Genomic DNA, 144,179 nt, shown 5'->3' with positions numbered 1-144,179 from the left:
AAATAGTACCCATGACTAGTGCTAACTTATCCAACCATCCATACCTCCAAGGTATACATATCAAGTGAATCTCATATCATCAACATATACAACCTATAACATGCAATAATAAACTCCAAGTGTAATGCATGTCGCATATGTACACCTAGAAACTCCCACTGCATAAGTAATGTCAAAATTGAAATAAATCCACTAATAGCATCACATAGAAAGTGTAACCATAACCATGTAGTATCAAGGAACATCCACAACAATAGGAATAACTTGTAAACCAATAAATTGCAAGTACAACTCTCACCACAAGTCTCCATAACTCTCCCATGTTCTCCACAACCAACAAAAGAAAGAGATAAAGTAATCTCCATTTCATCTCCCACATGACAACACATGAACACAAACTAGTGAACACATAGCTCCAAAAAACCTCAAACCAATGTAATGTGAAACCAAACATCTAGGAAGATAACCAAGACCAAAGAGAGAAATACTACGAATCAAAACCTATAGAATGTCCTTCTACATACACCTCTAAATGCCAACTGCGTCAAGTATGAGCTCCTCCATTAAACCTAGAATTAGAGTAGCATAACAACACCCAAACCTATCCAGTCCCTTTGACCAAACAAACATATGTATCATGTAATCAATGTGGATGTAAGCCTCTCATAACCAAGAAGATCAAACTAATACTATTCCCAATCCCAAGGGAATATGCCCAAAAAACCATCTACCAAACTCAATATAAATGAACTTCATCATAATAATAATTCAAATGCACAAAGAGATAACCAATGCCAAACATCTCTCAAACTGAATCCTCTAAAACCAACCATCTATCCATAGATCAAGATCCATATCTATGAAAGATAAGCATAAATGTAATGGACCTGAAAGGATCAATGGGCAATACCTCTCAAGTAGTAAACTGTCAAGTAGACCAAGAGTTGGGAATGCAAATTCTCATCCAAGAGATCCAAGTCATCATGACTCACCTAAGAACAATATCCTCTGAAGTCTATACCAGGTGAATTCTCCTTGGTCTTCATGCTAAAACCATCAACCATCTCAACATATATCTCTAATCACAATAGAATATCAACATCACCTAGGTCTCCAAGTATCCATGAGTACCCGTAACCAATCAATACATGCCAAACTCCAAATGCAACATAGCATCACCATGAAGTAATCAAGAAAATGATTATGTACCCAATAGAAAGAGAACTACCAAGATCAATATCAAAGCTCCAACCACATAATTATGAATTGTTACCTATTTTTCCATATGCCAAAAATACCTCCACAAGAGGTGCTAGATCTTTGTTTTAAAATTTTTGAAGAAAATATGATGGTTGAAAGAGTAACAAAAATAAATAAATCAAAGATTTAGGAAAAAGGTGGCAAAAAATGAGATTTTTTCATTTAATGGTCAATTTTTCAATGATTTTAAAAAGGATCACATACTTTACATGTAAGAAGTCAATTATAGAGAGAAAAATATATATTTCCCCTGTTGAATAAAGTCAAAGGAACTCAAGTTTAACCTTTGGTGGGAGTTTTAAGTTGAATCTCTGCATGGCTTTTCAGGTTCCTTTGTGTTTTTCTCTAAAATTATTTTTAGATCTCATGCTTGCACTGTGAAAATAAATATATTCCTACTAATAGAGTGCATGTGAGCCCTTACATGCATTCAATCATTCTTGAAGATCAAAATAGAGACAATAACCTGATAGTAATCTGTAACTTCTACTGAGTTATATGTGGAAGAATTTATTTCAAAGAGAAAAGGCAGACAAAGAGGGAGTTTTGATCAAATAAGATGCATTCAAATACTCCTACATCTTCAGTTATGAAGGAGTTTCTTCAATATTTAAAGACCTGTATAGTTTAATCTCGGGGATAGAAATCTAATCATGCGCAAACATGCATGAGAAAGAGATTTTTTTTAGGCTCATTTCTGACGTGGAAATCTTGTTGAGAATGGGTGTCTCAAACTTGGTTGAAATCTCAATCAAATTGCATTTTAACTCTACAGGGATCAGTTCGATGAGACTTGGATCTAGTTTGGGCAACATCGAATATACAAGTCACATTTCTGTCTCATGAAACTCGCATGTCACAGTGATAAGGCTTTGGTTTCAGTGAGACTTTAGAGTGGTCTTGGTGACAAGAAGGAATTTCATTGTGACATCAGAGTTTGCTAAGACTATTCAAGTTGGTAGCCGAGGTACAGTGTCATGGCGATGAGCTAGATTTTGATGAGATGATTGTGTGGTCATGGAGACAAGTGATGGTTTTCAACATGACATAAGTGTTCGATGAGATATGTAAAGAAGCCATCCGAAGGCATAACTTATGTTAGTGAAGATCATAAGTTGAAGAGGTGGGGACCATGTTTGACCCACATTGTTGATCAAATTGGAGCTTCATTGTGAAGTCCTCCCAACCTAATTTTCAGGTTAATACAAAGATTATCAAAGACCAAAGTTGAGATCTTGTTGTAACGTTAATACAAGAAAGGAGATAAATGAATAATCCATCTCAATAAAGCATAGAGGTTGTAGGCCATATTGCTTGGGGAACGATTACCATTGCATAGAAGTACCTACAAGAGGTCACAAAGCCATGTGCAATATCACATGAAGTTAGAAAAGAATCTCAGAGTAAGGTGGATGAAAATAGCCATGATGAGTCAATAGAGTGGTCCAATGCTAGATAATACAACCATGAATCAATCAGTGAGAAAGATCACAACACATAATCAATGATGAGCAACCCCTTTGCTTCATGAATGCAGTCACAATATCCGAAAGATGAATGCAACCTATCCAAAACAAGAGTCCAAGCCATAAATGTAGCATGGTCACACAAAGAACTAAGGTTGCAAGACAAAAGGGTTTGATAACAGTTCCAAATTTTTGAGGAGAAGGAACATGTGAATCTTTTCACAGAGATTCATTGGATAGAGTCATCATGCCAAAGCATTACTCTCAAGAGAATTTGTGAAAGAAAGAATGATTATAGTCCATTGTCAAAATTCATGAGAAGGTGTCATAAAGGAATTATAACAGAAGACAATATTTATTATGAAGGTCTATTTCAAAGAGGTTTCTCTAAAAGTTGTAAAGTTCTAATAGGGAGCTTTAGGTTCTAAGACAATGGGAATCAATATGTATTCACTGTCAAAGAATAGAGAAATAGATTTGAGATCAAAGATAGTAAGAAGTTATCATAGTAAGACACAATCCTTAAGAATAAAGACATAGCTACATGAGAAACCTATAGGAAAGCAAAAACCCTTAGTGAGATGATAGAGACATAAAAGCAATAACAATGTCTTGCAAGAGATAATCCTTTAGGAATCAATTATATATATTTCTACATGTCATGGAGCTTTGGATTTAGTTCAAATAGATGAAGACATCAATTGGAAATCTTAAACAAGTGGAGTCATAAAATGCAAGAATTCAAATCATTAAGAATTCTACGCCTAAGGGGGATAGTTAATTTCAAAGGTTAAAATCAAATTTCTCATGTCACGCAAGTTATCATACCCTCTGAGTTCATTATCAGTTCAATGCCTAAAAGAGGTATTTTCAAGCAAATATAGCAGTTCTAAATCAATTTATAAATGCATGCAAAAATAGTCGAGTCAATTTGGGCCCACAAACACTCAATTTAGGGAAGTTTTGCGTGTTTTTATGCATGTTTTTTTAGCAAATTCAACCTCAAGGCACTCTTCATGAAGATTTTGAAGAATAAAAGATTAAATAAAGAAGAACTCATCTCACTCCCATTTCCTAAAAGGCACAACTTCTCTTTCCTCAGGGCTCCTCCTATAACTCTATCATTCTTTATTTTTGTGAGGTAATTCTTTCTTTTCTACTTACACATACAACAAAAAAAGTATTGTAGCTCATTTTTTTTATTTAGTCTTGAAGCATTGTAATAGCATAATTCTTTTCAATTCAATAAAATACAATAGATTTTGCTTCAAAGTTGTGTTTTCTATCTTCATTGTCCTATGGGTTATTGATGGGATATTGTGATTTATTCTGAATCCTTTATTTATGTCTCATTTACACTTTGTGGTGTCAAGAATTTCATGTTAGTTTGGGTTATATAACTGTTTTTATCAGCTTCAAATCATTTATAGTTGTGAAAACTTTGGTTTTCCTTCAAGCAAAGTTTGAAGCCTCAAACCTTTATATAAATTATTTATGAACTATGTGATATAAACTAAGTTGTGAAACAAACTTGTAGTATTTTATTATCTAATTATAGGTTTAGGATAGTGAAAGGAATTACATAATTTTGGTGCAATGAACTCCTATAGCTTTAGGATTTCAATTTTCAGCAAGCTTTCTATCCTTTTTCCAGTGAAGTTAGTTAATTTTAGGAGGTTTTCATCAGGAAACCGGCCTTCTCTGGAGATTGATACTCAAGATTAGGTGACCCACAAGCCTAAGGATCATTCAATGTTTTACAAGATTACTCAATTTACCCTTAGCATTCAGGCACAATTCTTCATGACAATAGTTTTTGGCATGCCTAGTGGGGCCCATTGAGATATCTTAGCTCATTCAAGTTCCATTTTTACTATTGTTTTGGTATTTGCAGTAGTTATTATAGCCTTTTGAGGTTTATTTTTCAGGTACTTGGCAACTCTAATGTTGGAAGTTTTGTGACATTGTTGGAATGATGTTGCCAATATGTGCTTAAGAGATATTTGAGAGATGTGTTGTCATTCATGTAAACATATTTCTTTATCTATGATAGGGTTGTAGGGAAGTTCGGTGAGTTAGTATGTTCAACATGTTGAAGAACGAAGTTTGTAGATTAAAGGGTTTTTAGATAGTTGTCTATAGTTAATTTAGTGTGAGTTTCAGAGGTCGGCATGAAAATTTAATTGAGTTATGAGTATTTTTGTTGTGGCTGGTTTTTTAGTTGTTCAGTGATGACAGTGTTCAATATTTTGATCTGCATTGCTCCGCATTATAATATCTTGTTCTGTGGATTTGAAAGTATGTTTGGAACATTGGTGTGTATCCTCAATTCAAGTGGTTTGTGGTTTGGAGGTCCACAAGTGATTTTTCAAGGTTGAAAATCAATACAGTTAGTGTTATCGAAGTTCGGTATAGAGATAATGATTATTCTAGTAATTTGTGTGTGTGCATGTTTTGCTATGTTAATTCATGATGCTTGTGGATGTTTCTAGATCATGTTCCTTTTGTGTTGGTGTTTCGCATTGATCGTCGAGCCCATAATTAATGATTTTCTTTGGTATATTGGTGTTCTTCATGTTCTTGGCCAACTGGATGCTTGTAGTGTGTTGTAGATGTTTGAGGCATAATTCTTGGAGGTGTTTCATATTCGAGGTGATGATTTCGGTCCATGCTATATCTTAGCTGACATTTTTTTGGTCCACATGAGATTATTTATTTCTGATCAACAATTTTATCATTATAATTGTTTTACGTGTGTTGAGCCAACCTTGTTGATATTTCCAAGGTTGATGTCATGTATAAATAAATGTAATAATCTTGTGTGAGGCATATAGAGTGAATGAATAATGTATTGATCCTTTGAAATTAGAGAAGAAGTGTGAAGAAGAAAATGAAAGTTGTTATGTTCTTAACCAGAACTGTATCCAAGCATTAATGATATTATTTCTTAGTTCATGATTTCCAGAAGTAATATGTGATTGTTTGTAAGGCAGTGAGCCTTCCCTAGGTTGTAGCCCTTTTTATTTTGAGTAGTGATCTCTAGGAAGTGTGCCTTAATGCATGTGCATTCCCCATTGTAATACTTCTAACAGAGTATACCTATTTTGTGGGTTCATCCACACCATGGTTTTTCCCCTAATAGGGTTTCCACATAAAAAACTTGGTGTTATGTGTGTTTATAATATATTATTGATTTATGCCCTCATCTTTAATTATCAGATCTAAGAATAAGTTCAAGTTGTGTAGGTTTTTGGTGACAACTAATTCACCCCCTCTCAGTTGCCCGCCCTATCTCAAAGCTATATCATCAATTGGTATTAGAGCGGGTTCCTCTGAAGAAGCTTGATCACTTGAGGTGATCTGAGATGGAAACCTACAAGAAGGATAGTCAGAGATTTGATGGCACCAACTACTCCCTTTGAAATAATCACATGTAGTGTCACTTGAGATGCATTGGTGAATTTTACAGGACAATTATCAAAGATAATTATACTATTCCTACAAATGGTCCTTCAACTCCAGATGAGATAAAGGAAGTTGAATATAATATTAGGGCTAAGGAAGCATTGTTGAGTGCTCTAACGATTCTGAGATGACAAATGTTATGGAATTGAAGACTTCTCATGAAATCTGGAAGGAGTTGGAAACTTTGTATGAAGGTGACAGTTATGTGAATATTTCCAAGTTGTAGAGCCTTAAGGGTAAATCTAAGATGTTGAAGATGAGTGGGGATGAGAATATCACTTCCTTCATGCAAAAAGTGAATGAACCTATGTGTAATATCAGATGTGCGGGTGGAACATTGGAAGAATTATAGATTGTTGCTAAAGAGCTCAGATCCTTACCTGCATCATACAAAACCACAGTTGTTGCTATTGAGGAGATTTGATTTGTGACTAACGTAACTAGGGACATGTTGATTGGTAAGCTTTGAGCCTTTGAATTGAGTGGATTTGGTGATTCTCTTCCTAAGACAAAATCTGTATTCAAGGCTAGTGTTTTTGAAAAGGGTAAGAAAATATATGATCCAGGTGAAAGTTATTCAAGGAGGATATCTACATATGAGAAGGAGATGAAGGAAATTGAAGAGGAAGAGTGAGAGATTGAGGTGCTTGAAGCCCTTATTTCCAAGAGATTACCCAAAGGAGTTGGTAAGTATGAAGGAAAATTGCCTCTTAAATGTTTTTCTTGCAATAAGATAGGTCATTTTGCCTCACGGTGTCTGGAAAGAGTTCCTAAGACAAGACCTAACAAATATAGATTTCAAAAGAGATGTTATAATGTTGTTGATGAAGTTGTAACAAATGATGAATATGATAAACGAGGTTCAAATGATAATGAATAGGTGTTTATTGCTATCAAGGAAGATTATCCAATGCCTACTAATTATGCTAACTGCATGAATGTAGAAAAAGATTTGGTTGCACAAGTTAAAGAGAAAGATGAATGGGTGATTGATATCGGATTCTCTCACCATATGACAGGTGATAAGAGTAAGTTTTTAAGATTTTAAAAATATGAAGGTGGCATTGTAAGGTTTGGTGGTGATAAATCTGGTATAATCCATGGTAGAGGATCCATTTCTCTTGATGGTAAGCATAATGATAATGATGTCTTGTATGTAGAAGGTCTAAAGCGTAATCTTTTGAGTGTTGGATAGATGGTTGACAAGGGATATGATCTTCAATTCAAGAATGGTAAATGTAGAATCTTGGGTAGTGCTGCAATTGAGATTGCATCAAGTACAAAGACTAAAGGTAATATCTTTTACTTAAATGTTGTTGGTAAAAGTTGTTTGATTGCTTAGATTGATGAAAGTTGGTTGTGGCATAGAAGGATGTCTCATGTGAATTCTAATAACATTATCAAGATAATTTCTACTTAGCCAGTGAGAGATATTCCTAAGGTGATGAAACCTACTAACCCTATATGCAAGGAATGTCACTTAGGAAAACAAACCAAAGTTACTTTCAAGAGTAAGAAGCATCATTCAAATGGATTGTTGGATCTTGTGTATACTGATTTATGTGGTCCTTCTAGAGTTAGAATCCTACAAGAAGATAGATATTTCATGTTGTTGATTGATGATTATTCTAGGATGATGTGGGTTACTTTCTTGAGGGAGAAGTCTAAAGCTCTAGATAAGTTCAAGGTTTTCAAAGTTATGGTTGAAAGAGAAATAGGTTTGAAGCTAAAGTATCTGAGATCTAACAAAGGTGGTGAATTCACTTCTGGTGAGTTCAATGCATTTTGTGAAGAGCATGGTGTAAAGAGACATTTGTCTACTCCTAGAACTCCTCAACAAAATGGAGTTGTGGAAAGGAAGAACAAAAACCATTCAAGAAGCTGCAAGAACCATGATGTTGGAGGAAAATGTTCTGCATGTCTACTAGAGAGAAGTAGTGAGTACTGTCGTTTACACTCTTAACTGGTTGTATATCAAAGGTGATGTCAGTAAGACTCCTTATGAACTGTGGTTTGGTCATGCTCCTACTTTAAAATATTTTAGAATATTTGGAAGTAAATGTTATATCAAGAGTGATAAACATATAAGGAAGTTAGATGCTAGATGTGATGAAGGAATATTTCCTAGTTATTCTACCAAAAGAAAGGCCTATTGGTGTTATAATAAGAGACTGAGAAAGATAGTTGAGAGTGCAAATGTCAAGGTTGATGAAGGAAAAGAAAGATAGCCTGGATCCTCTGGATATAATTTAGATGATCAAAATGATAGCTCAGTTAAAGGGAAGTAACCTCAAACTCATAACCAAGTGCAGACCATTCTGGAAGAAGGAAAAAGTACAATTGTTGAAGAAAGATCACAAGAATTTGAAGATCAATAAAATCCTAAAAATCCCAGGTATGCAAAGTTGAATCATTCTAAAAATTAGATCATAGGAGATAGAAATAAAGGTGTTCAAACAAGAAGAAGAGTTGCTAAAGATCAAGTTGTATTGTTTGATTTCAAATATTGAACCTAAGGATGTGAGTGAAGCATGTAAAGATGAACAGTGGGTAAAAGCAATGGAAGAAGAATTGATGCATATTGAAAAGAATAATACATGTGATCTTGTTCCCAGACCTAAGGACAAAAATGTAATTGGAATTAAATAGTTCTTTTGGAAGAAATTGAATGAGCAAGGTGAGGTTGTTAGAAACAAAGAAATACTTATTTGCAAAGGATATTTACAAATTGAAGGAATTGGTTTTGAAGAGACTTTTACCCCTGTGGAAAGAATTGAATCTATAAGATTATTTCTTGCTTATGTTACTTACAAGGATTTCAAAGTCTATCAGATGGATGTCAAGTTAGCATTCCTAAATGGTGAATTGGAAGAAGACATATACATTGAGAAAACAAATGGATTTCAATTGTTTGATCAATGTGATATGGCTTTTTGGTTGAAGAAAGTATTGTATGGACTCAAGAAATCCCCAAGAGCATGGTATGCCAAATTGGATAAATATTTGATGAAGCTAGGATTCAACAAAGATACTCCTGATAGTAATTTGTTATTAAAGATTGATCATGATAATATTTTAATTGTTCAAGTTTTTGTTGATGATATTATTTTTGGTGGAAATGAGAGCCTATGTAAAAAGTTTGTTGATGAGATGCAAAATGAGTTTTAAATGTCTATGATTGGAGAGATTAAATTATTTTGGGATTGAAAATTACTCAGTTAGATAAAGACATTTTTGTATCTCAATCCAAGTATGTGAAAGAGTTATTGAAAAGGTTTGGTTTGGAAGATTCAAAACCGGTTGGTACTCCTATGGTGACCGGATGTAAGTTGACTAAAGATGATGATTATCCTAAAGAAAATTAGACTAGATACAGATGTATGATTGGTGGATTTCTCTATTTGACTTAGATCAAACCTGATATCATGAATGTCATTTGTCTTGTTGCTAGATTTCAATTTGATACTAAGGAATCTCATGTTGTAGTTGTTAAAAGATTTTTTAGATATTTGAAAGGAACAATTGATTTTGGTCTATGGTATCCTAAAGATGATGATTTTACTTTGAGTGCTTTTACTGATGTTGATTAGGAAGGAGATGTTGATGAACTAAAGAGTACTAGTGGTGGTGCATTTTTCTCAGGAAAAAGATTAGTTTCATGGTTGAGAAAAAAGAAGAATTCTATTTCTTTATCTACTGCGGAGGCAGAATATATTGTTGCTGCAAACAATTGTACTCAAATGATATGAATGAAGAAAATGTTGAAAGATGTTAGAGTTGAGTATGATGAGCCTATTTCTATCTACTATGATGATTCAAGTACAATTAACATTTATAAGAATCCAATGTTGCATTCAAATACTAAACATATATTCATCAAGTTTCACTTTTTGAGAGACAAGGTAAGTGAGAAGGAAGTTAGATTGGAGTATGTGTCTATATAGGAATAGATTGCAAACATCTTCATGAAGCCTTTGCCTAAGGATACTTTTGAGTACCTCAAAGGGAAGTTAGGGGTGATTTCCCCTCTTGATTACAATTAAGATGTATTGATTTTCATCAATTTGGTGCATTTCATAGTCATATTTTGTGATCCAGATTGATGATTGGTGGCTTCTACTCAAGGGGAGTAGCTATTTTTGTGAGTCAAATGTTCAGATTCAATTTTGTGAGTTATCCTTGTGATTTTTTGGAAAATATGTGCCTTTTCCATTGATCTCAAAGGGAGAGAGAGTAATGTGAAAAATAATGAAGAGTTTAGGGGGAGAAAGTCAGGTGAGCTATTGATTCTTTTTCTTTGTCATTGATTATTTTTCATGTCATATGTTGCCATCAATGCTAAAGGGGGAGATTGTTGGAACTTTTGTGAGATTATTGTAATAATTCTACAAATATGTTCTTAAGAGAAATTTGAGAGATGTGTTGTCATTGATTTCAACATATTTCTTTGTCTATGACAGTGTTGCAGTTAATTTCAGTGAGTTAGTATGTTCAACATGTTGAAGATTAGAGTTTTCAAATTAAAGGGTTTTTAGATAGTTGTCTTTAGTTGTTTCAGTGCGATTTTTAGAGGTTCGCATGAATATTTGATTGAATTATGAGTATCTATGTTGTGTCTAGTTTTTTAGTTGTTCAATGATAACAATGTTTAGTGTTTTGATCTACATTGATCCGCATTGTAATATCTTGTTCTATGGATTTGGAAGTATGTTTGGGATATTTGTGTGTACCCTCAATTCAAGTGGTTCGAGGTTTGGAGGTCTGCAAGTGATTTTTCAAGGTTGATAGTCATTACAGTTAGTGTTCTTGAGGTCCGGTATAGAGATAATGATGATTATAGTAAATTGTGTTTGTGTATATGTTGTTATGGTAAGTCATGATGCTTGTGGATGTTTCTAGATCATGTGCCTTTTGTGTTGGTGGTCTGCATTGATCATCGAGCCCGTAATTGATGATTTTCTTTGGTATATTGGTGTTCTTCATGTTCTTGGCTGATTAGATGCTTGTATTGTGTTACAGATGTTCGAGGCATAATTCTTGGAGGTGTTTCATGTTTGAGGTGATGATTTTGGTCCATTCTATGTCTTAGCCAACATTGTTTTGGTCTGCATGAGATTATTTGTATATGATCAAAAGCTATATCATTGTAATTGTTTTGCGTGTGTTGAGTTGATGTTGTTGATCTTTCCAAGGTTGATGTCATGTATAAATAAATGTAATAATCTTGTGTGAGGCATGTAGAGTGAGAAAATAATATATTGATCCTTCAAAAGTAGAGAAGTGTGAAGAACAAAATGAAAGTTGTTATGTGCTTAATTGGAATCATAACCAAGCATCAAGGATATTATTTCTCAGTTCATGATTTACAGAAGTAGTCTATGATTGTTTGTAAGGAAGTGAGCATTCACTAGGTTGTAGCCCTTTTTATTTTGAGTAGTGAGCTCTAGGCAGTGTTCTTAAATGCATGTGTATTCTCCACTATAATATTTCTAACAGAGTATACCTATTTTGTGGGTTCATCCCCACCATGGTTTTTCCCCTAACAGGGTTTCCACATAAAAAATATTGGTGTTATGGGTGTTTATGATGTGTTTTTTATTTATGCCCTCATGTTTAATTATCAAATCTAACAATAAGTCCAAGTTGTGTATATTTTTTGTGACAACTAATTCACCCCTCCCCCTCTCAATTGTCTTCCCTATTTCAGATTTATTTCATCATCTAATTCTCTGGTTTTGAGAAGATGAAGTCCTAATAGCATATGAGAAAGATTAAAACAAGGCAAAGTGCATATCCTATTGAGAATATTGAATTACCACCACCACAGAGAAAGAATAGGACAACAAACAAAACTTCAAATACATCCAGTGGAGTTTGACCTACTCCAATCTCTCAACCTACTTTTTTAGTTCATACTGATCTTTTGTTTGCAATCTCTTTAGCTCAAGAACCAATAAATCCACCTATTAATCCTCTAATGCACCCACCAGTTAATCCAATGGCTCAACCAAGAGCTTATCCTTTTGTGCCTTTTAATTAGGGCAGCCCCATAAATATTACATAGAATGATGAAATACCTGTTTTAGCCCTGAAAAGTTTGCCCTTCTTTTTTGGAGAAGATCAAACTACACCTATTGAGGTTATCAAAGACGTATCTTCTCTATGTGGAGTCCATAATATCACGTAGGAGAATGTTGCAATAAGGTTACTTGCAGCCTCTTTCAAAGGGAAGACACTTTAATGGTTTATAGTCTTACCAGTGGCTTCTATTGATATTTGGGATTGTTGGTTAACAAATTTATCACCTAACTCTATATTCTCATGTCCACAAAGGTGAAAAATGTAACTATAGTTGAACCAGTCTAAACTTATTGATTCTCTATTTATTTTACAAGGTGGCAGCTACCTTCATATGATATTCAATGAATAGATATTTAATCAAAATTCTCTTAACCCAAAAGAAAATAAGGAAAGAGATTTTAACTAGAAATCTTTGCAAAGGCATGCATAAGATACAAAAAACTATTTAGATTTTTCAGATTTTGAATCAACTAGATTACCACAAAATATCATTCAAAAATAATATTCTTGCAGCAACAGGAAATTTAAATCATTCACCATCTCAAATATAAATTCATCCACTGATAACCATTAAAAAGAACAAAAAAATCCACATGCCATAATTCAAAGATTACAAACATTTGAAAGCCATCAACAATTTATCTATATTCAAAATAGTATAACAGAAAAATTCTTAAAAACATTTTTTATGTTTCTCCAGAGTAAAACAAATTTTCCCCCCCAAAAATCCCTAAATCTACTAATCAACTTATTTATAACTATTACCCCCAAGTCTTTTCCATTTCAAGAAATGGTTTCTTTAAAGATAACAGTCTTGAAAGTGACCATTCTCAAAATAGAAAAAGATCCACTAAGCAACAAAATCTAAATCACATCACAAAACTGCAAGCTATAAAGTTATCAGACTCAGGTTCCAGCATCAGGTGTCGGGTTTTGTTTTGCATCCATTGGTCAATCTCATATGCTATTTCCTCTTCTTCAATCAGTGTTATGAGGAGATCTATAAACTCTTCCTTATCCAATACAGTAGCTTGACAAAATTTTGTCAAGTCCATGAGGATGTCCTCCTGCAATTCCTCAACATCTAGTTGCACTAGAGGGCCTTTCTTAGCTTTAAGAGCCATCTTGTTGAACTAGATTATCTGGGTTTCTTCTTACTGTGAGCTTTCCCTGCAAGAATTGTTCATGGTTTTCATCTTATTCTATAATCTTTCCTAGTATAGAAACAACCTTCCTATATTCACTGAAATCAGTACGTTCTTTCCATGCAAAAGACTATAACTATCCGACTATATCCTCTCGCACTTTCTCTGGCCAATTCAAATTTGGGTTGTGAAATAGAAACTCACTGTCATGAGGCAAAACCGTTTTAATGTAGGCAAATCATGACAATCTCCCCCTTTTATTTATCTTTAATGTTTTCTACAAAAATGGCAGCATCAAATGTAGGAACGCATGCCACCACCTTTTTCGTGTCCTTAATTGTTTAATTTCCATTTATAACAGTACTTTGTAAATCTTCCCTTGATTTGTTTCCTAGAAGTTGTGCATAATGTGGCAGCTAGTGAGGATGGAAGAGTAACGACAAGAAGCAATCATTGTTATTGGCGGCATTCGAGCATGATCTATCTTTACCCCCATTATGTAGCAACCTGAGTAGGTTATGGAAATAATATGAAGTTACATCACCAAAATGTCCTTGCTTTAAATCAAAGATGTCTTTTGAGACTTCAGTGAAGCCTAACCTTGACACAACATAAAAGATATCGAAGGATCGGAAGATTGGGCAAGTTCACAACCATCAAACTCTTTCAAAGTAAACCACAAGTTTGACTTTCTAATGGCATTGACTTCCTTTGAACTCCCCTAAGCATGTCGGGTGGTCGGGTAATTCTAAAAGTTAAGAACTCTGTGATAGAGGTTAAGACACTCTGGAAAACCGTGACAAGGGGGAAAAGGAGGGAAGTCGATAAAGATTTACCACTTACCAAAAGTTTAAAAATTTGTAGGTAACATAGGCTCTGAATGGGGACTAGGACTAGCAGGATGCAGAGAACTCCTAAACATAAAAATTGGGCAATAGAGTCGAGCATAATAGAAAGAAGGGTGGTTTCCTAGAAGTATGGTGGAGGGGAAACTAGGCATAAAATCAAAACTAACAAATCAAAATGGGAAAGAGAAAACAAAATATACCTACAACACACCAAAAATGGGACCTAAATATATACATGGCCATAAGGGCCTTATGTTAAACGAGTGTATCACTATTCAGACAAAACCATTTACAAGTTGGGAGAAATATATACTTGTGTGGAACAAAGGGCTTTAGACATATGACATGATGAAAGATGAATGACATTCGATGACGGCTCCAGAGCCAAACTTCTACTTACAGCTACACAAAAGTTTCTTATAGATGCATTCATGCCCAAACAACCACTCTTCATGATAGACCCCTGGGACTAGACCCATTACCTCTTCATGACTTTCTTGCGGTGACTGAAAATGATCCTCCTAGAAATATTTAGCCAATATATTGTATCTCAAATGATATACCTCCTAGCTCTGATTAAAGATATCAGCACAACTATCATGGCTCAACATGTAGACTTTACTCCATAATGGCTCAAGATTCTCAACGACTGAGGATTTATCAGTGATTTCATTAATAGAAAAATAATCATCAACAAGGGCCCTAGGGTTTTGACATAGAAAATGAACATCGCTACTTCTCATTTCAATTCGACAACATAAATAATTGAACTCATCATCGTCAGATCTATCCTCAAGGATAGGTCTCTCAGGTTCATTAGAGTTATGAAGGGATAACAACTGCTTAATCGGTTGAGGATTTGTCAATTCAAAAAGAGGGTTCTCCCTAACCTTGGCATCCTCATAAGATTCTATAAGGTAATATAGAGGATTTAAAGCATTCCATTCAATAGTTATCCCCTAGGTCAGGGACTTGTCTTTAGAAAAGGAGAGGGAATCTTTTTTGGAAGCTATCCAAGTCAATTAGAGGGCCATCAGAAAGAGAACCTTTTTTTGGTTTACCCAAAGTCGGGAAAGAGCTTGTGAATGCTGTACATGATAACATTTGATTGTCATATTCTAATAGCATAGGATCAAACCTCAAGAGGAATTCATCTTCCCTCGCACATAGGAGCTCAACTCGGAGGGTGACTTGAGGTGATGTAACCTTCTTTTCCACTCCATTGAAAATGCTTATGAACTCTTTTATTCCAACCTCAATGATGTGACCTTTATCATCAACTATACCACATCAAAAATCACCTTCAAAACCTTGCAAGAGTCAACTCAGAACATAAACCCTTTTGAATTCTTTTGATGTCTTCTCTTCTTTATGAATACTAAGAGGTAGCTCTTCAGACCCAACTAGTATGCATGATGGAAAGGGCTCAACCTTTACACTTCCCATCAGGTGTCCTTTTTCTCTTTGTTGTTCACATTGGCCCCATGACATTGATTTTTTAAACAACATAGTTTCGTAACTTCTTCCCATGAGAGCGGAGGAATCAAACGAGGACAATTATCATGTCTCATCAGCTAAAATCTGATAGGCCCATTTTTCAAAATAGCTTAATTGACTATATCTCCTATATGCATCTCTTGACAGTGATGCACCTATGTAATCTTCATCAAAATATATTTTATTTCCATTAATTTCTTCCCCACAAGTACTCATAAGGTAATCTAGATCTTGATTAACATTCATTCTCTTTCAGATATTAACCATCCATTAATTTAGGCTTAGCCTGGAACCTTCCTCTCAGTCTATACACAAATAGAGTCACCAGTCTTCTTTCTAGAAGAGGTTTAAAATGTTTCCAAAGACAAGCATGCACTGTTTTAGCAACCAAAACCACTAGCCCTCATAAATATTCTAGTTTGTTCCCTAGCAAAGTCACCAAAAAACTATTGGTTAATAGATTTATTACCTAACTCTATATTCTCACGCCAACAAAGGTGACAAATGTAACCACAGTTGAACCAGTCTAAACTTACTAATTCTTTTCTTATTTTACAAGGTAGCAACTACCTTCATATGATATTCAATGAATAGAGAATTAATCAAAATTATTTTAACTCGAAAGGAAATAAGGAAAGAACTTTTAACCATAGAGCTTTGCAAAGGCATGCATTAGATAAAAAACACTATTTTTTAGATTTTGGGGATTTTGAATCAACCATATTACCACAAAATATCATTCACGGATAATATTCTTGCAACAATAGGAAATTTAAACCATTCACCATCTTAAATATAAATTCATCCACTGATAACCATTCAAAAGAACAAAAAACATCCACATGCCATAATTCAAAGATTACAAACATTTGAAAGCCACCAACAATTTGTCTATATTCAAAATAGTAGAACAAAAAAATGCTTAAAGAATTTTTTATGTTTCATCAAAGTAAAACAAAGTTTCCCCCCCAAAGATCCCTAAATCTACTAATCCACTTATTTATAAATATTATCCCCAAGTCTTTTTCGTTTCAAGAAACAGGTTCTTTAAAGATAACGGTTTTGAAAGTGACCATTCTCAAAATAGAAAAACATCCACTAAGAAACAAAATATAAATCACATCATAGAACTACAAGCTTTAAAGTTATCGGACCCAATCTCCAGCATCGGGTCTCAGGTGTTGTTCTGCAATCTGTTGGTCAATCTCACCCACTATTTCCTCTTCTTCAATTAGTGTTAGGAGGAGATCTGTAAACTCTTCCTCATCCAATATAGTAGCTCAGAAAAATTCAATCAAGTTGATGAGGATGTCCTCCTGCAATTCCTCAACATCTGGCTACACTAGAGGGCCTTTCTTAGCTTTAAGAACCATCTTGTTGAACTTAATTATCCAAGTTTCTTCTTGCTGCGAGCTCTCCCTACAAGCATTGTTCATGGATTTTAGCCTATTCTGCAATATTTTCTAACATAGCAATGGCCTTCCTATATTCACTAAAATCAGTATGTGCTTTCCATGCAAAAGATCATAACTGTCAGACTATATCCTCCTACTCTCTCTCTAGCCAATTCAAATCTGGGTTGTGAAATGGCAACTCACCATCATGAGGAAAAACCATTTTGATGTAGGCAAATCATGACAATCTCCCCCTTTTAGCTATCTTTAATTTTTTCTGCAAAAATGGTAGCATCAAATGTAGTAACACATGCCACCACCTTTTTCATGTCCTTAATTGTTTAATTGCCATTTATGATAGTACTTTGTAAATCTTCCCTTGATTTGTTTCCTAGAAGTTGTGCATGATGTAACAACTAATGAGGATGGAAGAGTAATGATAGGAAGCAATCATTCTTATCAGCCTGACAAGCTCATTTAATTACAGTGGTGTTCAAGCATGATCTATCTTTACCCCCACTCATGTAGCCACCCGAGCAGGTTACAAAAATAACTTGAAGTTACATCACCAAAATGTCCTTTCTTTGAAATTGGAGATGTCTTTTGAGACTTCAGAGAAGCCTATCCTTCACACAACATAAAAGATATCGGAGGATCGAAAGATCAAGAAAGTTCACAACCATTGAACTCTTTCAAAGACAACCACAAGTATGACTTTCTAATTGCACCGACTTCCTCCAGACTCCCCTAAGCATGTAGGGTGGTCGAGTAATTCTAAAAGTTAAGAACCCTGCAATAGAGGCTAATAAACTTAAAAAATCCTCAACAAGGGGGAAAAGGAGGGAAGTAAATAAAGATTTACGACTTACAAAAAGTTTAAAAAATTATAGGTAACATGGATCAAATGGGTGACCCTCTTTGTAAGCACTTTGAAGAGAAATTAGATCGTCTATCATTGGTGCAACAACTTGAGACCATCAAAAGAGATCCTCATGAATACATGACAAACTTCAACTTACATTTACTAAAGACATGAAATAGAATGCATGTTATGGTAAGACCTTCACTAGAACATGCTTTCTTATACTATCTCAAAGCTTTTAATAGTGATATCTCAGTTATGATTAAATTCATGGGTGGTACAACTTTACCACAAGCCTTTGATATTGTTATTAGAGATGAAAATAGATTGATACAAGTTGGCAAAATAGTAACAAGGCCTACAATGCCTATTTTTCTAGAAATACAACCATCTATTCCATTGCAAATACCTCCTATAGCTATCATACCCACTATTCTAGCATTAAACTATCAAGCTTTATCTTAATAACAAGTTGTTCCAGTCCCATCTCAAGAGCTTAAAGAGTTAAAACAAGAGATAGCATGCTTGTTGAAGACTTTGGGCAATGATGTAGTAAATATCAAGAAGCAAGTAGCCCAAAATCCCAATCAGAGACCATACCAAGCTCCTTATCAAGCTCCATATCAGCCTAATAGGCCTAATTATCAAGACGATCCCCAGAATCAAAGGAGAGATTATAATGTATGATATGCTCAACCTTACAATCCCAACATTCCTAGCTCCTCCTAAGAGAGTGTACCTATGCAAAATAATATGGTAGAAGATTGGTGTTTTCCATGCAACCAAGCTCACAATCAAGCCTCCTATTTGAATGTAATGCAATCTCAAGCTCTCATGCTTCAAAATAATGTTGTCTTTTCAAGATGTAGGAAAAGAAGCCAATGAAGAACAAGGCAATCCTGACATGGCATTAATGAATTGGCAAGGTGAAGAATATTATGGGGTTAATCAGCCACAAATATAAAATCCATCTTATTCTCTCATAGCAGCCAACACAAGGTCAAAAAAGAGGGCTATAGATGTTAGACAATTCAAATAACCGGAAGAAAAATGAGAGGGGGGGAGTGAATCAGTTGTCACTAGATTATCGGAACCTTAAGCAATTTAAACTTTAATACCAAAACCCAAAAGATCAATACAAGAATGCATAAACCAAATAAATAAACCAATTAAGCATAAGCAATAATCAAAGAAAAAATACCATCCACATGACAGCAAAATTTTTGTTGGTGCCCAAAAATGGGTTTACACTGACTCAAATGCAAAGACCAAGTTGCTTTCTTCTGAAAAATATCTATGGAAAGCCACTTCCAACTGTTTAATATTCTGCAAACTTGAACCAACAATAACAAGGATGAGAGATCCTTTTGCACTTTAGGCTCTGCAAAACCAGGGAGGGTGATCCCCATGCTTATTTGTGATTTTATGCCACACTCACACATCATGCATGAAACATAGTAGATAATCTCATATAAAGACTCAACAATAAGGGAGAATGCTCCAGAATGGAAAATTCCTCAGTGATCCTCAACCATCTTGGAGCATGAGATGATTAATACACATGACAACATTCATGTAATATGAAAATATTCTGATATTCAACAAGTTATAGCAAACCCGTGGTGATTATGAACAGTAAATAAATACCCATGCATTCACTTAACTATGATCAGTGCCTTATTCCATTGGGTACATGAATTCATACTGCATTAAATTGTACTTCTGATAGAATTTTTCTAGGAGCATATAACCTAAGATAATACTAGCTTGCAATACATTGTAGTTGTAATCCCTACCCAGAACTACTTATCAAAATCCCTGTAAGTACCCCTATCACTTTGCAATTTAATTCAATCATTTAATTGACCTCTTAGACCAAATCAAGAATAAAAAATGAATACACCACAACAATACAATGAATGATAAAATCCTTGATAGTATGCATTCAAAACATGATAGAACAATACACTGGAGAGAAGTGGGTTTGAATCATATATTTATTTATTAATTTTGTTGTCTCTGTAAGAATACAATCCATACACAATTCCTTCAACAACCTACAAAAATTACAAACACAAGACTCTTTCTATTTTTTGCTATGTAAAATAACCTTTTACAACCTTTTTTTTTCACCTAGACTTTTCTATTTGGAAACAGAAATTTGGAACATTCAAGGGACCAAAAATCTAAACCCCGTCTCATAGCCCTAAATTCCCTTTTATAAAAAACAAGGGAGCAAACAAGCTTCAGGCTAGAGGAGACACTTGTCATCTCAGAATGACTACATATAACTGCATTATGTTATACAAAACAATCATCCTCGAACCGCTTACATAGGATCAAAGTATGCAGCCACCTTCTTCAAAAATCATGATGAAAATTACCATCATCTTGTTATACAGGTTCAAAAATATCTGTCACTAGAAGACAAAAACAATTATGCAAAAAATTTTACAAGTTTTATTCATCATTCAGATACATGCTACTCCACGCACTATAGTCTTCATTAAATGGCCAATTGAAATTCATGACTTCATCAACTTTTGCCCTATATGGAATATACTTAATGGCTACTTGGTTTGCCTCTCTTTCAAAAGTTTCAAAAAATAATCCTATAGCAATTATTTTATCCATGCTATCCTCCAGCATATCCATATTTAGCCCTTCACAAATCATTTCTAGTTGGGTATTGATGACCCTCTCAACCTCTTCCTTCCAAGATTGTAAAGGCTTGACTACCCCTTCTCTATCTTCAATATCTGGAAAAAGAGTTTGTTCGAATTTACTAAAACTCTTCATTAATTCCCTTACCTTCCTTTCTATATTCTCTAGCAAAATTTGGGTTTCCTGCATTGACTTTACCAACAAATATGTTGGTTGGAGTGCATGTGGTTTCTCAACATGAAATTTAGAGGCCACGGACATCATTCTAAGCTCTTTTCCTATTTGTAACCATTTTGTAAATAGGAGAATTGCCACTTGTTTATCACCATTAAACTTTTGAATAGCATTAAAAAGTAAAGAATATAAGGCATGGATACTGTTTAACCTACTATCAACTTTCTCATTCAAATAAGTTAGCACCGAGCTAATTATATCCTCTTATTTCCCATCTAGTTGTTTTACTGATTCTTTTAGTTTATTTTCTAATTCAACAATCTTCTCTAAAAGCTAGGACTCATTTAGTTTAGTTGATCTTGCAGCATTAGGCTCATCATCATCATCATAGGGGACTAATACCATGTTAGGGACATCAATACTTGTATTTAGTTGAGTTGTTTCTCCTCCCTCGACTATAGGTGATGACTTGGATGTCGATGGCTCAGATGGCCTTGTAAGTGCAGGATAGGAAACCTTTATTTGTCCTTTCTCAAGGAGTTGCACTCTCATTTGCAACTCCACACACATTTTCTAAGGTGTGTTATAATAATTAAAAATCTTGTCAAACTTTCTTATCATCTTAGCCTTCTCTGAAGCTTCCTTTTTTGTGCTCTCATGTGCCAGCTTAGCAACATAAACATTTAAATTTGTAGCCTCTACACTTGATGTGTCAGATGCACTTTTTATAATTAAGCTTCCCCTTAAGTTGAGGTTTAAATCACTGATGTTAAGGTTCCTAGGTCCTTCCTCTAGTGCCCATATTGCCAAGGTTGCATAATCATCTGCAAAATTTGATCCTTTTAATGCTAAACTTGCTTCCTCTTAGGTTTCTTGATCTGATCTATCTAGCCTTTGGGCCTTCCTCTCAGTAATTCTTCCTTTGTATTCCTCAACCTTTGTATTCCATACTAACTACAACAAGGTTGGGCTCCTTACAAAAGCATCATCCTCAAGGAATTTATCACATGCCTCTTTTCTTTTCTTACATCTTTGAAAGCTTTACCTTGGATATCCAAGGGAGTAAGATCCAACTCCAAATTAGGAGGCAATGCAGGAATACCAAATTGCATTTCTGTACTTGTTGCAATAAACTTGTCTTCCTCCATTTGTTCCTCACCATGCCTTACTGGTGAAAAAGATACAGCTGATGGTGAAGGACTTCTGTTAGAATCTTCAAGATCAATGATCCTGACTCCTTGAAGAGGCTTATTTTGTATCTTGGGGAAAGGCTCTGAACTCATCATCTTCTTACCCTTTCTCCTTATCAATCTTCCACTATTATTGCTACTATCTTCTTTGTCACTTTTTTTTCTCTTGCTTTTTTGTAAGAAGATTCCTGAATAGGCCTCCCTTCTACCGTGCCACCTGCTCTCTGGGATAAAGGAGGTTGTGAGCTTGATTGTTGCTGGCCATAAACTTCTTCAAGTTTGGCTATCTCCTCCTTTAAAATCTTCTTCAACTCCTTGAAATTTTTCATAAGAAAATCAATCTTGGCACAAAATGGGGAAAAATTCTTTAATTGGTCATATTTTGGATACATCTTTTGGATAGCAGCTCATAATTTTCTAAAAATTATCCACTTCTCTTTTCTCCATTCCTGAGTCATGGGGTCGAATTCATTTCTGATTAATTCCTAAGGAAAATTATACACATGGGGCAACAAATCTCCTTTTATTCTTGTTTTAAAATATTTGTAAAAACTCTCAGGATCACTATTTCTAGCTATACTTACCCCCAAATGATATGGAGCAAAGAATTTGTCAAAGTACTCATATCCTCCCTTTAGAATTACAAAGTAAGGAATAATAGTTCCTTTTCCCTTTCCTTTTAAAGTAAGGAATAAAATTGTTCCTTTTCCATTTTCTTTTAAATTCTTATCATGAATGCATCCTATTTGCCACATCACCTCAGAAAAACCCATTCTTAGAGGAATATTGAAGGGTAGTACATGCGACTGTCCAGAGAAACCATAGATCTTGATAATAGTACTTAAAGAGTAAGGGATAAAATCCCCCCAATTATGTTCAATCTTGGCAAGAGGCATTGTCTCCTTGGGTCTCACAAAATCATGCAGTTCCTTAGGAATCCTTGGTGGATTTACTATCATCTTCTGCCTTAACCTAGAAGAAAAATTGTTATCAAACCTTATATAGCTAGCCTCTTGTCTATCCCAAGACATATCTGGGCTCCAAAGTTGTATTAGAATCTCCTTTTTATAAATTTTCCTTTTGAGGTTCATGGTACCCTTAAAGTAATCTACATTCCTAGAAAGGAATATTTACATGAGTAAAGAATACCAGGAAAATTTAGCACCAACAACTTGATTCTTAGTGTCTAGTAACCCCTCATGAATCTTTTCCTCAAGGTAGGGAACAAAGTCAAAGGTTGATGTAAAGTACGGATGCTATATTTGCATAGTCATGTACATAAAATCAGGTGACATCACTATAATGGGATTAAAACCCAATATTTGACACAGAAAGAAGAAAGTAGCCTGAAAATAGGGAGCAAAAGAACTGACTGGGAATGGCTCCTCTGAGCTAGGGCTGATATGGTATATCATATTCCCTGTTCTAGCTAAATGCATTGGAAGGAAACTCTTTCTAATGAATTCCCTCATCTTGTAATACTCTACCTTTTGTTCATTTAAATCTATCTGCACTAGGCTCGAGGATGGTTCATATAGGTCAAAAATCTCTTGGAAATCTTCCCTTCTGATGGTTAATAAACTTTCTCCATCATTTCCCCTAATAACCCTTGAAACTGGGTCATATCTGTCTGCAATAACTTTAATTAAGTCAACATCCATGAAAACACCTGGTACCACCAACTTGCGCAAATCATACTGCCAAGGACTAGATAATGGGGAATTAAATTTTCTTTTTCCATACCTTAACTTAATCATTTCTAACCCAATCATTGGTATATTAGCATCTTCCAAGAAAAATGATTTATTAGTTAACCCTTCCCATAGGGTTTTTCCATCCACAAAGATCTTTCCCTGCTGCTTATCATTTGTAGAGGGCTTCAATTGGTCCAAGAAATCATCATAAAGATTTATTTTCATATATTCCACTTGTCCTGAATGTTTTCATGAGGGAGTCATCTTCTACAACTAGGGATTTATACTATAATTCCAAATTTGGGAAGGAAAAACTAGGTCTATTACAAGATTTTAAATTACCAGAGTACTTCAAATAAATTTTACTACTCTTTGTCTAGCACCTAACCCTAGAACAAATTGAATTTTCTTTTTACAACTTCACACACAATTTACAATATCATTTTTTTTCAAGAACATATGGAGAGCTCAGATAAACTTATTGCTTTGATTTTTGCCAAACATGACAATCTTATGTTGCAGAGAGTCGTTTCAACCTCCTTCAGCAACAGGAAAACCTTCAGGATTGCTATGAAATCTTTTGCAAATGAAGAAAACCTTTCAAGAGTCTTTTAATTATTTCCTGGAAAAGAACACAAATGTCTCATCTGCCATTAATATTTGCGCGAGAAAAAAAATGGCTCATAACTTTGCATTTAAAAATTTTGAAACCTGGTCGTTGATCATCCTCCAATTTGGCAAATCCAATGATCATCTCTTGTCAACTCAACACTTGACTTTCCATCTATACCAACGGAGCCACCAAATCATGACTAATCGACACCACATCATCCTTCAACCAGACTCTATCAGCGGCCCCACCATAAGCCTTCTTGGCCAACCTGGGACATGTGGCATCATCTCATGATGCCACGGTCTGTAACCTCCTTGCAAATTCCATCGTGGAAATATAGGGGCCATCAGATCTATTCAAAATTTACTTCTTTGCACAATGTTTGTTAACTCCTCCAGAATTAAAAATAGAGCAACTTTTACCTCAAGACAAAACATCTTTGTTCATTTTGAACAAGTGCAAATTAATGAGACTGTTAGTAGACCGACCTTTACCACCTAGGAACCAGTAACACAATGCTTTGACCGGTTACACTGCCAACCCTACCAGTTTTTGCTGATAACACGTGGCACAATCTCACAATGTGGCGGTCCTTATAATCCTCGCATCTTTGATCACGAGGAAGCGTGAACCATTGGATTCAATCTGTCTTTAACAACCCGTCAAACTACTTAGGAATTTCAAACTTAGGAAAATATAAGCATAAGAAAAAATATTTAAAAGGAGATCGATCATAGGAAATTTCATGGGCATGACTTAGGAAAATCATACTTTTCAAACCGGTTAACCACCACTTAATACTTAGGAAATGAAATGGATCCTCGAACGAAAGTGGTACTCCTAGCCTTAAGTGAGAAAAAGGTAATGGCAGAATATAAAATGGACTAAAGACTTTCTTTCAAACCAAGATTTAATCAAGAAAAGACAAAACCCCTAAAACCCTAAACCCTAATAACTTGATAGAGGGCAAAATAAACCAAAATGACCAGCTTTTGCAAGACATAATTTTACATCCTATCAATTTATACGTGGAAAACTTGGTAAAGTGAAAGACCATGGTGGGAAGCCTACCCACAGTCAGATAATACTTCTGCAATAAGTATGTGAATTACAACTGAGGGTCCTGCACTTGCAGGAAGGCCAACAGCCTAGAACACACTACTCATCACAAAAGGAATCTCACTGACTACATAGAAATCCAGGCTACAATTCGGAAGAATGAATGAACTGCAAAGCTAGAACCTCCTATGCCTAAATATAGTTCTGGTCAACCCCAATACCAGAGGACTAAATCCTCTTACATAAACCCAACTCAATCACCAATGATCGACCAAATCCTTTGCCTAAATGATTATTACATTATTTGCTCCTTACATGTCCATATCCTATTCCATGATGATCTACAATGAGATCTTACATCATATATATACAAACCCTCGACCATAAAAAAATAAGGTCAGCCACCAGAAAATAAAATAATTACATAAAAAAATGTCAGCGAGAGACCAAACAAGTAATATCCAACCCATAAGACATACCATAAACACATCGAGAGGTCCAATCCACACTATTAAGTCGGTCCATAACCTAGACAAAATGGGACCAAATTTAGGTCCACACGCTAAAGCAATGATCTCAATCAACCAAGTTTCAAATATGATCACCATCAGTATCCTAAATCTCCACTAGAAGCCGCACCAACACCACTTATGTATTTCATCAAAGATCTTCATCAATGCTCTGTCGGTGAAACCCTTGCCGAAACAACAAACCAAGATTCCAAGCAAACAAGATAGCATCTGATCTGATAGGACCTAAAATTATGTCTTGCAAAAGTTGGTAATTCTGGTTTTATTTTGCCCTCTGTCAAGTTATTAGGGTTTAGGGTTTTAGGGGTTATGTCTTTTCTTGATTAAATCTTGGTTTGAAAGAAAGTCTTCGGTCATTTTTATATTCTTCCATTACCTTTATCTCACTTAAGGCTGAGGGTACCACTTTCATTCAAGGGGCCATTTCATTTCCTAAGTATTAAGTGGTGGTTAACCGGTTTGAAAAGTATGATTTTCCTGTCATGCGCATAAAATTTCCTATGACTGGTTTCCTTTTAAATATTTGTTCCTGCGCTTATATTTTCCTAAGTCTGAAAGTCCTAAGTAGTTCAGTGGGTTGTAAAAGATAGATTGAATCCAATGGTTTGCGCTTCCCTATGATAAAAAATGTGAGGATTATAAGGACCGCAACATTGCAAGATTGTGTCATGTGTTATCAGTAAAAATCAGCAAGGTTGGCAGTGTAAACGGTCGAAGCATTGTGTTATCGCTTCCTGGGCGGTAAAGCTTGGTCTACAAACAGTCCCATTAATTCATACCTATTCAAAATGAATGAAGATGTTTTGTCTCGAGGTAAAAGTTGCTCGATTTTTAATTCTGCAGGAGTTAACAAGCATTGTGCAAAGCGGTAAAGTTTGAACAGATCTTATGGCCCCCGTATTCCTGTGATGGAAGTTGCAAGGAGGTTACAGACCGTAGCATGGTGAGATGATGCCATGTGGTTCAAGTTGGCCAGGAAGGATTATGGTGGGGCCACTGACAGAGTTTGGTCGAAGGATGATGTGGTGCTGATTAGTCATGATTTTGTGGGTCCATTGGTATAGATGGAAAGTCAAGTGCTAAGTTGAAAAGAGATGATCATTGGATTTGCCAACTTGGAGGATGATCGATGACCAGCTTTCAAACTTTTTAAATGCAAAGTTATGAGCCATTTTTTCACTCGCATGAATATTAATGGCGAACAAGACATTTGCGTTCTTTTCCAGGAAATAAGTAAAAGACTCTTGAAAGGTTTTCTTCATTCGCAAAAGATTTCATAGCAATCCTGAAGGTTTTCCTACTGCTGAAGGAGGTTGAAACGACTCTCTGCGACATGAGATTGTCATCTCTGGCAAAAATCAAAGCAGTCAGTTTATCTGAGCACTCTATATGTTCTTGAAACAAATTGATATTCTAAATTGTGCATGAAGTTGTAAGAAGAAAATTCAATTTGTTCTAGGGTTAGGTGCTAGACAAAGAGTAGTAAAATTTGTTTGAATTACTTTGGTAATTTAAAATCTTGTACTAGCCCTATTTTTTCCTTCCCAAATTTGGAATTATATTATAAAGCCCTAGTTGTAGAAGATGAATCCCTCATGGAAACATTCAAGAAAAGTGGATTATATGAAAAGAAATCTTTATGACAATTTCTTGGACTAATTGAAGCCCTCTACAAATGATAAGCAGTAGGGACATAGATTTGTGGATGGAAAAACCCTAGGGAAAGGGTTAATTGATAAAGTATTGTGTTTGGTAGATGCTAATATATTGATGAGTGGGTTAGAATTTTTTAAGTTATGGTATAGACAAAGAAAATTGCACTCCCCATTATCTAGTCCTTGGCAGTATGATTTGGGCAAGTTGGTGGTATCGAGTGTTTTCATGGATGTTGACTTACTCAAAGTTGTTGTATACAGATATGACCTAGTTTCAAGGGTTATTAGGGGAAATTATGGAGAAATTCTATTGACCATCAAAAGGGAAGAGTTCCAAGAGATTTTTGACCTATATAAACCATCCCCGAGCCTATTGTAGATAGAATTAAATGAACAAAAGGTAGAGTACTACAAGATGAGGGAATTCATTAGAAGGAGTTTCCTTCCAATGCATTTAGCTAGAGTAGGGAATAAAACATACCATATTGGCCCTATCTCAGAGGAGCCATTCCCAATCGATGCTTTCACTCCCTATTTTCAAGCTAATTTCTTCTCTCTGTGTCAAATATTGGGTTTTAATTCTATTACAGTGATGCCACATGATTTTATGTACATGTCTATGCAAATACAACATCCGGACTTTAGAGTAGTCTTTGACTTTTCCCCCTACCTTGAGGAAAAGATTCATGAGGGGTTACTAGACATTAATAATCAAGTTGTTGGTGCTAAATTTTAATGGTACTCTTTACTCATGTATATGTTCCTTTCTAGGAATGCAGATTACTTTTAAGGATACCATGAACCTCAAAAGTACAATTGATAACTAGGTGATTCTAGTACAACTCTGGAGCACATATATGTCTTGAGATAGACAAGAGGCTAGCTATATAAGGTTTGATAACAATTTTTCTTCTAGGTTAAGGCAAAAGTTGATAGTAAATCCACCAAGGATTCCTAAGGAACTGCATGATTTTGTGAGACCCAAGGAGAGGGTGCCTCTTGCCAAGATCGAACATAATTGGGGGGATTTTATCCCTTACTTTGTCAGTACTATTATCAGGATCTATGGTTTCTCTGGACAACTACATGTACGGTTCTTCAATATTCCTCTGAGAATGGGTTTTTTTGAGGTGATGTGGCAAATAGGATGCATTCAGGATAAGGATTTAAAAGGAAAGGGAAAAGGAACAATTTTTCTGGATTACACTATTATTCCTTACTTTGTAATTCTAAAAGGAGGATATGAGCACTTTGACAAATTCTTTGCTCTGTATCATTTGGGGGTAAGTATAGCTAGAAACATTGATCCTGAGGGTTTTTACAAAGATTTTAAAATAAGAATAAAAGGAGCCTTGTTGCCCCATGTGCATAATTTTCTTGAGGACTTAATCAGAAATGACTTTGACCCCATGACTCAAGAATGGAGAAAAGAGAAGTGGATAATTTTTAGAAAATTATAGGCTGCTATCCAAAAGATAGATCCAATATATGAACCATTAAAGGATTTTTCCCCATTATGTGCCAAGATTGATTTTGTTATGAAAACTTTTGAGGAGTTGAAGAAGATTTTAAAGGATAAGATAGCCAAACTTGAATAAGTTTATGACAGGCAACAATCAAGCTCACAACCTCCTTTATCCCAGAGAGCAGGTGGTGCAGTAACATGGAAGCCTATTTAGGAATCTTCTCACAAAAGAGGAAGAGAAGAAACAGGTGATGAAGAGGATAGTAGCAATGACAATGGAAGATTGATAAGGAGAAAGGGTAAGAAGATGATGAGTTTAGAGCCTTTCCCCAAGATACAAACTAAGCCTCTTCAAGGAGTTAGGATCATTGATCTTGAATATTTTGAAAGAAGTCCTTCACCATCAGCTGTATCTTTTTCACTAGTAAGGTAGGGTGAGGAACAAATGGAGGAAGACAGGTTTATTGCAACAAGTGCAGAAATGCAATTTGGTATTCCTGCATTGCCTCCTAATTTGGAGTTGGATATTACTCCCTTGGCTATCTAGGGTAAAGCTTTCAAAGATGCAAGAAAGGAGGCATGTGATAAATTCCTTGAGGATGATGCTTTTGTAAGGAGCCCACCCTTTTTGCAGTTAGTATGGAAGGAAAAGGTTGAGGAATACAAAGGAAGAATTACTGAGAGGAAGGCCCAAAGGCCAAACAGATCAAATCAAGAAATCCAAGAGGAAGTAAAGAGTGAAATGAAAGAAGAGTTTAAATAAATCATTATTGATGAGGGCAAGAAAATTGTAAGTTAGGTTGGAGTCTTGATCTTTCCAGAATGGGATATATCAGATGCAGTGGCATTCGATACAATTAGGAAATCAAAGGAAGAAGAAGCAGGGTTAGCATTAAGAGGATCAAATTTTGTGGATGATTATGCAACCTTGGCAATATGGGCACTAGAGGAAGGACCTAGGAATCCTAACATCAGTGATTTAAACCCCAACTTAAGGGGAAGCTTAATTATAAAAAGAGAATCTGACACATCAAGTGTAGAGGCTACAAAGTTAAATGTTGATGTTGCTAAGGTTGCACATGAAAATGCAAAAAAGGAAGCTTCAGAGAAGGTTGAGCTGATAAGAAAGTTTGATAAGATTTTTAATAATTATAACACATCTCAGAAAATCTGTGTGGAGTTGCAAATGAGAGTGCAACTTCTTGAGCAAGGAAAAATAAAGGTTTCCTATCCTGCACTTACAGGGACATCTGAGCCATCAACATCTAGGTCGCCACCTATAGTCGAGGGAGGAGAAGCAGCTCAACTAAATACAAGAACTAATGTCCCTGGCATGGTATTAGTCCCCTATGATGATGATGATGAGCCTGATACTACAAGATCAATTGAACCAAATGAGTCCCATCTTTTAGAGAAGATTGTTGAATTAGAAAATAACTTGAAAGAATCATAAAAACAATCATCTGGGCAACAAAAGGATATAGTTAGCTCGGTGCTAACTCATTTGAATGAGAAAGTTGATAGCAGGTTAAACAGTATCCATGCCTTATATTATTTACTTTTTAATGCTATTCAAAAATTTAATGGTGATAAAGAAGTGGTAATTCCCCTATTTACAAAATGGTTACAAAGAGGAAATGAGCTCAGAATGATGTCCATGGCCTCTAAATTTCATGTTGAGAAACCACATGCACTCCAACCAACATATTTGTTGGTAAAGTCAATGCAGGAAACCCAAATTTTTATAGAGAATATGGAAAGGAAGGTAAGGGAATTGATGAAGAGTTTTAATGAATTGGAACAAACACTTTTGCTAGATATTGAAGATAGAGAAGGGGCAGTCAAGCCTTTACAATCTTGGAAGGAAGAGGCAAAGAGGGTCATCAATACCCAGATAGAAATGATTTGTGAAGGGCTAAATATGGATATGCTGGAGGATAGCATAGATAAAATAATTGCTACAGGATTACTTTTTGAAAATTTTAAAAGAGAGGCAAACCAAGTAGCCATTAAGTATATTCCATATAGGGCAAAATCTGATGAAGTCATGAATTTCAATTGTCCATCCGATGAAGACTATAGTGCGTGGAGTAGCATGTATCACAATGATGAATAAAAGTTGTAAAATAGTTTGCATAACTATTTTTGTCTTCTAGTGACAATTTTTTGAACCTATATAACAAGATGATGGTAATTTTCATCATGAGTTTTGAAGAAGGCGGTTGCATACTTTGATCCTGCATAAGTGAGTTCAAGGATGATTGTTTTGTATAACAGAATGCAGTTATATGTAGTCATTATGAGATGACAAGTGTCCCCTCTGGTCTGAAGCTTGTTTGCTCCCTTGTTTTTTATAAAAGTGAATTTAGGGCTATGAGATGGGGTTCAGATTTTTGGTCCCTTGCCAAATTTTTGTTTCCAAATAGCAAAGTCTAGGTGAAACAAAAAGGTTGTAAAAGGTTATTTTACAGAGAAAAAAATAGAAAGAGTCTTTCGTCTGTAATTTTTGCAGGTTCTTGAAGGAGTTATGTATAGATTATATTCTTATAGAGACAACAAAATTAATAAATACATATATGATTCAAACCCACTTCTCTCCAGTGTATTGTTCTATCATGTTTTGAATGCATACTATCAAGGATTTTATCATTCATTGCACTGTTGTGGTGTATGCATTTTTTATTCATTTTTTGGTCTAAGAGGTCAATTAAATGCTTGAATAAAATTGTAGAGTGATAGGGATATTTACAAGGATTTTGATAAGTAGTTCTAGGTAGGGATTACTGTTAAGGCGACAAATTTATATTTTGGTTTATTTTCATTGGCTAGGGATTTTTTGCTTTGGATTTCCTTTTATTGGGTAGTCTGGGTTTGTTGTTGGGTTACCATTCTTGGAGATTTATTACAATATTTGGATTTTGACTTGTTTTGCTGGAGCTTGTGTTTGGATTTTGGATTTGGAGCTCTTCGTCAAATTTCTTCGATTACTTCTAATTCCAGGTTGGAGCTCTTCTCTTTTGTAAAGATCTTCATTTCTTTCTATTCTCCGTGTCTGTAGAAATTGTTGCTTGCAGGTTTAATGGGGAAAATGATTTATTATATAGTTTTGGACTATAGTTCATAGGAAATATTTATGTGTATAAGATATAATATATAGTGTTAAGTCACAAATTTGCACCCTACTAAACTATAAGTTTAGCAATCTGGCCTAACATGGGATTCACTTCTGCATGTGGGCAACGCATAACCTGAAATGAAACCTCCGGTTCCTAGGCCGGTTCCTATTGGATAATCACCTGATACTCTCTAGTATTGAACTAACTTTGCAGGGTAAAGGATAAGAAATTGTAGAAACGGAACTTAAAACTGAACTAAACTTTAACTGGAACCTGGTGATACACCAAAATGTGAGAGATAAATGATAAAAACCGATCTCAGTCTACAATATTCTACTTTAATTGATAAACACTTCTTTCCTGTTATAAGTTTGCATAAGTATTTCATAATAAGGTCTTGAGATGAACCAATGAGGAATAGTAATGTTTCACTCAAAAATTTTGAACTTTTAAACACATACTATGACCTGCAAACATACACACGTTCCTATATTAAGATACTGACTAAGACAAGTAAACAAGGAGCAATATAACTCACAAATTTAACTTCATCAATCATGCTTGTACACAAAAAAAATGGAAGGAAAACAAGGCTTGATTCCATAGAAAATTGCTCCAAAAGATGCTGTCACATATATAATATCTCTAAATCTGAGTTACAGAATCCATGCAAAAGAAATGCTAAGGACAAGAAAACTGTCTCTGAAAACACTGTTCTTGCATAAATCTGAACTCCCTCCAAATCAAGTGTCTCCAGGCACTAAGTACAAAAACTCTCCAACTGATTGGGTCGGATGCAAGAAAAGGGCCTCAAAAAGAGGAGTCTAGAAGTCACCAAAAAGGGCTACAAACATGGAAAAGTCTTCTTCAATCAATAACCAACCCAACAGACCACTAGAAACAGCCTTAAAAAGCTCAACCAAGCAATAAAAGCTCCCCAAAATGGTGGAAAAGTCCAACTTCGACCCTTTGCCTAAAAGTGCTCCAACCTCCCTAAATTCACTCCATTTGATTTCAAACAACCTCATGTTCCTATAAAGATGTTCTTGTCTCCAAAATTATCTCAACTCCTTTTGAATATTTCCCAAGTGGTTATGCATACTCCTATATGCTCTCCTTATGTCTCCAAACCGAAAAGACTTCTTCAATGATAGCCTTATCTCTCCAAAATTAATCATCATCCGTCAAAACTAAGTCAAAAGACTTAGTCTCCTTTTGAATATGGATACACCTTTTACATTTTAAATAATAATAATATTTAATTACAATTTATAATTATATTGTAATTAAATACTTTTACAAAATGATACTAGCTTTGGACAAAGAAAGAAAACAAAAATATAAAAAATAAAACATATTTGATAATATCAATGCTTAATGAAAAATTAAAACATTGATATCATCAAATAAATTTTATTATTGTTTTATTTTTGTTTTCTATGCTTGCAAAGCCTAACGGACTTGAAGGAAAAAAATAAAATTACAAAGGGCTTTGATAACCCTAAAAGCTTATACTCCTTTCGCACATTTCTCATTTTGCAAAATGAAAACTATTTCCCAAGCTTTTCGAGGGTTTGAGACCCTTTGGTGCCGCCATTGCTGTTCTGATTTCCATCGCTTTGTGAAGTCTTTGATGAAGAAGATGTGTTTTTTACTGGTGTTGCCGCCCAAGATAAATTTGATTGCAGTTTTCAAACAACCCAGGTCGCGACTATGCATTAAAAGTTAGACTTTTTCTTGAAGGCATGCTGGGGTTTTCTGAATCTTCTCTTAAATGCAAGTCCCATTTTCTACAGGTATGAAACGGCTCCTTCTTGCTTTATTCTCTGTTAACATGCCATTGTTGGAAGTACGAAGAGGGTTTTTACTATGATACATCTTCTCTTTTGTTTCTTCGACATTTCAAATCTGTGTAAAGCTTTTAAACAAACCCATTTTGTGCGTAGCCTACAATCATTGCATTTCGTGAGAAGACATCTTTATTAGGAGTATTGTCAAACAATTCACGTGCTCTATCTATTTTTCCACATTTTGCATACATGTCTGCCAGGGAATTTACATGCTCTATCTATTTTTCCACATTTTGGTGTGTTCATAACCTATTCTAAATTTCCCATTTTGGCACATGTTGGGAGTGCGCTGGCAAATGTGAAACGATTCGGTTGGAGACCTGCGATCTTTTCTTATCACTTCACAAGCTGATTCTTTTCTGCTCTGAATGTGACACACTGGGATCTGTTAGAAGATACCTCCTGTACTCATTTCTGCAATTTCTCCCTTGTGAAGAACCATGGCTCCTATCAGCTGCACATCAAATGGTCGAAGGCCTAACATTCTTTTATAAACTTCCAGAACAACTACAAATGCTTCCTGTATGCAATCTCCAATATAACTAGTGTTCACCTCTATTTAGGGTTGTTCAATGTTGCTTTTTGTGAAAATAATATTCCCTGTTGAGGGGTTTCCTTTCCTCTATAGAGTGACTCTATTCTTGATGTAGATGCTCCCTCTAAAGTTGTCATATCAAGTAAGCCCGTGGATATAGCTTTGCCTTTTGTTTTCCATTCTTTAATTTCCTCTCCATTTACCACCTCATCAATGGAAACACTATTGGACTTATTTACTTCTTTTGCTGTAGGGAAAAACATTTCCTTCTTTGGTTTCCTTACTAGACCGTAATCCTTCTTGTATGCGAATATACATAGGTCCATGTTCAAGGATCTCTCAGAATTTGCCTTCCCCACTGCTTGCTGCAAGAACAGACTTTTGATAAAGCTTATAACCATGCCCAATCAGCTGTCTTGATATAAAATTGATAAGTGATGGGGCACGAGATCCATCTTGATGTCTAAATTTAATATTATCCTGAAATAACTCTATGCCGAGTCTACTTTTTTGTAAAATAAAACCTCCCATGAGATCCATGAGAACTGTCCCATTAGCAGGAGGAATACCTTCAGAGCTAAATCCATTAATGTTGTTATCTAGTCGTGAATCTGATACCGACTTCAGGAGAACAAAAACACTGTCTTCTTCAAAATATTCCAGTTCAAAATATCGGAAAATCATTTCTCGAGGCAAAAGAGGCCATGGAATTTTCATCTAGAGATAATTCTTCACCTATGTGAATTTTCTTCAAACAGCGAGACTCTAATATCTTAAATGTTGGCATAGTAAATTGAGGCCACCGCACTTAAGCAATCTACTGAAAATGCTCCCAGGCTTACCAACATAGATTGAATAATAGTACTAGAAATGAAGTTCGAGCACGGGCTCGTGACACTCATTTCATTACTAGTTGATTCTGGTTTTGTCGAAGTTTGCTGTTTAAACATGCATCAAAAAACTTCTGATGGTCTGTTTCTATACCAATCTGTTGCATTGAATCGTTTATCTTCACTATGTGGTATTGACCTTTTTAAATACTGTAAGGTTTCACATTGAAATAATATGTCCCTTAAAACAGTTTATCCATTAATGTTTTCTTTTATGTATATCATGAATAGTAAAGTAAAAGGTTTCATATTTAAAACAAATATGTCCCTTTGATACTTCAGTTGGTTTCTTCATCATTCCATTTTGATATTCTGAGATTAGTTACTCTAAAAGGTATGTCGGGCTCATACCCGAAGGGAGCCACGGTCAGGGGCACATGCCAATTAGAGTAACTAATTATCTGCACATGAAACAAACACATTAGCATAAACATTTCTTTCTCGTGAAGCAGTGATTTGTATCTTTATCTTTCCTGCCCTTTCAAAACAGAAATAAGATAGGATATGATAAATGATATATTGTAGGATAATCTTTCATTGCTTAGATCTATTGGATCTGACACCTTTTCTCTTTTGTACAGGAAAGCAGGGTTTGTTCAGAATTCGAAGACCGAGAAAACAATCATAAGGGCAACGGGACAGCCAATAACCAGTCAAAGCAACCCAAGGCAATGACTGGTTATCCTTACACTCACTATTTGATTCTATCCTTTTCTATTTTGGATATGTAGGAAAGATAGAAATGCTAAGCTCACGGCTTGTGTGAGGTTATAAGAAATTCAGTGCATGTATAAATATGCTTCAAATGCATGAACTCAATTTGTAATCTATCATTGTTCAATACAAATGAAAATACCCTTTTTTTTTTTAAAACACTGCAATGTACCTTTTTGTAAATGCAATCATTTGATAAAAATGCATCCTTTGGCTAAAATTACATGGGTAATGAAATTTTAGGTAACAATTACAAATATGATGTATTGCAAGACAATATTATCTTAGGTTATATGTTGTTAGATAAATTCCATCAGAAGTACAATTTAATGCAGTATGAATTCATGTACCCAATGGAATAAGGCACTAATCATAGTTAAGTGAATGCCTGGGTATTTATTTACTGTTCTAAATCACCACTGGTTTGCTATAACTTGTTGAATATTGTAATATTTTCATATTACATGAATGTTGTCATGTGTATTAATCATCTCATGCTCCAAGATGGTTGAGGAACACTAAGGAATTTTCCATTCTTGAGCATTCTCCCTTATTGTTGAGTCTTTATATGAGATTATCTACTTCCTTTCATGCATGATTTGTGAGTGTGGCGTAAAATCACAAATAAGCATGGGGATCACCCTCCCTGGTTTTGCACAGCCTAAAGTGTAGAAGGATCTCGCATCCTTGTTATTGTTGGTCCAAGTCTAAAGAATATTAAAGAGTTGGAAGTGGCTTTCCATAGATATTTTTTAGAAGAAAACAACTTGGTCTTTGCCTTTGAGTTAGTTTAAACTTGTTTTTGGGCACCAACAAAAAATGGCAGCTCTATTGGGGAAATGAATGATAAAGAGTCTTTGGTTAAAGAGGTTTTGTCTAAAATATAATAGAAGTTTTCATAATATCTTTTTGGTTTTACGATTGATCCTACAGTTTTGTATTTTTGGTTCATGTTTTCCTATTAAAAAGGTGTTCTACATTTTTGTGAGAAAGATATTCCAGTCTATGAACAGGGTTCACAAATTTCTTTTAAGAATTATCAAGCAGTATGTTATTTGATATCCCAAAGTAATTTGGGTGGCGACTCTGAGGTTTTATGCCAATGTGTATATATTTGAATAATTCTAACAAATCTTTGAAGGACTCTGCTACTATGAGTAAAGTGAAGAACACCAGAGGTTACATGAGGCTGCATCCTGAAGAAAAGTTGGAAGAGCTTCAGGGTGCTCCGCAGAGATAGGGAACAAGAAGAAATACATATACAAGCACCGCTCCCTCATCATGGAACCCCAAGCACAAGAATTCAAGTAAGTTACAGTTAAATCTTGTTCCTAAGGTTCATGCATCATCTTCAAAAAGTCTTGAATCAGATAGTTTAGGATTTTTTGATTCTTTATTTGATACACCTATACAAGAAGAAATCCTACCACAAAGAAAAGAGTGTACTCAAGTTCAATATTCAGAGAAGACAAGAGGTTGGAGTAGAAGTATAAGTCATCAAAGAAAGAATTCTATTGGCATACCTCCTCCTCCAAGTCTCATAACAAATTTTTCTCATGGTTATGAATCAGTACGAGAAAAAAATAATATGAATTTGATTGATTTAGATGACACTTCCAAATCTGAAATAACTTTGCCAGATCCAAAAGAAGTTTTTGGAGATATAGATACATTGAGAAGAGAACTCCAAGAACATATAGATCTCATAAGTAAGAGAGAAAAGGAAAAGGAATCTGAAGTCATTAGAGTTGTGATAGAGAGAGATGGTGTGATAAGACAGTTAGTAACACTCAAAGCCTTAGCTCAAGAAAAAGATAAGCCTAGTTTTGAGGGCCCTATTCTAAGAGAAATTTTAGATAAGAAATCTGAAAATGTCAAAAGGGAAAAGGATAAGAGTAATATGGATAACCAGAGGTTAGTGGATCTTAGTTAGCTAAGTATTCAGGTTCCTAAATTAGACTTGGATAAGGGAAAATAGAAAATGTCTTGTGTTAAGATAGATGATAGAAAATCTTTGACTGTCCCAGATTTGAGTCTAAAGTTATCCCAAATTGACAGTGAGCTAGAAACGGCCAGGATAGAAAATGAAAATTTTGCAAAAGAGTTGAAGAGAGTTGAAATGGAAGCCTCAAATGCAGAGATGAAAAGAAAAATTGATTTCCTTAAGTTGTCAACATTGAACAATGCTTCATTCATTGTTGACCCATCCAAAACTCAGGCTATTTATAGTACAACACCAAGTGTCATTATGAGTGTTCCATCTCAAAATGTCCAAGATACTTAGAACACTGGAATTCCACTTATTGGACAGAAAAGTCAAATGACTACTCAGAATAGTAGTCAGCCCCAATATCCCAAAGAGCTTAACACAACTGGAGGGGTTAACACTAAAATAGATGCTATTACTGCTATTAACATAACAAGTGTTGTAGGATGAGCTACAGTAGGGAAATTTCAAAGAAGGCCTATCCACCTAGAGAGGTATAGGCAATTACATTTTGATGGGATCATGGGATATCCCAATGTTATCCCAAATGATTTAAGGGATAAATTTAGTAAATTCATGGGTAATAATGCTATAACTGGCGAAGAACACCTAAGGGCATTCACTGATAAAGTGAATGATTATGAGGTGGAGCATGAAGATATGGTTATGAAATTATTGTACAATCTCTGACAAAGGATGTCAGGGATTGTTATAAAGGATTTCCAACTGCAAGTATTAGTTCTTGGGAGGAATTTGAGAGATTTTTTAAGGAGTAGTATGATGACAAAACAAATCCTAGTTTCATGTTAAATGAGTTCAATAACATTAAGAAGTCATTGAACGAGGATGTGTCTGATTTCAATATCAGATTTCAGAAAGCTATGCACAAGTTGTTTCAAGTGTTAAGGTTGGATGACAATGTTTGCCTGACTACATATATGAATATTTGATGCAAAAATAGCATATATACTTAGAGACAAGGATCCTCAAACTCTGAGAGATGCATTTAGAATAGCTATAAATGTGGAAGGATGGGTAAGCTCGGAAGGAGAGAGGATCCTAGATTTTCAAAAAATGCCAAAGATAAAATTGAAAAGTCTTTAGGTACAAAACCTAAAGAAGAAGAAAGATGGGACAAGGTACTTAATACCTTGAAGGACTTGAAATTGACTATGTCAAAAAATAACAATAGTTCTATACCAGAAACACCACAGTTCAATAAATTTAATAGACCACTAAGATTGCAAGATTATCCTTACAATACAAATTGGAAGGATAGAAATCCTTTCCAACAGCAAAAGGGTAAACAGGAACACCAAACTCCTAACCCATTCCAGAAACATACAATGAACATGGTGGATGATACTCTCTGGTGTGTTGCTTGTCAATCACCCCATTCACCTAAATATTGTGTCGTAGCACAATTTATTTCTACTAAGGATGAGACATGCGAAGAAGAGGAAGAAACCTTTGAAGGTGACAATGTTGACTATATTATGATTTCTTCCTATCTTGGAGAAGAAAAATATTCTTCTGATATTTTGACTTAGGACTTTGATATAGATAATCAGAGGCAAATAAATGAAACATATCATCAACAGGTTTTTTTTGATGAGGGATTATTTGTTGATGACCGAATGTGCAATGTTGAACAAGGTGAGTGTTTTGTGTCCCTGAGAAGACCCTCAAATGAAGAGATTGCCAAAATAACAGCTACTATGGTAGCTTGGGTAAAAAATAACTATTAATTGAGAAACATGGTTGTGGGTGAAGATAAGGGCAAGCCTTCAGGTCTATTTGTCAAAGAATTGAAATATAAAGGAAAAGAGGCAATCAAAATTAAGGAGGTCAAGAGAAAGGAGTGGGCTAAGAAAGAAGAGGTTTTGAAACCTATTGAAGAAACTTCTCCACTTAAGATGAAAGCAAAGATGGTTGAAAAGTCTTCTTTGCTCGTTGAAGGAGACTTACAAAAGACACAAAATATTGAAGGCAACATACCAAAGAAATATGAAGACTAATTAGGTATGTCACTTGAATTACCAGATTACACACCTGTGGATATGCTTCAGTTGCTTTCTCAGATTACAGTTAAGGTTCCTTTGCAAGAGATGTTAAGAATTGAAGAGCATAGGGAGAAAGCCATGGCTTGGGTCAAGGGTATTTCCCGTTCTATTGAAATTGAAAATAAGAATGTATCTCGTAATATAAAGGAGTGAATAATTAAAAATGAAATAAAGGATAAAGAGTTAGAGGGAATGGATTCTCAGATTTCCCAAATTTATCTTGAAGATAATGTAGGTGAGAGCCTTGACAATGTAGATCCTTTCTTTCTAAGTGTTATTATAAATGGAGGAGTCTTGAAGAATTATATTATTGATTTTGGGGCCTCAAATAATGTCATGCCAATAAGGATAATGTGGTCCATGGGTTTGAAGATAGATACTCCTCATGAAAGATGTTGTGCTATGGATTCAAGAGAAGTTCCTGTGATAGGAACTATAAAGGCACTACCTTGTAAACTTGTTGCTTTCCCTGAGAAAGAATTAATTATGAGTGTCCTAGTTGTGGATATTCCACCACATTATGGGATGCTATTATCGAATAAATGGAGTGCATCTATGGGTGGAAGTTTGCAATGTGATTTATCTTATGCTACCTATTGCATAGATGGTAAAAATGTAAAGGTTAAAAGAGAATCCAAGGTACCATATATTATGGTACATACAGTACAATCTGATGAAGATATGACTTGTTTTGTAGACACAATGATAAATACATTCAGAGTTGAAAATTCTCCATTGAAGAAAAAGGAAAAACTTGCATTATTGGATGAAGAAGTAGAAAAGTCATCAGGAGATGATGATTTGTGGACCGTGTATTTCAATGGAGCCAGTTCTAAGGAGGGATCGGGAGTAGGTGTGTTATTCATATCACCCCATGGGGAAACTTTTAAGTTTTCTTTTACTCTGGCCTTTGCATGTACAAATAATGTAGCATAATATGAAGCATTATTGCTTGGTTTGAGATTATTTGAAAAATTTGGGATAAAGAATCTCAAAGTGGTTGGAGACTCTGAGTTAGTCATATCCCAAATCAAATCTAAATATGCATCAAAAAATAAAAGGTTGAAGCAGTATAGAAACATTGTATAGGACCAAATTGAGAACTTTGATGCATTTGGTATTGAATGGAAAGAGAGAAGTCATAACAAAATGGTTGATCTCCTAGAAAATGTAGCTCTAAGGCCAGGTGATATCACTTTTGCTGGAATCTCAAAGATTGAGATTCATGAAAGGCCTTTGGTCCCTGATAACATTGAAAACTGGCAGATTTTTAATGATGATGATGATATTTTAAGGTTTCTACATTGCGTAGATGAATATGAGAATCAAGAGATTGATTCCAGTGCTTTTGTGTAGACAGAGGATGACAAGGAGCCAATCTTTGGGAAGGAAGAGATTCAACTAAAGACAAATAAAACTCCTAGAGGTTTGGTTGTTTTAGAAAGGGTGTTTGATAGTCAAGATAAGGCTAATGTTGTTACTACTGCACCGCACCCTAAAGATTTAGAAGAAGTTAACCTAGGGAAAGAAGGAGCTCCAAGGAAGAAGGTATATATTGGAAAGAAAATGTCACCCAGGGTTAGGAAAATGCTAATTGAATACTATCATATTTTTGCTTGGTCGTATGATGACTTGAAGGCTTACAAGGAATATTTATTTCAACATGAGATTCCTTTGAAAGAAAATGCCAAGCCTTTTAGACAAAAATAGAGGTCTATTAATCGAACATTAGCACCTAAAATTCAAGAGGAGCTAGTCAAGCTAAGAGATAATGAGATTATAAGACCTATCAGACATTCATCATGGGTGTCTAACTTGGTACCTATGAGAAAAAAGAATGGAGATTGTCGTGTGTGTGAAGTAGGATACCTGCAACTGCAACACAAACACTCAATAGATCATTACAAGCATGGTTAGAAAATTGAAAGAAAATGAAAGATAAACCATGAAAAAGAGACCTATTGCCTCCTAAGAGATGTGAGTGTGGATTTTCTCTTAGATCTAGATAAGCAATCCTAGTGACTTGACTACACCTAGATTGAGGATTTGAAATGATAATGATATGAAAGCTAGATGAGATTGATTATGCTATATTGATCCAGGAGTCTAATTAAGATAATGATATGCATGATTAAGCTATGATGATGATGCAATTAAGATAGAAAAGAGATTGATTAAGCTACATGATTCAACAATTATGCTAGAAAATGATCAAATTAAACTAGATCTAAGATGCAATTTCCTATAATAACTATGCTCAAATGATATGCTAGAATGGATATGCCTATAGTAACAATGCATAAATTGATATGAGATGGAATCCTTTGTGATCCAAAATGGGGGATATTTATAGGATTTCTAAGGCCAGGGGTGAGGTTGAAGGAATCAATGGTCAAGATTGAGTCTAAAGATATCAACGGTGAAATTGGAGGAGGTTGGAGAAGAGGTTGGAGGGAGGGACACTTGTCATCTCTATGGTGACAAGTGTCCAGTAGGCTTTCTCATAAGAGGGCAAGTGTCCAAGAGAGGAGACATGTGGCCAAAGTGTCATGTGTCTCAAGGGTAGAATATCCACACTATAGGAGGTTAGGATAAGGAGGCTAGGATGTGCAAGATAGGATAGGGTTAGTTAAACCCAAGGTTTGGTGGAATGGGTTAGGTTAGGAGGCATGTGGGTAATTTGAATTTATAAATTCAAATAATAGGAAAAGGCTAATTAACTTTCAACAACTCATAAATTGATTTATTTTAATTAATTAGGGGCTTAGAAGAAATGAATTAAATTGGGGGAGGATTAATTAATTTGAATAAACTAATCAAAGGGGACTATTGAAATGAACCTATTAAATAAATCCTTAGATTTATTTATAAGTAGATGAATGGAAGAATTTAATCAAATTTCTAATGAATTGAATTAAATTAGGAAGGGGGATTAATTAAATGATTGCTTATTCAATTAATTATCTTCAAACCATTTCTTTAGGTGTATACATTTTTCCCCTCTTTGAAGAGAGATGTGATGACGCGTTGATTCAAAGAAGAGTCTCATTTTGATGATGGTATTGGTTTGATAGGATGCCCCATACATTGATTGATAAATTATGGTACAATGATGCCCCCCTTGGGAGATCTATTGAGATAATTGACTTTTGGAGTGGTTGGATTGTTGTGAAATTAATTTCTCGATAAGAATTGAGTTGATTTCTGCAATGTTGAGTGATGAAAGTGTGAGTTCTTTGATTACGGTGATGTGGTTCTCGATGTGATGATTGATAAAGATTGGCTGAATTTAATTTATAAGATCAAGATTTAGTCTGGTTTCAAGAATGACACCTCCTATATAAGAAAAAGATGATCAAAGTGTTAGGTTTCAGGAATGATATATCTTGTATAAGACTTGATGAGAACATCTCATTCTAGGAAAAATACATCTTGTATAAGACATGATAGAATAGATTAGATGAGAGTGATTGATAAGGTTGATTGGATAAAGAACTGACATTTTGTTGATAGCAGGTTGTAGGAATATTTAGATATGTTGATGTTGGTTTTGTTGAGGGGCTAACATAAGATTTGCGTTGGGTCGACAATATCTGGAGAGAGATGAGTCATCAGTCTAATTGTGCATACACTTATCTTGATCCTTTGATGATTCTTGCAATAGATTTAACCTTGGATAAGATGAGCTTGTGGGATCCCATGCAAGAATGAAATGCAAGCTAAATGTAAATGTGAATGCAAAGCTACGATTGGACCAATCACTAGGTTATTGCGTTTTATCATCATTGAGATTTTTTAAATGTGGGAAGTGAGTGAAAACATCGATGGTATAATTAAACCATGATGACCTGAGCACTACTTTCCTGGATTTTGATATTGCAAGTTAGCACAAGCATCGAGGTATAATTGAACCAAGATGACTTGAGAGTTGCTTGCATAAAATAGGCAGTATTAACCATTGCTATACGCAAATCAAAAATGTCTTTGATGATACTCCAATTATCATGTCCTAAGAAAAATTTTCACATATTAATGATTAATTTATAGACAACAGACAAGAAAAATATCATGTTCCTTCCTTGTTTCTCTAGTTAGAGACATCATGGAGTAACTCAGAAATCATGATAGCAAAAATCAAGATAGAAAAGTTGAACCAAAGTGTTAAAAGTATTATCCAAAAGATATCATCCTTTGAAAAGTTGGACCTTGCTGATCCCCATCCTATGTTGATAGCTGATATGCTCTCAGTTTGACCTTGTGATTGTAATAGTGGCACATTCTTTGCTGATATACCTTTAAATGATCAAAGGCATTTTGTCTTCATTCATGAATCAATTATAGTTCTTGTAGTCTTCTTATTCGTTGTTCTTCATCTGGGATAAGGCCTTTTAATGATACTCATAGAGAAGGTATCTCTACTTCTATTGGTAGTATTTTTTCTGATCCATAGACAAGAGAGAAAGGTGTGGCACCTATTGGTGTGTAGATACTGGTATGGTAGGCCCATAGAGAAGGGTTCAATTGAATATGCTAATCTCTACCAGCATCATTCACTATCTTTTTGAGGATTTTCAAAATAGTTTTTCTTGATGCTTCTACTTTCCCATTCCCTTGTGGATACTAGGGTGTTGAAAATCTGTGTTGGATCTTGAATCTGTCACATAGCTCTTGTACATCCTGATTCTTGAGTGGTCTCCCATTATCAATGATAATGGTCATGGGTATGTCATAGCGATAGATGATGTAGTTCAAGATAAATGTAGCAATTTGTTTTCCTATGATATTGATGAGAGGTACTGCCTCAGTCCATTTTGTGAAATATTTTGTAGCTACAAGGATGAATTTATGACCATTGGATGAAGAAGGATCTATCTTTCCTACAAGATCAAGACCCCATTGGTAGAAAGTCCAAGATGTTTCCAAAGCATAAAGTTCTTGTGCTAGTGCATGAATCAAATTCCCATGGACCTGGCATTGTTTGCGTGTTTTAGATATCTAAAAAGAATCGCATTCCATAGTTGGCCAATAATAGCCCTAGCGTGTGAGTTTTTTTAAAGGGTAAGACCACTTGAATGAGTGCTGCAAATGTTGTTATGGACTTCATTTAAAGCCTTCTTAGATTCTTCTTGTTCGAGACATCTTAAAAGAGTACCGTCCAAACCTCGTTTAAAAAGGGTATCCATGACGAGAGTATAATGGGAGGATTGGCAAATAAAGTTTCTCTTTTGGTTCTTTGTATAAGTTTGGCCATAGCAGAAGGAATCATGCCCAACAAGGTGATGGATAGTTTGGGAATCAAGAAAATTATGTGTAGGGTAAAACAACTCTTCCACCAGGAATTCATAACACTCTTGATTTTCCTATGTCTGAAGGAGAGAAGCAAGTGTTGCCATGGCATCTGCTGCTTTGTTGGCATTCCTTGGAATTTATTGAAAAGTTATTTCTACAAAATATTTCTTGACATCATCAACCATCTTCTTATAAGGCATTAGCTTTTCATCCCCTATTTGGTAATCATCATTAATTTGATTGATGACAAGTTGAGAGTCTCCAAAGATTTCAAGTTGTGTAATATTCAATTCTATAGCCATTTTGATATCTGTAACCAAAGCTTCATATTCTGTTGTATTGTTGGTGCATGGGAAGCTTAATTTTTACACTTTTGGAATTGTATGACCTTGTGGTGTGATGAATAGTATACTTGCTCCTGATCCATGTTGTGTTCCATTATTGATGCCTACTCTTGGACTGATATTCGGGTGATGTATTATAAGATCTTGATCCAACCCTAGAATGTCTGCATATGACCATCGTTTGATTTGCCTTCTTTTGAAGAGTTCCAAATATTTATGCACTTTATTTTTTGATAGAGAGATTGTTGGATACAAATTAGTTGTGCCAATGTTAACTACCTCTATCAGTTCTATCAAGATAGATGACCTCTCTTGAAAAAATTTAGGTAAGGTGTCAAATCTCCCATCTCCCAACCTCTTGAGGAGGTTTTCACCATTAGATGTGTCCTTTCTTTTTAGGTTTTCACGGTCTAATGTTGCCAATTAATGGTTTTCAATAGTAGACCTGATATTGTTTTCTTTATTTTCACTTTTGCGACTAGGATATTTGGCACCCACTTGACTCGAAGATACATTAGCAAAATCCCTAGTGGAAGTTGTTGTGGGTTTGATTTTATTAAGATATAAGGATATGTCATGGTCACTAGGAAAGGTATCAATGGTAGTATGTTTTTCATTTTCCTAGTCCATAGGTTCAGGATGGATTAAGGCTAAAGGACCCTCAGGTTGAATTATTTCAAAGATATTAGGGGTCATGATAGAGATGTCAGAGCTTTCAATATGCCTTTGAATGTCTAGAATGATACCTTTCAATGTCTAGAATGGTACTCTCATCAGAATGACCTCTCGCAAGTATCTCCTTATCATCCTCGATTAAGTCCAAATTAGCCAAATTTGATTCTAATTCAAGTGATCTAGTTCCTAATGTTTGCCCTGCATATGCATGAACTAAATCAACACCTACATCTTCTTCTTCCATTTCAATTTCAAATTGCACTTGTTTTTTTTTCCATGGTGGTGAATATTCTTCATTCCCTTGATCTCTTAGCTGCATTTGTTATTCCGTTCTTGAAAAAATTGATGCAAATGATTGTTCCTTGGATTGTGTGCTTAAATATGATGCTTCTCTTTTATATGGAACCATAACCTCTGGGGCCAGTTTCAGATTACTACAACACTAGAATGGATTTGAATCTGTTGAGATCATGATTTCCTTCCCATTGTATGGAAATTTCAGGCACTGATGACATGTTGATGGAATAGCCTGTATGTCATGTATCCATGGTCTTCCCAAGAGTATGTTGTATGGTAAGTCCAAGTCTAGAACTTGGCATGTTGTGTCTTTCTGCAAAGGTCCAAATCTGATGGGTAATACCACAATCCCTTTAGAGGAACACTCATCTTCATCATATTTTTCTTTGAATGTAATCTTTTTCCGGAACTGCATCTTCTGAATAACCTAGAGCATGGACAATACTCAAAGATAAATTGTTTAAGCCAGCTCCCCCATCTATTAGGATATGTTTAATGAGAATTCTATGAATTAGGACTTCAATTTGCAAGTGAGCATTTATGGGGATGTTGCAAGGAATCAATGCTTGGATATGAAGGAGATGGGCTTTGAATATGATTCTCTAAAATAGGTTTGATGGGTATATTGTTTGGTGAGGATGCTATGGAAGGTTCTTGCAATATTTTAAGAGGCATAAGAATAGATGCCTTTGGAGAGTAAATTTTCTTATGGGGGGATGAGCCATTGCTAGACATAGGTGCATGACTTTGATCTTCCTCAGCAAAATCCTTTAGGGTTCTCTTTAAAAGTTGCATAAAAAATCCACCTTTCTTTGGAGATGTATTTGAATCCTAGTGAGGTTTTGACATAGATGGCTTTTCATTTTGGACTTGTTTGATTTCTCTGATATATTGACCTGTTATGTCTTTTTCTTGTATTTTGCTTTGGTATTCCATATTTTTATGATCTTCAGCTATTTTGAATGTTTCTATTTCCGTTTCACAGATTCAATTGTCTAAAAGGTATTTCAATAAGTGACCAACTATCAACACAAATATGATAGAGTGATATGACACAAAAAGATAATTCAAGTGTTTAAAAGTTTGCAAGTTTTTCAATCTTTGGTTTTGGAGTGCAATGATGATGATTTTGATACAAGCCCAATAAGAACGATATATCCTATAATGTGGGACAAGGTTATCCTGACCAAACATTGTAGTTTCATAATAGAGGATGATAGATCCTGATGAGAAACTATGTTTGTGTGATCAGTTTATCAAAGAGGGTGATAATGCACTTTGAGATGTTTATATCTTGAACTTGTTGAAGGCGAATACTTGAAAATATTGAGGTGTCTATTTATAGAATCCAATTTGACAGATGATAACTTGACAAGGAAAACCAAGAAGAGAATCTAAGCACAAAATAAAAAATATCAGGTGTTTATGCTCACTATGAATTGACCAAGCAAATATGACAGATCTGAAAAAGACATGCAAGAAGACAGCTCTGGACTGACAGAGACAAAAATTCGTACGATAGTTTAGACAGCCCCAGACAACAATTTAGACAAGCCCATATGACAAACTAGAAATCTCACATGACAAAGGCATAAACTCGTACGAGTTTTCTCGCAGGACCAGACGAAAAAAGATAACACAAAATCCTTTGTTAAACTGACTTGTACAACAATTCCAACATAACCATACGATAAAATAGATTTCGCATATGACAAACCTAAAAGTTCATATGACCTAGGACAGAATAGAGACAAATTTTTTATTTTGACAGATTGTTGATCAATGAAGTTTGATGTTTTGCTTCTATTTTCTAGTTTTTAGATGTCTGATTTTCTATTTTAGGGATGAAGACACAACAACCACGTGATATGATAAGTGACCTCAACCACAACATGCTAAATCCTAAGGAAGTTAGCTGAGAGAGAAAACCTTTGCTTGCAAACTTAGGTACACACCCAATAGCTAATCAGAATACAACCACTGAGTCTCATGCAATGGATTCTCAACGCCGTATTACTCGACCTCAAATGCTAATGGGGGCATGATATGGAAACTATCTTGGGAGAGTTACTATCTCTCTTGCACAAATATTATCCCCCTTTTAGAGGTGAATCAGGTAGCTTCTATCTTAGGGTTCTTAGTAAGGTTTTCTGTTTGAAATTACCCCTTACAGTCGCGCAAGCGCGATTGAGGCCTATAGCCCAATAAGGTACCAAAACAAGTAGTCATGCAAGCATGATTGAGACTACGAGGCCCTACTAAATGTATGATATGAGAGATATCAAAAGAGAAAACTCAAATAATCCCATCCTCCGAGACTTTAATCCTGAGAAGCCTATCTTTTAGAGTGAGTAGGAAAGATTAGGTCTAGCTATACTCACTTGGGGTGTTCTCACAGGGTGATTACTTTTTCCCACTGTGATAGGCCCGCTAAAGGTAATCAAATCTCAAACATAGAAGTGCTTCAAGGGTCAGGATTTCTGATTGTCCAAATAGACAAGAGCATACTCTCCTACCTTTTAGACAACTTCTCAAACATAGAAAACAAGATGTTCATTTACCATTAGCAAAATAAGTGTGCCTAGAAAACTTAAAGAAGACACAAAGTTTGGTTAAGTTCACCTTAGGCAACTTGCAAAACAGATACGTTAGTAGTCATGTTGTTTTGATGAAATGAAGCTTTGACAAGTGTAATCTTTGATAATCATCCTGTAAAAACAAGTTAGCCTGCTAGAAAATTCAAAAACAGACTAGGGTTAGCATTAGTAATAGCCAAATTGAAGCATGAAAACCCTAAAATGTAATATGTTTTGAAAACATAGAAGTAGAAATTCATACCCGCTCGTACGAGTATTCTCACCTACTCATACAAGTATTCTCACATACCCGTACGAGTACACAAAGAAACTCATACGATACTGAAAAGGTACTCGTATGTGATTATGAATCAGACCCAGCCAGAAACCTATAAGATTAAAAATTTGATGATGCTAAGAGGCCAAAAATGAAATTTTCGGCCCCATGATGGGCACCAAAATGTCATGTGTGTGAAGTAGGATACCTGCAACTCTAACACAAACACTTGATAAATCATTACAAGAATGGTTAGAAAATTAAAAGAAAATGAAAGATAAAGCATGACAAAGCGACCTATCTCCTCCTAAGAGATGCAAGTGTGGATTTTCTCTTAGATCTGGATAAGCAATCCCAGTGACTTGACTACACCTAGATGGAGGATTTGAAATGATAATGATATGCTAGATTGATCTAAGAGTCTAATTAAGCTAATGATATGCATGATTAAGCTATGATGATGATGCAATTAAGCTAGAAAAGAGATTCATTAAGCTACATGATGTTGGCATATGATGAAGTGGTGACAAAGTATGTTGTCATTGATGTCAATATGTGCTCAAGAAGGTACACTAGTATTCACCGATATGAAGATTAGAAGTGGTACAGGTCAACCAGTATGAAGAGATGTAGTGAACTGGTGTCAGGGTTTCACTAAGTGTGACTACTGGTTGGTAGTCTCGGCTCTAGGGTTTTCGGTTTGGCAATCTAGCTTGTGTGATGCAACCAATGATATTTTGTGATGAATTAGCTAAGAAATAAGGATTAGATCAAGATGCCACATCATTTTTGTGCACATGAAGGATTTCCTTGAGGATCTTGCATGTGAAGATCAACTACATTAAATGCCTACCTCGGGAATGAACATTCTTCTTAGCGGTATGAGAAGATAGCGTGATGGGTTACTGATTTCTATGTGCGGTGAAGAATGGATGATGCAGAATGACTTGTGATATGTTTGAGATTGTTTCATTCTATGTAAAGTGTTTGGACGGTCAGGATTGGATCACTTGTAATTGTAAACCTAAAATACTTAGGGTTTAGGGTTTATGTTACCGACCTAACTCTTGTCTATAAGGTCGATGAGTTTTGATATTGTTTTTGTTGGAAAAAGTTGTGTGTGTATCCAAGTGATGAGATACTTGCCAAACTAGTGAGTGAAAACTGCAGTGTGATTGCAGAGTAGAGGAACTGAAAAGGATCTGCCTTAGCATATAGTGTTATTATGAGATCGGATTTTTACCTATTCTCTTCTAACCATTTCAATAGAAGGAAAATCCCCTTGCCAGGTAGCTTTAACAGGCTTACTGTAAATCCTCTAACTAGGTGACTCAAGTTCATTGAGCTCTTTAAATCCTCTACCGAGGGAACATTTAACAAGATTTCAACCTTTAACAGGGTATATAGTCATCCCTTAACCGGATGATCTTTAACAGGATCGGTTCCTAGCAGAACCTTATTGTAAAGTCTTTAAGCGGACTAGGCTCCTAATAGAGCGAGCTTCAAAATAGTTCAAAACAACCTTGTGGGTATTCATCCCCACCGTGGTTTTTCCCATTTAGGTGTCCACGTGAAAAATCTGTGTCATGAGTTGTGCATTTTTCATGTGATGATTAAGTATTCTTTGTTTAGGTGATTATGCATGCAGAGCTAATGGTTATGATATTACTGATACACCACATGCATATGTTTATGGGTGAAGTAGTTATCAAGTATTGAATGATATTTAAAGTATTCAATTTTACCGGTTTAAGTTGTCTGAAGTCTTACTATGTTTAACCGGTATTGCCATGGTTAAGTTCAGTAATGAAGACAACCGGTTAGCATTGTTTTAACTTGATAAGTTGTAGAGAAGTTTTCGTATGTACTGATTCACCCCCCCCCCCCCCACTCTCAGTATCAGTTAGGGTATTTGTTGTTCATCATTATTGATCAATTGGTATCAGAGCTACTCCAGGTCCTCTGTGATATAAGCTTAACTGCTTGAGGTAAGAGATCCTGCTTTAATGATGAAGAGGGAAGGTCCTATGTTCAATAGAGATAACTTCAAAATATGGAAGGACATAATGAAGATCTATATCAAGAGTTTGGGTGCTCAACACTGGAGCTATGTTGAGAATGTCTATGTAACCCCACTGGCACTATAACCGATGATCAGAAAAGAGAGATTCAAGGAAATGGGGAAGTCATGGAAGCCCTTATTAGCAGTTTGTCTGATATTGAGTTTATTGATGTACAAGATAAGGACACTCCTAAGGATGTATGGGACACATTAGAAACTATTTATGGTGGTGATGAGCATGTCAGGCAAGCTAAGGAAGAGAGCCTTAGAGGAAAATTTGAAGACATGAGGATGGTTGAAGGTGAAACCATTCAGCAACATGGAATAAGGATCAAGATTGTGGTTGGAGATATCAAGAGAATTGGTGGGACAATTGAAGATGCCACCATTGTCAATAAAGTTTTGAGATCATTGTTACTGGTCTATGCAATCAAAGTTGTTGCTATTCAAGAGCTAAGGTCTATTGACAAAACCAAGGTATCCTTAGACTCTATCATTGCAAAGTTGACTACATATGAGTTGAATATCTATGATGGCAGTGTTTGAAAGACCGAATCAGCCTTTAGAACATCTGTTGTACCAACCAGAAAAGGAAAAGAAGTAAGTACTAGTTATGAATCTAGGCAATGCAGAGATATGGATGACGAAGAGATTCTGATGGAGTTTGAAGCTCTTCTTGCCAAGAGACTTCCAAAAGGCACTGGAACATATAGAGTTAAGCTTCCTTTAAAATGTTTTTCCTACAATAAGATAGGACATATAGTTGTTAATTGCCCTAACAATGACAATAAGGATAAATCAGAGAGGTTTAGAAAGTATATAGGAGGAAATAGAAGAAATTGTCTTGTTGCAATGGATGGAGGTGTTACTAATGAAGAATCTGAGGATGAAGAGAATGAGGACATAGTTTTTGTAGCTGTAAAGGAAGAAGTGTCTGACAAGAAAGCACTTGTCTCTCACATTGACAACTCTAATGAGTGGATTATTGATAGTGGTTGTTCTCACCACATGAGTGGTGACCGAGGAAAGTTTCTATCTCTAGAAGAATATGATGGAGGTGTTGTCAGATTTGGCAATGATGCACCATCCTTGGTAAAAGGAAAAGGATCCATCTCACTAAATGGAAAGAATAGTGTGGATGATGTCTACTAGGTAGAAGGTCTTAAGCATAACCTATTGAGTGTTGCTTAGCTAAATGATAAAGGACTCATTCTGGAGTTCAAAGGTGGAGTCTACAGTATAATTGGAAAGACTGGTGAGCTTATTGCCACCGATAAGTAGACCAGAGGTAACTTGTTTCAGCTGAATGCTCAGATTAGTTGGTGTCTGATAGTGAAGTTCGATGACAGTTGGATATGGCATAGGAGACTTTGTCATATGAACTTTGATAATATTGTAAAGGCTAGTAAGATCAAGGTGGTAAGAGGATTGCCTTTGCTGAACAAACTGGAGAATGGTTTATGCAGAGAATGTCATCTTGGGAAGATATCTTCCTCAACTTTCAAAGGTAAGTCTTTTTCAGCAGAGAACTTTCTTGATCTTGTGCATACCAATTTGTGTGGTCCAATGAAAACTAGAAGTATTTAGGGAGATCGGTATTTCATGATTCTTACCGATGACTACTCAAGAATGATGTGGGTCACATTCTTGAAAGACAAATCTAAGGCATTAGGAAAGTTCAAAGCCTTTAGAGCATTAGTAGAGAAGGAAAGTGGTCAAAAGATAAAGCATCTTAGAACTGATCAAGGAGGTGAATTCACATCTGATGAATTCAAAAAGAACCGTGAAGAGAACAGTATCAAGAGGCAGTTGTCTACCCCAAGGACACCACAATAGAATGGAATGCTAGTGTAGCATTGGAATTAGGAATCATCAAAGAAATATATAAAAGGACATATTATTCATTATTAGCTCAATCACAAACACACATTACAATGATCTTAATCCTAAGCACACTCAATAGAGACATAAAAACAAAGCATTCAAAAGCAAATATCATGCAAACCAGATGACGATTTGGATGCTTCTTCCATGCGGCTCCATTGTTCTTCTTTCTTCTCCAAATAGGTTTGTTGTGGATCTCACCTTCAAGTGCATACACCTAATTATGAAAGCAAGATTGACATTCAAGAGTACTCGAAGCGTAAGTTCAATAGTCTGATAAGAATTATTAAGGATCAAGGGCTTTGATTGAAGAAATTCATCCAATTTATAGAAGAATTGGATAAATGACAAGATTAGCATGATGCAATTCAAATGGAAATTGCAAATCAATATGACAAATTATGCACTTTCCATGCACAATTTGATTGATTGATAATTGATGACAAATTATGACACATTCTATGTCAAAATTGATTGATTATCAATTATGACAATTTATGACAAATTATGACAAATTGAAATGTCATTCCCATGAATTTTGGAGAGAAATAGGAGGAAATTGAAATTAGAAATTAAGAAAATTAGAAAATTGAAATTGATGACAATTAGGAATTAGAAATTGATGGAAAAATAGGAAATTAGGAACTAGAAGAAATTAGGTAAATTAATTAACAATTTGTCATTTATTAATTAATTTACAAGAGGAAGAATAATTAGCCAATTAAATAAAGATTTAATTGTAATGAGAAGACTTGGGATTAATAAATAATTTAGTAATCCTAGAGGAAGAAATGACAAATTAGGTTAAATGAATAAATCATAAAACCCTAGAGGACGAATTAGAAATGCAAAAATGACAATTAGGTCTTGATTGAAGATAATTAATGTCATGATTTTGAATTGATAAATGACCAATGCGATAAACGATTTGATTGAGAAAATGCACCAATTGACGAGGAACAATGAAAAACTGATCCAAATTGACATAATTGAGACAGACAATGATCGATGACAAATCGGTCACAAAATGACAAGATTGAAAATGACCACGAACGATGACAAATCGATCGTCAAATGACAAAATTAAACATGACAACGATCGAACAATGACAAATCGATCGCATGATGACAAGATTGAAGGATTGATGATAAATCGACAAGATTGATAAGAGGACAATGATCAATGACAAATCGATCGCAAGATTGATAGGATTGATAAGAGGACAAAACCCTAATTAGGATTGACGATGTCCAAAATGATGAGATTGATGATAAAATTGATAAGAGGACAAAACCCTAAACTAGGATTGACAATGTCCAAAATGATGACAAATAAGCATGCTCATTGATGCAACAAGATAAAATCGATCAAAATCATGACTGGATAATGTTGTCGACAAGACCAAATTTGAGGATGAGATGATTGAAGAATGTAGAAGAATGACTCAATGTTCACAAATGATAAAGATCAAGTGCGAATCATAGGAGAAATGTTAATGCGACGCAAAAACCTAAAATGAGGCAATGTGCAAATGTTAAAGTATGACCTCGCAAGCGTTGACCATTTTGGGTGTCTACATTTTGCCCCTCTTTGAGACAATGCGATTTTAAGTGTTGTTTCAAAGAACAATAATGAAAATGCCCCAGACAACGATAATGACATATGCATGCCCCCTAGAGGAATTGGCTGGAAACATGCGGAAAAGAGGCCAATTGATCGATAAAAATGATAGGATCGAACAGACTGACAATAGGAGATCAGATGCATGAAGGAAAAGCAATGTATGGTGCACAAGACCACGACCAACATAAGATGGAGAAGATGCACATCCATCTATGCAATGACAAAGAGCTATAAATGAGACCAAGAGATGGAAAATTGCTCATTTGCACTAGACAAGGAGGAGGATTTGTTGCTCTGGACAAGGACACTTGCAGAGAGATGGTGAACATTCCAATGGTGGATCACCTTGGAGAACGTGTATGCACATTCAGATGACCGGACGATGCAGGAGCAGCGGTATGAATCTCAAAAACCCATGTTTTCAATTTCATGAATTTTGATTGCTTTCGGGACATTGCGGGGCCCACGGGGGATGCAAAAGAGGACTTCTGCGCTTGTGTGGTCTAATTTTGCGCTTGTGTCATGTCTTCTGCGCTTGTGTAGGAAGACACAAGCACAATTTACCTGACACAGGCGCAGGTTCTCTGACACAGGCGCAAGAGTGCATGAAAACCCTAGTTGTTCGTCGAAATGACATGCAAATGATCGGAAAAGGGGGGATAAGGGTAGGATAGGTCAATGTAGATAAAAAACACCCTGATTGGACATGAAAAATGAGTAAATGCAACCCGTAGGAGCAAACCCTAAAACTGACAAAATGATGCCCCGATTGTGATGCAGAGTCGACAGTATCCGTTGATCACGCGGGAGAATCGACCAGACTGTTTCATGCTACGACATAGACTCAGGAGCACAGACAGAGACACATTAGCAGGACTTGAGACATGGTAGGGATGAGGAGGATAGAGGGAGAACCCAGTGACAAAGGCACGTGCTCCTTACACAGACAGTAGACATTATGTAGTTTGACATGTTGTAGTCAGCCTGCGGGCCATACTTAGGTTAGACAGTCCGATTTTGTACGCCGATATTATTTTGACATATGATATGATATGCATCGATATGATGGGATGCAATGTGTTATGACTTGTAGTTATTTTTCTATGTATGGATGACTTATGCACTGTTGATGAATGAATTGTGGAACATGTATGGATGTATTTTTTTTGTGTATTTTTGATGCATTTATGATATGAAATGGATAAAATGCTTGATATGAATCTTGATATAATGCAAATGTACTAACCAATGAATGCAGGATGCAGCATATGTGTTTGGATATCGGAGCACTAGACCGAACTGACTATCCGGACTGACGGAAGAAATGTTAGTAAGAAATGAGATAGAGGGCAGTTAGAGATGACGAAAAACTTGCTTTCAGTAATGCACTTTGTAGGTGAGAACCTTTATTTTTATGTAGCAAAATGGATGCGTAGCATCATGGCATGGAAGGCCAGAGCTGAAATGTAACCCTTTTTGCAAAAGACAGACACATCACAGATAAATGACAATCACAATCAAAAAAAGAAAAGGGATCATGAACCATCCCGGTCACTCTAAATCACTCAATGACATCATCGAGCAACATAGGAACATGATCGAAGCCAAAGATAAATCAATAAAAAGATAAGACGCACAAATTCCAACAAATCAAACAAACATCTTGATCTTCATTGTCAAAAGTTGAAAGTGTTGATAGGACAATCAAGCTGTCTGGTTTCAGGACATGCGGTACCCCATCTAAGATAGGACACAGTCTGGTTTCGAGTATACCACACCCTGTATAAGACCCATGATAGTAGGAACAAGGACAAATGATTTTGATGCCGATATTCGATTGATATGACAGTTTGGATCAGTTTGAGTTTTTTATTTTGATTGGAAAAGTTCATCTGTTAATGCGTGATTCCATTAAAGCACAACGTTTGATTGCGAGTCATTGGAGGAATGCTCGGTGATCTGTCGATGCATAAAGGGAATCATTTATTGCAAAATGCATTTTTTTTTTGGAGTTTAATGTTTTTGAAATGTTTTTGTGTTCATTTTTTCAGGACTTTTTATGATTTTTAGGGATTTTCATTTTTTTCAGTTTTTAGATTTTTTTTTAGGACATTATTCGATTTTTTTTTTTTTTTTTTCAAGACATTTTTAAATGTTTTTGATATTTTTTCAGGACATTTTTCAATTTTTTTATGAAATTTTTTCAGGACATTTTAAATTTTTTTTGTTTTTAGTTTTTAATGACTTTGCCCCCAGTGTCTAGCAAGGCAAGGAATATGACAGGTGAATAAATAGGCTTGCTGAAATGATGGTGGATAGAGGGAAGACAAAGGCCTTTTATCGTGGAGACAATACGGATGCAATTTCCAAGGGCTATGGCGTGATGGGACAAGAGACTGGATATGACAATGTAAAGCAGGAACATGGCATGAGGGACATGTCAAGAGGTGTTTGAAACCATGTTTAAATTTTGCGTCCTTATGTCAGATCAAGATCAAGGAATGAAAAAGAGTGTATGGATAGTGATAAGATATGGATAGGATAAGAAAGACCAAGAATGGATAAGGGACATGGATTGAAGGTCGGGATTGGCTAAGGGACAGTGGCAGAAAGTTGCAATAAGCCAAGGAATATGGATGAAAGGTTATAATAAGCAAATGGATAAAGACCAAAAGCTATGATGGACTAAAAGCTGCAAACAAGATACATGATGCTCATGATGATCCTCAGCCTTGTCAAGATCAAAGGTGGAAAGAGGAAATGGACATGAGGGACAATAGGATATGAAGGGTAATGACATGGTATGATAGGATAATGAAGGGCAATAGGATATGAAGGAGGAAACCTGCCCCCAAGTGTGGTGTGCAAGAGGTTCATAAATTACGCATGACACCTGTTTGCCAGGTTTTCATCATGGTACTTGCCCAAGGCGTCTGTTTGCCAGGTTTTCACCAGTGGATGAATTATTTTTCTTTCTTTCTTTTTTTTCTTTTGATTTTTTGACTTTTTTTTGTATTTTGACTTTTTCAATAGAAGATGGACACATGATAGGGGATGGAAGAAGGACTCAAACATATTTTTGTTTGGATAGTAGCCTTGAAATAAATGGACCATGACCTTTAAAAGTATGCTCAAAGACATTTGTAGGATAAGGACATGGAAAATGAGATGAAACTAAGGCGAGGATTTATGCAAAGGATTGGATCAAAGGGATCGACGGATGAAAAATATGCATTGGATAATGGATAGGGTATTGGAAGAATTGGGCTTCACTGGATGGGAATGTTGGCAAGATCGACATCGGCACACACCTTGAGGGGTGATGGACTGATGGAGGACAAGTGTATTTTGGATATTGAGATTTGGATGGAGGAATAGCTTGGGATTTTGGGACATAAGGGCCCAAAATGGATGAAGAAGGTGATGGAGGAACAAATTTGAGAGGGTTGGATGGAGGAATAGCAACTTTGGATGCCAAGTTGGATATTTCTTTAAGCTTTTGTGGTTCAAGGAGCCGCTTAGGGATCCACATGGTTTTTGATTTTTCATGCTTTTGTGGTTCCTTGGAGTGCATTGCTTGCACAAGGGATTTAGGAACCCATATATATTATGACTTTGCTTTATTTTTCTCAATGGGCCTTTGTGGCCTTTTGGATATTTCTTTTTCTTTATAGATCATATTGTTCTTTGTTTTGACATGTCGATTATATTGGACATGTTGATCCTTGAATACATGTCGATTGCTAGACTTATGACATTTATACTTGGCATCCAAATTGCTTGGAAGAGGGAATGAATGTTGGTGTGGATGGGAATGATATGGAGGCATGTGGGATAGATGGAAAGTTCTCCAAGATGTGTGCCTTTGCTGATGTTTCATAGGAGATGGAGGGATATAGGGACCTAGAATGGATGGAAGCGATGATGGGGAAGGTGGACATTTGGATTTTGACTTTGAAGGGGTACCAATGCCTTGAGTGTGAGCTCTGTAGCCATGACCATTAGTATACTCTTTGATATGAAGGGGTTCTTTCTTGTGAAGATCTACTCCTTTGCCTTTATGAATATCTTGACTTGTAGGATACTCTTTTCTTTGGGAAGAAGACGTGAGTCCCTTATGAGATGGATATGATATGAGAGAAATAATGAGATCTTGAAGTGGATCGGATTGCACCAAAGTGGAAGAACCCATTATGCATGTCGAGGGTTCATGAAAATCTTGCACTGACATGTTAGAATCATGAGGGGTATCAGGATCATGAGGGGGATTAGGATCATGTAGTGGACATGGTTCAATGACAGGCTCTTCAAGAGATGGAATGGGAGAAATAATGGGATCATCAAAAGAAATGCGATCTTGGAGTGTATATGGAGCATTAGGACAAGGAGATGGAGGAACAAGAGGATCTTGTGGAGGATCTGAAGGAAGAATTTGATCTTGACAAGGAGGAAGATCAGTCGAATCCTCTTTAAAGGTGCTTTGCTCTTGACTTTCAATGGGATCATCGGAAAGGATGGAAGGGATATCTTGACCTTTCTCAGGAAGTGGAATGTCAATGGGATTTGAAAGGACATTGTGTTCATGAAATGGAAGGGGATCATTTGGGATTGGATGGACTAGAATATCTTGATCTTGCTCAGGGAGTGGAGTGTCAATAGGATCTTGGATAGGATGGACAAGAATATGGGAATCATCATGAGTGTCTGGGAACATGGGATCCTGGTCAACAATTGGATGGGATGATAAGGTTTTGAAATCTTGATCTTGATCTGTTTCAAGACACATTTCTTCATGCTCTAAATTATCCTCTTGACATGAGGTTGGACTTTGGATATGCATGGAGGATTCTGACAAGGAATCAATGTTTTGGCATGAAGGAAATGCACTTTGAACATCCGTGAAGGATTCTGGCAAGGAATCAATGCTTGAACATGAGGAAGAGGGACTTCGAATGGGGTCCTCTAAAACAGATAATGGCAATAAAGTGCATGGTGGCATTGGATCTTGTATTTCTGAAACATGACAAGGATGTGCATCTTGAATTGGATTATCTTGGCAATAAATTATGGATAGCCCTTGGATAATTGCATCCTTGGGTGTATTGTTTGATGAGGACAATATAGAAGGTTCTTGTGAAACTTCTGGAGGTGTAGGGATAGATGCCACTGGAGAGTCAATGTTTTTGTGAGGGGATGAGGCATTGCTAGACATAAGTGTATTATTTTGATCTTTCTCAAAGAACTCACTTGGTAGTTTCCTTAAGAGCATTGCAATAAAGCCACCTTTCTTTCGAGGTTTTGACATGATTGGATCTGGAATATGAACTTGTTTTTGATTTGATGTCATGTTTTGATATTGGACTTGGTTCAATTGTTCTGACATGTTTGAAACTTGGCTTGGTGTGTGTTGCAACCTTTGTTTTTGAATGTTTGGTCGTGGTTGTTGACATTGATATGTTGATTGAACTTGAACTTGTTGATATTCCACCATCGGTTGGACTATTTGTGGACATTGTATAGTTGGTTGGACATATTGTTGAAATTGGACCATTGGTTGTGTTGGTTGCATATGTTGGACAATTGGTTGAACCATTGGTTGTATTGGTTGAAAATCTGATTGATAGTAAACACCTTCTTGTTCTTGTCGTGGAGGCACATAATGTTGAAATTGATGTTGTCTCCTTTCTTGTAATTGTTTCATCATCTCTATTTGGGAGAGGAGAGCTGGTATGTCTGATCGTTCAAGAAGAGATCTTACATCAATTGACTCAATCTTTGGATTTTGACCTGGAAATTTTCGAAGCATTTTGGACATTTGTGATCTATTCTTCACAATGTTTTTCACTCTTTGTTCCAAAATCTCTTGTTCTTGCATTAGTTTCTCCTCTAGCTTTTGTATTTGGAGACTTGTTTCATCATAAAGAGTTTGATCGATGTTGCTTTGTTGTTGGGTTGGATAGAATTTTGATTGCATTGTCGGTTGATATGTCAAACTTTGTTGCATCATTGGTGCTTGGAACCTTGTTTCAATAGACATGTCACTATGCAAATGCAATATTTTTTGGAATTTTTCAAGGATAATGTATGATATGCAACTAAATGCGAACCAAATAAATGAGAATGCAATCTATGGCAAGAATGCAACCTATGTTTTTGGTTGTTTTTGAAGATTTTGAAAAACTTTTTGGAATGCAAATCTAAGAAAGGGACCCTTAGGAAATTGGAATGATATCTAGACCTCAAAGGACAAAAGGACCAAGTGACAATAGGACAAATTGACAAAGTCTCCCCTATATGCTTGGATACTAAGCTAGGTTTGACCAAATGATATTGATGACAAAAAGACAAAAGATTTGATAAGGTCTAGACTTCCTAACAATGACTTAGGGTTTATCAAGATTTGGATTACTCAAGTATGACAAAACTTAATTTTGGCACTATATGCAAAGGGATATTACTATGCAAGTGACCTTAATATGATATGATAATGACCTAAGCTTAATGAAGAGACCTAGGGTATGCAAATATGAATGAATGACAATGATATGACTTTGATGCAAGAGGACATATGCAAATGGATGACTCTTATTGATATGCAAAGGAGTATGACTTAGGTGAAACTTAACCTTGATAGTTGACAATGACTTTTGCAAAATGCAACCTAGGATGAACTTAAATGTAAGTGACATGAATGTTGAGACAAGATTTTGAACAATATTTGACAACCATGTTTGAAGATGAGTTTTTGAAGATGAGTTTTGAACCTTGTTGAACTTTTTGTTGGATGAATGTCTCTTGTGTTTAATCTTGTTTTGAATCAATTTGTTTTGCTTTTTGAAATGGGATGCAATTCAACTTTTGACAAGCAAAGAATACAAGATATTGCAACTTAGACTCAAGACAATCATGCTCATTTCCACATTTCTTATGGTAGGCAAAGACATTAGGTACTTGAGAGGTAGACTCATTATGAGATTCAAGGAGAATACATAGATGCTTGACCCCACGGGCTCCCCTCCACGGCACTCACTTCTCAGGGCAGCCAAGCATCAGTCCCCATGGAAATCTCCCCATGGCGAACTTAGTATCTCTTCCAAGTATCTGAATTTGTCATTCTCAAGCAACTAGAAGGGTTTTTGGCCTCTAAAAACAAGGTGTTTAGTAAGGATTTCTGTTAAGTGTTACTTCTTGATGTCACGCAAGCGTGATTGAGACATTAAGCCCATCAAGATACCAAACAAATGTAGTCACGCAAGCACGATTTAGACCAAGAGGCCCTACTTAGATGTTGATATGAGAAAGAGTTTCAAGGGGCATCACTTCCCAAGTAACTACAATTCCCACGTAACACTTCCTTCAAAGCTTTCGCTCATCGGGTGTTTTTTTATAGTGAGTTAGAATGCCAAGGAATTCTAGCCGTACTCACTTTGGGTCATCCCCTTCTCACGATTATCACTTGCTTGCAAAAGCAAAGTGGTCGGGAAGGCAGGCCCTCTAAAGGAGACACACACTCAACACACAAGCATGGTATTGAAGATCTGGATTTCTAATCACCCTAAGAAGGATGAGAGCATACTCTCCTACTCCAATGTCACACTTAACAATCAAAGCAAACAAATGTTTATTCCCACCTATTTATAAATCACTAAGTGCCTAATTAAAAATCTCAAACACACAGTTTGGTTGTTTCTCCAAGGCAACCTGCAAAACCCAAGTTAGAGGTTTGATTTGTTGTCTTTGACCATCGATTCTGCATAACACATGTTAGTAGTTTGATTTTTAGTCTTTGCCATGCGTATGCCAAGATTCTGCACAAATAATTAGTACCAAAATCCAAAGCACAGAAAACAGAATGCAAAAACACCAAAAATTTCAAGTAAAAACTGCATTTTTCACCTCTGTTCTGGACTTTACACAAGCGCAAGATGCATGACACAGGCGCAAGATGTATGACACAAGCGCGGAATGTCACCTACACAAGTGCAAGATGCATGACACAAGCGCAAGATGTCTGACACAAGCGCGGAAGTGTCCAGAATACCCTGCACGGCCCTATTTTTGGGTTTTTTGCCTGCAAAATCAACATAAAAGCACTCCAAATCACAGTTAAAGGGTTAGAAGGTTAGTATTTCATGTCGGGTTCACCAATTAATGTAGCATCGGAATTAGGAATCATCAAAGCAATATATAAAAGGACATATTATTCATTATTAGCTCAATCACAAACACACATTACAATGATCTTAATCCTAAGCACACTCAATAGAGACATAAAAACAAAGCATTCAAAAGCAAATATCATGCAAACCAGATGACGATTTGGATGCTTCTTCCATGCCAATTGACGAGGAACAATGACAAACTGATCCAAATTGACATAACTGAGACAGACAACGATCGATGACAAATCGGTCACAAAATGACAAGATTGAAAATGACCATGATCGATGACAAATCGATCGTCAAATGACAAAATTAAACATGACAATGATCGAACAATGACAAATCGATCGCATGATGACAAGATTGAAGGATTGATGATAAATCGACAAGATTGATAAGAGGACAACGATCAATGACAAATCGATCGCAAGATTGACAGGATTGATAAGAGGACAAAACCCTAATTAGGATTGACGATGTCCAAAATGATGAGATTGATGATAAAATTGATAAGAGGACAAAACCCTAAACTAGGATTGACAATGTCCAAAATGATGACAAATAAGCATGCTCATTGATGCAACAAGATAAAATCGATCAAAATCATGACTGGATAATGTTGTCGACAAGACCAAATTTGAGGACGAGATGATTGAAGAATGTAGAAGAATGACTCGATGTTCACAAATGATAAAGATCAAGTGCGAATCATAGGAGAAATGTTAATGTGACGCAAAAACCTAAAATGAGGCAATGCGCAAATGTTAAAGTATGACCTCGCAAGCGTTGACCATTTTTGGGTGTCTACAGGTAGAAAAGAATAACAGGACAATAGTTGAAGCGGCCAGAACTATGCTGATCCAAGGAAAGGTTGCTCACACTTTTTAGAGAGAAGCGGTGAGCACTGTAGTCTATACTATGAACTGGGTACTCATCAAGAAAGGTAAAGATAAAACCCCTTATGAGTATTGGACTAGGAAGACTCCCACTATGAGTTATTTTAAAGTATTTGGCAGTAAGTGTTACATCAAGAGAGGTGAGCATCTGAGCAAGTTTGATGCTAAATGTGATAAAGGAATATTTTTGGGATATTCAACTAAGAGAAAAGCTCTCAAGTGCTACAACAATAGAACACAGAAAATTGTTGAGAGTATCAATGTTAGGGTTGATGAATCTCCTGAGGAACCCAAGAAAACTTGTAGCAAGAAAGTGGAAGATGAACCAGGTGTAGCCTTCTGGGAACCGGTTAAGAAATTAACAAGCAAAGATCTCAGTGTTCCTATACCGGTAGAAGCTGCAGTAGGTGAAGAAGAAGATGGAGATGAAGAAGAAGAGGAAAAGCAAGAAGAACCAACTAGAGGAATTCCTAGATATGTGAAACTACATCATGATCCAAAGCAGATCATAGGAGATAAAGATGCAGGGATACTCATGAGAAGAAAGGTGAAAGAGAACTCTTGCATGATTTTTTAATTTGAGCCTAAGACCACTAGAGAGGCACTTACAGATGAATACTGGATTAAGGAAATGGAAGAGGAGCTAGACCAGATAGAAAAGAATGCAACATGGTCTCTGGTACCTAGACCAGAACACAAGAATGTCATAGGTACCAAATGGGTCTTCAAGAATAAGCTGAATGAAGAAGGCACAATTGTAAGCAACAAGGCAAGACTTGTATGCAAGGGATATGCTCAGGAAGAGGGAGAAGACTATGGAGAAACCTTTGCTCCTATGGCTAGACTGGAAGGTGTCTGAATGCTACTTGTATTTGTAGAATTCAAGGGATTTAAGGTATACCAGATGGATGTGAAGTCTACATTCTTAAAAAGAATCCTAGAAGAGGAAGTGTATATTGAGCAATTGGCTAGGTTTGCCTTATCAAAAGATAGTAACATGGTGTGTAGATTGCACAAGGCCCTGTATGGATTGAAACAAGAACCAAGGGCATGGTATGAATGGTTACACTCTCATCTTGTGAAAATAGGATTTTAGAGAACAAGTGAGGATAGTAACATATACCTAAAATCTGAAGGTGATCGGATTCTGATCTATGAAGTATTTGTAGATGACATAATCTTTGGAGGAGATGATGAAATGAGCCATGCATTTGCAGATGAAATGAAGACAAAGTTTGAGATGTCTCTGATTGGAGAGGTAAAGTTCTTCATTGGTTTATAGATTGAGAAAATGAAAGAGGGTATCTTTATTACCCAATCCAAGTATGTCAAAGAGGTATTGAAGACCTTTGGCATGGAGGAGAGCAAACTAGTTGGTACACTGATGGTGACCGGCTGTAAATTGACTAAGGAAGATGATTCAGCATTGGTGAATGAGAAGGAGTATCGGTCAATGATCGGTAAGATGCACTATGTGGTGCACAACAAACTAGATATTGCTCATGCAGTGGGCAATATAGCTCATTTTCAAAGGAGTCCAAGAGAATCCCACTTGGTAGTGGTCAAGAGGATTCTTAGATACTTGAAAGGGACTACTGACTATGGATTGTGGTATCCATACAATGGTGATTTTAATCTCAAAGTGTTTAGTGATGTATATTGGGCATGGACGACCGAAAGAGCACAACTGGTGGAGCATTCTTCCTTGGTGGAAGACTAGTCTCCTAGACAAGCTAGAAGCAGAGATGTATTTCTCAATATATAGTTGAAGCAAAATATGTGGTAGCATTTATGAACTCCACTCAAGAAATCACCACTCAAGCATGTATTGAATGGCTTCAAAGTACCTATATCTGAACCGGTGAGTATTTTTTGTGATAATACTAGTGCAATCAATATTTCCAAGAATCTGGTATTACATGCTAGAACTAAGCAAATTGAGCTCAAGTGTCATTTCTTGAGAGAGAAGGTTCAAAATAGAGAGGTCGTATTACAACATGTTTCTAGTAAGGAGTAGCTAGCAGACATATTCACTAAGACCTTACCGAAGACTACATTTACCTATTTGAGAGGTGAATTAGGGGTTTTGCCCCTTCATGAAGTAAACTAAAGATGAGTGCTCCACATCAGTCAGGTATTACAATGATAAATCTTCCAGGATTGATGTGTTGAAGGATGCTACTTCATAGGGGGAGAAACATAGTGGAGTATGGAAGCTTATGCCTCCACTTTGGCATTGTTGTCAAAGGGGGAAAAGATATATGATAGGGGAGAAGATATCCAATGATGAAGATATATGGCAGAGTACACACTGACTAGTCTAGAAGATGGTGGTGGTTGTGATCTTTGAACTGGTATATAACAAACAGTATATGATATTGAGCATGGTACATATACTGAGTAATGATACACTAAGTATTGCCATCAATGCCAAAGGGGGAGATTGTTGGCATATGATGAAGTGGTGACAAAGTATAATGTCATTTATGTCAATATGTGCTCTAGTAGGTACACTGGTATTGACTGGTATGAAGATTGGAAGCAGTACAGGTCAATCGGTATGAAGAGATGTAGTGAACCTGTGTCATGGTTTCACTAAGTGTGACTACCGGTTGGTAGTCTTAGCTCTAGGGTTTCTGATTTGGAAATCTAGATTATGCGATGCAACCGGTGATATTCTGTGATGAGTTAGCTAAGAAATAAGGATGAGATCGAGATGCCACGTTAGTTTTGTGCACGTGAAGGATTTCCTTGAGGACCTTGCATGTGAAGATTGACTGCATTAAATGTCTACCTTGGGAATGAACATTCTTCTTAGCGGTATGAGAAAAAAGCGTGATGGGTTACTGATTTCTATGTGCGGTGAAGAATGGACAATGCAAATTGACTTGTGATCTATTTGAGATTGTTTCATTCTATATAAAGTGTTTGGATGGTTAGGATTGGACTGCTTGTAATTGTAAACCTAAAATACTTAGGGTTAAGGGTTTATGTTACCGACCTAAATCTTGTCTATAAGGTCGATGAGTTTTGATATTGTTTTTGTTAGCAAAAGTTGTGTGTATATCCGAGTGATGAGATACTTGCCAAACCAGTGAGTGAAAACTGCAGAGTGTGATTACAGAGTAGAGGAACTAAAAAGGATCTGCCTTAGCATATAGTTCTATTATCAGATCAAAGTTTTACCTATTGTCTTCTAACCATTTCAATAGAAAGAAAATCCCTTTGTCGGGTAGCTTTAACAGGCTTACTGTAAATCCTCTAACCAGGTGACTCAAGTTCATTGAGTTCTTTAAATCCTCTAGCGAGGTAACCCTTAACAGGTTTTCAACCTTTAACAAGGTATATAGCCACCCCTTAACCGGGTGATGTTTAACAGGATCAGTTCCTAGCAGAACCTTATTATAAAGTCTTTAACTGGACTAGGATCCTAACAGAGCGAGCTTCAAAAGAGTTCAAAACAAGCTTGTGGGTATTCATCCCCACCGTGGTTTTTCCCATTTGGGTTTCCACGTGAAAAATCTATGTGTCATGAGTTGTGCATTTTTCATGTAATGATTGAGTATTCTTTGTTCAGGTGATTATGCATGCAGAGCTAATGGCTATGATATTACTGATACACCACATGCATATGTTTATGGGTGAAGTAGTTATCAAGTATTGAATGATATTTGAAGTATTAAGTTTTACCAGTTTAAGTTGTCTAAAGTCTTACTATGTTTAATCGGTATTGCCATGGTTAAGTTCAGTAATGAAGACAGTCGGTTAGCATTGTTTTAACTTGATAAGTTGCAGAGAAGTTTTTGTATGTATAGACCTCCCCTCTCAGTACCAGTTAGGGTATTTGTTGTTCATCATTATTCATCACATGATTCAACAATTATGCTATAAAATTATCAAATTAAACTAGATCTAAGATGCAATTGCCTATAATAACAATGCTCAAGTGATATGATAGAATGGATAAGCCTATAGTAACAATGCCTAAATTGATATGCGATGGGATCCTTTGTGCCCCAAAATGGGGGATATTTATAAGATTTCCAAGGCTAGGGGTGAGGTGGAAGGAATCAACAGTCAAGATTGAGTCTAAAGATGTCAAGGGTGAAATTGGAGGAGGTTGGAGAAGAGTTTGGAGGGAGGGACACTTGTCATCTATGTGGTGACAAGGGTCCAGGAGGCTTGCTCATAAGAGGGCAAGTGTCCAAGAGAGGAGACATGTGGCCAAAGTGCCATGTGTCTCAATGGGAGAATATCCACACCATGGGAGGTTAGGATAAGGAGGTTATGATGTGCAAGATAGGATAGGGTTAGTTAAACCCAAGGTTAGGTGGAATGGGTTAGGTTAGGGGATGGTTAGGAGTTAGGAGGCATAAGGGTAATTTGAATTTAAAAATTAAAGTAATAGGAAAAGGCTAATTAACTTTCAACAACTCATAAATTGATTTATTTTAATTAATTAGGGGATTATAAGAAATGAATTAAATGGAGGGAGGATTGATTAATTTAAATTAATTAATCAAAGGGGACTATTGAAATGAACCTATTAAATTAATCCTTATATTTATTAATAAGTAGATGAATGGGATAATTTAATCAAATTGCTAATGAATTTAATTAAATTAGGAAGGGTGATTAATTAAATAATTGCTTATTCAATTAATTATCTTCAGGCCATTTTTAAGTGTATACAGAGATATCAAACTATGTGTTGATTTCAAAAATCTGAATATATCTTCATTAAAAGACAATTATCCATTGCCAACTATGGAAGAAATGTTACAAAGGGTAATAGGTTGTGATCTTTTTTCTATGATGGATGGATTATCAGGTTACAACCAAGTGATGGTTAAAGAGTTAGAACAATACAAAAGAACATTAGCTACACTTTGGGGAATTTATGTTTACATAAGAATGCCTTTTGGTTTAACAAATGCAGGAGCAACATTTCAAAGAGCTATGGATGTTGCATTTTCTGATATCATAAATGTATTCTTAGTAGTATATCATGATGATCTAACAACTTATTCTTAGAAGGATAGTGATCACTGTGGTCACCTCAAAAAAAAAATTTGATAGAGTTGTTGAATATGGGATATCCCTAAACCCCAAAAAATGTGCTTTTGGGGTAACCGAAGGTAAGTTTCTGGGTCACATCATTTCAAAAGACAGTGTGAGAATTGACCTAGAGAGGGTAATAGCGATTGATAAAGTCCCTTAGCCCAGAACAGTGAAAGGTATCCAATCTTTCTTTGGGTAGATAAATTTTTTAAGAAGGTTTGTCACTAATTTTTCTGAAATTAGTAGACCTATATCCAAAATGTTAAAGAAAGGGGCAAAAATAAAATGGAGTAAGGAGCCAGTAAAAGCATTCAAGGAGATTAAACAGGATATTAAAAATGCACCTATTCTTAAATCACTTGATTATGGAAAACCTATGCAGATATTTTCATTTGCATCTTTTCATACTGTTGTTGTTGTATTGTTGCAAAAGAATTTAGAAGGTTTTGAACAACCTATAGCATTTTTTAGTAAGTCTTTGCAAGCTGCAAAACTGAAGTATGATTTAAATGAAAAGCAAGCTTATGCACTTGTGAAGGTATTTAAATCTTTTAGGAGTTACTTGATGAGAGGAACAGTGGTTGCATATGTGCCCAGTGCTGCAATTAAAGATATTTTCACACAACAGGAAGTGTCTGGAAGAAGATGTCGATGGATAAATAGGATCCAAAAATTCAATATTAATATCCAAATCACTAAGTTAGTGAGAGGATTAGGATTGGAAAAATTGATGGCCCCAAGTAATTTGGATTCTAATCAAATAAATATTGTGGAAGAAGAGCACAGGTCTTGTATCTGTGATATGGATGGTTGAAAATGGTATGATGATATCATATATTATTTGCAGAGGATGAAATGTCCAAAGAAAATGACTGATAATAAAAGAAGGACATTAAAATTACATGCTATTAAATATGCCATTGTAAATAGGAAACTCTAGTGGAGGAACAATGATGGTGTCATGTAAAAATGTGTGGACCAGGATCAACCTCAGAAGTTGTTATTTGAATTGCATAGTGGAGTTTGCGGAGGACATTATATGGCCAAAACAACTACACACAAAGTATTAAGAGATGGATTTTGGTGGCCAATAATTTTGAAATATGCACATCAACTAGTCAAGAAATGTGACCCATGCCAAAGATTTTCAAGAAATTTGCCATTAAGACCTGTAAATGTGCAACCTCCATTTCAATAGTGGGGTATATATTTTATTGGAGAAATAGCATGCAAATCTAGTAGTGGCCATTCTTGGATTTTAGTGGCAACTAATTATTTCACTAAGTGGGTTGAAGCCATACCTACTAAAAAAGCAACAAGTAAGGTGGTAATTGATTTCCTTATAGACAATATAATGACTTGGATGTCCAGAGAGGATAGTCTCTAATAATGCAATGATTTTTTAGGTCAAAAGAATATGAAGACTTCTGCAACAAATATGGTATCCAGATTTCTTATTCATCACCTTAACACGCACAAGGAAATGGGCAAGATGAATCTAGCAACAAAAGTTTGATGAAGATTATTAAACGAATCCTAGAAAAGAATAAAAGGCCTGGGATTCGAAGCTAAGATTAGTTGTTTGGGCAGACAAGGTAACATATAAGAAAGCAATTAGATGTGCACCTTTTGATTTGGTGTATGGTATGTGTGCAAGGTTACCCCAAAATAATCTGATGAAAATGTATAAGTTTGTCCAAATTTATAACAATGCTATAGATGATGATATGCAGTTGAGAATTGAGGCTTTAATGGAATTAGATGAAGCTAGAAGAGGAGCCAATACTAGAAATACAAAGTTACAGATGCAGGTTTAAAACCTGTATGATAAAAGAGAAACTGCAAGGATTTTTTAGGTTGATGATTTGGTTCTGATGTGGAACGCCAGAATAGAAGACAAGGAAAAAAATGGCAAGTTTGATGCCATTTGGTTGGGCCCATATTTGATTCAAAGAAAATGGGGAGAAGATTCTTATATTCTCTAGGATATACATGGTGATACTCTTGAATTGCCTGTTCATGGACAATTATTGAAGCTCAATTTTTCTTGAAAGTAGTTATTTTCCATGAACATTAGTAGGGTTTTGTATATATTAGTGTAGTTTTTTTTCAGTTGAAGTTACCCTATCTAGGTAATTTCTTTTTGGTCTGCTCTGTAATTGGTTTGCTTCACCCAAAGATCTTAGTTTCTCATCTCATTCCTATAAAATGGACGTCCCCAACTAGAGCCATTGATAGGACCTAAAATTATGTCTAGCAAAAGTTGGTCATTTTGGTTTTATTTTGCCTTCTGTCAAGTTATTAGGGTTTAGTGTTTTAGGGGTTATGTCTTCACTTGATTAAATCTTGGTTTGAAAGAAAGTCTTCGGTCCTTTTAATATTTTTCCATTACCTTTTTCTCACTTAAGGCTAAGGGTATCACTTTCATTTGAGGGGCCATTTCATTTCCTAAGTATTAAGTGGTGGTTAACCGGTTTGAAAAGTATGATTTTCCTAAGTAATGCACATAAAATTTCCTATGACCAGTTTCCTTTTAAATATTTGTGCCCGCGCTTATATTTTCCTAAGTCTGAAAGTCCTAAGTAGTTTGGCAGGTTGTTAAATACAGATTGAATCTAACGGTTCACGCTTCCTCATGATCAAAGATGCGAGGATTATAAGGATTGTGGCATTGTGAGATTGTGTCACATGTTATTAGTGAAAACCGATAGGATTGGCAGTGTAACCGGTTGAAGCATTGTGTTACTAGTTCCTGGGCGGGAAAGGTCGGTCTACTAATAGTCCCATTAATTTGCACCTGTTCAAAATGAACGAAGATGTTTTGTCTTGAGGTAAAAGTTGCTTGATTTTTAATTCTGGAGGAGTTAACGAGCATTGTACAAAGTGGTAAAGTTTGAACAGATCTGATGGCCCTCATATTCCCATGATGGAAGTTGCAAGGAGGTTATGGACCACGACACCGCAAGATGATGCCACGTGTCCCAGGTTAGCGAGGAAGGCTAACGATGGGGCCGCTAACAGAGTCTATTCGAAGGATGATCTGGTGCTAATTAGTCATAATTTTGTGGGTCTGTTGGTAGAGATGGAAAGTCAAGTACTGATTTGACAAGAGATGATCGTTGGATTTGCCAACTTGGAGGATGATCGACAACCAGGTTTCAAACTTTTTAAATGCAAAGTTATGAGCCATTTTTTTGCTCATGCAAATATTAATGGCGAATGAGACATTTGCGTTCTTTTCTTAGAAATAATTAAAAGACTCTTGAAAGGCTTTCTTCATTCACAAAACATTTCATAGCAATCTTGAAGGTTTTCCTACTGCTAAAGGAGGTTGAAACGACTCTCTGCGACATGACATTATCATCTCTAGTGAAAATAAAAGTAGTAAGTTTATCAGATCTCTCCATATGTTCTTGAAACAAATTGATATTGTAAATTGTGTGTGAAGCTATAAGAAGAAAGTTCAATTTGTTCCAGGGTTAGGTGCTAGACAAAGAGTAGTAAAATTTATTTGAATTATTTTGGTAATTTAAAATCTTGTACTATCCCTAGTTTTTCCTTCCCAAATTTGGAATTATAGTATAAAGCCCTAGTTGTAGAAGATGGCTCCCTCATGGAAACATTCAGGACAAGCAGAATATATGAAAAGAGATCTTTATGATGATTTCTTGGACCAATTGAAGCCCTCTACAAATGATAAGCAGCATGGAAAAAGATTTGTAGATGGAAAGACCCTAGGGGAAGGTTAATTGAGAAAACATTCCGCTTGGCGGATGCTAATATATCGATGACTAGGTTAGAAATGTTTAAGTTAGGGTATGGACAAAGAAAATTTCCTTCCCCATTATCCAGTCCTTGGCAGTATGATTTGGGCAAGTTGGTGGTACCGGGTGTTTTCATGGATGTCGACTTACTCAAAGTTGTTGTAGACAGATATGACCCAGTTTCAAGGGTTATTATGGAAAATGATGGAGAAATTATTTTAACCATCAGAAGGGAAAAGTTCCAAGAGATTTTTGACCTATATGAACCATCCCCAAGTCTAGTGCAGATAGATTTAAATGAGAAAAAGGTAGACTATTACAAGATGAGGGAATTCATTAGAAATAATTTCCTTCCAATTATTTTAGCTAGAGCAGGGAATAAAACATACCATATCGACCCTAGCTTAGAGGATCCATTCCCAATCGGTGCTTTCACTCCCTATTTTCAAGCTAATTTCTTCTCTCTGTGATGCTGCCTCATTTTATGTACATGGCTATGCAAATACAGCATCCATAATTTACTGTAGTGTTTGACTTTTCTTTCTACCTTAAGGAAAATATTCATGAGGGGTTACTAGACACTAAGAATCAAGTTGTTGGTGCTAAATTTTCTTGGTATTCTTTACTCATTTATATGGTCCTCTCTAGGAATGCAGATTACTTTAAGGGTACCATTAACCTCAAAAGGACAATTGATAACCAGGAGATTCTAGTACAACTCTTGGGCACAGATATGTCTTGCGATAGACCAGAGGATAGATATATAAGGTTTGATAACAATTTTTCTTCTAGGTTATGGAAAAAGTTGTTAGTAAATCCACCAAGGATTCCAAAGGGAATGATTTTGTGAGACCTAAGGAGAGGGTGCCTCTTGCTAGGATTGAACATAATTGGGGGTATTTTATCCCTCACTTTGTAAGTACTGTTATCAAGATCTATGGTTTTTATAGACAACCACATGTACTACCCTTCAATATTCCTCTGAGAATGGGTTTTGCTGAGGTGATGTGGAAAATAGGATGCATTCAAGATAAGGATTTAAAAGGAAAGGTAAAAGGAACAATTTTCCTGGATTACACTATTATTCCTTACTTTGTAATTCTAAAGGAAGGACATGAGCTCTTCGATAAATTATATGCTGCATATCATTTTGGGGTAAGTATAGCTAGAAATAGTGATCCTGAGGGTTTTTAAAAAGATTTTAAAACAAGAATAAATGGAGCTATGTTGCCCCATGTGCATAATTTTCTTGAGGAATTAATCAAAAATGAATTTGACCCCATGACTTAGGAATGGAGAAAAGAGAAGTGGATAATTTTTTAGATAATTATAGGCTTCTATCGAAAAGATGGATCCAAAATCTGACCAATTAAAGGATTTTTCCCCATTTTGTGCCAAGATTGTTTTTTTTTATAAAATATTTTGAGGAGTTGAAGAAGATTTTAAAAGAGAAGATAGCCAAACTTGAAGAAGTTTATGGCTGACAACAATAAATCTCACAACCTCTTTTATCCTAGAGAGCAGGTGACGCGGTAGCAAGGAGGCCTATTCAGGAATCTTCTCACAAAAGAGAAAGAGAAGAAACAAGTGATGAAGAGGATAGTAGCAATGATAGTGGAAGATTGATAAGGAGAAAGGGTAAGAATATGATGAGTTCAGAGCCTTTCCCCAAGATACAAACTAATCCTCTTCAAGGAGTCGGGATCATTGATCTTGAAGATTCTGATAGAAGTCCTTCACCATCAACTATATCTTTTTCACCAGTAAGGCAAAGTGAGGAACAAATGGAGGAAGACATGTTTATTGCAACAAGTGTAGAAATGCAATTTGGTATTCCTGCATTGCCTCCTAATTTGGAGTTGGATCTTACTCCCTTGTATATCCAGAGTAAAGGTTTCAAAGATGCAATAAAGGAGGCATGTGATAAATTCCTTGATGATGATGCTAAGCTGGCACATGAGAGTGCGAAAAAGGAAGCTTTAAAGAAGGCTGACCTAATAAGAAATTTTGACAAGATTTTTAATGATTATAACGCATCTCAAAAAATGTGTGTGGAGTTGCAAATGAGAGTGTAACTCCTTGAGCAAGGACAAATAAAGGTTTCCTATCCTGCACTTATAAGGCCATCCAAGCCATTGACATCTAGGTCATCACCTATAGTCCAACGAGGAGAAGGAGCTCAACTAAATACAAGTACTGATGTCCCTGTCATAGTATTAGTCCCCTAAGATGATGATGATGAGCCTGATACTACAAGATCAACTAAACCAAATAAGTCCTAGCTTTTAGAGAAGATTGTTGAATTAAAAAATAAACTGAAAGAATTAGAAAAACAATCAGTTGGGTAGCAAAAGGATATAGTTAGCTCGGTGCTAACTCATTTGAATGAGAAAGTTGATAGCAGGTTAAACAGTATCCATGCCTTATATTCTTTACTTTTTAATGGTATTTAAAATATTAATGGTGATAAAGAAGTGGAAATTCCCTTGTTTACAAAATGGTTACAAAGAGAAAATGAGCTCAGAATGATGTCCATGGCCTCTAAATTTCATGCCAAGAAACCACATGCACTCCAACCACCATATTTGTTGGTAAAGTCAATGCAAGAAGCCCAAATTTTGCTAGAGAATATAGAAAGGAAGGTAAGGGAATTGATGAAGCATTTTAGTGAATTAGAACAAACTCTTTCACCAGATATTGAAGATAGAGAAGGGGCAGTCAAGCCTTTACAATCTTGGAAGGAAGGGGCAAAGAGGGTCATCAATACCTAGGTATAAATGATTTGTGAAGGGCTAAATATGGATATGCTGGAGGATAGCATGGATAAAATAATTTCTACAATATTTTTTTTGAAACTTTTGAAAGAGAGGCAAACCAAGTAGTCGTTAAGTATATTCCATATAGGGCAAAAGTTGATGAAGTCATGAATTTTAGTTGGTCATCCGCTGAAGACTATAGTGCATGGATTAGCATGTATCTGAATGATGAATAAATATTTTTGTCTTCTAGTGACAGATATTTTTGAACCTGTATAACAAGATGATGGTAATTTTTATCATGAGTTTTGAAGAAGGCAGCTACATACTTTGATCCTGCATAGGTGAGTTTGAGGATGATTGTTTTGTATAACAGAATGTAGTTATATGTAGTCATTCTAAGATGACAGGTGTCTCCTCTGGCCTGAAGCTTGTTTTCTCCCTTTGTTTTTTATAGTTGGAAATTTAGGGCTATGAGACGAAGTTCAGATTGTTGGTCCCTTGAGTGTTCCAAATTTCTGTAGTCTAGGTGAAACAAAAATTTTGTAAAAGGTCATTTTATAGAGAAAAAAATAGAAAGAGTCTCCTGTCTGTAATTTTTGTAGGTTCTTGAAGGAGTTATTTATGGATTGTATTCTTATAGAGATGGTAGAATTAATAAATAAATATATGATTCAAACCCACTTCTCTACAGTGTATTTTTCTATCATTTTTTGAATGCATACTATCAAGGATTCTATCATTCATTGCACTATTGTGGTGTATGCATTTTTTATTCATGCTTTGGTCTAAGAGGTCAATTAAATGCTTGAATAAAATTGTAGAGTCATAGGGATATTTACAGGGATTTTGATAAGTAGTTCTGGGTAGGGATTACAAATACAATGTATTGCAAGGCAATATTATCTTAGGTTATATGTTGTTAGATAAATTCTATCAGAAGTATAGTTTAATGCAGTATGAATTCATGTACCCAATGGAATAAGGCACTGATCATAGTTAAGTGATTGCCTGGGTATTTATTTATTGTTTGGAATCACCATTGGTTTGCTATAACTTGTTGAATATCATAATATTTTCATATTACATGAATGTTTTCATGTGTATTAATCATCTCATGCTCCAAGATAGTTGAGGATCATCGAGGAATTTTCCATTCCTGAGCATTCTCCCTTATTGTTGAGTCTTTATGTGAGATTATCTACTTTGTTTCATGCATGATTTGTGAGTGTGGTGTAAAATCACAAATAAGCATGGGGATAACCCTCCCTGGTTTTGCAGAAGGATCTTGCATCCTTGTTATTGTTGGTCCAAGTCTGAAAAATATTAAACAATTGGAAGTGTCTTTCCATAGATATTTTCAGAAGAAAACAACTTGGTCTCTACCTTTGAGTCAGTGTAAACCCATTTTTGGGCACCAACACGATCACCAGATCAAAGCCAACTGATTGAATATGAATATTATACGCCAATTCCATAACCCAAACATACTAGAGCATATCGGATCATAATGATCCAATCCAATCTAGAAACCAAACATCCTACCGAGACCAAAAGGGTGTCAGTAAAGCATCCAAAACAACTAGTGTTAACATCAATGAAAAAACATCAATGCAACACATAATCAATTCCTCCAAATGGCCAACAATCTCCCCCTTTGGCATTGATGGCAACACTAGATGTGAAAAACATCCAAGTGCTAAGAAATGCCAAACATGTCTCCCCCAATGGAAGACAACCAACAATCTCCCACACCAAGATATAGCAATGAATTTATGAAACAAAGACCAAAATCCCCTTGTGAATGATATCTCAGTAAAGCTCTATTTTTCACATATATATCTCTCCCCTTTTGACATCAATGCCATAAATCTAACAAAAATATCAAAGAAAAAACCAATAACCACTGAAACATAAGGCTAACTACTCCCCCTGAGTAGTAGCATCCCCACGTTAATGCCAGAATGAATGATATCTATAATAATACATATTGGATTGATGACTAATAACATCAATTAGTTCTATGTCGGAGGGGCAGAAATACCTAATTTGTCTCTCAGGTACTCAAATGATTCTTTAGGCAAAGGTTTAGTGAAAATATTTGCAATATGTTCTTTAGTGTTCACATAAACCAGTCTAACTTCATTTTCTTCCACCTTCTCCTTCAAAAAGTTATACTTGATAGATATGTGCTTTGTCTTAGAATGAAATACCAGATTCTTTGATATGTCAATAGCAGTAGAGTTATCACAGTGAATAACTGTCGGTCCAATGCAATGCACTTTAATATCCTCCAACATTTGCTTCATCCATAAAATCTATGTATAGTTAGTAGCAGTAGCAACATACTCAACTTTAGTAGTAGATAAAGAAGTACATGATTGTTTCTTGTTGATCCATGAAACCAACTTCTTTCCAAGAAAGAAAGCTCCATTGGAAGTACATTTATGGTCATCAACATCCCCAGCCCAATCTGCATATGTATATGCACATAAAGTAAAGTCATCATCCTTAGGGTACCACAAACCATATTATGATGTACCTTGCAAGTATCTAAAAATTCTTTTCACCGCACTCTCATGATTCTCTCTAGGATCACCCTAAAATATAGATGCAATACAAACAACATTCATTATGCCAAGCCTAGTCTGAGTCAAATAAAATAGACCTCCAATCATAGATTTGTATCTTGTAGGATTTATCGGTGCAGAAACATCTTTCCTTGTCAATTTATCACTTGTAACCATAGGAGTACTTATCAGTTTAGAATCTACCATACCAAATTTCTTCAACAATTCCCTAGCATACTTATTTTGACAAATGAAAATACCTTTATCAGTTTGAGTAATCTGCAAACCTAAGAAAAAATTCATTTCCCCAATCATAGACATTTTAATTTTTTTCTCCATATTCTTAGAAAATTCCATGCATAACTTATCTTCACCTCCAAAAATGATGTCATCAACAAAAACTTCAATAATTAGTATATCATCATTAGTGACTTTATAATATATATTAGTGTCAACATTACCTTTAGTGAATCCAAGCTTCAAAAGATATTTATCTAACCTTGCATACCAAGCTCTAGGTACCCATTTCAATCCATATAAAGCTTTCCTTAACCTGCAAACCATGTTTGTATTATCTGAAAGTGAAAAATCATCAGGTTGCTCAATATAAACTTCCTCATCAAGATCCCCATTCAAAAATGCACATTTGACATCCATATGATAAACCTTGTAGTTTTTATGTGCAACATAGGCAAGAAATAATCTTATAGCTTCAATCCTAGCTACAGGTGCAAAAGTTTCACCATAATCAATTCCTTCCTTATGAGAATATCCTTTACAAACCAATCTAGCTTTATTCCTTACAACTTGTCCATATTCATTCAATTTATTCCTAAAAACCCATTTAGTTCCAATAATATTCTTATTTTCAGGCTGGGGAACTAAATTCCATGTGTTATTCTTCTCAATCTGATCTAATTCTTCTTCCATAGCTTTCATCCAACATTCATCTTTACATGCTTCAATTACTTATACCTGTTCAGCTTGAGAAATTAAACATACCTCATTAGATGTCAATCTCCTTCTTGTCATCACTCCATTTTTCTTATCCCCAATGATCTGATCTTCTGAATTATTCAATCTCACATACATAGGAGTCTTTTGACATGCCAATCTCCTTCTTGTCATCACTCCATTGTTCTTATCCCCAATGATCTGATCTTCTGAATGATTCAATCTCACATACATAGGAGTCTTCTAACTCTCTATTCCTCTTCCCTGTTCTTTAGTCACTTTTGAATTTTCTGATACTGCCAGAGTAACTAGTTCAACATTCTATTCCAATAAAGGTGCTACCGCTTCAGTTATGATCATTTCCATTGCCGGTTCTTGCTCATAAACTCTGATATGACTTATATTTAGCTCATCCACCTTGACATTAGCGCTCTCCATAATTCTTTGCAATCTCTTGTTATAAAATTTATATGATTTTCTTTCATTAGAATAACCAAGAAAAATTCCTTCATCACATTTAGGATCAAATTTGCCAATGATATCATCTCTCTTGATATAACATTTACTACCAAAGATTCTAAAACACTTAATTGTAGGTGTATTGCCAAACCATAATTCATAAGGTGTCTTACCGGTTTCTCCTTTGATATGTACTCTATTGAATGTATAAATCATTATGCTCATTGATTCTCTCCAATAGATATGAGGTAGACTAGCTTCCATCATCATTATTCTAGTAGCATCCAAGATAGTTTTGTTCTTCCTTTTCACAACTCCATTCTGCTGAGATGTCTGGGGAGCATAAAATTGTCTCCTTATACCATGCTTCTCACAAAAGTTAGTAAACTCACTGGATCTGAATTCTCCACCATAATCTAACCTTAAACATTTAATCTTCAATCTTGTCTCTGTCTCAACTTTAGCTTTAAATATTTTAAACTTTTCAAAAGCCTTAGATTTCTCCCTTAGAAAAGTAACCCACACCATTCTATAATAATAATCAATGATTAGCATAAAATATCTATCACCTTGAAAACTTTTAACTCTAGCAGGGCCACACAAATCACTATGAATAAGATCAAGAACATCATTAGATTTATCTTGTATACTCTTAAAAGAGGTTCTAACCTATTTTCCCATTTGACATTCTTTACATATCGGATTATAGGGATTCACAATTTTACGTATATCTCCGACTGCCTTAATTGAATTGATCTTTACAATGCAATCAAAATTCACATGACATAGCCTTTTATGCCATAGCCAACTCTCATCAATTTGTGCAATCAAACATGTCTTCTCACCAGAATTCAAATGAAATATATTACCTTTTGTATGTGTACCGATTGCAATCTCCAAACCAGATCTATTAATGATTTTTCATTTTCCATCCTTGAACTGTAGTTGAAATCCCTTATCCACCAATTGACCTACACTCAAAAGATTATGCCTTAAACCTTCAACATAATAAACATTATCAGTATTGTTCTTACCATCTTGTTATGCCTTGCATATCCATTCCTCATTAGTTTCCTTGTGTTACAATATGGGTCCCATGTTGTTTCTCACTTTTTCTTTGTTCTTTTCCTTTGATTTCTTTACCTTGGAACTCCGGAGTCCTGGAGTCCCGAAGTCTCTTTTTTGTTCTTTGGTTTTAGTCCTTTACCTTGAAACTTCGGACCCCTAAATTCCTGACCTTGGTCTCCTTCTTTACCTTGGAACTTTAGAGTCCCAGAGTCTCGACGTGTGTCTTTTGATTGCTTGTTCTTTACCTCGGAACTCTGGAGTTCTGAAGTCCCGAGGTGTATGTATTGTGTTTTTTAGTTCCTTACCTTGGAATCCCGAACCCCCAGAGTCCTGAGGTATGTGTGTCTGACTCACCTTGGAACCCTGGAGTCCTAGAGTCCTGATGTGGATCCTGGTTTGCTTGCCTTCCTACTCCGCAACCCCGGACCCCCAGAGTCCTGGGGTAGGATGTTTTGTTTGGTGTTTTTTTTGTTGAGCTCGGAACCTCAGGACCCCGAAGTCCTACAGTTTTGTTTAAGTCACTCATATGGATAGGTTTTGGGAGGGGGTATAAATAGGAATGATGAACTTTTAAAATTCATTTGTGCATTCAGAGCTCCTTCTTCCTTGCCTTCTAAGCGCGAGCATCCAAACTACTGAGCTTCCTTTTGCATTCTTGGGTATTTTGATCCACCGGGTAGGTGATTTTCTTGCCCTTTTGGTCATTTATAGGTTAGATTTTCTTGTCATTTTTTTTGTTTTTTTGTTTTCTCTTCTTTTTCATTTTTCTTTGTGTTTTTCGCGTGTCCCGCATGCCCTAGTTTTCTTACCCCAGAACCCCAGAGTTCCAGGTGGTTTTCTCTTCCCTACCTCAGAACCCCAGAGTTCTGGGATTTTGTTGAAACTTGCCTATCATTAATCCCAAAACACTGAAGTTCCAGATTATTTCCTTGCCATGAGGCTCTACCACTTACCCCGGAACCTCAGAGTTTTGAGGTCTATCTTTTAAGCTCCTATTGGTTATTTGGCTCGGCACCATGGGATCCTGTGAAAAGCTTAAACTCCTTATCCTGGAAACCCAGAACCCTAGAGTTCCGGACTACATCCATGAGTACCAACCTCGGAACCCCGGAGTTCCAAACCTTGTTTTAAAAGGAAAAAAAAAATCCCTACTCTGGAAGCCAGAAGTCCCGAAGTGAAGGAACTTTTTATGTTGTTTTATAAATAACTGATCCTCATTTTCTTCTCATAGGTTCAAGTACTTAGATGGACTCATCTTCTAGCAAAAGAAGCAAAGATATTGACAGACTTCCTGCTACCATGAAGTACCACTATCAAGGACAAGTCTACTCTTCAAATTTGGATGATCAAATCAAATGGGTTACCGATATAGAGATTGGCCATATTGAAATTAAAGATATCAAAACCCAATTAAATAAGCCCAAACTAGAGGCCCTACCCAGGAGAATCAAAAGATCGGGCTTAGTGGAGACAACTATTTTTACACAATCAGTGCAAGCACCGGGATTTATAATGACAATTGCTCAGTTCTACAACCTGGACACTAGAAAGTATACTAATGCACAGGGAAGGATAGTTATAGACTTGTCTCCCGACATGTTGGGGTTTGTGTTTGGTATCCCGACTAGAGAAGATATATTCCTTTTAACTAAAGAGGAGGCCTTGAAGGCATGGAATGATAAAGTTGTAGCAAATAAAAGGCACATGAATGAAAATTGGCTAGAAGAAGAGAGGAAAACAGGTCTCAAGGAAACAGAGATTCTGAGGGCAGACTTCAAGGAGCCCCAAAGAGACTTGATTATTATACTGGGTAGGGCCTTTGACAAGCCTGATTGTAAGCATTTCCATCCATGGATGTTCTAGTTTATAACCACTATCCTAATTGGAAAACAATATTTTTGTTGGGCGCAGATCCTTTCTGACAATATTTGCAAACAAATGAAGGAAGTCCACCAAACTCAAAAGTTATTTTTCACATCTTATGTCATCTGGGTGGCTACCAGTGCTGGAAAGTTTTTGGGACTACAAGTAGAGGGTCAGTTAGGAGATGAGGAAGGATAGAAGAAGGTATGGGAATATTATTCCCAACTCACCCTAGCCAATGTAAAGGCTCATTTCAAAATAATTAATGATGCCTTCATTTTTCCAGTAATAATCAAATTGACAAGAGACGTAGGATACTGGATTAGCCCGGAGGCCAAGGCTATTATCCAAGAGTGGGCATGTTGGTTTATCTATAACCCACGCTCTAATTATACTAGGGTCAACAGATTCATAGGGAACCCAATGTTGCTTCCCATTTACTGCAATGATAGGGTAATATTGTTGGAATATGTAAGGCAACTATTGGGCCTCCAATCTCTCTTATCTTCAAAACATAAAACACGCATTGATTTTTTAGTATCTATTGGATACTTCTCATGTTCAAAGATACAGGTTGCAAAGCTATCAAAGCTAGAGCTTCAAGATTTGAATTTGAAAGAGAATAATTATGCTAGGGAATTTTATGATCCCTACGGGAAGCTCAAACAAGCTATGCCTAAGGCATATGAGGGACATAGGCCGAGATTGGAGGATTTTTGGGCCAACCTCCAGGATAGTTTTGAGGTCAAAGAGAAGAACTGTAATAGGTTATATGTGCCACATATAAGATATTTTGGAATTGAGACCAATCTCCCTAAAGACCTCAAGGATGATGGAGACCTGCTCGATGCAGCTTATAAAGGATTAGAAATTGATAAGAAGCCCCTCTCCCCAATAAAGTGGTCCACAAATGAGGATGTCAATATTGAAAAGGTTTCTCAAGTAGTAATCAATAGGACCAAACAATGGTTAAGCCAGAGGATGAGGCCCAATGCCTCAAAGGCGAAATAGAAAGAGTCCACTTCAGGGGTACCCTAGTCAAGGGGTTACAAGGAGTATGCTTGAAAGACAAGGTCAAGCTCAAGAAAAAATATGTCCACCGATTCTGATGAGGGGGAGAAACCTTAGGAAATCACTGAGGACTTAATGAAGAAACTCCAAGAGAAGATGAAGGAGTCTGAGTTGTTGAAGAAGGCAACAGACCTTGGAGTGACCGATGGATTAGGAGCAGTACCACTGGCTAAAGTCCTCCCACCAAGGAAATCTATAGGGTAGACTACAGGAAAGGGTACCCAAGAGAAGGAAGAAGAAATAGAAATTACTAAGGATATACCTACTCAACCACCTTCAATAGATGTCACACAGGATCCAGGTACCAACACCTCTACACCACCACTAGTTAATATATCCGTAGGGTAGCTTGGAGTGCAAGGCTTCAGGTCTACCACTAAAGGAATAAAATTTAGGAACATTGAATCTTATTCAGATCAGGAAGAAGAGGATCTTGAGAAACATCAGTCGCTAGAAGGAGAGAAAGAAGGGGATGAGGCAGAGGACCTATTGAATGAAAGACTAGTTCTAACCCCTCAAGATCAAGAGGACCTCCTCAAGGATATAGCAGTTGAGCAAGGTGAAACAGAGGAAGGTGAGGAAGAGATGACATTTAATGAAGAGTTTAGTGGAAAATTAGGAGAGTTAAATAAGCAACAGGCTCTCCAAACTAATCTATCCCGCCAAGTTACCTCACCTCAAGATCCCAGGCAAACAGAGGTAGAGGAAAGAGATGAAGCGGAAGAGCAAGCAGAGGTCCATGTTATAATTGTAGACATAGTGTCACATCAAGGTGACAAGGATGAAGATATACTGCAATGGCTCAAGTTCACTTTTGAGAAGAAAAAGATAAAAGTGAAGCTTCCCAAGGTCACTTTACAACAAGTAATCACCGAGGAGCCACCAAAGGCTAAGAAGCTAAAAACCGTTCATCATTTATCAAAAATGGGCTCCGGTCAAGTGATTGCAGATGTGCCAGTTCCACTCCAAGATGAGGGACAAGATTCCCCCAAGTATCAAATATCCCAGGTAAATTTAGGTAAACAAACCAAGTGGGGAGAGCTAGATACTTTGGAGCTAGCCATAAGTGTTGTCAAGGGGCGTGTTGAAAAAGAGCATACTTCAAACATGGAACTCAAAGCGCAACTAGGGAAATACAAGTAACTCCTGATTGAAATGAGAAAACCTCTAGACTCTTGTAGGGCTGATGATCTACCTTCGACCTCCTCACTACCAAAGGGAGAAGTGAAGGCACTAGTGGAGGTGAGACGAGTGGTGCTATAGCCAAGTTATGGACCCAAGTAAATGGAGCTAAGATTAGATTATTTTTGCAGGTGTAGCGTCCTAAAATTGTGACACTTGCAATTTCGACCGCATTTGGGTCTTCACGATGGCAACGCAACACTGAACCTGAATGGAGACCCCGAAACTTGCTCATGACACCAAAAACTGCATTTTTCCAGCACCCTGGCCTGATCCTCCTTGCACCCTGTTGTCCCGGGAGGTGGGACCAGAGCGCCCAGCGCCCTGGTCCCTGGCCCTATTTTGGGCCCGGTCTCCTATGGGACTTCGGGTCTTTTTGTTTGCAATTTGGAAAATAACATTTCCTGGTCGACCTAAGGTCGGGAAAATCAGTCTATTAACCCTAATTGACAAGTATATAAACTACTTTTCCTCTCTCATTTTGGGAGGAGGATGGACAAAAGCGTGGAAACTATACTCAAGCATTCAAGCATTCTTTCAAGCAATTGATCATTCTAAGTTTCCATTCAAGGCTAAGTGTTGCATTCAAGACAAGGATTCAACCATTGAAGAGGAGATCACATACTACATGCTACATACAACATACAACAATACAACAAACAACAACATCTATACCTTCGCACATAAGGATACAAACATCCTTACAATAAGGTATTAGTACTTGTTTTACATTACATTTACAGCAATTTCTCATTTCTTGGTTAATTCCAAAACCGGGGTTTGACCTAAAGGCAAACCCCTAATCTCTAACCCCCCAATCGTCTTTGCTTTTCTGTGTGTAGGTTGCAGGTACGCGGCTGAAATTGAAGATCTGGAATCCTTGTGCAGAGACGAACGGATCCCCCTTCGTTTCGCGGATTTTTCGGAGGACCGTGGCGCCGGGCGCCATCGTCCCGACAACTTTTGCTCAAATTTGCAGGACAGCGCCGTATCGACATTTTACTGCTAATTCCAGGTCCGCAGCTTCAGCCTATATCCCTATCTCAGTTTATAAGCGACTCTTTGTCACTTTCTATGCATTCCTAGCTTAATTCTTCTATCAACATTCTTTACAAAAGAGGGTCGCCTTGCTTTCTTAACCCTTGAAAACATTTAGCATCCAATCTTGCATTGTGTGGGATTGGATCTTGTGGGTTTCAACCCCTCTTTTGAATGTAAAGTCTCTTCCCTAAGTGAAAACCATCAACCCTAGTGAATCTCCCTTCTCTCTCCTTGGAGTTGGAAGAGGGGAGAGCAACTAGGGTTCGATCGCGATTTTCGATTTTCTGCTTTACATTTTAGTGAACCCGACGTGAACATCCTTTCTGATTATTCATAGTTAGATCTGAAAATTGGATTCCTTGATTACATTTCCATGTTTGATCTTGTGCAAAATTTTAGAGGTTAATTGCATAAAAACCCTAAATTTTCTTTTTTAAGTAATTAAACTTGTGAAATGTTTAATTGTTAATGCTTGTTTCAGATTTGCCCTTCTATTACAAATTATCAATTCATATTTGTGCTTTAATTTTGAAAATTAAGTGGTTAAGTGTCAAAACCCTAATTTTTGAAACCCTCTTGATTCAACCTTTGTCCGACAATTTCACTGATCAAAACACTTCCAAATCGGCTGTAATTTTGGATTCCACAATAAAATCACAATATCTTTCATCCCTGAAAATTTGGAAAAAAGTTGTGAGGACCGTGTGCACCCCGAGCGCCATCGTCCCCGACATTTTTTCCGAAATTTCGGGAGCTAGATCTTACTATATTTTTCTACTAAAATCCAGAATTTTGGCTGATTTTATCAATTTTAACACCTTCAAAATTACAGTCAAAGTTGGTCTAGCAATTGCTTGGATTGAGGCTTCTAATCATTCAAAAATTGTTGAAATTGAAATTTGTGTCAAAATTGTGTTTCTTACAGTCCTAAATCTGAAAAGTGTGTTAGCATTCATTCGAAATTTCAGTGATTTATCCAAATTTTTGCAATTTGTGACTTTTGAAATTAAGTGCTTAATTACAACAACTTTGATTTCCACTTTCAGAATTGAATTTTGCGTGAAATTGAGTCAACTTTCAAATTCCAACACTTGCATTGCTTTTGGTATTCCCTCTAAAATCATAAAATTCAAAATTTTAGTTTCCCTCTCTTTTTTCAAAATTCAAATTTTGCATTTTTCGACAATCTTGGTAGGGTTCAATTTTGAGATTGCAACTTTAATTTGGCCTATCTACAGATCGCAAAATCACTCAATTTTTACAGGTTACCTGTAAAATCATCATAACTTTCATCCCTGCAAATTTCGAAAAAAGTTGCGAGGACCGTGTGCACTCCGAGTGCCACGGTCCCAGACATTTTTTCTGAAATTTCGGGAGATTGTCCTAATTGTATTTAACAGCTTAAATCTAGAAGATTGGCTGATTTTACTGAAATTTGCTACCTCTAAAATTCAAAATCTTCTCTCTCTCTTTAGTGCATGATTTTTACAACAATAAGCCCTACTTACACTATTCCCGTTAGACGAAGCCTTAGAATTAAGTCCTTCCAAGGTTTAATTACTGAGGAGATGGAACCTAATTTGAATGGTCTTTTTAACGAGGACATGGGTAATTCCTCTAATCCTCTTAATGATGAAGAAGCTCTCCATGAGGTTTCTGTAGAACAACTTTCAAAATTGGATAACCAATTTGATGATTTTCGACAATGGATGTCTCAAGAATACCCTGATAGTCAAGCTCTTCCTTTAATTGAGGGTCTAAAACGTATGCTTCAAAGTGATAAGAATGGAATTGATATTTTGCGTGGTATTGCACACATTGTGGATTCAAATGTGATGCCTATGAAAAGTTGTGCCGAAACCTTAGGTTATACACAACCTCCTACTCAAGTCAATCATTCTATTCCTTTAACGACTCCTATTGCTAGTATACCTACTTTTACATCAAACATAATGACTACTTCAACACAAGACATTCCTCCTATGATCACTAGTCATGGGGGCAATCCTTCTTCTTCAATTAACCCTCTTCCTTCATTCAATCCAACTTCTTCATTCATTCCTTCAGTGAGTGTTCCTATTACATCTCCACAAATGAACATGACACAAGGGGGCAATTCATTCAACCATTCCATTCCTCCTTGTAGTGTTCCTCTTTTCCAATCATCTCCTATGACTAACTATCATAGTGTCCCGCCACCTTACTCTTTACCTTCTTTCAATAACATAACACCTCCATCACAATCTAACACATCTAATATGAATTCTTCGACTGAAGCAACCATTAACAATCTTGCACAAACTGTCTCTTCTTTACAGCAACAAATTGCCTCTATGAATCAATCTAAGTTTAGTGTGCCCACATTTGATGTTGTGAGCCCACTTTCTCTTGATATTGTTCGAGCTATTCCCCCTAAACATGTTGAAATTCCGCATTTGGAGCTTTATAATGGTAAGGGTGATCCTCTAACACATGTTAAGACCTTTCAAACAATATGTACTGATTTTGCTTATGACCAAAGATTGCTTGCAAAACTGTTTACTAGAACATTAAGAGACAAAGCCCTATAATGGTATTGCTCGTTGCCTTCCTATTCTATTACTTCTTTCGAACAACTTGCAAATGCTTTCATTCAACAATTTCAAAACAATATAAGTCCTAAAGTTACTTTGATTGATTTAATGCATTGTAAACAAGGTGTTAAAGAAAAAGTGACTGATTTCATTGGTAGATATAAGCATTTGTATGCTCAAATTTCTTTTCCAGTGCCTGACAATGATATTCAAAGAATCTTTATTTCTAATTTACAAAAAGACATTAGAGAAAAACTCCTGTTTTTTGAGTTTACTTCTTTCCAACAGTTGTGCGCAACTCTTCACAATTATCAACTGACTGTGAGTCAAATGGAACAATCACATCCTATGGCTCCGAGTGATAAGGGTGATAGTAGTCAACAACCATTTGGGAAGTTTAAACCGAACAGAGAGTCCATTAAATTCAATGAAAACATCATCAACAACAATGTGAATGCAGCATCAGGTGTGTCTCCTATTTCTAAGTTTTTCAAGAGAGAAAGAAAGTTTACTCCTTTGAATGAATCATTGCATAGTATTATGAATAAGTTATTGGAACAAAATGTGCTTACTCTTCCTCCTATAAGGCAAATTGATCCTGCAAAGATTAATTCACCCTATTTTGATAACAAATCTTTTTGTCAATTTCATCGTCAACCTGGGCATGATACTGAAAAATGTTTTGCTTTAAAGGGGAAAATTCAAGATTTGATTGATAATAATACTATCTCTATTTCTGGAGTGAATGATAAAGGCAACACATCTGTAGCTCCTCCTAACCAAAATCTTCAGATTTTTACTGATCCATTGCCTTCTCATACCTCTAATGTGATTGATACTACTGATTCCTCTGTCTCACCTGATGATCTTGTGTCTATGACTCCGAATGTGATTAACTTTGTGGAGCAAAAGAAAATCCCTAAAGAACCTTCCATCACATTTGATTCTAGTGAAACTATCAGGGCACCTGATGGTCCTTTATACATAGTTGCAAAAGTCAAAAATACACCTTGTCGTGGAGTGCTTATTGATCCTTCTTGCATGGTTAATGTCATTACTGAAGAATTCCTTTTTACTTTGCAATTGAATCAAGTGATCTATGATGAAACAGATGTGGTTGTGAAATTATTTGATGCATTTTCTTCTCCTGCAATTGGTTCTATTACATTACCTATTGAAGTTCATAACAAATCCCTTGATGTGAACTTTGCTATTATTCCTTCATCCGAACAATTTCGTGTGAAGCTTGGCTATCCTTGGCTATCTTCCATGAAAGCTATTGCTTCTCCTATTCACAAGTGTTTGAAATTTCCCCATAATGGTGAAGTTGTTACTGTCAATCATAGTCTCTTTAAACCAGCTGAAAGAACTTCTAGCGTTCCTATTGATTATTTTTGGCCTAAACAATTCCAATCTCTTCCTCCGCGAAGTGATCATCTTTTCAAATCTTATCAAAAGTGGAAAAAAGATATGATCCTATCTCTAAGTGAACCTAGAACACCCAAACTTGATATTCCTATCGTTCTTGAGAAGGAAGTTCTTCCTTTGAAAGATAAAACTAATGTCTTTCCTCAAGAAGATTCCCAACCCATCCCTATGGATGTGACTATGCCTATGATTAATAAACTTCCTAAAAGTAGACCTACCCCTCCTCGTCATGATGGACTTGGTCTCCTTCCAAAACCAAATATTCCTCCTTTATATGGAGCAGTTCCTCCTCCTTCCTCTTATGGAGAGAAGAGACCTTCCTCTTCTCCTATTATCCAGCCTAAGAGACCACAACCTAAACACCCAAGTGATAAGGATGAGAACATCCCTCCTCCTCAATCTTCTCAACTTCCTACTAAGACTAGATGAAATCGTTCTGCACGTGAACGCCAGCGAAAGCGTCGTCTTAGAGCTCAAACTTTGCAATCCCCAAAAACACCTTCAACAAGCATTATTCCATTTTCTCCTCAGCCGACGATTGAGCCGAAATCTCCTAAACATAAGATGCATGATGGTCTTGATCCTGTGCGAGTTAAAGATCCTATTTTTATAAATCTTGATGATGATATAGATGAAAATGTTATTCATGATGCAAATGTTACTCCTGTTCATTCTGATAGTGAATATGAACTTGTTGATATTGATAACCATTTATCTAATGAATTTTCTAAAGCACTTATCCTAGCTCCTAGACAAGAACACCGCGGCTTGGGATATGAACATAGCCCTTGTTTGGATCTTGTGATAGCTCCATCTGCTGTGTTGGATGTTCCTCCTCTAGTGTGTTCCCTACCTTCCCAAAACATTGATCAGCAAGATCGGGGGGTAGATGACGTGCTAGACTAGTTTCATTAGCATAGCAGATTCTCTCCCTCTCTCTTTTGTTATTTCCTCTATATGTTACTCTCATTCTTCTATTTGTTGTCCTTAGTGTTGTCTACTTGAGGACGATGCAAAGCATTGAGATCTCTCGATCTCTCTCATGTTGACTCAAAAGACACATGTGTTCCCTTCTTCTAGGTGACCTTCCTTGATTGGGGAATGAAGAACAATTATGCATACATACATATGATATACATGAATTATCATACAGCATACTGACCCCGAGGAAAGCGAAGTTACCTTGTGCATTGTTTTTTGTGTTTATTATCCTTGGGCTTATCTCACACTTGGGGGCTAAATCCTTGTGATAACGTGCTCCTTTCCCTTCTCATTCTTATATGTATCACTACCTTAAAGCAATCACCCCCGGTGAGGCGTGTGCGATCGCTTTAACGTAGGGGGTCATACATCCCGTTCATATCTTTTCAAGATACTTGAAAATTTCTTGGCAAATTTAACTTTGCCTTGAAAATTTTTGATATCTTTCTTGCATGACTCATAGTGAGGGAACCTTACTACTGACAGTCATGGTTCTCCCTCATGATCTTCCCTTTTACTTTGTCAATCAAAGTCATAAGATCCTTAGTCCACTGGGGGCTTGGTGTATCTTGCCTCCTTGATGTGGTGAAAGTTTTTCAATGTTGTTTCCTTGTACTTTACCAGAAGTATGAGCGTACGCTTATACTCCCGCTAAAGTGGGGGCTAAATGTAGCGTCCTAAAATTGCGACACTTGCAATTTCGACCGCATTTGGGTCTTCATGATGGCGACGCAACACTGAACCTGAATGGAGACCCCGAAACTTGCTCATGACACCAAAAACTGCATTTTTCCAGCACCCTGGCCTGATCCTCCTTGCACCCTACTGTCCCGGGAGGTGGGACCAGAGCGCCCAGTGCCCTGGTCCTTCAGGACCAGGGCGCCCAGCGCCCTGGTCCCTGGCCCTATTTTGGGCCCGGTCTCCTATGGGACTTCGGGTCTTTTTGTTTGCAATTTGGAAAATAACATTTCCTGGTCGGCCTAAGGTCAGGAAAATCAGTCTATTAACCCTAATTGACAAGTATATAAACTACTTTTCCTCTCTCATTTTGGGAGGAGGATGGACAAAAGTGTGGAAACTATACTCAAGCATTCAAGCATTCAAGCATTCTTTCAAGCAATTGATCATTCTAAGTCTCCATTCAAGGCTAAGTGTTGCATTCAAGACAAGGATTCAACCATTGAAGAGGAGATCACATACTACATGCTACATACAACATAAAACAATACAACAAACAACAACATCTATACCTTCGCACATAAGGATACAAACATCCTTACAACAAGGTATTAGTACTTGTTTTACATTACATTTACAACAATTTCTCATTTCTTGGTTAATTCCAAAACCGGGGTTTGACCTAAAGGCAAACCCCTAATCCCTAACCCCCCAATCGTCTTCGCTTTTCTGTGTGTAGGTTGCAGGTACGCGACTGAAATTGAAGATCTGGAATCCTTGTGCAGAGACGAACGGATCCCCCTTCGTTTTGCGGATTTTTCGAAGGACCGTGGCGCCGGGCGCCATCGTCCCGACAACTTTTGCTCAAATTTGTAGGACAGCGCCGTATCGACATTTTACTGCTAATTCCAGGTCCGCAGCTTCATCCTATATCCCTATCTCAGTTTATAAGCGACTCTTTGTCACTTTCTATGCATTCCTAGCTTAATTCTTCTATCAACATTCTTTACAAAAGAGGGTCGCCTTGCTTTCTTAACCCTTGAAACACATTTAGCATCCAATCTTGCATTGTGTGGGATTGGATCTTGTGGGTTTCAACCCCTCTTTTGAATGTAAAGTCCCTCCTAAGTGAAAACCATCAACCCTAGAGTGAATCTCCCTTCTCTCTCCTTGGAGTTGGAAGAGGGGAGAGCAACTAGGGTTCGATCGCGATTTTCCGCTTTACAGTAGGATAATATGAAGATATACCGGAGGGCGATACAGGCCGGCAGAGCTTTAGCTTCTTGTACTATGCAATGGGAATGGAAGCTAAGCATTTTTAATAAGCAGTTCTAAATTTTGAATAAAGTATTACAGTTAGGGGTAGAGACAATAACGGAGGAAGACCTTTTAGGAGGGGACAGTTGTGAAAACTTGCAGTCCTATGTGTACATTTTGGAGCTAAAGATTAAAATGTTTCAGTAGTATATGAAGGATCTGGCAAAGATTCAGGTCCTTCTCCTCAGATATATTTTATCATATGAGAATTTTGTAAAATATATGCTTGGAGCCTTCGGTTTAGGATTAACTAGTACTAGAATAATGGAGCAACAACAAGTTTTCAATCAGTGGAATGCATACGAGGCTCAACACTTAGGACCTTTGGCCCAGTTTGATGTCGCCCTCATGGCTAGGTACACATACTTGATCACTTAGTGTCAAGAGGTAGCAGAGACAATAGGGGAGCTAGAGAAAGGAAAGAAGCATGTAGATGAAGTTTTAAAGAAATATAAATTTAGAATTAAACACGTAGTTGATCCTCCTGTCCAAGCATTCTCATGCATAGTGGATAATTATAGAGCTTTTATTAAAAAGTGAAGGATGAACATACAGTTACTAAAAATAGCAGGGTTTTTGCATGACCCCAATTTTGTATTTTCAAGCTGCAGCTCCAACCGAGGTTCCAATTTTAAGCAAATTTCTGCATGACTACAAAAATGTGGCTCATCCAGCATAGTCTTCGTAGTGCTCATGTAGGCCCCATTTCATAGTAGTTAATTGGAGTATCAAGGCAGAAACTTGCAAGTTAACTGTGATTCCTAGTTTCAGTTCTTAATTTAGGTTAGATTTATTTCCTAGATAATAGGGCAGAAAACTTCTATAAATTGAGAATTTGGATTCATTTGTAAGGGTCCCCAAATTGATGATTTGTGGCCCACTTAGAGATTTTAGAATATTTTGCAGATTGTTAAGAAGTTGAGTTATTTTTTATTACACATTCATTGAGATTAATATGAGAAGCAGTTTGTAGATTTCCTGATCTACATCTATATTCTACTAAATTGTTCTATGTAATCTGGTAATATCTATTATTTGGAGTTAGCAATGTGGTTTGATCTTTTTGTTTATCACTTTATGAATCATATTGTGTACATCAATGGTGTATGAGAATTACTGTGATAGGCCATATTGTTGATGATTTTATTTCCATAAGTCTGTGAAATTGATGATTTTGCAGGTTTTATGGAGGTCCGTTGTTGAATGCTAACTTCGATAATATTTGATATTTATTGGATTGCAGGGAACTAATTGAGTAGTTCATTAATTTGTTATTGTATTGGTTTTATTGTTATTTTCTTGTTCCCTTTTACTCTTCGCAGTTTATTCTCCAAAGAATCTTAAATCATAAAATACAAAAAAAAGGAAGTTCAGCCATTCACAACCAGGGAGATTTAGTTTCAACTAGCAGGCCCCTTAATAGGTACAACCACATCAACCATTGGGCTGCCCATCACCATCATGACCTGACTATAGAGACCTTGGGGTAGTGAGTTTTCCCAAATTCATTGCTTTTTAGGAGAGGTAGCGAGTGTTCACATTGGCTACCTGACTATTGGTGGGTGTGTCAAAAACAGTTGTCAACACATCTAATGATATATTTCCTTTTCCCTTGATCATACATGCTTTTTCATCTCCAAATCTAACTAGATTGCCATCAAATTCTTGCAAAGATAGAAACTTCCCTTTATCTCCAGTCATATGATGTGAATATCCACTATCAATTACCCATTCATCCTTATTTTCAATTTTAGCAACAAGTGCCTTCTCTTCAGGTACATTCTCTTCCAATGTCGAAACATCTTCCTTGATATCCAGGAACACCCAATCCTTTCCATTGTCAAAACCACTAGAAGAGTCTTTTGTTGGTTCATCGTCAGAATCAGTCACACCTTCTTCATCCGCTATGTAGCATGATTTGTCTTTGTTTTTCCTGTACTTATACTTGTTATGATATCTAGGTTTAGGCTTAAAATATCTTCTAGCTTTCTCCTCAAATCTTGAATTCCTTTAAGGACATCCAAATGCAAAATGACCAATCTTATTACATGCAAAACTTTTAAAAGGTGTTTTTCCTTCATACTTACTTCCTATCAATCCTTTAGGTACTCTTCTAGCAAATAGGGCTTCAAGTTGCTAAAATTCTTCATCTTCTCTCTTCATATCATCCAATTCCTTTGCATATAAAGCTTTCTAATATCTCTTTTTGGTTGATGATGCAGATGCATGAAAAGAAGGTTCAGACTTCATAGCTCCAAAGGGTCCAAATTCTTCAAGTTCAAAAGCAGAATTTCCCAACCAAGTATCTCTGTTTACAGAAGTATTAGCCATTGTTCTCAATTTATTAATTGTAGTAGCCTTCATCTTGTAAGTCAGTGGTAAATCTCTCATAACTTTAGAAACTATTTCATCTTCACTCAGAGCTCCACCACAACATTGAATTACCATAACCATCTCATTTACCCTTTCCATGAATGCAGTAATCCTTTCATATTCTTCCATCTTCAGGTTTTCATATCTCACGGGTAACCATCAAGTTTAGCAATATTCATAGTAGGGTCACCTTCATTAAGAGTCTCCAACCTATCCCATATAACCTTTGCAGATGATTTATCAGTTAATCCCATTATTTGTTGATCAGAAAGTGCATACAAGAGGGCTTCTCTTTCTCTACAATCATTCTCAAGCTCCTTTCCAAGTTTTTTGGAGGAGGGTTTCTAGATGTTGGATTATGAGGTATAGAAACATTCTGTGTGATCTCCCAAATCTCTTTACCGAGACATCTCAGATGAGTCTCCATCTTAATCTTCCAAACTGTGTATTTTGTTCCATCAAGCCTAGGAATATCTCTCTGAAAGATAGCTCCAGATGAAGTAGATGAACTTGAATTGTTAGTCGCCATAGGATCTTCCTCAAGTAGTTAAGCTTTCTGTAGAGAAGACCAAAGCTTTGATGCCAATTGTTAGACAGTTCAAATAACTAGAAGACAACTGAGAGGGGGGGTGAATCAATTGTCACCAAATTACCAGAACCAAAAGATCAATACTGGAATGCATAAACTAAATAGATAAAACAATTAGGCATAAGAAATAATAAAAGAATAAATACCATCCACATGACACCAAGATTTATATGTGGAAAACCTGATAAATGGAAAATCCACAGTGGGAAGCCTACCCATAGTCAGATAATACTTATGTAGTAAGTATGTCAATTACAATTGAGGGGCCTACACTTACAAGAAGGCCAACAACTTAGAGCACACTTCTCATCACAAAAGGAGTCTCACTGACTACATAGAAATCCAGACTACAATTTGGAAGAATGAATGAACTGCAAAGATAGCATCTCCTATGCCTGAATACAGTTTTGGTTAAGCTCAATATCAGAGAACTAAATCCTCTTACATAAACCCAACTTGATCACTAATGATTGAACAAATCCTCTGCCTAAATGATTATTACATTATTCGCTCCTTACATATCCATATCCTATTCCATGATGATCTACAATGAGATCTTATATCATATATATACAAACCCTCAACCACAAACAATAAGGTCGGCCACCAAACAATAAAACAATTGCATAAAAACATGTCGGCCAGAGACCAAACAAATAATATACAACCCATAAGACATCCCAGAAACACATACAGAGGTCTAATCCACACATTACATTAAGTCGGTCCATAACCTAGACAACCCAAGACCCAATTTAGGTCTGTTGGGACTGATTAAAACTGAGTCAAGTTTATAGGCCCATTTCAAAAATTTGCTCGGCATTTCCGAATGATTAAAATAAGTCAGTTTGAATGGCCTAGTTAGCAAGGGGGTAAAATGGAGCCAGTTGATTTTCAGAGGGTAAGGCTCGGGATTCATGTCCCACACCTTTCATTTGGCCTATTATGTGATGTGCAACTTTCAGAATTCAATTTGGATAAGTTTATGAGGTACCCATTTTGAGGGGTGAGCTGGAAGTGCATTTTAGGCACAAATGCAGATTTTATGGAGTAGCCTTCTTTGAGCGATTATATCTTTTGCCCTGTTGATCGTCATGGAGAAATTCAAAATGGAATCAATTGTATGCATTAATGTGAGTCAGCCTACAAAATTTCAGGTCTTGACAAATCCATTTGCTTAGTTTTTGAAGTCAAATCCGTTTGCAGTTTGTGTGGTTTGACCAATCCCTGTTTCGACAGCTAGTCGAAGCCCTGTTTCGTGCAAGTGTAAAAGTTGCCTCAGTAAGAGTCATGTCAGAATGTTTGTTCCGAGCTAATTTTGGTATAAATGATGAGCTACGTTTCAAATTTCAAGCCTTTATCAATCCGTTTGATCGGTTTTCAAAAGAGCTCATTTTCCCATCAAATTCAGTTATCCGTACCTCCAGTGATATATTAGTTAATGTAGCTGTTTTGGTGAGTGCACCGTTTGCATCCTGCCAGTCTGGTGATCAAACTGAGGATTTGAAGATTTAATATGTAATTAAAGGTACCTATGTTCCAAATTTGAGGGCCTAGGGAGGTCGTTTGACATTTTTGAGAAAGGCATCATGTGTTGCCAGGACATTGACTTCATCAGGTCCGCAGTGTCGACAAAGCCAGTTGGGCATTTTCAAAAATTATTATCTCTTCGCTCGGGACTCATCTTGAGAAACCGTTTGGTAGAATTCATCCTTGTATATCAGAGTACACGCCTGTCAGATGGCGAGCTCCAGAAAGATGTTTCGACAGGTTTGAAAATTACGTCTTCGTGATTAAATGCGAAAATTGTGGCGTAATTGCTTGAAAGTTGTAAAATGCGGATTAATGATCCGAAAATGATGTCGATCATTTCCGGAGGTATGTTTGAGGTCTGTGAAGCATTCCAAGGGTTAGTTGCATGAAAACGAAAAAAAAATTAGTCGGACCCACTTTGGGGCCTGACCTGGCTCATGCCTGTGCCGTATTAGTTTATTGGCGACTTTGTTCACTAAGAGATTTTCAGAATATCTAAATATGGATTATAATCACGAGGCATATCATAAGAGTTCAAGATGTTATTATGAACTTCAAGAAATTTAAAATTGGCAAGTTTGGAGCCAAATCCTCCTTCAGCGACAAAGAAGAGCATTAAAAAATGTGAATGCACTTGGCAGCCATGGTGTGAGAAGACCATTTAAACTTTCAAATTAAATGCATTGGCATGTGAAAAGCCATTAAACCTTTCAACCAAATGTAATTTGGGAGGTTGAAAGCCAAATTCCACAACCTTCCCAGCATTCTCCTTGTTGTGTGTGATGTCTGGGAGTGCATTTTAAAACTCTAGCCAATACAAACAGCAATCCTCTCCTCCATGCTATGGCTGATCACGTTTTTGGCAAAGGAGCTGTAAGAAAGAGCAAAAATTAAAACATTAAAGTAAATGCAATGCTTCAGCAGTCCTCCCTCCCTATGTGGTAATAGAAGATGGCAAATGAATCATTTAAATCTTTGAAAAGGGGCATGGTAGCAGCCAACACAGAAAAACTCTTAAGCAAATGTTTTCGGCATCTGAAGTGCTAGCCATTTTCCCTCCTCCAGCTGTGAGTGGTGGTAGTGGCAAACAAACAGAATTTTTAAGCTTTGAACCAAATGCAATTGGCTGAAAGCCAACATCCCCTCTACCATAGGAGTCATCAAAAGAAAAGGTTTTAAAAGAAATGCATTTGGAAAGCATAGAGCCCAGCCAGCATCCTCTTCCCCTGAACGTAGTGTTTAAAAGGGGAGATTAAATCATTTTAACTTTCAAACAAATGCAACAACAGGTAGAAGTGTAGCAGAAACTGTCAAGTAAATGCATCATGATAGGTTTTCCCCTCACGTGCTCTCCATCTGGTAGCTACAGCAGCAAAGCTTAAAGCAAATTGCAAATGCCAGTTTTCATGGCTGCTGGATATCCCCAAATCCAAAAGGCACAAATCCAAAATAACTTCAGCAATATGGGTGGTGAGATGGAGGTGTTGAAGAGGTGGTGTTTGTTGTGGGTAAATAGTGCTGGGAGAAGCATAAAAGCTTTCAAACAAATGCAATGCCAGACATTTCTCCTCCCTACTGTGTATTCTATGTGGAATGGTGTTTGAAACCATTGAAACAAGAGCAAAGTGCAGGCTGCGTGGATGCAATGGGAAAGGGAATTAAAATAAATTTCAACCAAATGAAAATGTAGCAAAGGCGCCATTGAAACTTCCAGCAGGTCTCAAAAAATCCAAGAAATGCAGAGTCCCAGGCTTAATCGCATTATCCCACATGCACTGGGAAATGTTTTTTTTAAATGTTTATATGCAAATCCTTGCAATAATAATATGTCTACGCTATAAAGGCTTTTGACGGATGATGCCTATGGGTGCCCAAGGTGGGCCCACATGAGAGCACGGATCCCGAGGCGATGGAGGAGGTGATTGGGCGATGATAGGTGGACCCCACACAGGCACACTTCTCGAAGCAGGCAGGAGAAATTTTGCAAAGGAAGGTCGGCTTAACGAGTGAGCAAGTTTGAGAGAGATCAACGGCTCGCGCTATTTCGCGAAAGGAAGATGCACGCAAGTTACACCCCACGAAGTTGCAAAAGCCAGGTGGCGGGTACAGTCAGTGGTCCAGCAGGTAGGTCCCGGTGAGGTGGCAGTGATGTGGTACACAGTTGGCGCACAGGTGGCAGTCCAATGGTGATGATGTGGCGGCCAAGTGACGGATGAGCAAGCGAACATGTGGCGGTGATGAGGTGTCATCCCAGGTGGCACCTGGTGGACCCCATCAGCCAATCGGAGGCCGCCACGTGGCAAGGCGTCAGAGCACATCAGAGGCAAAAAATTAAAATTAAAATTGTTTATTATATAGTTTAAACTATATTAATAAATGAAAAATTTAAATGATGGTGCACATTGGGCAATTAATTCGCCCAGGACTCAATTTTTGGCCAAGGTATAAAGTGTTATATATTTTCGGAAAGCTCTCGGAATGAGGAATCTGATTATGAGGTTAATTTTGATAAATGTGGGATAGTTTGGAAGAAGTATCCATGAGAACAAAATTCAATTAGAGGGGAGACACTTGGCAATTTTCAGTTGTAGATTTGATTCTCTTCCCTCTCCTTCTTATTCCAAATTCTTCTCAGTTGTAGGGGTTCCAGTTTTTGAGAGATTTGCTCCAAGGGAGAAATCTAAAATTGCAAGTTCCAGTGATGGCATCCTTTTATCAATGCAAATGACAGTGTGTTCGTCTATGTTTTCAGTGTTGTCTTTACTATAGGTTTAGTTTCAGTTTGCATGTTCACACATATGCAAGGCATGTGTGAGTTTCCATGAAATTGTCTCCAAAATGTACTCAGATTCATATAATTTCATATTATCAAGGATAATTTGAGTTGTCTCTTTTAGATTCCTCTAAGAGTGTAATGTTGTCTTTTGGGTATTCTTCAAGGAAGGATTTAAATCCTAAAACCCAACATTAATGATTTTGAATGCATATTGGATATCTACATATAAGTATGGTTTTGTGATAGAGCAAAGGATTGTATTAATGTAAGGCATTGATACATGAAAATTTAATGTTGAAAAGAACTTGCATCTGAGATTTCTCGTCCAGTTTTATGCATGACTCTGTGGCCTGGATAAGGCACTGGTCTCTTGTAATATTGAAAGGTTGTCAGAACACCTTTTAAAATAAAAAATCAGAATATCTTTTTATATTTTATGTTATGTGGAAGTGTCCCTCCATCTCATGATTCAAAATGTTGAGTTGCAAGTGTGGATCTAGCCCATCTGCAGTTATCTCTTAGTTTTTTGAACCTTTTGAGGTCCATCTGCTTTTGATTGATGCAGTCTTGTGTGTAATAGGTCTGATTAAATGTATCAAAGGTATACCCGCCTAGGTTTTGCAGAGCCTAAAGAGTAGAAGGCTTCATATCCTTTTCATGTTGTCCAAGCCCTGAGGTGTTTCATTGATTGAGATTGGCTATCTCATAGATAGATTTGCAGGTATACTTGGGTTATCACTTTTGGTGAACAACAAAAATGGCGACTTTGGTGGGGAGTTCATGGATCTAAATGATTGATTGATGAGGTCAGAAGTTGATTGTATCCTTCGTTCTATCAATTTCATATCCCGCCAGTCTGTCCATTGTGTATGTACAGAGTGTGAAAGTGAATTTATGAGTTAGAAAGTGTTCCTTGTTCTGGATCTGTAGAGTGATATGTGGTACATGTCATATTTTATGAAGGAGTAATAGCGAATGCATTGTTGAGAGTTGTAAGAAGTTCTTGCAACTATATGCAAATTTTTCCCCAATTCCTTATTGGGTGGCGACTCTATGGTTCATACCAGTATTGAACAACCTTGAAGAGTGTTTGTTGCAGCGAGATCGAAGGAGTAAAGAGAATTAAATTTGTGATTGAATGTTTCTACTGTTCAAAATATCCTCTGTGCAAGAGGTGGCGACTCTGTGATAAAAGACCGTGCTAAAGTGTGAAGTAAATCTCCAAATCTACAAGAGTTTACAGCTACAAATCTCCAGGTATTTTTTTAGAGGTTTCAAATGCAAAGATATGTTCTCTGAAAATTAGAATGTGTAATGTCGTTTTCCCATTTAGTGAACAACACTAGTCTAGAGGGAAAGAGAGAATCTCAAAATTGATTTGCATATCTATGCTGCTTAAAATATTCAGTGTATGTTATCCTCCGTAGTATGCAAATGTGGAAGAACTTTGTGTCAAGCAATGTTATGAATAGATCAGTATGAGGATATGTGCTTGAAGTTTTTGTCCAAGATTTTATAATCATTTGTGGAAGTAAGGAAAATGAATAGTAAAGATTTTCAACCTTGTGTATTTCCACATAGAGCCATGTCTGGTGAAGTGTCACAACCGTATAATAGGAGAAGTTTTGTCATGAACCATTATGCTGCTCTAAACTTTGAAGGAATTCCGGGTTACCCAAATCCCATACCCATAGAAATTAGAAAGTATTTGCCCATATTCAGTGGGAAGAAATCAGAATCAGCATGCCAGCATGTAAAAAGAGTTTCAGATTTGATAGGAGAGTTCGAAATTTGCCAAGAAGATGTATGCATGAAGTTGTTTATTCAGTCATTAAAAGAGGATGCAAGAGATTGGTTCTCTTTTTTGCCAGTGAATTCTATTACCTCATGGGAAGAATTTATTTTAGATTTCATGGATCAATTCAATGAGAAGGTGAGTGATTCCGACTTGTTGAAAGAGTTCACTTATATACAAATCAGGGAAGATGAATTGGTACCCACATTTAACATCAGATTTTCACAAGCTCTGTCCAAAATTTCCATAAGGTATAAACTTGATGATAAAGTATGTCTGGATGTTTATATGAGTGCATTTGATGAGAAGATGGGTTTCCTATTGAGAAACAAAGAACCCAAAACCTTGTATGAAGCCTTTAACATAGCTAGGGATATGGAAAATAACTTGAAGTTTGGAATCTCGAAGGGATTCATGTCTGCTATTGTTTCATACCAAAGAACCTTCAATGGTGAAATACCATGTGAAGCTAAGAAAATCATTCCTTGTCTAGGTGCATCAAGCTCTGCAGTTCCAAATGGCTTTTATGATGCATGTGTTTCAGATTTAAATGAGAGTCAAGAGCCTTTGCCGTTAATGTCGGTTGTCTCTCGCAGTAGTGATGGAATGATCAGTGGGAAGTGTTGTGAAAATGCTGATACAGAGATTGATATATACAAGGGATATGTACCATTTGATTTGTATGCCGGTTATGCTGACTATGTGGCTTCCAACTACCAAGTGAATCATGCATCTCTTCAGGATAATATTAGTGAAAATAATGGTGGTGATGACCATCAATCTTTACATGCTACTGATGTATTTGATGTTGAAATACCAAATACAGAGGGATTACTAAGTGTCGCTGTTTGTGCAAGTGAAAGTGTGCAATATGATGAAAATCAGAATTGTTTGGTGCGAACAATAGCTGATCCTCTTTTAAACATTGATGATGTCAATTGTGTTGAGGATGAAGTAAATGTTTTTTCAAATTTTGCTTCAGATTTTGCTTCTTGTAATCATGTTGATAATCTTTCTTTTTTGAAAGATATGCACAATGTTAATTCAGAAAATTGTAATGGTACACATGATTGCGATGAAGATATAGCACACATGGATGGACAAAAGTTTACGGAATCTCACATGGAACAGCAAAGTGCAATGCAAGTCCAGAAGATTGTAGAACTTAATAAAGCTCTTGAGGTTGTGGATAAGAAGGTTCAAATGTTGGAGAGCCTTCGAGCTATTGATGAAGACCTTCTGAAATATAGTGAAGAGGATTCTTCGGAAAAGGACTATGAATTGAATGTTTGTATACTTGATGAACATGCTGATCTAACAGATGGTTTTATGACAGAAATATTTAGTGAACAAGCTGAAAACTCATCAGATGAAGTAAATTGCAGCGATGTTCATTTTCATTCTTTGGCTGATGACGAGTGTTCAATTGGTGAAGAAGATCAGTTGTGGCAAGATAAGTTTGATTATCTTGATTTTCAGAATGATGGTCATAGAATAAAATCTCATGAATGTGAAACATGGAACACTAAGGATTGTTCCAGCCAAGTTTCATTTTCTTCTTTGTCTGATGAAGATGATTATGAGGATTGAATGGATGGTGTCTTTAGAAATTTTACTAATGCTTTATTCAATGCTGATATAGATACAGACCAATCACTTCAGTGTCATAATGTTCATAAAGGGATTGTCCATTTGGTTTCTAACCCTTTGTATGAAGAGATAATTGATCAGCCAGATGTTGTTAATGGTAAACTAGTCCATAATACTGATGGAATTCCGAACAGCAATAGCATGAGTTGTAAGAATTTATTTCATGATGAAGGTAAGAGGCATGGGTTATGTGATGATAATTTAAAACCACAAATGAAAGTGTTTCAGGTGGATGTAAGCCTGAAAGGGAAAGAGTTAGCTATGGATTTGCTTCAGCCAGAGGTATGCATTCTTTTCCATGAATGGGATGTTGAGAATGCAGAGGTTTTCAGCTTGATAAGCAAGGATAGTATGAGGTGTGATCAGCATAGTGAAGTATCACATCTGGATGGTAATGTTCATGTTCCTTGTTTGCATCAGTTGGTTAGTAGTGTCCCTCATTCTATAAATTTAAATGGTAATAAGGCATGTGTTGATAGGAATTGCAATGTTGAAAAAGAGTGTTTTATTTTTCAAGTTCAGCATGGTGATGTCCTTGCAAATGATATAGTTGAGTGGGACAGTGAAAGGTATGTCAGCTTGTGGGAATGCCTCTATGGTGATTTGTCTCATGGTTTTACTTGTGTTGAAGTAATGTGTGATTACAAAGTTCAGAATAAGATAAGAGGTAAGCACACTAGCTGTTTCAGTAATGAGACAAAAGAGGCGGATTTTAAAAGCTATGCTCAGTTGTTACTGGAAGGTGCCTTTGTTTGGATCATGGTATCAAGTGATGAAAATCAGATTTTTGACAGAGGTAAATGCTAAGATTGATTGAGCAGCTTGTATTCAGTTTTAAGCATGTTTGTATCTATTGTATAGTCGCTTTGCTTAAGTTGTGTGGTTTTCAATAAAGTGCCCTGCTGTTTGGGTACAATAAGGAAGCCTTGTTTTTGAAATGAGAAGAGAAGAATTGAGGGAAGAATGATCCATTTTTGGTGGTCTGCTTAACCAAAGATATCTGGATTCTTATGTTGATCTTGCAATTAACCATCCCCAGTCAGAGCCACTGTTGGGACTGATTAAAATTGAGTCAAGTTTATAGGCCCATTTCAAAAATTTGCCCGGCATTTCCGAATGATTAAAATAAGTCAGTTTGAATGGCCTAGTTAGCAAGGCGGTAAAATGGAGCCAGTTTATTTTCAGAGGGTAAGGCTCGGGATTCATGTCCCACACCTTTCATTTGGCCTATTATGTGATGTGCAACTTTTAGAATTCAATTTGGATAAGTTTATGAGGTACCCATTTTGAGGGGTGAGCTGGAAGTGCATTTTAGGCACAAATGCAGATTTTATGGAGTAGCCTTCTTTGAGCGATTATATCTTTTGCCCTGATGATCGTCATGGAGAAATTCAAAATAGATTCAATTGTATGCATTACTGTGAGTTAGCCTACAAAATTTCAGGTCTTGACAAATCCATTTGCTCATTTTTTGAAGTCAAATCCGTTTGCAGTTTGTGTGGTTTGACCAATCCCTGTTTCGACAGCTAGTCGGAGCCCTGTTTCGCGCAAGTGTAAAAGTTGCCTTAGCAAGCGTCATGTCAGAATGTTTGTTCCGGGCTAATGTTGGTATAAATGATGAGCTACATTTCAAATTTCAAGCCTTTATCAATCCATTTGATCAGTTTTCAAAAGAGCTCATTTTCCCATCAAATTCAGTTATCCGTACCTCCAGTGATATATCAGTTAATGTAGCTGTTTTGGTGAGTGCACCATTTGCATCCTGCCAATCTGGTGATTGAACTGAGGATTCAAAGATTTAATAAGTACTTAAAGGTACCTTTGTTCCAAATTTGAGGGTCTAGGGAGGTCGTTTGATATTTTTGAGAAAGGCATCATGTGTTGCCAGGACATTGACTTCATCAGGTCCGCAGTGTCGACAAAGCCAGTTGGGCATTTTTGGAAATTATTATCTCTTCGCTCGGGACTTGTCTTGAGAAACCGTTTGGTAGAAGTCATCCTTGTATATCAGAGTACACGCCTGTCAGATGGCGAGCTCTAGAAAGATGTTTTGACAGGTTTGAAAATTACGTCTTCGTGATTAAATGTGAAAATTGTGGCTTAATTGCCTGAAAGTTGTAAAATGCGGATTAATGATCCGAAAATGATGTCGATCATTTCCGGAGGTATGTTTGAGGTCTGTGAAGCATTCCAGGGGTCAGTTGCATGAAAACGAAAAAATTTTAAGTCGGACCCACTTTGGGGCCCGACCTGGCTCATGCCTGTGCCATATTAGTTTATTGGCGACTTTGTTCACTAAGAGATTTTCAGAATATCTAAATATGGATTATAATCACAAGGCATATCATAAAAGTTCAAGATGTTATTATGAACTACAGGCAATTTAAAATTGGCAAGTTTGGAGCCAAATCCTCCTTCAGCGACAAAGAAGAGCATTAAAAAATGTGAATGCACTTGGCAGCCATGGTGTGAGAAGACCATTTAAACTTTCAAATTAAATGCATTGGCATGTGAAAAGCCATTAAACCTTTCAACCAAATGTAATTTGGGAGGTTGAAAGCCAAATTCCACAACCTTTCCAACTTTCTCCTTGTTGTGTGTGATGTTTGGGAGTGCATTTTAAAACTCTAGCCAATACAAATAGCAATCCTCTCCTCCACGCTATGGCTGATCACATTTTTGGCAAAGGAGCTGTAAGAAAGAGTAGCAATTAAAACATTAAAGTAAATGCAATGCTTCAGCAGTCCTCCCTCCCTGCGTGGTAATAGAAGATGGCAAATGAATCATTTAAATCTTTGAAAAGGGGCATGGTAGCAGCCAACACAGAAAAACTCTCAATTAAATGTTTTTGGCATCTGAAGTGCCAGCCATTTTCCCTCCTCCTACTGTGAGTGGTGGTAGTGGCAAACAAACAGAATTTTTAAGCTTTGAAGCAAATGCAATTGGCTGAAAGCCAACATCCCCTCTACCATAGGAGTCATCAAAAGAAAAGGTTTTAAAAGAAATGCATTTGGAAAGCATAGAGCCCAGCCAGCATCCTCTTCCCCAAAACGTAGTGTTTAAAAGGGGAGATTAAATCATTTTAACTTTCAAACAAATGCAATAGCAGGTAGAAGTGTAGCAGAAACTTTCAAGTAAATGCATCATGATAGGTTTTCCCCTCACGTGCTCTCCATCTGGTAGCTACAGCAGCAAAGCTTAAAGCAAATTGCAAATCCCAGTTTTCATGGCTGCTGGATATCCCCAAATCCAGAAGGCACAAATCCAAAATAAGTTCAGCAATATGGGTGGTGAGATGGAGGTGTTGAAGAGGTGGTGTTTGTTGTGGGTAAATAGTGCTGGGAGAAGCATAAAAGCTTTCAAACAAATGCAATGCCAGACATTTCTCCTCCCTGCTGTGTATTCTATGTGGAATGGTGTTTGAAACCATTGAAACAATAGCAAAGTGCAGGTTGCGTGGATGCAATGGGCAAGGCAATTAAAATAAATTTCAACCAAATGAAAATGTAGCAAAGCCGCCATTGAAACTTCCATGCAGGTCTCAAAAAATCCAAGAAATGCAGAGTCCCAGGCTTAATCGCATTATCCGACATGCACTGGGAAGTGTTTTTTTTAAATGTTTATATGCAAATCCTTGCAGTAATAATATGTCTAAGCCATCAAGGCTTTTGACGGATGATGCCTATGGGTGCCCAAGGTGGGCCCACACGCGAGCACGGATCTCGAGGCAACAGAGGAGGTGACTGGGCGATGATAGGTGGACCCCACACAAGCACGCTTCTCGAGGCAAGCAGGAGAAATTTTGCAAAGGAAGGTCAGCTTAACGAGTGAGCAAGTTCGAGAGAGATCAACGGCTCGCGCTATTTCGCGAAAGGAAGATGCACGCGAGTTACACCCCGCGAAGTTGCAAAAGCCAGGTGGCGGGAACAGTCAGTGGTCCAGCAGGCAGGTCTCGGTGAGGTGGCAGTGACGTGGCACACAGTTGGCACACAGGTGGCAATCCAGTGGTGATGACGTGGCGGCCAAGTGACGGATGAGCAAGCGAACATGTGGTGGTGATGAGGTGTCATCCCAGGTGGCACCCAGCGGACCCCATCAGCCAATCGGAGGCCGCCACGTGGCAAGGCGTCAGAGCACATCGGAGGCAAAAAATTAAAATTAAAATTGTTTATTATATAGTTTAAACTATATTAATAAATGAAAAATTTAAATGATGGTGCACATTGGGGAATTAATTCGCCCAAGACTCAATTTTTGGCCAAGGTATAAAGTGTTATATATTTTTGGAAAGCTCTCGGAATGAGGAATCTGATTATGAGGTTAATTTTGATAAATGTGGGATAGTTTGGAAGAAGTATCCATGAGAACAAAATTCAGTTAGAGGGGAGACACTTGGCAATTTTCAGTTGTAGATTTGATTCTCTTCCCTCTCCTTCTTATTCCAAATTCTTCTTAGTTGTAGGGGTTCCAGTTTTTGAGAGATTTGCTCCAAGGGAGAAATCTGAAATTGCAGGTTCCAGTGATGGCATCCTTTTATCAATGCAAATGACAGTGTGTTCGTCTATGTTTTCAGTGTTGTCTTTACTATAGGTTTAGTTTCAGTTTGCATGTTCACACATATGCAATGCATGTTCACACATATGCAAGGCATGTGTGAGTTTCCATGAAATTGTCTCCAAAATGTACTCAGATTCATATAATTTCATATTATCAAGGATAATTTGAGTTGTCTCTTTTAGATTCCTCTAAGAGCGTAATGTTGTCTTTTGGGTATTCTTCAAGGAAGGATTTAAATCCTAAAACCCAACATTAATGATTTTGAATGCATATTGGATATCTACATATAAGTATGGTTTTGTGATAGAGAAAAGGATTGTATTAATGTAAGGCATTGATACATGAAAATTTAATGTTGAAAAGAACTTGCATCTGAGATTTCTCGTCCAGTTTTATGCATGACTCTGTGGCCTGGATAAGGCACTGGTCTCTTGTAATATTGAAAGGTTGTCAGAACACCTTTTAAAATAAAAAATCAGAATATCTTTTTATATTTTATGTTATGTGGAAGTATCCCTCCATCTCATGATTCAAAATGTTGAGTTGCAAGTGTGGATCTAGCCCATCTGCAGTTATCTCTTAGTTTTTTGAACCTTTTGAGGTCCGTCTGCTTTTGATTGATGCAGTCTTGTGTGTAATAGGTATGATTAAATGCATCAAAGGTATACCTGCCCAGGTTTTGCAGAGCCTGAAGAGTAGAAGGATTCATATCCTTGTCATGTTGTCCAAGCCCTGAGGTGTTTCATTGATTGAGATTGGCTATCTCATAGATAGATTTGTAGGTATACTTGGGTTATCACTTTTGGTGAACAACAAGGTCCACACGCTAAAGTAGTGATCTCAATCAACGAAGTCTCAAACATGATCACCATTAGCATCCTAAATCTCCACTAAAAGTTACACCAACACCACTTATGTATTTCATCAAAGCTCTACCGGTGAAACCCTTGCCGGAAGAACAGACCGAGCTTCCAAGCAAACAAGATAGCATCTAATCACTAGATCAAAGTCAACTGACTAAATATGAATATGAATAAGCCGATTCCATAAGCAAAACATACTAGAGTATACTGGATCATAATGATCTAATCCAATCCAAAAACCAAACATCCTACTGGGACCAGAAGAGTGCCTGTAAAGAATCCAAAATAGCTAGTGTTGACATCAATGCAACACATAATCAATTCCTCCAAATGGCCAACAATAAATGTGGGTCAAGAAGCTGGTAATATCAACAACAATCTTATAATGGCCAACAACAAGGTAATAAGGGAAAAAATCATGCTTATACAAGCCAACAAACCAACAAAGGTCCTCTTCCTGATCAGAATGTCCAAATATTTCCAAGAGGGCAACCTGGGGCAAGCAAACATCAGCCCAAATCTCAATCACATCTAGCACAAACATAGTTAGACACTATTGTTCCTAAAGGACAACAAAAGGTTAGTGGTCCTATTTTTAACATTGTGGAATCTATGAAGAAAACAATTGTTTCTATTTCAATGTTGGATGCTTTGAATATACCTCGACAAAAAGATTTATTGCAAGATGCCTTAGCCAAGATGTCATTATCTAATGAGCATTAGAAAGATTAGCCCAAAGTTTTCCATACAAACAATTCCCAGGAAAGAGTGAGCAACCAATCTAAGAAGTCAAATCAGCTCCATTTTATTTCACTCTGATTGTTGGCCATCACCTAATCCATAATTGCATGATTGACTCAGGAGAAAGTAGTTCTATCATGCCAAAGTAGGTAGTTGATAGGTTGGGTTTGACATATAAGCCTCTTTTAAAAGGGGTAGTCCAATTAGATGTGATAGAAGTAAACACAATAAGTATGATTAATAATTTGGGCCTCACATTGCATGCATGTCCAAATTTCTTAATTCCACAAGATATGTACATCATAGATAATCCATATTATTTTTCCTTATGCTTATCTATAAATTTCACTGATAATTTGGATGAGTATTTGTCTTCTGACTGGTCACACGTTTTCTTCATAACAAAATATGGTACCAAAGTGACCATTAAATCAGAGGTATTGGCCAAAGACCATATAGAACCATATGTCCCAAGTGTTGTAAATGCCAATTTATCCATACACGAACCTAATGAAAAACCTAATATCCAAGATCCAAACACCCCAATAGAAGGCATGCCAAATGTAATCTTGGATGAATGGGTAGCTAAGCATAATGAAGATGATCCATGTAAACACATAGATTAATTAGTATCCAATCAAGTAAGAAATTTCAATGTGGCCAAGAATGGTGCTATTAAGTTGTATAAGCATATAATTTGGCATTTAATTGAAGAATTTGATGCTTTAATCTTTTGTATGTGCCCAAAAATCAAAATAAGGAAGCTGACAGGTTGGCTACTTTAGGTGTTTAGTTTGACATTCTGAATGGGGTAAATAATGTTGAAGTATAGTCATATGTCAAGGTTGTTGTTAGGCCTTTAATTTTAGATAATAGTGTTAATTGGTAAGTTTTTGATTTAGATAAACAAATTATTAATTTTCTTGTTGAAGAGGTTGAGTTTGCAGCTGGTAATCACCATAAGGTTATGGAACAATATAAAAATTAGATTCTTTAATTGAAAACTAACAAGTTACCAAAAGGGTTGGTAACTCTTGAATCAATTTTCAACACTGATGATAAAGTTAGAAAGGAAAAGAACACCATGTTTGTAAAAAAAGAGCACTATAAGCCTATTGAAATCTTCAAAGATAAGCTCTTGAAGCTTGGAAAGGTATGTACAGCTAAAGAGAAGCGTGCTTTTATTTTTCTTTGTCAATAATTAAATGATATATTTGCATGGCAATATGAATATTTGAAGGGGTTTAATCTTGAACTAGCCCAACACACCATAGAGTTGGAAGACAATGCAAAGCCTATAAGGAAAAAGAAAAGGCCTCTCAATCCAAAAATTGAACATCTCATGAAGACAAAATTGCATAATCTTATCCAAGTTAATATCATCTTCCTAATAAAGCATACATCTTGGGTTTCCAATTTAGTTCTTGTGAGGAAGAAAAATGGTGAACTTAGGCTGTGTGTTGCTTTTAAAGATCTCAATAGGGATTCTCTAAAATATCATTACTCGTTGCCCTCAATGGAGCAAATCCTTCAAGTAGTTTCAGGTTTAGATAGATTTTTACTACTTTATGGTTATTCTCATTACAGTAAAATTTTAGTAAAAGAGGATGACCAATTTAAGACAACCTTCACTACAAAATGGGGTACAATGACATACAAAAAAATGCCTTTTGGTTTATCTAATGTAGGAGAAACCTTTCAGAGGGCAATGGATATGGCCTTCCAAGGTATAATGAATAAATTTATGTTACTTTATCTAGATGACATAACTATTTTTCACACAGCATGCAGAAGAACACTTTGGTCACTTAAGGAAAAATTTTGAAAGATGCAGGGAATATGGAGTATCATTATATCCAAAGAAATGCATCTTTGTTGTCCATGAGGGTAAGTTTCTTGGCAACACTAACTCATTTGGGTACATTTTTTCATGAAAATTTCTGACGAACTGTGGGATTTGTTTTGTTTTGTCGGATCTTACAAGGCAATTTGTGTCAAATTTGTTTTTTTTTAAATATTGCCCAATGTTCATTGGAATTCTAATGAAACCAACTATCATCAAAATTCTGACGGATGGTCGTCTAAATTCTAACGAAAAACAGAAAAGTGAAAAAGTAAAAAAAAAAAAACCCTTAGGGTTAGTCAAGTAAATAATATAAAAAATCATGCGGACAGTGTTTTCCGTACTTGCGACATCGTTTTGCTTGGTTTGTGAAGGTTACAGACCAAATTTTCCATAGCTCAATTTTTTTGCCTATGATGAAAAATCATATCAGATAATATCAGCGAAGAAAAAAATAAGGAGACAATTGCTAGATTGTAGTCTAGCTTGAAAAGAAAAGGTGATGGGAAATGTTATTGTCCTTGCAAAAATTGTAAGGGCTTAAAGACTAGAAGGCTTTTAATCACAACAACTAAGAAATAGTGTAGCCAACATGGTCACATTGAAGGGGGGCATGATTATTGTCCATTGGTAAGTTGTTCATTATATCTGTTTATATTGATTGCATTTGTAAATTTTTATATCATTTTAACAATTTGTATGTTAGGATTAGGATTCCCAAAGATACTGAGAGTGGGGGGTGAACCAGTATCTGACCAGTTTATGAATTTACTTGACTTAAAGCGTGAAAAGCATATTAAAATTGTGTACCGGTAAACAAGAAGTAATGTAGTAAACAAGAATAACAAAAACCACATGAAAAGCACACCATAACACAGTAGTTTAATGAGGAAACCTCGTGTGGGAAAAACCTCGGTGGGATTTGTGACCCACAATATTCACTTACTGGCCAATAAGGGAATATTATTGTTTTACAAGAGGGGCCTACACATGCAGGAAGGCCAAGTGCTTAGAGCTCACTGCTCAATTACAAAGGAAGTCACACTGACTTACAAAAATGGATTATACAAATCCAATGTCTTGTACTGCTTCAAATTAGCATCTGCTATGCCAGATCCAATACCAGTTTTAGCTCTGCTTCATACATAAACCCTTAACCTATAATTCACATATTAGGTCTGCATAATTTCGCCTATCACATTATCTCTAAATGTTCAATGATCTCATACATATATGAGTCATATTACAACTCACCATATCGGATTACAATGATTTTACAATTAATTACAAAATATATTATCAACAAAATTCCTATTGGCCAGAGTGTCGGTATCCATCCTTTTACTGTCGGTATTTTGTGTGTCGGTGTAGAGTTTGTCATTGTCGATGCCGATATATTTGTCTTTTTGGTATCATATGATTGCAACGTTGCCATAAATGACAAAACCTTCAATCACCTACAATTTCTCATTGGAGTGTGCATGTGCTAACAATCTCCCCCTTTGGCATTGATGGCAACACTCATGAGAAAAATCAAAAAGTGTTCAAAAATGATATCCAAAAATAGTCTACCAAAAATGTCTTACCAAAACTATATGCTCAAAATTGTGTGCTCCCCCTGAGCAGATGAACCATTTTTCTCATTCCTCTACTCCCCCTTTGACATCAATGACAAAGGTTGTCATTCACTGTCAGTGGAGTCTTGCCTGAATTCTTGTAACCAATGGGTTACAATCTGAAAAATGTCTGTCAAAACTAGATTTATTCCATTGTTGAATGTTTTGCAGTCTTTTATGGCTTCTTGAGTCCTCTGCACTGTACCCATGAGTATGTGCATTTTCTCTTCCGGTGTCTTTAGTCTAGGAACCAGAGCCTCAGATATTTCTTTTCTCAAAGAAATAAGATACTCTAGTCTTGGATCAAGTTTGCATTTTAAGTCCTTTGCTTTGTCCTTTGTCCTTTATTCTTTGTTTTTCATTTTCTAGTTTCTTGATTTTCTCTTCCTGCTCTACAATTTTCTTCTCTAATTCCAAAAATGAGTCTAATGTTCCAATCAGGTTATCAGCAATATTATTAATCTTATCCTATGCTTTTCTGATTTCTTTGTCAAGATCCTTTGTTAATACATCCATTTTGCAAGTGTCCCTGTACAATTTCTTGAAGTCAAGAATGATTTCATTGAGTTCCGGTAAAAGAGTATCCATTTCCTCTTTGTTCTTATTCACAATTTCCATAAATAATTTTTCTTTCTCTTTTATCATTCTTTCCTTAAATGTATCCTCATTTATTTTGTCTAGTGTATTTAGGTTGCTGGTTATATACTTAGACAATGTGTCTAATTGGCTCAAAGAATCTTTATTCTCAACACTGCACTTTGGTGCTATCATCTTCAAAATTGGTAAAGTGTTATCTATAGACTTATAGGCTTGTGTATTGCACTCTGTTATTTTCTTTATTGAATCTAATAAGACCTCAGCTACATTAGTAGGTCTAAATTCTGTCATGGCTATACCGGATGTTTGTCCAACAGTTTTTACAATCTATAATCCGTCGGTTGTAGTTATAGCTTTGCTTTCCTCTTTCTCTGGAGGATCTGTTTGAGTTTGCATTTCTACAAACAAAATTTTAGGCTTTTCATTTTGGGCCGGTGGCACTATCTCTGTCTGTACTTGTGAAGGAGCATGTTGCTCTACCTGTTTCTCTGTGTTGTCTACTATCGGTTTTTCCTCTGTGTTTCCTGTTGCTGGTGACTCAGTTGATTTTTTAGTTTTAGTAGTTACCGGCGGCTCAGTGGATGCATCAGTGTTGCATGTTGTCAATGACTCGGTTGGTTTTTCAGTTGCAGTAGTTACCGGTGGCTCAGTGGATGCATCAATATGCACATCTGTGGTTTTTGCCTTTCCAGTGTCCGGGGGTTCACTTGATCCTTCAGTTTGTTTTAGTTCCCCAATTTAAATGTTTTCTACTGCAATATTTCCTATTGGTGGCTCTGTTGCCACATCTGATTTCTCAATTGATTCCTTATCCACCACACTATTGACTTCCTAAGATTCAATGTTCATTGTATATAACACATCAGAATTAGGATTTGTATCCTCATGTGGTGTGTCCATACTCTCAGTTGTCAATTGATTGTCAGTAGTGTCTACCGGTGGAGTATCTAGAGGTGGTGGGGGTAAGTTGTCTATTATCTTTATACTGGGAGCTCCACCTACCTTACCATTTCCTTTGTCCCTATCCTTTTGATATACCTTGAAGGTTTTAGGTTTTTGATACTCTTCATGTTTCTCTTTTTCTACCAGGAATATGTCCCATGCATCTGTTGTTTTCTTTGTTACCTGATTCACTCTTCATGCCATCAGTGCTACATGTCGGTGAGCAGTTGAAAATACTGACCAGTTAGCCTCAGAGATTAATTGATCTATCTCATCAGGTGAGTTAACAGGATGCACTGCAAGTATTTTTCAATCTATTTTCTTATCTAGCTCGACAATAGCTACTCTTCTAGCTTCTAGTCTATTATATAGATCTACTAGTATTTCATCAACAACTTGCATCAAAAATTTCTTGAAAATATCTAAGTGTAAGATTACACTATTCTCTACTTTCTCTTTGTCATCAGCAGATAGTGTGTGATATAATTTGTTGATGTTCTTCAACTTTCCATCCTCTATAATTTCACTGAGAATTTTATCAATGGGAGCAATAGTTTGTTGTGTCTTCTTCTTAGGAGTCATCTTCTTTTTCTTTGGAGTTAATTTCTTTGTTGGGGGCCTCACTGCCTGTTGCTTCTATCTTGTCCTCTTTGGTGTAGGAGAAGGTGTCGGTGAAGGTTTTCTTTTCCTTTCAACTCTCCTAAATATAGCAGGTATGTCACTTTCTGAAGAAGTTACAACTGGTGAAAGGTGAGTTTCTAGTTGAAGTGCTTCCAACTCACTTTCAGTTATACCAGTTTGTTTTAGCACATCTTCTTCAATAACTTTTGCATGTCGGGTTCCTTTTCTAGCAGTTGCCTCAACCTTCTTAACTCTTTTCCTTGATTGAATTTGGCTTTCTATAGTTTCAGTACTACCAAATGCTTTTTCTTCTGGTTCCTTAGGAGCTTCCAGGAGGACTTTTGTATAAGTTTCTATTATGTTGTCATCAGTCTCATACCCCATTTTAGTAACCCAGATGGTTCTAGGAATAACTGCCTCCATCCAAATTTCATCTTTCTTTATCACAAAACAGATTTCCTTTTGCTCTTTATCCACAATAGCTTGTGATAGCCTTACTTTTGTTTTCATTCAAGCCTTTAGTGCCTGAAAGTGCTCATTTATGGTTTTCTCCCTGTTCTCTCCCATATTGTTCAACAATTCTGATATTTGTTTTCCTACCGGCATATCAAATCCAAAATCTCTAGCACCAATACAAGTACTTGTTTGGTTATGTATAGCATCAGACAAATAAGTAGGTTTCCAAATCTGAATGTTCCTTTCTTTTCCCTTTTGATCTTTCCTAGATTGTTTATTAGCTCATCTTTAAGCCATTCACATATGTCTATCCTTGCATTATCATTTACCATATCATAGGCACTCTTAATACATAGGATAGAAACTAAGTTTAACCTATTTGCATGTGTAGCCTTGTAACCTAATATCATACTGATAAATCTAATATTTGTATCCTTTACATCGTTTACCCTTAGTGATCTTTTATCAAATGTTGCACCGGTTAGGTTTGTCACTAAGTCATTTGAGACCTTCTTGGTTTTGTTAGGTCTGTTTTCGGTGGAGGGTAACCTTGTTACTGCCCTTACCACTTCTTTTGTGATCTTGTGAATAGAGTCTAACCAGAAAAATTCACCATGTACTCTGCTTAACACAATCCTTATGATATCCCTAGGAAAAATCGGGATACTAAGTATTTCAGTGAAACCTACGGTTTCTACTATCTTGTGTTCAGATTTGACATTTCTAGATTCATCACAGATTATAGTCTCATACATATTTTTAATTTTGTCATCACCTAGTTCATCAATATGATAATGTATATACGTTCTAGGGTCTTCAACATATACTACTCCTTTAGGGATTTGGGAGAATGCACCTATGCTATCATCTTTCTTAGCAATTTTAGGAACTATCTGAAAAATGGGTCTAGGTCGCTTAACAACTTCAACAATAGTAGGGTTTGCAATAAATTCAGGAGTGGATGAAGATGCCATAGCTATAAATACCTCAATCTGCCTTAAGGATGAATGCTTTGATGGATTGCTTCACTTCTTTGCTTGGAGTACCTTCACTCAAGATTTTTTGTGCTCTCAAAGATTTAAATGCTCGGTGAATGAAAAAGAGCCAAAACACTTGTTGTATAATGTTATTTTCACCAACTACCACATTTAATGCTTGTTGGTTAAGTCACAACTTAAGTCATCTGCCGGTATAGAAGTAATTTCAACTTCTCACCATCAACCGAGGGAATAATACCATGTTTTTTATTTTGTTGCTAAACCCCCAAAAGAATTTTCTTTAGTTAGATGAGGAGTCTCCTGGCGGTGGAGTGTTACTCTGTTCTACCGGTGGAGGTGTAATCATATCAACATTCTGATCTGACTTTCTGATCCATGTTTTTGAGAATTCTTTCTTTACCTCTTCAACTTTTTTTTTACCTTTCAAACTAGGATCTTTGTTATTTGCTGGTGATGCCTTACTTCTACAACATCTAACAATATGTTTGATCGTGTTACAGGTATAACAAGTCACATTGTTCTTTTGAATAGCTTTCCCATATCCTATGTCGGTATGTGTTCTACATTGATTAGATAAGTGCCCAAATCTTCCACAAACATAACATCTCGCATTCATTATGTAATTTTCTGAATTATGACCAACTTTGTTGCATTTAGAACATTGATCAGTGGGTGTATTCGTGTTCTGATAATTTCTAGATCTACACTGATTTTCTCTATGACCATACTTGTTACAGTTAAAGCATTTGCCATTAAACTTGTAAGCAGTAGGTTGTCTTATAGGTTTGTTATGATCATGATTGTTTGTAGTACCAGAGCTTTCACCAACTTCAAAGCCAAGGCCATTTGTATCACCATTAGGTTTCTAAATCTTCAGCATGTCACCAAGTTCTTCTGAACTTTTCTTGAATTTTTCTTTGTGATGATTTGTAGCAATTAGTTCACTTTCCAAGATTCCATTCTATCTTATGAGTTCAATTTTGTCATTTTGTGTGTGCATTAGATCTATCTTCAACATATCATTTTCATGACTAAGTCTTGTGTTTTCATTTCTAGCATCATTTAGTCTTCTGGCCAAGTCTTCTTCATCCTTCTTCCTATCTTCAATTTCTTTACAAAATCTCATAATCATATCCTGCATCTCATTATGTGTTGTACTAATCTCTTGTCTTAGCTTGTTTACCAGATCATTAAGATTTTACTTTTCATCATTCTCATTCTGCATCTTTTCACAAAGTTCTCTTCTCTTATTTCTTGCAATGGTAAGATTTTCTTGAAGTGCTTGATAGTTCTGATACTTAATATAAGTACAGATCTGATAGCCAACAAGATGAGAGGGGGGGGTGAATCATACAAACTTAATCATTAATGAAAACATCAGATTCAACCTTGGTAACATATATCAGTCATAGAATAAAAACTGTCAAACATGCAAACTCAAAAGCATATGAACAATATAAACCTCATAACACCAGATTTAACGTGGAAACCCAAATAGGGAAAAACCACTGTGGGATTTTAGACCCACTAAGAAATATACTCTTCTAGAGTATGCTCGGTTAAAAGCCAATCCTGTTAAAGATTACAAAACACATTGCTAGATGTGACCCGGTTAAGGGATTTCCCTCAGATCTGTTAGGATCTTCACTTTGTTAGAAGTGACCTTGTCAAAGGATTTCAAACACTCATTTAGAATGTCACCTTGTTAGAGGATTTACTTATAATACTGTTAAGTCCACTTGGTTAAGAGATTTCCTGTTACTTTCACAAGCTAATAGTAATACAATCTATCTGCAACTTTACATCTAAAATGCTAAAGCAGATTCTTATTTGTTCAACACAATCTAGACATAGAACTATTCTTGTCTATCTGTTGGGCATCAATACTCTGTTATTCCAATAGGTCTTCAAGCTTTTGTGCTCGGTGATCACTATGTAGTATCCCTGTGCATACACTTTCTCGCTTTTACTATTTATCAATAGTTCCTTATTTATAAACAATCATCTAACTGCTTAATCTTCTTGATCACATTTCCCATGATCAATCATAGCCATCAAATCTTCAATCTTGTCTAGGTTCATTGTATCTTATGATCTGAAAAACATTTTACCTTGCCTCGGAACTTGCACAATCATCTTGGAACTTCTGTTAGGGTAATGTGGTTCAATCTGAGCTGTAGATCTTCTTGCCGACTTTCCATTGCCTTAGATTTGTTAACAAACTTCTTCCATGGCTTGCCAATCATTGATCCGCTCTAGCTCATCAGCTTCTTTCATTAAATATCACATTTAAACATTTAATGCATTCTGTTATAGCTCGGTTACAACTCGGTGAATACTAAACTTTACTCGGTAGACATTATGTCTTCATTAACTGACTGCGATAACCTTAGGGTTTACTGACTAGGTTCCTTGCCTGATAACATAGTGTAGTATTAACCTTTACATTTTACAACATATGTATGATGTTAAAACAATCTAAAACATCAAGATCTCATCATTGTCTGACTCGGTAGAGTTGCCCATTGAATAACTTATCCCTTTATTCATCATATTCTTTCCTGTGTCTTTACCTACTTCTTTATAATCTTCATATCATATTTCTTAAGATATGGCAACATCATACTGAATTAGAAAATCAATTTCTTGACATCAATGACAAAATAATAATATCAAGATAGTAAAACATCTTTAATCAATTATGTCCATAATCATCAACAACCTTCTCAATATCCTTGTTATATTGCCAAAAATCTCCCCCTTTGGCATTGATGGCAAAACCAATTGATTTGACCATTAAGAATTTAGATTGCTATGATTCTGAAATGCTGAAATGCTCTACCCCATACATCAGACTTCTCTTCTGGTTTTCTCTCAATCTTCTCCTCCTTGGGTAGGTCTTCTCCCCCTGGTAGTCTTCTCCCCCTTTGACAACAATGCCAAAAAGAAAAGAACTAAAACATAAGTTGTTTCTGTAAGAAGTTATTTCCTGTTGATGTGTATCAATTGAGTCTCGGTCAGAGCATTTGTTTACAACTCATGTTCCCTGTATCATTGTCTGTAGTATCCCAATATTGTTCCAGTACACTTTCAGAAAAGCATTCTTAAAGTGTATCACTCTAGCATCAGCTCCCTAAAAGATATTCAATATATTCATCGAAGTGATGCTTTCACCGAACTCGATCAGTGAGTAAGAGATAGGGGTAGGACCCCTAACTTACTTCTGAGATATTCAAAAGTGTCCTTTGGTAGTGGCTTGGTGAAGATATCAGCTATTTGTTCCTTTGTGTTAACATATTCCAACACCACTTTCTTTTCATGAGCTTCTTCTCTAAGATAATGATATTTGATAGATATGTGCTTTGTCTTAGAGTGCATAACAGGGTTCTTTGAAATATTAATGGCACTAGTATTATCACAGAATATAGTTACTAGCTCGATAACTTTCTCATTTATACCTTCTAACAATTGTTTGATCCATGTAATGTTGGTACAATTCAGTGTTGTAGCAACATATTCAGCTTCGGTTGTTGACTAAGAAACACATCCTTGTTTCTTGGTAAGCCAACTCACTAGTCTTTCTCCTAAGAAGAAAGCTCCTCCACTTGTGCTTTTCCTATCATCAATGTTGCCTGCCCAATCACCATTAGTATAGACTTTCAAATCAAAATCATTTCCTTTTTGATATACTAAGCCATAATCTTCAGTGCCTTTCAAGTATCTGAAAATTCTTTTAATTGTTGTCATGTGTATTTCCTTAGGATCTTCAAAGAATCTTGCAACAATACCTACTGCATGTGCTATATCAGGCCTACTGTGAACAACATATTGTAGTTTTCCAATCATGGATCGGTAGAGTGTCTCATCAACAGATGCAGATTCATCATTCTTTGATAGTTTGCAGTTTGTAGTCATAGGAGTACTTACTGGCTTTGAATCTTCCATTCCAAATTTCTTCAAGATTTCCTTTATGTATTTGGATTGAGTAATGAAAATTTCATTTTTCATTTGCAGTATCTGTAAGCCTATAAAATACTTTATCTCACCGATTAATGACATCTCAAATTCTTTTCTCATTTCATTACCAAAGTTCTTGCATAAAGAGTCATTTCCACAAAATATAATATCATCAACAAATATGGCTGAGATTAGTATTCCATTTTCATCATTCTTCACATACATGTTGTTGTTCTCACTTGTCCTTATAAAACCAATCTTAATCAAATAAGAGTGCAGTCTTTCATACCATGCTCTAGGTGCTTGTTTCAGACCATATAAAGCTTTGTTCAATTTACATACCTGATCTTTATTATTGTCTTCAACAAATCCTTCAGGTTGTTCAATGAAAACTTCTTCTTCTAATATTCCATTCAGAAATGCAGATTTGACATCCATTTGATATATCTTGAAGTTTTTGAAAGCAGCATATGCCAACAATGTTCTAACTCCTTCAAGTCTGGCAACAGGTGCAAAGGTCTCACCATAATCAATTCCTTCTTCTTGGGTATAACCTTTGCAAACCAATCTTGCTTTGTTCCGAATGACCTCTCCTTTCTCATTTATCTTGTTTCTGAAGATCCACTTTGTACCGATTACATTTTTGTCCTTAGGTCTTGGGACTAGTGTCCATGTGTCATTCTTCTTGATTTGATCAATCTCTTCAGTCATAGCATTTATCCAATCTTCACTGTTGAATGCCTCTTTTACTATTCTTGGTTCAAATTTAGATATCAAACATGTGTTCTATCTCAGTTTGTTCCTTGTCATCACTAGATCATCCTTATTTCCTATAATCTTACTTGGTGCATGACGTCTTCTGACATATTTGGCTAATACAGGCTCGGTAGGCTCTGTATGATCCTCTTCATCACTCGGTAACTCGAGATCTTCCTCATTTCCTTCAACAATTATCTCGGTAGGTCTTTTCGATTGCACATAGACAAATTCATCATAGTCTTCTGGTTCTTTGGAATTCCTGTCATTAGTTCTTTCTGCAAATTCATCAATTTTCACATTTGCACTTTCTACTATTTTGTTAGATGATTTGATTAGACATTTAAATGCTTTGCTTCTAGAAGAATATCCTAGAAATGTTCCTTCTTCACTTTTCTGATCAAACTTGCCATTTCTATCATCTTTATGAACATAGCATTTGCTTCCAAAGATCTTAAAATAACTTACATTAGGTTTCTTGCCATACCAAATTTCATAAGGTTTCTTCAAAGTACCTTTCTTCAATTGAACTCGGTTCAAGGTGTAAACAATTGTGCTTATTACTTCTCTCCAAAATTTTTGTGGAACCCTCTTCTCAATCATCAGTGTTCTAGCACAATCCACAATAGATCCGTTTCTTCTTTTAGCTATTCCATTCTGCTGTGGAGTCCTCGGTGTAGAGACTTGTCTTTTAATACCATGATCATTGCAAAATAGGTTGAACTCATCAAATGTGAACTCTCCTCCTCTATCTAATCTAAGACATTTCAGTTGTCTTCCTGTTTCATTTTCAACTCTAGCCTTGTACCACTTAAACATTTGAAAAGCTTCTGATTTTTCTTTTAAAAACATTACTAACATCATCCTTGAATAATCATCCACAAATAATATGAAATACTTATCACCATAATAACTTTGAACTTTCATAGGACCACAAAGATCAGTGTGTACAAGATCTAAAATTCCTTTAGAAGTGTAGGACTTACTTGTAAAGTTAGATCTTGTCATGTTGCCCATTTGGCATCCTCGGCACATAGCATTCTCAGGTTTTTCAAGACTCGGTAGACCTCTTACTCTGTGCTTCTTACTTATCTTGATTAGATTATCAAAATTAACATGACAAAACCTTTTATGCCATAACCAGGTGTTATCAATCTTTGCATGCAAGCACTTGTTGTGAGTAGAGTCAAGGTGAAATGTACTACCTTTTGTTTGTGTCCCAGTAGCAGCTAACTTTCCATTTTTGTCATGAACTTTGATAATTCCTTTCTGAAATTCTATTCGGTAACCTGTGTTGTTTAGCTGTGCTACACTCAACAAATTATATTTCAAACCTTCAACCCAATAAACATCATTGCATCTTGCTTTATCAAGAAGTGTTATGGATCCTTTACCTCTTACCGGACATGGTGCATCATTACCAAATCTAACATAGCCTCCATCATAATCTTCTAACATAACAAACTTGTGTTTATCTCTTGTCATATGATGTGAGCATCCACTATCTATAATCCAAGAATCATTAGTGTTTATGTGAGATATTAGGGCTTTTTCTTCATACCTTTTGTTCATCTGATCCATCCTTGATAGCCACATAAACAACTTCCTTTGTATCAGTCTCATCTGATTTATCATCTTCAGATTCCTCATCAACAATTAAGAAGGTCTTTCTATCTCTTCTTCTAAAGTCTTGGTGACCTCTGTAATGATTATCTTTCTGTCTGTCATCTCGGTAATCTCTCTTTTCAGTGAAATCTTTGTCAGGATAGTTAGAAGCCATATGTCCAATCTTATCACAATTGAAACATTTCAAGGGTAGTTTTCCTTTATACTTACATTTGCCTCTTGGTAGCCTTTTGGCCAATAGTGCTTCAAACTCTTCTTTCTTTCTAATTTCTTCATACAGTTTATGTACCTCCTCCATGTTTTTCCAAAATCTTTCACTTGCTCCACTATGATCTCCTCCAGAGTACTTATAATTTCTTTCATTATAATCATTAGATTCATTCAAATGAAAAGAACTAAATGCATATTCAACTTTATTTACCAATGACCCACTATTATCAAAATTACTTAACTCAAATGCATGTAGCCTACCAATATTAGCATCCAAGAAAACTGGCATATTAGGTATATACCTCAGTTCATTGATTGTAGAGACTCAGATTGCATAGGCAGGTAGAAGGGTTCTTAACAACTTACTTGTCACATCCTTTTCTTCAATAGTTCCTCCTGCTCCCTTGATTTGATTTACAATCTCCTTTAGTCTTGTATTGTACTGGGTTATGTTCTCACCTTCATTCATCCTCATAGATTCAATTTGTCCTCTTAGACTATCAGCTTTTGCTCTTTGAACATGTTCATCTCCTCCATATACAAATATGAGCTTAGTCCACATAGCCTTCGCATCATTGTAGCCTTCTAGATCATTAAACTCAGAATCGGTCAATGCAGATGTTATTTCAATCATTGCTTCAATGTGTTCTTGCTTTGCCTTTATCTCTTCCATAGTCAATGGATAGGTGCTCGGTGTAACAAAATCATTCTCCAAATAGTATATAGCATATTCTCCAACTCCTGATAGATGTAGCTTCATCCTTTTCTACCATGTAGAGAAACTTGACTTATTCAGCTTAGGTGCATCCCTCTTATACATCTTTGGATCTTTAACTCAAGTGCCTTTAAACTTTCCTTTCGGAGTCCAAAGCTCTGATACCAATTGATAGTTCTGATACTCAATATAAGTACAGATCCGATAGCCAACAAGATGAGAGGGGGGGAGGTGAATCATACAAACTTAATCATTAATGAAAACATCAGATTCAACCTCAATAACATATATCAATCATAGAATAAAAACTGTCAAACATGCAAACTCAAAAGCATATGAACAATATAAACCTCATAACACCAGATTTAACATGGAAACCCAAATAGGTAAAAACCACTGCTGGATTTCAGACCCACTAAGAAATATACTCCTCTAGAGTATGCTCGGTTAAAAGCCAATCTTGTTAAAGATTACAAAACACATTGCTAGATGTGACCCGGTTAAGGGATTTCCCTCAAATCTGTTAGGATCTTCACTTTGTTAGAAGTGACCTTGTCAAAGGATTTCAAACACTCATTTAGAATGTCACCTTGTTAGAGGATTTACTTATAAGACTGTTAAGTCCACTCGGTTAAGAGATTTCCTGTTACTTTCACAAGCTAACAGTAATACAATCTATCTGCAACTTTACATCTAAAATGCTAAAGAAGATTCTTATTTGTTCAACACAATCTAGACATAGAACTATTCTTGTCTATCTGTTGGGCATCAATACTCTGTTATTCCAATAGGTCTTCAATCTTTTGTGCTCGGTGATCACTATGTAGCATCCCTATGCATACACTTGCCCACTTTTACTGTTTATCAACAGTTCCTTATTTATAAACAATCATCTAACCGCTTAATCTTCTTGATCACATTTCCCATGATCAATCATAGCCATCAGATCTTCAATCTTGTCCACGTTCATTGTATCTTACAATCTGAAAAATGTTTTACCCTACCTCGAAACTTGCACAATCATCTTGGAACTTGTGTTAGGGTAATGCGGTTCAATCTAAGCTGTAGATCTTCTTGCCGACTTTCCATTGCCTTAGATTTGTTAACAAACTTCTTCCACGGCTTGCCAATCATTGATCCGCTCTAGCTCATCAGCTTCTTTCATTAAATATCACATGTAAACATTTAATACATTCTATTATACTTCGGTTACAACTCGGTGAATACTAAACTTTACTCGGTAGACATTTTGTCTTCATTAACCGACTGCGATAACCTTAGGGTTTACTGACTAGGTTCCTTGCCTAATAACATAGTGTAGTATTAACCTTTACATTTTACAACATATGTATGATGTTAAAACAATCTAAAACATCAAGATCTCATCATTGTCTGACTCGGTAGAGTTGCCCATTGAATAACTTATCCCTTTATTCATCATATTCTTTCCTGTGTCTTTACCGACTTCTTTATAATCTTCATATCATATTTCTTAAGATATGGCAACATCATACTGAATTAGAAAATCAATTTCTTGACATCAATGACAAAATAATAATATCAAGATAGTAAAACATCTTTAATCAATTATGTCCATAATCATCAACAACCTTCTCAATATCCTTGTTATATTGCCAACAGTGCTTGAATGATATTCTAAGCAGCCTTTAGATCATCTTCAAGTTTGATATTCTTCACCTTTTTTGCATCATAGTCTGAAAGAGCTATTTTCAATTGTTTTCTCAATTTTTCCATCTCTACTAGTGATAAGATCTTCCTCAAGCTGTTAGGCTTCTGAAAAAAAGAGGACCAGGCTCTGATACCAATTGTTAGGATTAGGATTCCCAAAGATACTGAGAGGGGGGGCTGAATCAGTATCTGGCCGGTTTATGAATTTACTTGACTTAAAGCATGAAAAGCATATTAAAATTGTGTATCGCTAAACAAGAATAACAACAACCAAATTAAAATCACACCATAACACAGTAGTTTAACGAGGAAACCCGATGTGGGAAAAACCTCAGTGGGATTTGTGACCCACAATATTCACTTATTGGCCAATAAGGGAATATTACTATTTTACAAGAGGGGCCTACACATGTAGGAAGGCCAAGTGCCTAGAGCTGACTACTCAATTACAAAGGAAGTCACACTGACTTACAAAAATTGATTATACAAATCCAATGTCTTGTACTGCTTCAAATTAGCATCTGCTATGCCAGATCCAGTACCGGTTTTAGCTCTGCTTCATACATAAACTTTTAACCTATAATTCGCATATTAGGTCTACATAATTTTGCCTATCACATTATCTCTAAATGTTCTACAATGATCTCATACATATATGAGTCATATTACAACTCGTCATGTCGGCTTACAATGATTTTACAATTAATTACAAAATATATTATCAACAAAATTCCTGTCGGCCAGAGTGTTGGTATACATCCTTTCACTGCCAGTGTTCTGTGTGCCGGTGTAGAGTTTGTCATTGTGGGTGCCGGTATATTTGTCTTGCCAGTATCATATGATTTCAACATTGCCATCAATGACAAAACCTTCAATCACCTACAATTTCTCATTGGAGTGTGCATTTGTCAACATTATATGCATAAAAAATCACATGTTAATGAGATCATGATCATTGTTTATTTATGTTGATCATTTTTATATAGGTGGGGTGCCCTAGGACACATGATATGGACTACCACGACCCGGAGAATGTGGTTTTCTAAGTGGAGGAACATGGAGGTGTGAATATGAAAGCTGAAGATAATGATCCCATGGAAAAAGATGATCATATGCCAGAAAACATAGTTGAGGATGATGGTACAATACATTGATCCATGACACATTTAGTATTGGCGCAGGTGATCATGATGATCAAGATGACTTTGATGTTGTTCATGATTTACCTGTACTTGAGAAGGCATGTGAGCCCCTTTACAAAGGCTCCCAAACAACTCTTCTCTCTGTTGTATTGTTGTTGGTGAACTTGAAGGTTATGAATGGTTTATCCAACATAACAATCTCACGTATGTTAAGGTATGTCATATATGTCATATTTTTTCATCTTTTTTTTTTGTTATTTCATCACTATAAAATAAAAGGTGAAATATGTGCCATTAATATTCTTTATATTAATAAATAATTTTTTTCAATCTAGATTGATAGGTGACTTTTTTGTTACCACCATCAAATATTCTACCTCGCTCATATCGATAATTAGCTGTCATTATGAAAGATATTGGACTGGAGTATCAAGAAATAGATGCATGTCCCAATGATCATATTATATATCATAAACAAAATGAATTTGCAACAGAATGCCCTAAAAGTCATATCATTAGATATCGAATATATCAATTAACAAAAAACGTGCCTCACAAGGTTCTTTGTTATATTCCCATTATTCCACGTTTGCAATGATTATTTAGGTGCAAAAGCTTGGTACAATTTATGGACTACCATGCACGCAATAGAAGTCAAGATGACATTCTTTGAATGCCTATTGATGGTTCTACATTTATGAACATAGAGGAAAAATGGCCACACTTTAAAAAAGAACCTCATAATCTCGGGCTTTCATTGGTAGCAGACGGTGTCAATCCATTTGGAGAGCTGAGATCTATTTACTTGGTGTGGCCTATTTTTGTTATCAAAAATAGCATTCCTCCATGGATGTCAATAAAGAGGGAGCACATAATGTTGGCAATGATTGTTCCAGGTATTTTTTTCATTTAATAGTCATGTACATTAAATTATATATATTGCAGTAAAATGGTTATAATAATTATGTAATGTTTTTGTTCATTCAACTAGGTAAGTACCAAGTTAAAGATATGAATGTATATATCAAGCCTCTTATCGATGAGTTGTTGGAGTTATGGAATGGTGTCACTGTTGTTCACCAAAAGTGATAACCCAAGAACACCTGCAATTGATCTATGAAGTAGCCAATTTAATCTATGAAGAACTTCAGGGCTTGGACAACATGACAAGGATATGAATCCATCTACTCTTCAGGCTCTGCAAAAACTAGGCGGGTATACCTTTGATGCTTAGAATTAAACCTATTACACACCTATGACAGCATCAACATAAATAGATAGATCTCACTAGGGCTCCAAAACAAGTAGTTTATTGCAGATGGGATAGATCTACAAATAAAACTCAACTATGCTTGAGCATGAGATAGATGAAAAATTTCAAAACATAACATAAACTAAAGGTATTCTGATTGGATTTTAAATTGGTTTGAGAACCCCTTTAATTGCAAGATCAGTGCCTTATCCAAGGGCAACAAAGTCATACATCAAACTATAAATGAAAGCTTTGATTACAAATCCATCTTCATTATTAAATATGCATGCATAAATGCATTACTAAGATCATTCACAAAATCATCGGATCTTGAAACTATATTCCATTTTTTTATGATTTATTACAGAATTTAAATCCTTCCTTGAAGAATCCCTGCAAACAATCATAACTATCTCCTTGAGATAACAAATTTCATCCTCCTTGAGGATCTGATTTGATAAAATGGAAATACAAATCTAGAGACAATCCTGTGTGAATTTATGTATGCCTTACATACACAAGAACCTGCAACTAAGAACACCTATAGCAAGAATTGAACTCCACTACTGAAGGAAAAGCCCTGCCCTGTACAATCTTCAAGAATACTCAAAATTGGAAGCCATGAAAACTGGATCCATTCTCATAGAATTCTGGAACCCTTACAACTGAGAAGAATTGGGAATAAGAAGGGAGAGGGAACCAAATCAAATCTGCAACTGAATGTCCAAGTGTCTCCTCTCTAACTAAATTTTGTTCCTATGGAAACTACTTCCAAAATATCCCACATTTGTCAAAATTAACCTCATAATCGGATTCCTCACTCCGAGAGCTTTCTGGTGATATATACCACTTTATACTTTGGCCAAAATTTAGACCCTGGGCGAATTAATCCCCATTTGTGCTCAATCATTTAAATTTTTCGAAATTTAATATAGTTTAAACTATATCATTTACTCATTTTAATTTTGATTTTTGCCTCCATTTGGTCCTGACACTTTGCCATGTGGCAGCCTCTGATTGTTTGATGGGGTTGACCGGACGCCACCTGGGATGACACCTCATCACCACCACATCATCCGCTTTGTCACTGCCACTTGGTCGCCACGTGTACACCACCTCAGCACCACGTCATCACCACATCTGCACCACCTCATTGGGGCCTGCCTGCTGGATGCTGACCGTACCTACCACATGTACGCCACTTGGACTTCGTGATTTCGTGTTTTTCCTTTCGCCATTTCACAGGCTCTAATGTTCGTGCATCTTTGGCCTGAGAAATCACTCGGGCCATCGATCTTGATCTAACATGCTCTCTGGTTAACCTGCTGCATTTTCACCATTTTCATTTCGCCATTTTGCAAGCTCTAACAAGCGTGCATCTCGCCTTCACGAAGTCGCATGCACCGTTGATCCATCTCAAACTTGCTCACTAGTTAAGCCAACCTTTCTCTGCAAAATTTGCTCGTCTGCCTTGAGAAGTGTGCCTACATGCGATCCACCTGGTCGCTGCCCAATCACCTCCTCCATCACCTCAGGATCCGTGCTCATGCGTGGGCCCACCTTTGGCACCCATAGGCACCGTCCGTCAAAAGCCTTTATGGCTTAGACATATTACTATTGTAGGCTATTCCCTATAAACATTTAAAAACTCCAATACCCAAGCGATGTGGGATAATTCATTTTTGCCTGTAGCTACACTTTGGAGCTTATCCCTGTGACTTTAATGGTGTTCTTTTTCATTTGCCTGGAATTCAATGGCCCTTTTAACCATGCCATGGCTGAGAGAGAGGAGTTGAGGATCTAGTGTTATTACCATTTGTATTTGCTAGAAAGCTCCAACGCTTCCTTTCCTTCAAAAGACTCCAATTGCTGCTTAGAAACCACGCAGATGGAGAACCATACACCACGTTAAAACAAAGAGGGAAGACATTGAGGATTAATTCCTTGCCATTTTCCACGTCCCTCCCCAATCTTCTACGCTTTCTTCAAAGGCTTCTACGCTGCTCATTGGAGGTCTATTTGGGGGGCACATGAGGAGAAAGGATTGAAACTCTTTTGAAACCCTCCCTGAAGATGCCATGTGAGACTCATGTTTCATTTTTCTGCAAGTGAGAGAGGGGAGAATGGCTTTGAACCAGCCAATTGCATTGCCTGAGTTTTATTAATTTTTGTTTTCAAGCTACTGGCCTCTGGAATATCTTCACGGACCTCAAACATACCTTTGGGAATAATTGGCATCATTTTCGGATCATCCGACTGAATTTTGCAGCCTCTAGGCGATTACGCCACATTTTCAGATTTAATCGCGAAGATGTAATTTTGAAACCTGTCAAAACACCTTTCTAGAGCTCGCCATCTGACAGACGTGTACTCTGATATACAAGGATGACTTCTACCAAACGGTTTCTCAAGACGAGTCCCGAGTGAAGAGATATTAATTTTTGAAAAAGCCCAACTGGCTTTGTCGACACTGCGGACCTGATGAAGTCAATGTCTTGACAACACATGACGCCTTTCTCAAAAATATCAAACGACCTTCATAGGCCCTCAAATTTGAAACATAGGTACCTTGAGGTACATATTAAATCTTGGAATCTTTAATTCAATCACCAGACTTACAAGATGCAAATGGTGCACTCACAAAAATGGCTACATTAACTGATATAGCACTGAAAGTACGGATAACTGAAAATGATGGCAAAATGAGCTCTTTTGAAAATCAATCAAACGGATTGGTAGAGTCTTGAAATTTGAAACATAGCTCATCATTTATACTAAAATTATCCCGGAACAAACATTATGGCATGATGCTTAGTGAGGCAAATTTTACACTTATGCGAAACAGGGCTCCGACTAGCTATCGGAACAGGGACTTGCCAAAACACACAAACTGCAAACGGATTTGGCTATGAAAACTGAGCAAATGGATTCGTCAAGACTTGAAATTTTGCAGACTGACTCACATTTATGCATAGAATTGAATCCAATTTGAATTTATTCATGATGATCAATAGGGAAAAAGATGCAATCGCTCAAAGTAGGCTACTCAATAAAATCTGCATTTGTGCCTAAAATGCACTTTCAGCTCACCCCTCAAACTAGGTACCTCAAAAACTTATCCAAATTGAATTCTGAAAGTTGCACATCACTGAATAGGCCAAATGAAAGGCATGGGACATGAATCCCAAGCCTTACCCTCTGAAAATCAACTGGCTCTATTTTACCCCCTTGCTAACTAGGCCATTCAAACTGACTTATTTAGGTGCCTTTCTGACATATAGAGCAAAATTTTGAAATAGGCCTATAAACTTGACTCAGTTTTAATTAGTCCCAACAGTCACTATGTATGATGTTTCTAGACCAATCAGACAAAGACAATTTCAATTCCATGCAATGCTTGTATGGACAATTCATGATGCCCCAGGGCTAAAACATTTTTGTTGTATGTTATAATGTTCAGCTTGCGCACTTTAATAATGTTTAATTTTTTAAAGTATAAATCATACATTTTTTTAAATAATCCAGTCAATATATAATTATAAAAATTAACATATTTAATCCAGTTATACATGATCTTGTAGGTCTTCAAACAAAGGGAAAATGTGCATGTCCAGTTTCTGGTCCAAAGATTAAATCTCAGCATTCAACAAGTTTAGGAAAGGTGTTTGATGAGTATAGGCACTTCCTCCACAAAAATCATAAGTATCAAAAAACTGAAAAACATCTTTTCAATGGGAAATAAGAGACTACATCAAAACCACGAAGAGTGACACCTCGTCTATGGAAGTTGGAATATAATAGAATTAATCTTCAAGGTAATGTCATTCAATTTAATTGTTTATCCAATCATGCAATGAAAATGGCATTCAATTAAATAGCGATGGAGACAAAATTAATATAAGTTCCCTTCCTTAGTTATTAACGAAGCAGCAAAGCAATGCTATAAAAGAGGTCATATAAAAAAATTGATTTCCCATAGGATTTGTTGCCAACATAAACAATCTCATAACAAAGAAAAGTGAATTTGGGTCATGGATGAAAACACATGATTGGAATACCTTCATTAAGGTAATTCATGTTCTTGTATATTTACTATATATGTGTATATTCCATGTACTTTTCATTGTATTATGTTTAGTACTAGTTTTGGAAAAACAATGAAAATATCATTTTATAATTGTTGCACTACATTCTACCTCTATCTCTCCCAGACCACTTCGATAATACTATCAAGCAAGTTATATATGATCTTGGAAAATACATGAGGTAAGTAGTGTTATTTTTTTAATTTGTTCTATAGATATTATATTTGCCATTTGTTTTACTTGTTATGTAATATATTGTATATTATTTTGTTAATTCTCGTTAATATATTTGTGTCTTGAATCACTTGTAGATGGTTGTCATCTAAATAAATCCATAAAGAAGATATAAAATATTGGAAGAGAAAAATTCCCCATCTAATGTGTGAAATGCAAAAGTGTCTACCTTTGACATTTTTTAATGCACAAGAACACTACCTCATACACCAAGTTGAGGAGATTGAATTGTGTGGACCTGCACACACAAGGTCAATGTGGATGGTTGAGAGGCACTTGAAAATTTTGAAGGTTTTAGTTCGACAAAGAGCACATCCTGAGGGTTCTGTGGTGGAGGGATATATGGCATACAAGACTATGGTATATATTACTAAATATCTTCCTAAGTTTGCAGCAAAGATCCATGTAGATCGCATTTGGGATCCAAACTCCATTAACAAATTTGAAGGGGAGTAGCTGATGGGGAAAGGTAGATTGAGGAAAGTGAGAGGTAATTATTGGATATTCATGGACATTAATCTGAATAAATTTTATATTAGGTTTTTATATATATTGCAGTTAAATAATTCTTAATCTTCAATATTTCTAGTTATTTTTAATACAGTTGCTCGAGAGTGGGATGCACTACATTTGTATGTCACAAATATTCTTGATTGGATGATGGTATGGATTGAATGATGTCAACAATCTGGTCTCTCATTAACATGGAAAGGTGTGGCTTCATTGGTTAAGGAAGCTCATCGTAATGGATATTCCAATGTTACACCAAGGGAAATTGATTTGGCATATGGTTTAAGAGATAAATAGGTATGTATAAATATATTAATCACCCGTATTATCTAAAACCTTTTCAATTGTAATGATATATATATATATATATATATATATATATGTTGTTTTTTGCCTACATTCGACCAAGAATAAATATGTTTATCAATTAGCGATTCAATAATTTTTACATGTTTGACATATTGCAGGTGAAACACCACAAGGCTATGTGGTGCAATGGTCATAAATTTTGCATCAAAAAGTTGGATGACACGAAGAAAACTTGTGATTCTAAGATAACTGCAGTATTTCGGGTGACTAATGTTTCATCTAGAAGCGACATACATCCTCAAGTCTCAGAAAATTGATATTATGGGATTTTGGATGATATACTTGAATGTGACTTTGGGTCCCTCAAATTAGTTCTTTTGTTGCCCAATGGTACAGGCTACGATTGAATGAAAATGATCCTAACAAAACTGTTATTGAACATGATAATGGATTTGCAATGGTTAATATAAGGTCATTTGAGTGAGCTGAAAATGAGCCCTATGTTCTTCCAAGCCAATGTGAGAAGGTATTTTACTCAGAGTTTCCACATAAATCGGGTTGATCATTTGTTGTTAGGCATGATCCTAGAGGAAGGACGATAAAGTATAATGTCATGGAAGAAGATCAAGATACAGAAGAACTAGAAGATGATGCACATGATGATCAAGATCAACAGTTAGTTGATGATGTGCCTGACGAAGATGTCGAAGAAGAGGAACAAGATCACGATTATGTAGGAGTTAATGTTCATGAAGATGATGATTATGATGATGATATCAATGATGATGATGATGATGATGATGATGATGATGATGATGATGATGATGATATGACCAATCCTTACAATGTTGATTTTGGATCGAAAGATATAGACAAAGAGTTGGATGAAGAAGAAGATCAATGACATGATTTAGATGTATGAGGTATGCGATTGGTATATTATCTATTTGATATTGATTTCTTGATACTTTTTGGTGAAATCTAAATGTTCCGATTATGTGGGAGGACTTGTTTGTAATTATGTGGGAGAACTTGTACTTTGTGATTATCCTTAAATTATCTTTACATGTCAAGTCATTTATACTTTTATATTACAAATATTTGCATCATGTTGTGTTTCCTGCTGAGATATTTATGAAAAATTTAATGGATGAATCTTTTTAATGGTTTGTTGTGCAATAACATAATGATTCCTATTATGATTTATGATGCACCTGATACTATTTTTTATCTATGCTCTTAATCTAATTCGAGGAGATGATGTTTTCCAATCCTGATATTTTAACAAGTCTATGATATTGGCATGAGTTATTCTAGATAATACCTTAAAGAATGTGTGTTGCATTAAAGGATCATTAAGAAGTGTTGCAGATAATACCCTTTATTGGACATATTGATGTAATATATATTTATTATTGTTATTGTTTATGGTAAAAATTGAAACAACAATATTTAAAGACTAAAATAGATTCAACCACAAAACACTAGCCTAACAACAACAAAGATCCACCATAACATATGAAGATTACCTAAGATAATGTAAATCAACAAATCATAAAGATTATACCATCACATTTCCAATAGGGTTTGGATCTCCATTCTTCCTATCTCCATTAATCTTGCTTGATATATTTGCTCTCAGATTTTATGTGTGCACAAGAGCTCAACAAAGAACATAAATGTGGTTGCAAGTAGGCTTGATCGCATATGAAAGTTCGAATGCTAGTCCAGGGGGGTTGATAATGAAGGAAGTGTCTCCTTACATAGAAGACAATGTAAGAAATGGAGGGGTAAGCTTAAGAGGTGTAAAAGAAAGATGGTCAGCTAAGATTAGAGGGTAGGTAGAGGAAATAAGAACATAATAAGAGGGTAGGTAGTGTAGGAATTAAGAGATGAATGACATGTGTCATAGGTAGAAAAGGCTAATGAATTAATTAAATAAATAAAGATTTAATTAATTAATAGAAGAAGTGAGATCAATTAAATAAATAAAAGTATTTATTTAATTTAAGAAAAAGATAATTTAAATAAATAAATGTATTTATTTAAATGAGGAATAAGGCTAGAAGAGGATAAATGAATGAATTAAATAAATATTCATTTAATTAATAGAATAATTAGGCTTAAATAATTAAATAAATAAAGATATTTATTTAATTAGATAGGACAATTTTAGGTGTCTACATTTTGCCCCTCTTTGAGATAATGCAGCTTATCGCGTTGTTTCAAAGAAGATAAGATAAGTTGATACAAAGTTTCCCCAAGATGGGAATGATATGCCCCCTTGAGAGATTGGATGAAAATGTCTAAAAGGATCACAGACAATCTCTTGATAAGAGAGAAGGGATAGAAAGGATTGACAAGATAGGATAGAGTGACAGTCATGGGATAAAGAAGATTGACTCGGGAGACTACGGATAGGGTAGTCTATAAGATAGACTATGAGGGAAAACATCCTCATTGTCATCCACACACCTAAGAGATCAGAGTGCAGAGAGAGCAAAGAGCAGTCAACAGTCCACAATGATGGCATTGGTGCAAAGATTTGATCGCGTTCGCCAATATTAGAGGCCAACAGATGCAAGAGAGCGAGTGAGTATCGTAGAACCTCCTTGTACTTTGTTGCATTAATTATTGTCATAAATGCATGCTAGGTAGGGTAATAAATGCATATTAGGTATGTTGAAAAAAATGTCAAGCAAGGGGGAAAATGCTAAGGCACATCTGTGTTAGTGTCAGGCACGTCTTGGTAGGCTAGGCACATCTATGTTAGTGCCAGGCGCATCTATGATTTCAGTAGCGTTTGTGTTCAATGCGAGCGCGTATGTGAAATGCGGGCACGTCTGTGCAGGGCAGGTACGTTTTTGAAGTATGCAAGTGTGTTTGTGTCATGAATGCGCGTTTACGTCTTCAAGGTCTAATCGATAGTTCTGTGATAAACACATGTAGTCGATTGGATAAGTTGTTGAGAGGATACACTCAAGCAAGTCCTCTAGGGAAGACTAGGATAGCAGATAGGGCTAGGATTGACAATTTTGTGATAGAACATACGTTGCCAATCAGGATACTACTCAAGAGGATACACTCAAGCAGAGGCCCTAGGATAGGATAGATCAAGGCACTTTGTGATGAATAGGGGGCACCATATAAATTGACAATTCTATGATAGAACATACGTTGTTAATTGGATTAGGCTGAAATTGACAATTTTGTGATAGAACATACATTGCCAATTGGATAAGATACTCAAGAGGATACACTCAAGTAGGTGCCCTAAAAGATAAAAGAAGCATTTTGTGATGAACAGGGAGTACTACTAGGACAGAGTGCCATATGATAGATGTAAGCACTAGGATAAAAAGCAACACTTTGTGATGAATAGGGAGTACTACTAGGATAGAGTGACATATGATAGATATAAGCACTAGGATAAAAAAGAAGCACTTTGTGATGAACATAGAGTACCACTAGGATTGACACGGTTGATTTTCTTGACTACAAGAGGACCTACCAATATTGGAGTCATGGGAGAGATTCCCTTCAACCCAGAGTTTATGAACAGAGCTTACATTTGAGAATAGAGCAGCAGTGGAGGCCATGGGCTTATGATACATTATGTATGTGCCTGAGTTTCGGGCAAACATGGGATTTTTGACTGCATTAGCTGAGAGATGGCACTCAGAGACATGTACATTTCATTTGTCGATGGGTGAGATGACAGCCACCTTAGAGGATGTGTATAGGATACTGAGGATACCGATCGTTGGGGAGTTGGTTCCTTATGATCAAGATGGAGACAAGGATGCACTGAGATGAGTGTTTCAGGATCAAGGACTAGAGATGAGGGTAGGACATGTGGCATGGGACACCATGATAGCTACATGATTGGCACTATGGGCGGTGCTGGTAGGAGTGATCAGTGGGTTCCTTTGTCTGGATAGGGCAACACGAGGGTTGGCTATGGGATAGGGGAGAACATTGGAGACATTGGTGACTAAGCACGCCAGGTTTGCATGAGGGTCATGTCTATTGGCACACTTGTATTATGAGTTGCATCAGTTTGTATATCATGGATCAACAAGATTAGGATGCAAAGTGACACTATTGTAGGTATGGGCATATGAGCATCTGTCAGTTAGACATCTGATACTCTTTATAGGCAAGGGACATGGGCATAGTTTTGTACACCTATATGATATGATTACTTCTCAGCCATGGATTGAGAGGCTAGAGTATTGGTGTAGGGTTATTCATGAGGTAGATAGTGTGGTATGGAGGCCATACTTAGACTGTGAGGAGTGGGAGGATAATGCAGTGGAGCTATCGTATTTATTCAGGAGTAGGTATCTGATAGGGAGGACACCATATATTATTGAGAGGCAGTTGATAGATAGAGTATGCAGGTTGTTTGGCAGGATACAACAGATGCCACATGGCTCAGGGATGTATGTGCACACAGTGAGAGATCAGGCGCATTTAGGTCCACTAATTTCTTATGATCAGGCAGTGGCATAGATGCTGGAGATGGTTCCCATTCCTTAGGATATTTGGGCAGATGTGGAGGATGCAAGGATGGATGCTAAGTATAGTGCATATTGGGTAGAGCATCCATTTCCACAGTTGACAAATCTAGGGGAGCCGATAGAGGGTGACAATGGAGGTGATGGAGATAATAGTGGGGATGGCCGAGGCTGACAACAAAGATGGGGTGTGGTGGTAGAGAGGAGAGTGGCTCAGAGGAGATAGGGTAGAGAGGAGAGACAGATGCATGTAGTGAGGGGTAGAGGTGGATTGTCATTACAGGTGCCAGCAGCACAGGTTCCCAGATAGGTATAGGGACGAGGACAGGGATAGGAGCAACCACAAGGATAGGGTGAGGAGAGAGGGGATGAGGAGGATGAGCTACTATCCTTGAGGGAGATCTTCCAGGGACAAGAAGATGAGATCCAAGATCTAGAGAGGGATACAGGTAGGCTCAGGAGACAGCTGAGGGACACTGAGCGAGAGAGAGATCAGGCTATTCAACGCTATACAGAGGCTGAGACAGCTCCGAGGGTAGGGAGACAAGAAACAAAGGACATAGGGGTTGGATACCCCTATGTTATATGGGCAGGGGAGGAGATAGCCTACTAGCGAGACCTATACTATGGTGTGGTACTACCAGATCAGCAGGCTAGGAGCTTCTGGATACCATCGCAGACGACGACAACCACTGGAGAGAGAGACGGGAGATAGGCATCTAGTGATGGAGTCATGGGTCCTCCAACACCACTCGATAGAGGGGATAGGAGAGATGATCCTGGGGTGGGTCCTTCTAGGGCTCAGACTCTACCAAGGCCAGCCGATTCCAAGGGAGGTAGTTCATCATAGCCTTAGAGGGATCCCTATGTATTAGTTTTTGTACCATGTTTGTATGATGATGTAGACACCTTTGGGTGATTGTAGCCATATGTATTTTGACATCATTGTATCATGACACTTATGATTATATATATGAGATGATTCATCCTTGCGGCAGCTATATGCATGTGTACCTATGTGATGTTGCTTCTATGTGATGCATGTTTCTATGTGATGCTTATGATATGGATACAAATATGTACATGATGGAATGCAATATTTTTTGTTCTTTTATGTTTCGTAATATGTTATGCATATGTGAATGTGAATGTATGAAATTAAGATGAATATGATAATGCAAATAACTAATTACATGATAAGAATATAAAATGTGCTAAAATGTGTTTTATGTAGAATGTGATGTAATTCTAATATCTATATGTATGTATGAAACGCTAAAATATGGTAATGTAGGTGAAAACTACATGAAATGTAGATATTTTTGGCATGTCATTATACTCAATCATGTGATAGCAGGCTACGCAGACTCAAGAAGGACGATGAAGGTCAATCAAGAAAGGGGGATGAAAGGTAGAAGATATGGAAGTGAAAGAGCTTCTTGTGCTTTATCATCATTGAGATTTATTATGGAAAATAGGTTATGATGATAGAGGCATATGTTCGACCCAGAAAGTCATTGTACCTGTTTGCATGGAGATCAGACAGTCGCAAATAAGGAATGCCCCAGTTCACACTAGACTCATAGTGTCCTCATATCCTTGGACAAGTCATAGCACTACTAAGAGACAATCCACATACATCAAAGAAAAATAGGTGACGATACCCCATCCTCACCTTTCTAGTCAAAGACATCCTGGAGATAAAATCTCTAGTTAGAGACATCCCAGAAAAGCTAAAAGACATGTCACCAAAAGATAAAATCAAAAGAAAACCAAGACTCAACATTAACATCCATTGTAGTCCTCAAGTTTAGTGTCTCTTGTCACTTGTCTAATTCTATTTGATTGTGTTTACAATGTTTACTTTCACAAAAGGATAGATAGCATTGAACCATAATGTTGTCTAAGTTTGTTGAAATATTTGATTTGTTTAAACCCATTGCTATTGTGTCTCATCTAAAATTGACTGAATCCATGAAACTAATACTTTATTGTAGAGAAGATGAAACTTCATTGTGGATCGGCAATGCAAATGTTTCTTTATTGTGGATTGTGCACGGATAGACAGAAGAAAACTCAAAGAAACTATACTCCTTGGAACGTGTGATGCTCTTAGTTCCACACCCATCACTAGACTTAGGATTTGCCTTAGCCATAGATAGGAGCTGATTTATTATGGATGGAAAGGGGTGAAAAGGAGGGATTATTATGAATGGTTAACCAATCTTAGGAAGATCAATAACAAGCCATGATGGGAATGGGTAAGTTTATTATGAATGGATAGGCTATGAGTGTGTGCAAAGTGACAGGATGAAATGGAATCCTGAAGGAGGGAGGAGAAATGTCTCTACACACGATGCCAGTAACCTGGTTTTCACCATGGTAATTTCCCAGGGGACCACCGAAGTGGTTTTTACCATTGGACAAATTTATTTCTCCTTACTTTTTTCAATTTTTCAAACAAAAAAAAATTGTATTTTGAATTTTTTGATTTTCTTGTATTTTTTGAATTAGGATACTCTAAAGAGCTATATGTAAAACCTGCGGAGGTGCATATTATTGATAAGATCCTCCAAAGGTTTTCCCTCTAGGATGGAGAGCTGATATGCACCAGATCCATAGACTATTGTATTGATGTAAGGACCAAGCCAATTCGGTTCGAACTTTCCCTTCTTTTCTTTGTCGTGCTGATTTTTGGGGTTTTCTTTGAGAACTAAGTCACCTACCTCAAATGTGTGAGGCTTTACCTTGCGATTGTAACTGCAACTCATTCGTTGTTGATAAGCCTTGAGATGATTAAAAGAGGTTTGTCTTTGTTCATCCAATAGTTCTAGTTCTTGTAAGCGAGAGACCCTATAGTCTTCATCATTGATAATGTTTTGCAAAGAGACTCGTAAAGATGGTATCTCAACCTCAATAGGCAAGATAGATTTAGCGCCATAGACAAGTGAATAAGGTGTGTGTGAACACTTGTGCGATAAGCCCATAGTGTGGGATTAAGTTGGATATGCCCATTTCGACCAGTGTCATCGACTATCTTTTTGAGGATTTTAAGAATGGTTTTATTAGATACTTCGGCTTTACCATTACCTTGGGGGTAATAGGGAGTGGAGAAACGATGGGAAATATGGAATAAATCACAAAGTTCATGAACATATTGGTTTTTGAAAGGACGTCCGTTGTCGGTGATGATGGAAAGAGGAATACCGTACCGGCAAATGATATAGCTAAGAATGAATGTAGCAATCTATTTTCCAGTGACTTGTATAAGAGGCACGACTTCAATCCATTTTGTGAAATAATTTCTGGTGGTGATAATGAATTTGTGGCCATCAGAGGAAGGAGGGTGAATCTTGCCTATGAGATCGAGTCCCCACTGACAAAAGGGCCAAGGAGTCGCAATTGGTTGAAGTTCTTGCACTAGTGCATGAATAAGGTCTCCATGAATTTGACATTACTTATATTTCTTTACAACTAATATGAATCTTTTTCCATATTGGGCCAGTAATATCTAGTCTTGATGATTTTCTTGGCTATGGTAGGATCACTAGAATGTGGGCCACATATTCCTTCATGAACTTCATGTAACGCAATCTAAGCTTCGTCCCTTTCTAAACATCTAAGGAGAGTACCATCTAGACCTCAATGGTATAGGGTATCGACTAAAATGACCTATCGGGAAGATTGGTGAATGAAAGTGTGGCATTGGTTGTTGGATAAGTTAGGAGGAAGGGTGTTGTTATGGAGGTATGTGAAAATGGATCTGTATAACTAGGAATCAGGACCAACGGCACATATCATCTCAGTAGAAGTGATATCATATGAGGGAACCAAAAGGTTATCCACCAAGAACTCATAGCGGGTTTCATTTTACGATAGATCGATCAGCGAGGCAATAGTAGCCATGGCATCTATGGCTTGATTCTACTCTCTTGGTATCTACTCAAAGGTTAACTTCTTGAGATATTTCTTGAAGTCATCTACCATTTTCTTCTAAGGCATTAATTTTTCATCTTTTGTTTGGTAGTCATCGATTGCTTGATGAATTACAAGTTGTGAGTCCCCAAAAACATGAAGTTCCTGGATCTTCCACTAAACTGCAATCCATAGTCCAGTTGTTAATGCCTTGTATTCTTCTATGTTATTAGTGCAAGGAAATGACAATCGGTATGATTTTGGAATGGAATCCCCTTGAGGTGCGATAAAGAGGATGCCAACTCCTACACCGTGCTATGTGTATGAGCCGTCAAAGTACAATTGCCAAGGCTTTATGTGTGATACCAACAAGATGGATTCATCTGGAAACTTTGAAGCTAGAGGAGCACCATTTATCATGGGCGCATCTGCTAACTAATCTACGATAGCTTGTCCCTTCATTGCTTTTCTATCCACATATTCAATGTCGAATTCACTCAAGAGAATCACCCATTTGGCTCATCTACCAGTAAGCGTCTCCTTATTGAGAAGGTATTTCAATGGATCAATCCTTGCGACCAACTTAGTTTTATGAGTTAGCATGTAATGTCATAATTTCTGCAAAGCAAAAACCACAATGAGACACGCACACTCAATTGGTGTGTAGTTTATCTCATAACCAACCAAAGTACGACTGGTGTAATATATTGCCTTTTCTTTTCCCTCGACATCTTGTTGTGCTAAGAGTTCCCCTAGTGTTGTTGATGTAGCTGATATGTAGAGTAATAGGGGTTGTTCGGGGACTGGTGGATTCAGAAGATAATCTTTGGGTATCTGAAAAGCCTATTGAACGTTATCATCCCATTTGAATTTGATGTTTTTGTGTCGCAAGTTTTGAAAAAGGATGACATTTATCCACAAGTTGTGCTATGAACCATTGTATGGACTGGAGTCTTCCTTGTAAAGATCGAAGTTGACTGATATTTCTTGGTGGTGGCATTTCTCGGATCACTTTGACTTTTGTTGGATCGGCTTCAATTCCTCTTTTTGAAACAATGTATCCAAGGAGCTTTCCAGAGGTTACTCCAAAGACACATTTCTTGGGATTTAGTCTCACTTTGTATTTTTCCAACCGATCAAAAATGACTGAAAGGATGTCCAAATGTTTATCTTTGTCTATTGATTTTCCCAAGAGGTCATCAACATAATCTTCTATAGTTACATGCATGAGATCATGAAAGATAGTAGTCATGGCTCATTGGTATGTAGTGTCTACATTCTTTAGCTCGAAGGGCATAACATTCTAGCAGAAAGTTCCCTAGGGACAAGTAAATGTTGTTTTGTGATGATCCTCAGATGCAATTTTTATTTTATTCTAGCCAGAGAATCTGTCCATCAAAGATAACATCGCATGACCTACTATGAGATATATGATCAGGTCAATGTTTGGCAATATAAAATCATCTTTAGGACAAGCCTTGTTAATGTCTCTGAAATCTGTGCATTTTTTGATGTTGTGATCCATCTTACTGACTGGAACTAAGTTGGAGATCCATTCAGGATAATCAATTGGGCATATGAATCTGACATCCAACAATTTTTCAAGCTCTGCCTTGACTAATAATGCCACTTGTGGATGCATATTTCTTAATTTTTGTTTCACTGGCTTTGCCCCTAGTTTAACTATCAAATGATGCATTACTAAATCCGGATCCAGTCCAAGCATATCAACATACAACACTGCAAAATTGATTTGTCGCTCTATGAAGAAACTTACGAGCTTCAGTCTTTCTCTCTCTATCAGAGATTGTGCAAGGAATATGCTTTGTGGAATCTCTTCTATACCAATGTTTTTTTTTATGGTCTCCTCTACTAACATAGATGATTTTTCTTCATATGATGCCAGGATAATATCAAGCCTTTCATCTTCAGGAGCCTCAAAGAGGTTTTCACCCTAAGATACGTCCTTTCTTTTTACTTTTTTGGGGTCAGACAGTGCCACAATGTGGTTTTCACTGTAAAACCCATGATTGTTTTTATTTTTACATTTTTGCGACTAGAAGGCCCAACACCCTCACCAAAATATGCCACCCTATTGAGTTCTATAGTGTATCCTGCTTTATGGTCCCCAAGAGGAAGATCATCTTGTATGCCTAAATAGTCGATAAAGGCTTCATCATTTTGGAATGTGTCAAATTGTGCAAGTCCTTCATGGTTCCAATCAATAAGTTGGTGGTGA

Source organism: Cryptomeria japonica, chromosome 5, assembly GCF_030272615.1.
Source record: "Cryptomeria japonica chromosome 5, Sugi_1.0, whole genome shotgun sequence".
NCBI classification, from domain to species: domain Eukaryota; kingdom Viridiplantae; phylum Streptophyta; class Pinopsida; order Cupressales; family Cupressaceae; genus Cryptomeria; species Cryptomeria japonica.
Note: the sequence above shows the minus strand (reverse complement) of the source record.